This window comes from Phyllostomus hastatus, unplaced genomic scaffold, assembly GCF_019186645.2.
Source record: "Phyllostomus hastatus isolate PE091 unplaced genomic scaffold, TTU_PhHast_1.1 phas_contig_159, whole genome shotgun sequence".
Lineage (NCBI taxonomy): Eukaryota > Metazoa > Chordata > Mammalia > Chiroptera > Phyllostomidae > Phyllostomus > Phyllostomus hastatus.
This window is the reverse complement of record NW_025333640.1, coordinates 2,258,679-2,378,490: the sequence shown is the minus strand read 5'-3', so window position 1 is coordinate 2,378,490 and position 119,812 is coordinate 2,258,679. Positions and strand designations below refer to the sequence as shown.

Genomic DNA, 119,812 nt, shown 5'->3' with positions numbered 1-119,812 from the left:
CAGCCTGACCTCCTTTCTCGCCCAGAAGGAAATAGGTCCTGTGTTCTTTGCAGAATTGTGTTTTTATCAACCATAGGGAGGCCCCTGGGGTGGTTCTCTGCCCACATCTTCCCAGCAAACACATACAACCTCCCAGCCTACCCCCGCCTAGTTCTTCCCTCTCCTTTGAACTGTTTCAAATTTCATCTCCCCCCACCCTCTGATGAGGAACGGCGCTGCGGATTCCGGATAGAGTGAGTCCCAGGCCGATGCGGGAAGACGGACCTATTCCCAGTCCTGCGGATTCTGGGTGGGCAGGTAGGTTTCTGGAGGAGATCTGAGAGACTTGGGGCTTTGTGGGATGTTGGTTGTGATGTGGGCAGGGGAAGAAGGCATTGGAGACTAAATGTCCTCTTGGGCAAAGGCCTTGGCTTTTCAGTAAATGCAAGGCTGTGAGTAGTCAGGGGCCAGATCTTGGGGGCAGGGGTTGATGGTAGAATTCCAATCTGAGCAGCAGTGTGGGTGATCAAGTGGGTAGACTGAGGCACCAGGAGGATTAGGACTAGTTCTAGGTCACAAGGTAGGGCCCAGGGTCGAACCCAAGCATCCTGTCTCCCAGCTCCGGGGTCTTTCCAGCTCAGCCATCACTAACAAATACCAATGTCTCTTGGTACGTACCAGACTCGAGGGGTGGGAGTGGGGGTGTCCGGGTTCTCAGAGACTCCAGGGCGGGACTACATTTCCCAGCCTGCAGCGCGGGAGGCGCACCTGCGCGCTTCGGCCAGTGATGGAGCTCTGAAGGGGGGCGCGGTAGCGGCGGCGAGAGCTCGGCGGGCCATTGGCTCCCGGCAGCGGCAAAGGCAGCTCGAGGACTACAAGAGCAAGCCGGGCCCGCGGGCCGGGCCGGGCGGAGCTGGTCTTGCTGCCATGGAGGACCAGAGGGTAAGATCAGGGCGGGGTGCAGAGGGACCCGCCTCGGGGGTACCCAAGGAGAGGGGACCAGATGATGCCGCAGCGCCTCCCCGCCCCCAGTTGCTCTGCGGCGGAGGCCCCACCCCTGCCGCAACCTGGCCCAGTATAGCCCCTCAATGGGGACGCGTGCCCCCCACATTCGTCCAGACCCCTCATCATCTTAGCCTGGGTTCAGAAGCATCCCTTCCACGCCACACACCTCTGCCCAGTGTTGTGGACCCAACCTTAACCCCATCCCCCACGCCTTCAGACCGGACTGCGGACCAGGTGTCCTAGCCCCCGCCCCGCGCCCGAGGGCGCCCCACCGCACAGGTGACTCCACCAACCCTGCACCTCCAGAAAACAGACCCTCCCGAGGCCTGGGTCAGAGCTACAGGCCCCAGCAGGGTCCTCCCACGCTTCCTCCTTCCCCACCAGCATTCCCTCCCGGCGTCCCCTCCTCCAGACCATCCTCCTCCCCACTTACCTGGGCCTTCCCGCCGCCCTTCTCTTCAGCTTCCTCCTTTCTTCGTGCTAATGCCTGTTCCAAGGGTCTCCCCTTCCCCAGGTTAGCCCATTATCTTCAGTAATCATTTTCCTCTGGGGTTTTCTTTCCCAGAGCCAGCCCCTCACCCGGAATTATGCCCCGTCCTCAGGATATAGGTTGAAGGCTTTGTGCTCCGGCGTAGGGTCTGTTCCTCCGTGAGAGGCTCTCTGCGCCTCATTTTCCTCCTCCTCCTCCTGTAAAATGGGCATCTTCATAGTACCCACCTGGTGGGTGAAGGAACGTAGGGCCAGAGCTTTACCCAGGGCCTGCCTCGTAGTGGGTGCCCAAGTTCAATGGCACCCACATTTCCCTGGATCCCCAAAGATCCAAGTGGGGACCCCCAGGTGGGGGAGCTGGGCCAGGCTCTGGGGCTTAGTGGCCCTGAGTGTGTGCACTTGTGGTGGGGGCAGGAGGCTCTGCGGAAGATCATCACCACACTGGCCGTGAAGAATGAAGAGATTCAGAGTTTTATCTACTCCCTCAAGCAGATGCTGCTGAACATGGAGGTGAGGGCAGGTGGATGGGAGGGAGGGAGGGGCAGCCCTTTGAGCTAGCCTATTGCCATTGATGCCGGTGGAACTCGGGGCCCCACTGCCATGTCCAGGCCTCAGTTTCCCCATCTGAGCATGGGGTTTGGCCAATCCTGGCTGTTCAGACCTGCAACATCTCTCCAAGGCAAACTCAGCCAAAGTGCAGGAGGACCTGGAGGCGGAGTTCCAGTCCCTGTTCTCCCTCCTGGAGGAGCTGAAGGAGGGGATGCTCATGAAGATAAAGCAGGACCGTGCCAGCCGAACCTACGAGCTGCAGGTATGTGTTTCTGGGCACTCTCCGAGATCCCTGCCCAAACACCATCCCCACTGTGCCCCTCAGATTCAACAGAGCCCAGTTGGCCTCCTGTCTTTCTCCAAACCTGCTCCTTTTCCTGTGCGCCTTCTTGGAGATGCCTCCAACTGCCCCCAGCCAGACACCCTGATGGTGTTATCTGCACCTCCTTTTGCCCTGGTCTATTGCCTGGCCATGACCCATCAACCCCCCCACCCACCTGTTCTCCCTCTTAATCCCCTTCCTATCCACCCCCCTCCTCTTCACTGCCACACCCCACATCTGGTTGTTCCTCCCTCATGTCCTCACCCAACAACTCCAATTTCACAGCCCTTCCCACGGGTCCCCCAGAGCTGATGACCACCCCGCCCCATGGCTCCTGGGGAAATCTCATACTCCAAGCTGGGATCTCTGGGGCTGCGTCGAGACCTACTGGGCAACTTCCTAACATCCCGGGTCCCTTTCCCCAGGGGATGTGGGGCCCTGGGGCTCAGGTATGGCCTGGGCATGTGAGTTTTTCAAGAAGGGATCCCCAGGTGATTCTGATGTTCTGCCAGGAGCAACACCCAACCCTTCTCCAGCCTCCCTCTCCCACCTGGAGTTGGAGAAGGATGCAGTACCCTGGATCCCAAAGGCAGTGGGGAGGCCCGGGAGTGTTTGATGCGCTGGGGTGAGGTGTCTCCTCCCTCAGTGCCGTGCCGCCCACAGAACCAGCTGGCTGCCTGCACTCGGGCCCTGGAGAGCTCCGAGGAGCTTCTGGAAACGGCCAACCAGACTCTGCAGGCCACAGACAGCGAGCACTTCCCTCAGGTGGGGCCTGGGAAGCCGTGCTGGTGGGGCTGCCAGACGAAATGCAGGACATTTGGTTAAACATGCATTTCATGTCCACCACGAGTGATTTTTTTTTTTAGTAAAGCATGGCCCATGCAATATTTAGTGTAAGTATGTCCTGTCTGATCTTTGGGACATACTTACACTAAAAAAAATTTGTCTTTAATCTGAAATTCAAATTTAACAATGAATAAATTTTTTAGCATAAGTATATCCCATGCAAATGGTTAGTGTGTTTGCCAAATGCTGCATGGGACATGTGTACTAAAAGAATTGTTTATTATTTATCTGACACTCAAATTTAACAATGAATATGTTTTTAGTACAGTTTATCTCATGCGGTATTTAGTACAGCAGATCCTTGAATAACGTTGTTTCATTTGGCGTCGTGTTGCTATTACGGCGATGAAGGAAAACAACCGGTGGTTCCAGGCGGGGGCGCTGTCTGTGCGGAGTTTGCGCATGCACGTTCTCCCCAGGTCTGCGTGGGTTTTCTCAGGGGACTCCGGTTTCCTCCCACACCCCCAAGCTGTGTACCTGAGATGAATTAGGGTGTCTACATTGTCTCAATCTGAGTTCAATGTTTCATATTAGAAGTGTTTGGGGTCCTTATTTAGAAGTTTGGTGATGTTTTTTGTGACCAGAAATAGGCTGTAGGAGTGTACTTCTTGTTTTTATCAATAAACCTATGATAAAGTTGATTTTATTACACGTCACTTTACTTAAAGTCACAGTTCTTAAGAACCTATTGAAGACATTAAGTGAGGACTTAGTGTATACATGTGTTGTGAATATAGGCATGCTTGTACTAAAAAAATCATTCATTGTTTATCTGAAATGCAAGTTCACTGGGTGTCCTGTATTTTTATTTGCTGACCCTCCCAGTTGTATGTTGCGGGCACTGGCAGGAGGCGGGGGAGGGATGGGAGCCTATCTCTGCCCTTCTGTCCTTTCAGGACTCGGCCAAGGGTGTCTGCCCCGGTGCTGAGGGACCCTGGCAAATGGCTGCCACTCTGGGCCTCAGTTTTCCTGTCTGTACAGTGGCTTTCTAATTCAGTCCAGACAACTCTCTGAATTTTATTCTGTCCCTCTTTCTAGGCTGCCAAGCAACTCAAAGATGGGTAAGATACTGGATCTAGCCCCTAGCCTGGTGTGAAGGTGGGGACACCCAGGTGAGGGTCCCTTGGCCTAGAGCACTGGACCAAAACAAGGGGAGGGGGTCCCCCCACACCTCAGAGGAACTAGGCCTGGGCCCCCTGAGATGCCTGCCTCCAGGCTGCCTCCACCTCCTTCCTTGCAGTGTGACGATGGCCCCCGCCTTCCGGCTGTCATTGAAAGCCAAGGTCAGCGACAACATGAGTCACCTCATGGTGGACTTTGCACAGGAGAGGAGAATGCTGCAGGCACTCAAGTTCCTGCCTGGTGAGAGGGGCACTCGCCAGTGTTTCAGAGAAATGGCTAGAGAGTCTGGGAGGCCCTGAAACAAGGCCTGGAGTAGGGCTAACAGTCAGGTGTGGGAACCCCAAGAATGCCTATGGGTGGGGCAGTGAGGAAGCCCTGCCCCTCCTGGGAGAACCCTGAAAGGCCCTAACCACCAGTGGTGGAGTTCCATCAGGCCACGCCTCTAGTTGGTAATGAAGTATGGAAATGTTTTACCTCCAAATGGTGGAATCCTGTAAGGCCCAGCCATCTGTTGGTTGAACCCTGAAAAAGCTCTGCCCCACCCCCCACCCTTTGGTGGAACCCTGACAAGGCTGCACTCCCAGGCTCCAGAACTTGGAGGGGTCCCCCCATGTGGGGGATACAGAGACGACTCCACACCCAAGGAGGTCTGTTGTGTGGACAGGGCTCAGCAATGCCTGTCCATGCACCATGGTGCAGGACTTGGACACCACTCTCTCCTCTGTCTTGGTCAGTCCCCAGTGCCCCCGTGATTGACCTGGCTGAGTCCCTGGTGGCAGACAACTGTGTGACCCTAGTGTGGCGCATGCCAGAAGAGGACAGCAAGATTGACCACTATGTGCTGGAGTACCGGCGGACAAACTTCGAGGGCCCGCCCCGTCTCAAGGAGGACCAGCCCTGGATGGTTGTGGAGGGCATCCGGCAGACGGAGTATACCCTGACCGGTAAGGGTGGCTCAACCTGGCTGCCAACCCCACCGTGCTGCTTAATCCCTCCTGGCTCCCATCCTCCATCAGACAACTGGAGGTTGGTGGTTGATCCCTAGAACTCATGGGGCATGAGAACAGCCTGGCAGGGCTGATCACAAGTAGCAGGAAGTAATAATAATGAAAAGAATATTGATGACAGCCACTGTACCATTTATGGAAGGCTCACTGTGTGCTAAGCATTTTACACACGTGTAACAGGCAGGCTCACCACCATTTTACAGATGAGGGAACTAAGGCAAGAGGAGAAGCTACCTTCTATCCGCATCTTGTCTCTATGCTCCAGGATTCATTCATTCATTCTAGTTTATTGAGTGACTGCATTGTCCTTGCTGCATTGTTCCACATGCTGTCTTTGCATTAATGAGAAAGCAGCCAAAAACCCCTCCCCTCATGGAGCTGGTGCTCTGGGGCCACCCTCTCAGTATTTGGGGATTTCCTTGGTAGTTACGAAAGAGCAGAAAGCTTGGGGGAATCCACCCAGCTGGTTAGGGGAAGGTCTGATGGAGCAAAGAGTTGGGGGTTCCTGGTGAATTTACGAAGCTATCCCGAGCCAGGGAAACCCTCAAGGGTGGGGAGAGCCTTGCTGACAAGATAACTAGCACCATAGCTCTTAGGCTGTAATCAGCCTGTTCCTGGGCTGTAATTAGCATACATGGTTAATAATGAGTGTGCTAATTGCCGGAAAGAAAAGCCACCAGCCTGCAAAAGGGACTGAGAAGCTATTGGCTTATCCTTTGCGTGGGAATCAAAATAAACACGCCCCATTTTTCCTCAATCTTTTTTATTATGGTAACATACACATAACGTTTACCGTTTTAACCATTTTTGAGTGTACAATTCAGTGGCATTAAGAACATTCAGTGCTGTGCAGCCATCCCTTCCGTCCATCTCCAGAACTTCCTCATCTCGCAAAACTGAATCTCTGTCCCCAGTGAACACTCGTATTTCTCTTCCCCCAGCACCTGGCTCCCACCATTGAACCACCTCTTCCTATGGTTGTTACTACTATAAGTACCTCTCGTGAGTGCAGTCAGACCATGATTATCCTTTTGAGAATAGCTTACTTCATTGAACATGTCTCCCAGGTTCATTCATGTCATAGCAGGTGTCAGAATTTCCTTCCTTTTTTAAGGCTGAGTAATAGTCCATTGTCTGTATATGTCTCAGTTTCTCTAGTGGTGGTTGCTTACACAGCTGTAGTTCATGCCAGGAAACTGACATGGCTACATTCTGCAGTGTTGATACATACTTTCCCAGTTTCACATGGTAAAACCTCACCTCCTTTGCGTGTGTGCGTGTGGGTTACCCCACCTGCAATTTTATTCCACATGTGAATTCCTGTCACTACCACCACAATCAAGGTGTAGATCTGCTCTGTCACAGGCTTTCTGGTGCCCCCTTTTTGCAGCCACACCCTTTTGCCTTTTACAGTATTCCTAGGGAGTCAGTTCTCAGGGTGGGAAGCTGATCTGTTAAAAGGTGTGCGGCGTTAAGGATACAGTAACACCTCGCTACTCGTTGGCTTCAGAACTCGTCAAACCCTGTACTTGTTGTATTTTGGTGAGAAAAAATATGTTTCTGCACTTGGCACTTACTCAGGACTTGTGACACTTGCTAGAACTTGTATGAGTTGGTGTCGTGACTCGTCGCCTTAGGCACTCGTCACCAGTTCTGGAATGAATTAGTGACAAACACCGAGGTACCACTGTGTAGGAGTGTGCTCACCTGTGGAAATAACTTACGTGGTTGTTTCCCTACTCTCTCAATTGATTGGGAAGACTCATTTAATCCTCCTGGGAGCTCTGCTCAGCGTGGGGAATACAATGGCTGGTTTGCAGAATAGGAAACTGAGACATGCAGTGAGGGAGTCTAGCCCACATTCCATTATTTGAAACCAAGCCTTCTGGGTGGTGGTCTCAGCTCTGGGGCAGTAGATGGCGCTGCTGAGCAAGCCACTGAATTCAGAGAACGGAATCCAAAGAGGTGGCAGCCAAGCTGAGGCTCAAAGAAGAGGGAGGGGGTCAGAGAACAGCCTTTCGGGCAGAGGAACAGCCTGATGGGGGCTCAGAGGCCAGGGTGCTGAGCTTTTGTGTCTGGAACTAGTTAGGTTTGCATAGAGAACAATACCTGCAGTGAGGAGGAATGGGGATCTTTGCCCCAAAGGCAAGGGGACTGTGGGAAAGACTAGCGAGTACAGGGTGTACTCAGTGCTGTTCGGGATGCCCAGAGAGGGGGCGTCCTGTGGGGGACACTCGGGGGGCAACTGGACTCGTGCCTGGTGCTAGAAGTTGGGCTATGGGTGGACGGACAGTGCCTGAGGGACAAGAAAGAGTTAGTGAACACAGCAATATGATCAAGGGTCCAGCCTGCAAAGAAGATCAAGGGGGAGCAGCAAGAAGGGGCAGCTAGGAGAGGGCAGTGCCATGGCTGCCAAGGAAAGAGAGTTCGGGGCGGGAAAGAGTGGCTGGCTCGGAGGTCCTGCAAGATGGGCACTCACGAGGCCAGCGGCAGGAGATGGAGTGACAGAGCGGAGAGAGGGGGTGTTCCTGAGCTCTCCAAAGAGGTTCAACTTCAGGGGAAAGACAGCTTAATAGCTGCTTTTTATTATCTATTGTTATTATTTTTAAAGATTTTATTTTATTTTTAGACAGGGGAAGGGAGGCAGAGGGAGCGAAGCATCAATGTGCAGTTGTCTCTCATGTGGCCCCCCACCAGAATGAGGGTGGCGGGTGGACTGTGGGACACGGGCTATTCACCTATTGCTCAAAGTCTGTATGCTGCTGCAATCCCTGCGTTGTCTCCTAGGTCTCAAGTTTGACATGAAGTACATGAACTTCCGTGTGAAGGCCTGTAACAAGGCTGTTGCAGGCGAGTTCTCTGAGCCAGTGACTCTGGAGACACCAGGTGACTGGCACCCACACCCACCCTGGCTGTAACTCTACAACCCTTCACTCCTGGGACCCCAGGGCCTGGTGTGAAGTAGGCATCTTCTAATTAGGGTTTTTATAGCCATTTTTGCCCTAGCTGCCAGGAAGCTCAGAGATTAGTCCACAGCAGAATTCCTCAGCCTGTTTGTCTAATATAAACCTGCATTTGTCCTTTGCTTCTGCTGTTGATCCCTTTATGCCTGGATGGTTTTTATATACATACACACACGCACACACACACACACATACACACTTCCTCTCTCTCTCTTCCAAAAAATAGGTAAGTGCTCTAGAGAGTTGGGGAGGGTGTTATCAGCAGTGAAGACATAGTCTTAGCCTCCCACAGTGACACTTTTGCACGCCCTAATCAGAGGTCCTTCTCTGAGTTAACTCTGTCGTGGTGTAGACCAGCCCCTTTTCTGGGAGTGACCCCCAGTGGAAGCGCAGGGCAGCACCGGTGATTTGAAAGTGGCTCCAGACCTGGAAACATTTAGGCAACAAGCCCTTGGCCTTTGCTCCTCCGGCGCTTTGGGCTGCCCCCTCCATGTTTCCCCATCTCGTGTCTTTCTGCTGTTGTCTCTGTGTCTGTCTCTGAGACTCCGTTTGTCTGTTTCTCTCTCTGTCTTGGCCTGTTTCTTTGTCTCTTCCTGTTCTCTCTCCCTGTCACGGTCTGTCTTGGTCACCGTCTGTCTGTCTCTGTGTCTCTCGGGTTTCCCCATCTCTGTGACTCCCACGTCTGCCCGGCCCCAGCGTTCATGTTCCGCCTGGATGCGTCCACATCCCACCAGAACCTGCGGGTGGATGACCTCTCCGTGGAGTGGGACGCCATGGGCGGGAAGGTGCAGGATATCAAGGCTCGCGAGAAAGATGGCAAGGGGCGGACGGCGTCTCCCGTCAACTCCCCAGCCAGGTAGCTGCCCCCTCCCCTTCCTGAGTGTCTAGTGGCGCAGACTGTGATGGGCACGAACATGTAACCCAGTGTGGTCAAGTCTGGGGTGGAGGCGGGGACATGGGTGGAGCCAAAACAGTGAGTCAAGGGAGAGGAGACTTTGAATTGGGTATTGATGGTTAAATAGTTTTCCAGATGAGAACGGGCACAGACGTGTTCTGACATGAGGAGCCCAGTGTAAGAAAGGAACCAAGGACTGTCAGGGACTGAAAGTCCACAGCGGCTGGGGTGGACCAGAGAAGTGCTCCTATAGGGGAGGTGAGGGCTGAACTGAACCTCCCTTCCCTGTCACCCACAGAGGTACTCCATCTCCCAAGAGGATGCCTTCCGGTCGTGGGGGACGGGATCGCTTCACAGCTGAGTCCTACACGGTGCTGGGTAAGGAGGGGAGATGTCAGGAAGAGAGCGGAGAACTCTGGTCAGGGCTCTGATGGGGGGCTGTGGGAGAGAAGGCCTTTGGCTGGGGAAACTGAGGCAGCCATCAACAAAGCCACTCTGGGAATGGTCTCAATAATATGTGTTGTTGTGGTGCTGGGGGAATGGGAAGGTTTGGGGAGGGGAGCAGTGATTATTAGGGGGAGCAGAGGTTATGGAGCTGAGGAAAGAGGCTCTGGACAGGGGTCACGGGGAGTTTCCTGGGGTCTGTCAAATAGCCAGGACTTACTTGGGGAGTAGCTGGGATTTGGGAAGTAGCTGGAAAGAATGACTGCCTGTAGAGCAGCTGGGTTTGTGGAGGAGCTGAAGCAAGGCTCAGGATGAGTGGAAGAGCCAGAGAGAATAGCTGGTATCTGAGTTGAGAGAAGGGCTAGGGCTGGAGAAGTGGTTAGCACCACAGGAGTGACTGGATCCTGTGAAGGAGAAGCTCGAGTCCATGAAGGAACTGGAATTCAGGGAAATCACAACTGTCCAGAAAAGGACTGGGACAAAAGGCTGAGGTCTGAGGAAGTCGTGGTTGGTAATATTGGTGGGTGGAGGGTAGAAGGAGGTAGGGAGTAGCTGGGTACTGGGGATAGGCTAAGACCTGAGAAGAAGTCAAGGTTCTGTGGAGGATTTGGATTTTCTGGGAAGTATCTGGGATTATCCAGAGCTGGGGTTTGGAGAGGCAGCAGGGGGAGGGGTGGAGGTGTCTAGCTGTCTTATTCCTGGGAGGAGCCTAGAGGAGTTGTGATTGAGAGAGTAGCTGAGGTCAGGGAGGAGCCAGCCTGGAAAAGAAAGGTGTCTGGGGGTTAATCCTGTCTGGGGGGGAGCTGAGCTCACAGATGCAGAGGAGCTGGGATCAGCAGGGGGCAGGGGTGTGTGGGGGAGCTGAAACTCAGAAATAGCTGCACTGGGAAGTGGCTGAGGTAGCAAGAATCTGGATCTGGGTCTGGAAAGAATGGATTCAGAATTCAGCTGACATCTGGAGGGCATCTGAACCCTAGGAAAAGCTGAGGCGGCTCCACTGGGAGTGACTTGGGGCTCTGGGAAGAATCTAGATTCAGAAGCAATAGGAAAGTGTCTGGAGTCCTGGGAAGTACCTGGGCTCTGGTGGGACTTGGGGCCTGGGGGAATACTTGGAGTGTGCAAGGGTTTGGGGCTTACTAGTCCCTGGGAAGTATTGAGGGCTGAGGAGTAACTGAACATGGGGAGGAACTGCAGGAAGTTTCTAAGGCTTGGAAGTAATGGAAGGAGTAGCTTGGACTAGTAGAGAATGTGAAAGGACTAGTGGAAGCTTGGAGAGAATCTGGACTTAGTATCTAGAGGGAGTTGATGAATCCTGGGGAATACCTGGAAGGAATAGCTGGGGACCAAGGAATATCTGGAGGGAGTAGCTGTGGTCTGGGGAGTACCCACCTAAGTGGCTGCCCCTTTGTGGAAGAGCACCTGAGGCCCTGTTCTACCCGGGCCCCACTGCCCACCCCGCCTCACAGGGGACACGCTGATCGATGGTGGAGAACATTACTGGGAGGTGCACTATGAGCCAGACAGCAAGGCGTTCAGCGTGGGGGTGGCCTACCGCAGCCTTGGCCGCTTCGAGCAACTAGGCAAGACAGCTGCGTCCTGGTGTCTGCACATCAACAACTGGCTGCAGGTCAGCTTCACCGCCAAGCATGCCAACAAGGCCAAGGTGCTGGACGCCCCCGTGCCTGACTGCCTGGGCGTGCACTGCGACTTCCACCAAGGTGACCCTGGGCCCCAGCTGGCATTTCCAGACACCTCTGCCTGTCTGGTCTCTCTGCCGCAAACCCCCTTACTGGCCCCCTGTCCCTCTGCCCTCCACCCAGGCCTCCTGTCCTTCTACAACGCCCGTACCAAACAGCTGCTGCACACCTTCAAGGCCAAGTTCACACAGCCACTGCTGCCTGCTTTCACAGTAAGGTCCCCTCCATGGCCTGAGGTGGGGGTGGCTCTGGATGCTGGCTTTGCTGAGCCTCTTCTTTCCCTCCCTATTCCCCAGGTTTGGTGTGGCAGCTTCCAGGTGATGACAGGCCTACAGGTCCCCAGCTCTGTGCGCTGTCTGCAGAAGCGAGGCAGTGCCACCAGCAGCTCGAACACCAGCCTCACCTAGGCCACTGCACCCAGCCAGGCTGATTGTGGGGGCCACTGCCAGGTCTCGGCTGTTTCAGCCAGGCACCTTCCTCTGATTTGCTGCTTGGAGCCTTAACTCCTAATGGGGGTCGCCAACAGGGAGCAGGCAGCAGGGCAGGCCCTCCTCCCCACCTCACTTCCTAATAAAGGTCAGACACTGGCCAGGTTGTGCTGCTGGTTCTTTGGGGCTGGGTGGCACTGGCTGTGCCCTGGGCCCTCTCTGAACCTCAGCTTTCTCAGCTGTCAAATGGGCTTTGCTGACAAAGTCAGATAGCAGTTTGTGCTGAGCTGAGGATCTTTAGGAGTGAATAGAGCCAGCTGTGGGTAGGCGTCTGACGGACCCCTCACTGCCCCCCCTAAGCCAAGTCACACTCATGGACCCTGGGGTCACTTGAACTTTTAATTCTGAGAGGACAGATCCACCTGACTGACGTGCCCAGTTCCGAGACTGGCCTGCTGATCCCCAGTGAGGCCAGCTGGGTGCTCCCATGCCCGCCGCCTCTGCAGTTTCTCTTCCAGCTCTGCCGTCACACTGGCCAACCCTGGGGGGCGGGTACCCTAGGCTTCAGCTGCGCCGGGAGTCCCCAGTCCATGTTGCTCCCCGACACCCGCCCAGGACTGGCTGCAGAGTGCACGCACGGGGCCCAGTGCAAGATGGAAGTGTATTCAAGAAGCAGGAGGAACATTAGACCGAGTGCAGGCCCTTTGGGGGCCAGGTCCTGTGTGGCTGCATGGGTTGCGCACCTATGAAGCTCCCACCCCTCACATTGGCCTCCCAGGTTCCTTACCTGTTCTGGGTAAGAGAGCCTGTCCTGAGCTGATGGCCAGCTTCTTGGCCAGGCCACTGATAAGGCCTTTGGGCTCTGGAGGAGAAGGGAGATGAAGGCTGAGAACAGCCCTCCACTGGATGAGGGCAGGGCTGGGGAGGAGGGTCTCCTACCTGGCTTAGGTGTAATGGGTGGCTTTGAAGGCTTTGCCTGAACCTTTGGGGCTGGGAGACACTTCTTGGGCTTTGGGACCCCTGGCCAACCAGGAGAAACTACTGCATGGACAAAGATACGGTGTGTCATATCTGACCATAAGCCTGCTCCCCCTCCCCCTTCTCTCAGCCACCCCTGGCCCCCCACCCACCATCACCATTCACGTAGTCGGCAGCTGGGGCATCATCAATCGGGATCACATAGTTCTCATCCGGGTTTGGTAGCGGGGGCAGCTTGTCCTGGCTGGGCACAGGCATGATGGGTGCAGGTGACTGCTTGGGGCCACAGGACCGGGATACAGGATCTGGTGAGAAATGGCAGTCATTTTGGGAACCCACGTGGTGCAGGGATACCTCCGGGTGGGTCTTTGGGCCTCTGTGAGCAGGAGTGTGTGTGTGCATGCCTGAATACAGGCATGCATCCCTGTGCCTGTGTATGTCTGTACATGTACCCATGTATAAGTCTGAGTTGGTGCCCCTGTGTAACATAAACATGAACCGGGTGATTTTGTGTAAGTGGAGTATACATAAATGTGTATACGTGTATGACAGTGTGTGGGTGCTAAGGTCTGTGCTGGGGTATTTGTACCCATGTGTTCATGCATGTGTCTATAAATGTCTGCATTTGTGCTGTGCCCATGTGATTGTGGCTTGAGGAATGTATGTATACTGGAAGGGGTGGGATTGTGATGCATGTATTCAATGCCCTTGTGGAGTCGTCTACATAAGAACTTCTGATTATTCAGGTGGACACAGTCCATGTTGGTGATCGTGGCATGTGTGTATGAATGGGTACATATATGTCCATTGTGTACATGGGGTCCCCAGCATCTGCCCAGCCCAGGGCGGACCATACTGCTTCCAGCCTCTTCCTCCTGCTCCATAAAGCTGCATTGGCCCCCATCCCTTTCCCAACACCCACTGTTTCCCATCTCTGAGTAGTTCTTACTCCAGGTGCACTTCTGCCCTGGTCTCATTGCCCATCTGTACCAAAATCCTTGGAGAACTTCAGCAAACACTCCTTCCTCTAGGATGGTTTCCCCCTACTCTGCCTCCCTCTTCTCAACTCTAGGTTAGGCACCAGCCCCAGGTTCAATCCCACAGGGCTGGGAGTGTCTGTGTCCAGCTCTGTCAGCCCTTTCTACAACCTGGAAGTCCCCAGAGGGCAGGATCTGGGTAATTTCTGGGTCCCTGCAACTCTGGGGACAAGATTGGACACAAGAGGCATGGTATGGGTTCTAGGTTTCTTCTATTCTGCCCCAATGGCTGCCTTGGGGGAAGGGGCATCACCTGGGCAGGGGACCGCTGGTACTGAGGGTGCCACCCACACACTCTCGCCGTTCTCTTTATCCGCATCCACGTAGCCTAGAACAGAGAGGGCTACCTGGAGGAGGCGCGGGGGCCCGGGGCTGACCTAAGGGTGGCCCCTTGGGGGCATAGGCGGGAGACGCAGGAGCTGGGCTCCCGAGTCCCCTGAGGCCTCACCCACCTAGCACCTTCTCGTAGTCCTCGTCCAGTAGGAAAGGCACCAGCGTCTTATTGGTTTGCAACACGAAATAGTCGACCACTGCTTGGAGTGAAGCGCAGGAGAACTGGGGGTGGGTAAGGGGTCCAGTTAGCGCCGCGGGGGAAGTGGCGCCGACCCCACCGGTGTACTTCCCGAGACCTCGCCCCAGGTCTCACCGGCTCCTCCACATCGATCACGTACTTAGGGCCCTCGCGTTTCACTTTGTAGTGACGGACCACCGGTGTCCTGCACATGCAGTGGGCAAGTGGGAGGCCTGACTCTGGCCAAAAAAGACCCCGCCCCTCATTCTGTCTACACCCCCATGGAGACACCCTCCCTCTTCCCGGCACACCGATCATGCCCTTTCCTGCCGGGGCTCTCTGGATTGACCAGGCCCTCGACTGACTCCATCCCCAGGAAAGACTTCGCCCCTAGTCCTGATTCTATCCCCGGGGAAGACAGGGTTCCGAAGGATTCCACCCTCAAGGGAGGCACCGCCCTTCTCCCTGGCTCCGCCCCCGAATTCTGACTCCACCTTAGACATGATTTGCCCAAGACCCTACAACTCGGGAGGCCAGCCTCAGGATTCCACGCTCCTTAACCTCTGGCCAGGCCTCCCGAGTCCTCCTCAGTCCCAGCTCAGACTTTGTACGTAGGTCCACTCGCTCAAGGATACGTCCCCGCCTCTACGTCTGACCACGCCCCCGTGCCCTACCCTCCATAAACCCCGCCCCCGCGTCCCTCAGCTGCGCCTGCGTACCCGTTGAGCGTCTGGCGAGTTGTGACCGATACTCCGTTCGCGCCGTCACCGCTGGGCCGCAGCAACAAGTTCCCGCATTCTGGGTAGCGCTCCAGGAGCAGTTGGGCCTCTAGCCGGCTCACCTTCAAGAAGCACCTGGCGAGGGTTGTAGTCACTCCCACTGGAAAGACCCTGACCCATGGGAGACCCGGAACGCCCTCCCATACGTAGCCCCGCCCCCGACACTCAGCCCCGCCCTCTGCCCCAATACTCAGTCACTCCTTCCCGCTTACTACCTAGTCCTGCGGCAACCAGCCTCACCTTCTAGGCACCTAGAGCCACCTCCGGAGACCCAACCTCATCTCCTAGGCCCAGATCCTACTCCAGTAGACCCTGGCTCCCCCTGCCCCCCAGGCCCAGATTTCATTTCTAGAGGCTCACAGTAGGGCCTTCCATGCACCTATACCTTCTGCTGGAGGTCCAGATCTCCCCCCAAACACCAAGTCCAGCTCCCAGCAGGGAAACTAATTCCCGCCGCATCCAGATGCAGCCCTGTATTCAACTTAAGACCCCACTCAGCACCTCCTCCTGGAACCCCTCAGGCCATGTGGCACTCACGAGGGCATCTCGAGCGTGCGGCGCACCTCCTCTTTGGCTAGGACCTCGGCCATCATGTACAGGTGTCCAGGCAGCAGGGTCAAATTGTATGGGACACGGAGCTGAGGGGCGATGGGGGCAGCTATGGAATGGGCAGCTGTGCCCATGTCACACAGGGGCTAAGTGAAGCCAGAGTGCAGACAGAGCCAAGATGGGAACCTGGGTCTGGGGGCTCCAGAGCTACACCTTCAGGGGCAAAGAGGTTTTGGAGAGGATGTGGAGAGAGAGGGAGACCGGTGATGGGGCAGATGACACAGCAGATACTAGAATGTAGAGTCTCAAACTCTACAGGCTGCAGGGGTCAGGCAGGGAACAAATGAGTGAAATAGAAACCAGAAGGCCCTGGCTGGTGTAGCTCAGTGGACTGAGCATGGGCCTGCGAATCAAAGGGTCCCTGGTTTGATTCCCAGTCACAGCATGTGCCTGGGTTGCTAGCTAGGTCCCCAGTAGGGGGCGCACAAGAGGTACCCACACATTGACCTTTGTCTCCTCTCTTTCTCCCTCCCTTCCCAGTCTCTAAAAATAAATAAATAAAATCCTAAAAAAAAAAATAAAGAAATCAGGAATGTTGACTAAAATCCTGGTTTTTAAGTGATAGCAGCTGTCTTAAATTTTTAGCACTGTTGGCAAAACAAAAGATGTTTATGGACTACATTTTGTTTGTAGGCCACCAGCTTGAGACCAATGTGCTATATATTCTAGGGCAGCGGTGTCAAACTCATTTTCCCCAGGGGCCACATCGGCCTCATAGTTGCCTTCAAAGGGCCGAAATAATTTTAGGACTGTGTAAATGTAAATATTCCTTAACTGTTAAGGAGCTGAAATTACATTCAGCCCCTTAAACGCAACCTCGAGGCCAATGTGGCCCCTGGTGAAAATGAGTTTGACACCCCTGCTCTAGGGGCTTATTTGGGAGAATGAAAGATGAAAAAATAAATAAAAAAGAGGATTTCTGAGAAGGACTACTGGGGAATGGGAGAGAGGCATGGAGGACAACCACCATTCTGACCTCCACTACCGTCAAGATGAAGCCTTTCCACATTTCCCGGGACTCCAGGCTGTCCACCTAGGGAGGGAAAGAGAAAGGCCATGTGGATTAGGCTCAGTCTGTTCATCTGTAAAATGGGTGTCAGGAATAACAGTTCACATTTCTGAGGGCTATTTTGAAGATTAAATGAATTAGGACAAATTAATTTAGAATAATGTCTGAATGAATATAAATCCTTAGTAATGTGGAATATTATTCTTTAATGTTATTATACCAATGTTTAAAAAAAACATAAGTCATGTATCTTATCCTTTCAACCCTCCCAGGCTTCCCACCGCCCTCAGGGTAGAGGCCCAGGATCCTCTCCATAGTTCACAAGGCCCTGCCCAGTGCCCACCCCGCCCCCCGCAACACACACACAGCCCTTACCTCCTCCCTCTGTCCCCCTCTCTCACTGTGCTCCAGCCACTGTTCCTCTAACACACCAGGCAGAGCCCTGTCTCAGGACCTTTGCATATACTATTCCCTCTGCTGAAAAGCCAGTTCCCACATATTTGCACTGCCGGCTCCCTCACACCCTTCAGATCCTCAGTAAGGCTTTCCTTGATCACACCACTTACCATTGCGTCGCCTTTTCCTAGAATCTGCTGCCATCTGACACTCCATATATTTTACACATTATATTGTTCATTGCATGCTTACACCACTAGACTGTAAACTCCACAAAGGATTTTGAACTGTCTGTTCACTGCTATGCAACTAGAAGAGGGTCTGTCACACAGTAGGTGCTCACTAAAGTTTGTTGAAGGGTTGAATGATAGCAGTGATGATCCAGAACCTTGTGAATCAGATCTTGTTCTAGGCACTTTACATATATTATCCCATTTTGCAGTTGAGGAAACTGAGGCCCAGAAAGGTTGAGTGACTTGTCCATTGCTTCCAACCCAGTGTTAGATTTTGCATGACTCCATATTAGTTTGTGTTAATGGTGAGTGCACTGGGGAGGCAGGGTCTCCCACCAACCCTCCCCCCTCAAGTTCAAGGGAACCTACCTTGAACTTGATCTCCTGGTTCCGGAGGACCAGGTTGAAATAGATACCAGGGTCACTGGAACTCCCTCGAGGACCCTCATCTGTGAATTTCACAAATGCTCCAAGGTCCAGCTTCTCCACATGCTGAGGGCACAAAGGCGGGCATCTGAGTACCAGGTCTGTGGCTTGCCCCATGGTTTTGCCACATCACCCACACCCTCTGCTTGATCCCTGGGGTCAAGGATGGGCCAGCTCTTGTGCACTCACTCCCATCCTTACCTGGGAGTCCCGATTGCTATTGTAGAAATAGAGAGTGAGGCCCTGGAGGCCAGCCCAGAACTTCTTGTAATTCTGGAGAATAGAGAAGGAGAAAGAAGGATGTGAGTTGGCAAACTGGGTACCTCCAACACACCTATTTCTGCCTCAGGACCTTTGCACTGGCTGTTCTCTCTGCCTGGACCCTCTTCCCCAGATCTTCACATAGTTTCCTGCATTACTTGCTTTGGGTCTTTGAACAAATGATGCCTTTTTAGGGAGGCCTTCCTCCTTCATGGCACAGCCTCTGGGGATCTATTATTCTTCGAGAAGTGACCAAAGGGAACCTTGATGGGATGGGGGACCCAGAGCAATCCCCCAGTCTTTGGAGGGAGTAGTTCTAGGAGTCAGTCAAGCTAACTACATTTATGATGGTCCATCCATTCACCCACCCATAGTCTGTTGTCCCATCCACCCATCCGTGCACCCAGCCACCCACATATATTTTCCTGCCCCCTTGTCCACTCCATACATATTTTTGGCATCTCCTAGGTGCCAGATCCTAAGAGAGGTGCTGAGTCTGTAGTCGCAGAATTTCACAAGGTTCTGGACTCTAGGAAGTCCGCAAATTCAATATTTACCCCCAGGATTCTGAACTCCAAATGCTGTAACTCTCTGAAGGCCTGAGGGGCTGATATATCTCAGATTATAAGATTCTATGTTTTTTCCACCAAAAATTTCCTGAGCAACTATTCTGCAACCAGCTCTATTGTGAGCAAAATAATAAGTGGGACGTGACTTCTGTTTAAATATATCATGTTCCAGAGGATAGAGAAAGCACAGATAATAAAATCCTCCGGGGAAGAAAAGTTAGGACCCCTGGAGAGGGACAGACCCTGGACCATAAGATCACAGAGGAGGAGAGTGGCCCTCCAACTGAAAAATCTGGGAATACTTCCCGAAGAGGAAGCACTTAAAAAAGATTTTATTTATTTATTTATTTTTAGAGAGAGCGGAAGGGATGGAGAAAGAGAGGGAGAGAAACATCAATATGTGGTTGCCTCTCACATGCCCCAAACTGGGAACCTGGCCCACACCCCAGGCATGTGCCCTGACTGGAAACCAAACTGGCGACCCTTTGGTTTGCAGGCCCACGCTCAGTCCACTGAGCTACACCAGTCGCAGCAGAAGCACTTTAATTAATCTGTAATGATAATGAGGATAGTGCTTATAATGACAGCTATCATTCACTCAACCATCCGTCCACCCATCCACCCATCCACAGATACATCCATACGCTTAACTAACATTGACTGAGGACCTAATCTGTGCCAAGCACTATTCCAGGCACTTGGCATAAGTGCACTTCCAAGTGCCTGGAACAGTAATAAGTGATTATATAAGTGGTAAGTGATTGAACTCAGTATAGTGAGACCTGCTTTGTCATGTGCCAGCTATGTGTCATTGAACAAATTATTTAAGCCCTCTGTGCCTCAGTTTCCCCACCTATAAAATATTGATACTGCCCTGGCTAGTGTGGCTCAGTGGATTGAATGCTGGCACTTTAACAAAAGGGTTGCCAGTTTAATTCCCAGTCAGGACACAAGCCTGGGTTGTGGGCCAGGTCCCCAGTAGGGGGTGCTCGAGAGGCAACCACACATTGATGTTTCCCTCTCTCCCTCCCTTCCCCTCTGTCTAAAAATAAATAAATACAAATCTTAAAATAAAATAAAACAGTGATACTAATGGTACTCACCTCAGTGGCCATTGTGAAAATTGGGCAAATTAATGTAAAGCGCCAATGCTTATCCTGAGCCAGCTTCCTGGCCTGCTAAGGACTACCTCTCTCTTGTAATTGTGACTATGGCCCTATCCTACCCATTGTATAACAGAAAACCGAGGACAAAGATGGAGAGTCACTTGTAAAAGGCCTGGGAATCAGAAAGGCATGGACCAGGGACGTGAACCTGGGTCTCGCGCTATGGGGCCCATGGTCTTTCTTAACCACTGTGATCTGCTGCCTCTTCATACTTTCTAGGCTGGAGGGGATTTTGGCACATGGAGCCACAAGGAGAAGAGGAGGGAACTGCAATGACAAAGGCAGGGAGGCGCACCGGGAAAGCAGTGGGTGGTTGGTTTGGGTTATAGTAGAAGATGAGTGTGTATAGGGCGTGGGGAGGGAGAGATGGGGCCTTAGTAGGAACTGAGGGACTGGGCTTTATTCTGAGTAAGACACACAAAAACACGGATGCGCTCCTGTCCGGGTGGCTCAGTTGGTTGGAGCATCGTCCCATATACCAAAAGGTCAAGGGTTCATTTCCCAGTCAGGGCACATACCTATGTTGCGGGTTCAGTCCTCAGTTGGGTTCATAGGAGGCAACTGATAGACGGTTGATTTTTTTTTCTCTGTCTCCTTTCCTCTCTCTAAGATCAATGAACATATCCTCAGGTGAGGATTTAAAAAACAAAACAAAACATACAAACAAACAAAAATGCACACCTTCATGTGTACATTGGTCCTGTGGCCAGTATCTGGTCCTGCTGACTGTGGCCCCCCAGTTCTTACTGTCCCCACGTGCAGCTGTCCTGACCTTGTCCCCAGCAGCTGAGGTTCCCGAAGTTAGTTCAGGACTGGGGAAAGGGGAACTAATTAATTTAGTGCCTCATTTCCTGGAGGAAGTCCTGATCCTGTTTGTATCCAACAGAGAGATACAGACCGATACAGTCAGGGAGAAACAAAGAGAAAGAGAAAGAGAAAGAGAAAGAGATCAAATAAGAGTCAGACAGAGATAGACAGAGACAGACAGATGGACAGAACCCTTCCCAGCCACCAGCCCATGCCCTGCCCCGTCAGCACCCACCCTGTCCTCCTTGGATACGTGGGGAGATTGAGGCTCAGATAGGTGCCTCGCCTGCCAGGCCTCGCAGCAGTGCCAGGCCCCCTGCCCCACCTTACCTGGTCTCGGGGTCCCTTCTTCTCCAGATAGCTCTCATGGTAGTGTGAAGGCAGGGCACACTTGGGCTTTGGGACCCGGGGTGGGCTCAGGGCCGAGGCCATGGCGGGCCGGTCTTTGGCCTGGCCTCTCCCTCCAGCAGCCAGGCTTGGCCAGGAAGCAGAGAAACAGGTTCCAGGGGAATTTCCTCTCTACTGTCAGCTCTGGAGTTCCCTCCCCTGCCAGTGCTGGGCGGAGGCTGGGCCTGGGCAGGTCCAGGAATCCTAGGGGAATCCCAGAGTGTCTGGTCTTTCCCAGAAGTCAGGTAGCAGGGAAGCTATGCTGGAGTCGTGGAATGGAGGAGGAAGCCGCAGGAGCGGACAGAGCACCAGGAAGAGGCCTGCTTCAGCAAAACCCTGGAAGTGAGAAAGGCCTGGGGACACAGCTAGAGAGGACATACAGGAACATTACACGAAGGGCTGAAATGCCTGTTAGGCTGTTTGGACATTAGAATAATCTTGCCTAGATCTACCCCAGAATCTTGCTGGTGTCGTGATGGGAATTGCACTAAACTTGTATCAGCTGGTGGAAATGTGACATCTTTATTGTGTCGAGTTTTCCAGTCCATCAACATGGTTCATCTTTTCATTTATTTAAATCTTTGATTTCTTTCTTTAGTGTTATGTAGTTTTCAGTATACAAGTCCTGTGCCTATTTTGCCAGATTTACAGAAAGAAAAAAAAGCATTTCTCTTTTTATTCAAGCAATTCTTAATGACCTGGTATTTTTAATTCCAATTTTCACATATTCGTTGTTAGTATACAGACATGCAGCTGGTTTTTGTGTTTTGTTAATCTTGAATCCTAGAAACTTGCTGAATGAGCTCATTTATTAATTTAGGGGCATTTGTTGTAGATTTCTTTGGGTTTTTTACATAGACCGTCATGTAAATCAGGCTAGTTTTACTTCTTCCTTTCCAATCCGTACTCCTTTTATTTCCTTTTCTTGCCTTATTGCACTGGCTAGAACTTTCAGTACTTGTTGAATAAGAATGACAAGAGGATATCTTTGCCATATTTCCAGTGCTAAGGGGGAAGCATTTTATCTTTAACCATTAGGTACATATTTTTTAAAAATATACTTTATTCATTATGCTATTACAGTTGTCCCAATTTTTCCCCCTTTGCCTCCCTCCACCCAGTACCCCAATTCCCTCCAGCAACCCCTCCCATTAGTTCATGTCCATGGTCATGCATATAAGTTCTTTGGCTGCTTCATTACCTATACTATTCTTAACATCCTCCTGTCTATTTTGTACCTACCAATTTGTGCTTCTTAATCCCTGCATCTTTTCCCCCATTCTTCCCCTTTCCCCTCCCAACTGATACCCTTCAAATGATCTCCGTATCTATGATTCTGTTCCTGTTCTGTTTGTTTGCTTAGTTTGTTATTTGGATTCAATTACTGATAGTTGTGAATTTATTATCACTTTAATGTTCATTGTTTTGATTTTCTTTTTCTTATATAATTCCCTTTAGCATTTCATATAATAATGGCTTGGTGATGATGAACTCCTTTAGTTTTACCTTGTCTGGGAAGCACTTTGTCTGCCTTTCCATTCTAAATGATAGCTTTGCTGGATAGAGTAATCTAGGTTGTAGGTCCTTGATTTTCACCACTTTGAATACTTCTCTCCAATCCCTTTTAGCCTGCAAAATTTCTTTTGAGAATTCAGATGACAGTCTTATGGAAAGTCCTTTGTAGGAAACTACCTGCTTTTCTCTTGCTGCTTTTAAGATTCTCTCTTTATCTTTAAGCTTTGGCATTTTAATTATGATGTACCTTGGTGTGGCCCTCTTTTGGTCCAACTTGTTTGGGACTCTCTGTGCTTCCTGGATTTATATGTCTATTTCCTTCACCAAATAAGGGAAGTTATTTGGGAGTTCTTTCATTATTTGATCAGATAAGTTTTTAATTTCTTACTCTTACTCTTCTTCTGGCATCCTTATGATTCAGATGTTGGTACATTTGGAGATGTCCCAGAGTCGTCTTATTCTCTCCTCATTTTTTTTTTAAATTCTTGTTTCTTCATTCTATACTGGTCAACTGTTGACTTCTTCCTTATGTTCCAAACTGCTGATTTGAACACTGGATTCCTTCCCTTCACTGTTGGTTCCCTGTGGATTTTTCTTTATTGCACTTATTGTAGCTTTCATTTCTTCCCTTCTGCATTTGCTGTACTCAGTGAGCTCTCTGAGCATCCTTATCACCAGTGTTTTGAACTCTGCATTTGATAGGTCGACTATCTCTGTTTCACTTAGGTCTTTTTCTGGGGTTTGTTGTGTTCTTCCTTTTGGGCCATATTCCTTTGTCTCCTCAATTTGGCAGCCTCCCTATGTTTGTTTCTGTGTATTAGGTAGAGCTGCTTTGGCTGTCAGTCTTGGCGCACACATTGTGTTATAAGGAGTGGAGCCTTAGGTATTTGCCCAGGTGGGGCAACCTGCCTGACCACTCTGTGGCACTGTGTGTGGGGGAGCTGTTGGAGAGGGACAATTCCGCTTTCTCGGCTCTTGTGCAATTTCTAGTCACTTCCCCCATTTCCTGTGTGCGACTGGTGTCCTTCTAGCTGATGCCCTGGTGCTGAGTCCCAGAGTTTGGGGGTTTGCCTATGTTCTAGGACCGTTGGGGTCCTTTAAACAAAATATCCTGAGAGCCCAGCAGTTTCTTCCACCACCCCAACCCCCGCTGATTCTTATAGCCAGAAGTTATGAGGCTTGATTTTTCCGGCACTGGAACCCTGGGCTGCCTGGGGCTGGGCTCAGTGCTCCCCAGGTGTCCCTCTTGGGTTTTATCCAATACATGTAAATGTGGGACCACCTGTTCTGCTGGCCAGTGCCTCGCTGCTCCTGCCTCCCTGCCACCACACTGCATCCTCTCTGCCCTGACTCCCCATCTCTGCCCGTCCTACCCATCTGGATGAATATTTCTGCTTTAAATCCTTGGTTGACAGACTTCCACACAATTCAGTTTTCCAGCAGTTCTGACTGCTTTTTCTTTTGAGATTTGTTGTGATCCTTCTTATGGTTGTGCAAGGAGGTGTAGCGTGTCTACCTACTCCTCCATTTTTGCTGGAAGTCCAACCAATCGATGTACCTGTCACACATCGATGTTTCTCTCCCTCTTTCACCCTCCCGTCCCCGCTCTCTGAATATAAGTGAGTAAATAAATAAATCTTTTTAAAAATCAAATAAGTTTTCCATTTCTTGCTATTCCTCTTCTCCTTCTGGCATCCATATGATTCAGACATTGGTATCTGAAGATACCAGAGGTTAAAGATGTCCCAGAGGTTCCTAAAACTGTCCTTGTTTTTTTTTTAATTCTTTTTTCTTCCTACTGTTCTGACTGAATGCTTTTTCCTTCTTTGTATTCCAAACTGTTGATTTGATTCTCGATGTCATCCCCTCCACTCTTGGTTCCCTGTAGATTTTTTCTTTTTTTTAAAGGTTTTATTTATTTATTTTTTAGAGAGGGAAGGGAGGGAGAAAGAGAGAGAGAGAGAAACATCAATGTGTGGTTGCTGGGGGCCGTGGCCTGAAACCCAGGCATGTGCCCTGACTGGGAATCGAACCTGCAACACTTTGGTTCGCAGCCCGCGCTCAGTCCACTGAGCTACGCCAGCCAGGGCTGATTTTTTTCTTTATTCCACTTAATACAATCTTCACTTTGCCTGGGTCTTTTTTTATGCCTTTGAAATACTCAGTGAGTTCCTGGAGCATCCTCATAACCAGTGTTTTCAACTCTGCATCTGCATAGGTTACTTATCTCCATTTCGTTTAGCTCTTTTTCTCAAGTTCTGTTCTTTCATTTGGGCCATGCTTCTTTGTCTCCTCAGTTAGGCAATCTCCTGTGTTTGTTTCTGTGAGTTAATTAGGTAGAGCTGCTTTGACTCCTGTCTCAGTGGTGTGGCCTATGGTAGAAGAACACTCCCTACTAAGTTGTATGGGGTGGAGCCTTAGGTACGAGCCAGGGCAGGGCAACCTGTGTCACTGTTGCTGTCTGTGGGGAGGGTTCAGAGAGGGAACAGTGTTGCTGCCTGGCCTCTGGAGTTTTGCCCAGGAGGGAGCTCTCTCCCAGTGCTCACCCTGATGCCAGTCACTTCACTTTCTCCCCATATGCCCCTGGTGCCCTTCCAGCTGTTGACGTGGTGCCGAATCCCAGAGGGGGTGGGTCTGCATGAGTCCTAACTCCATTTTGGGCCCTTTAAAAGGCGTCTCTTGAGAATCCTGCCGTTTCTTCCACTACCCCTGCCCCCATTGGTTTTATAGCCCACTGGTTTGGTAGCCAGAAGTTATGGGGACTTATCTTGCTGGCACTGGAACCCTGGGCTGAGTGGTCTGGTCTGGTGCTGGGATCCCTCGTTCTCACAGTATCCCTCCTGGTCTTTACCCACCACACATGGACGTGAGATATCCCGATCCTGTCTCTGCATCTCCCCACGCCTTTCTCTCTCCCTGTGCCTCTCTGCTCATCTCTGTGCGTCTCTGATCCTCCTACCCGTCTGGATGAATGTGGCATCTTTAAATCCTTGGTTGTCAGCCTTCCACACAGCTCAGTTTCCTGACGATTCTGGGTGATGTTTATTGCGTAGTCTAGTTGTATTTTTTGCTATAGTTGTGCTTGGAGGTGAGGCATGTTTATCTACACCTCCATCTTTACTGGTCATTCCATTAAGTACAATGTTAACTGAAGGTTTGTAGATGTTCTCCACCAAGTTGAGATGGTTTCCCTTTGTCCTAGTTCATGGAGAGCAACATCCATGTGAAAGAGAAACATCAATTGTTACACGCCCCTACCAGGGACTGAAATTGCACCCCAGGCATGTGCCCTACCAGGAATCTACTTGGCAACCTTTCACTCTGCGGAACAACGCCCAACCAACTGAGCCACACCAGTCAGGATTAATCTCCCTATTTTACAGTCACCTAGTCAATGACCTGGCCAAGTAATCCAGCTAGTTAGAGCATCATTTGGATATGCCAGGGTTGCAGATGTGATCCATGGTGCAGGCACGTACAGGAATGAACCAATGAATGTGTGAATGAGCAGAGCAACGAATTGTCTCTCTCTCCCGGCCTCCTCTCTCTAAAGTCAATAAATAAAAATTTAACAAAAAAAATGAAGCCAGCTGATCAGCAACTTTAATTTCATCTGCAATCTTAAATTCCTTTCACCATGTAACCTCACGTATTCACTTGTTCTGGGGATTAGGACAGGGAATCTTTAGAGAACCATTATTTTGCACACAACAGCCTGATAAATATGGTGGATAAACTTGACTTAAAAAATAGATGTTTATTTATTTTTAGAGAGAGTTGATGGAAGGGAGAAAGAGAGGGAATGAAATATTGTTGTGAGAAACATCAATCGGTTGCCTCTCGAATGTTCCCCAACCAGGGACCAAACCTGGAACCCAGGCATGTGCCCTGACTGGGAATCGAACCCACAACCTTTTGGTTTGCAGGATGACACTCAACCAACTGAGCCATACCAGTCAGGGCCTATAGCCTTGACTTTTGAATACTGAACCCACCTTGCATTCCTGGAATAAACACCACTTGGTCATGGTATATAATTATTTCCATATATTGCTGAGTTCTATTGCCTAATATTTTGTTAAGGATTTTTCTGTCCCTGTTCATGAAGGGTATGGTCTAGTTTTCTTTTTCTGGATCGCCCTTTTCTGGTTTGGGTATCTTGGTAATTAATGCTAGTTTCATCTGATGAATTGAGAAGTGGTCCCTCCTCTTTAATTTCCCAGAAGAGATTATGTAAAAGTGATGTTCTTTTTTGAGCCTTTGGTAGAATTCTTCATCTGGACCTGGAGATTTCTTTTTTGTGAGTTTTAAAATTGAACATTCAATGTCCTTAATAGTTATAGGGTGAGGCTGCTTGCTTGGACTTTAAGCACATAGCCAGAAATAGCCTTTGGAATCCACTGGAGGCCTGTGTAACTCTGGGCAACCTGTTTATCTTGAATTGTCTAATAAAGTTGGTAACAATACCTGCCATAAAGGAGCATCATAAATGGTTAATAATGTCACAGTAGTTAGTTTTCACTTTATTCATCAAAAGCAATGGGGAGCCATTAAAGGAGTTAGAACAGGGGAGGGAGGTGATCACAGAGGCAGAGTTGGCTTCTGAGGCCAGGGTGGAAGAGGGACGGAGGGGTGGGGGTGGGGGGTGACTATGGAGACCTGAGGCCCAAAGAGGTGGCAGGGGTCCAAGTGGGGGAGGTCTGGAGGTGCTAGATTTTGGAAGGTCTTTGAAGGGAAAGTGGGCAAGCACATGAGGGAATAAACTGAAGCTAGTGTTTGGGGAGCAGAGGGTTGCCAAACTGGTGGATGGACCCGTGGAAGGCGGCGTGGGGGGGGCACTCCAAAAGGAGGTCAGGGCAGGACAAAAAGAATAATTCACATTTATCCAGCTCTTACTGTCTGTCAAGCCCTGATCCTTAACCCTTAAATGGAATTATTATCCCCACGAGGAAAACAGAGAGGTGGCAGACAGCCAGCTGCAGTCACAGCACCTCGCAATAGTGCAGCAGGAATTGGGGTCTGATGGCTCGACATCCGGGCCCCCATGTCCTGTCCCCTCTTCCAGGCTGGGGTCCGGGTAAACCTATTCGCGGCTGAACCCAGTCAGTGGCTCCCCGCAGCTTGGAGGAGCCCCACCCCGGGCTTTTAGTCCTGACAAGGACTGGGGAGATCCGATGCACTGCGCTACGGAGCAAAGGTCCCTGAACGGAGGACTGGGACAAAGGACAGGGTTGCAGCCAGCAGACGCACACCCAGCCAGGCTCCGCCCACGTGTCCTCTTGCGCGAATGGTGGAACGGCCACAGGCCCTGGGTGCGGGGTTTGATCCGGGAGCTGATGGGCTGGCTGAGGACCAAACTCTACAGCTCATTGGATAAGTGAGGACAGGGGCTCTTGACGATTGGTCGAGGGCAACAGCTGCCCATTCCCTCAGTCGGAGAGGGGAGGAAGCAGGCTTAACATTGATTGGCTAGAGGGAATCAAACGACTACTGTTTATTGGTTGAGATGAAATAAACCTCCGATAATTGATTGGTGTACACCGCTCCGGCCCAATAGTGATATCAATCAGTGAGGGCCCATTGGAAGAGTGGAAATTAACCCTTAAGAGGTTGTGCCAGGCTGGGTGAATTAGACCTGCGGAATGAGTGGCTTCTCCATTCCGCCCCGCAGCCCCAGGGCTTAGAGGTTTGTCATCCCGGGCTTCAGTTTTTCCGTCCCCGCTGCCGAGACCTCTGTGTCCCTCAAGAAAGGCGGCCGCAGACCTCTGTTTTCCCCTTCGTTCTAGCGGGCTGAACCCCTGCGTCCCCCAGTCCTAGGCCTCAATCCTGACAAGGGTGTCCAACCCTTGGCCGGCAAGTTGCATCGGGCCCAGGATGACTGTGAATGTGGCCCAACACAAAATCGTAAATTTACTTAAAACCTTTCTCTCTCTTTTTTTTCTCTTCAACTTTCGTTAGTGTTTGTGTACTTAATGTGTAGCCCAGGACAACTCTTCTTCCAGTGTGGCCCAGAGAAGCCAAAAGGTTGTATACCCCTGCGAGGTAGCCTCGGGGGGAGCCACTAGTTCCCTCAAAGCAGATGTCCTGCGCCTCAGTTTCTCCATTTGTACCTGTGAGATCTTGGTTACCATCCTCCTCCCATGGAGAGTGGCCTCAGGCTTCAGTTTCCTGAATGGTCCGGGGGGGCGAGGCTGAGCCCCCGACTCCTCCTCCCAAATGTGTAGTCCTGGGCCTCAGTTTCCCCCCTTACACCAGCGGGCCGAGCCTCCAACCCGCCCACCCACGGCAGCCAATGGCTGGGGCGTCCCCCCGATTTGAGGCGGAGCTGAGTCACGTGCCTGGAAGAAAGAACGAGCGGGGCGAGGGGTTGGAGCAGCCATGGCAGGTACCGCGGGGCTGTCCGAGAGTTGGCAAGGCGCAGGGTGGGGTGACTGCACTGACTAGGGGCGCGTGGCCCTGCTGCAGCCTGTCGCTGTCCGCAGCTCCGGAGTCGCTCTCTCCGGCGGGCGGCGTGGGCGAGGAGGCGCCGGATGAGGACGAGGATGAGGCGGAGGCCGAAGACCCCGAGCGGCCGGCGGGAGCGAGCGGAGCGCGCGGCAGCGGCAGCGGCAGCGGCGGAGCCGGAGTTGGGAGCTGCGTCGGGGCCGGGGGCGCGCTCAGCAGGCGCTCGGTAACACTGAGGGTGCTCCTCAAAGACGCGCAGCTGGAGCCGGGCGCTGGAGTGCTGTCTATCTACTACCTGGTGAGCATTCCCTACCTCCCTTCCCATCCCGCCTGGGGCAAGAAGGGAAAACTGAGACCCAGAGCTTCCTTGCAGCAAGCGGAGCCTGGGAATGGGGAGGGGAAACCGAGGCACGGAGCATCCAGACCCAGCACTAGCCCAGAAGGGCTCGAGGACGTCGTTCACCAAATACCCAATTCTACAAAGAAGAAACTGAGGTTCAGAGGCTACCACTGCTTTCTTGGCTGTGACCTCACTTAACCTCTCCGTGTCCTAGTATCCTAGTTTCTTCATTTGGAAAATGGGATTTTTTTTTTTCTCCCATGGGGTTGTATGAAGATTAAATGAATAACGCGCTCAGCAAGTGCCTGCTACACAGTAAGTGCTTTGTGTTTGCTGTTATTACTATTATTGTTACTGTCATTGTTCATTTTGTGAATGGTGGTTCGTGAACTGAGCACCTGGTGTGTACCAGGCTCTATATTGGGTATTAGGGACACAGCAGTGATCAAGACAGACCCTGTCCCTACCCTTTAGGGGCTCACAGTCCAGTGCGGGGGAAGGGAGGATAGACATATAATTGGGCTGGTTTGTTCCAAGCTGATCAGGACTGTGATAGCAACGTACAGGTACTGGAGGCACCTAAGATGGAAAGCTTCCTGGAAGGGGTGCTGAAGTGGGAAGTGTGTGCTACGCTCTGGAAGCAGGATGGGATCAGGGAGGACTTCCTGGAGGTGGGCTTGGTGGGTACCAGATCCTGGGCCCAGCCAGCCCACTGTCACTGCAGGGGAAGAAGTTCATGGGGGACCTGCAGCCAGACGGGAGGATTGTGTGGCAGGAAACTGGGCAGGTGTTCAACTCACCCAGCGCCTGGGCCACCCACTGCAAGAAGCTTGTGAACCCAGCCAAGAAGTCGGGCTGTGGCTGGGCCTCCGTCAAGTACAAGGGCCAGAAACTGGACAAATACAAGGCCGCCTGGCTCCGGCGACACCAGCTCCATGTGCCTGCAGCTACCGCCGACGAGGTGCGTCCTTCAGCTTCCTGGATGAAACCCCCTGTGACTAACTGTCAGAGAGGAGTGCCCACAGAGAGAATATTGGAGCTGGGGCCTTGAGGAATGAATAGGAGTTTGTGAGATGAAGGAAAGAGCTTTTCAGAGAGAGGGAATGGCAAATGCCAAGCTGCACAGGCACGAAGCAACACATGCTGCTTAGGGAACCGTGATTAGCGGATGCAGCCAGGGGTTCAGATGTGTTGGGTAGCTGAGCGGGCTGGACCATATCTGGAAAGGTCTTGATACTAACAGATGTTCCTTGAATGGTCACCAGCTGGGTGAACTTGGCCAAGGACCCTCTCTGGGTCCTTAGTCTTCATCATCTGTAAAGTGGAAATGATAACAGTGACATATGTTTTATACACATTTAGATAGACTAAATACATGTGATTATATCTAGCTGGCAAGTCTGAAATCTGTAGGGCCACTGGCAGGCTGGAAACCCAGACAGGAGTTGGTGCTGCGCTCTTGAGGCAGAATCCCTTCTTTTCTGGGAAACCTCAGTTTTTGCTGTTAAGGGCTTTCAACTGATGGGATGATGCCCACTCACATTATCCTCCACTGAAAGTCAATTTATTATAAATGTAAACCACACCAAATGCCTTCACTGCAACACCTAGATTAGTCTTAGGTTAAATAAATGGGTAGTGGAGCCTAGCCAAGATGACATACAGAACTCACCTGCACATATGTCATAGGGCCATTTACTCAGCAAACATTTAGTAAATGCCACCTCTAGGTGCTGGAGATAAAGGAGAGAGCGAAGAAAAAATAACTGTCCTCATGGGGAGACAGACAAAAAACAAAATAAGTCCATCTTACAGTATTTCTGAAGAATGGATGGGCATTGGGGGTGGGGAAATGGAGTGGTCAAGTGAGGTTCACTGAGAAGGTGACATCTGAGCAGAGAAGGGGGCGTGGTGCGGGGAGAGCCTTGAGGGTATCTGGAAAACAGCAGGCTCGAAGTCCCTGAGACTGGATTGTCCATGGCTGTTGGAGGAGCTATGAGGAGGCCAAGCCGCATGGCTGGAGGAGAAATGAGCGAGGGGGTCAGAGGGAGGAAGTGAGGGCAGGGTCGGGATGGGGTAGGTCTGCAGGGCCTGTGGGCTGCTGGGAGAATACTGCCTTTTACCAGAGGGAGGTGGGAGGCCTGGAGGCTTGTCGGTAGGAGGGATAGGACCTCACTTGGATGCTCACAGGCGCCCTCTTCTGGCTGCTGAGGAGAAGACTGACTGAGGAAGGACTGCCCAGGGCCAGACTGAGCTGGTCCATGTGGGCAATGATGGGCGGAACCAGGCCTGCCATTGAGGTGGTGGAGAACTGCTTAGATTCTGGCTAATTTTGAAAGTAGGATCTGAAGGGATTTGCTGATTAGATTAGATGTTAGTGTTAAGAGTTTTGTTCTGAGCAAGTTGGTGGATGGGGTTGCTCTCATCAGAGATGTGGGGATTTGATAGTAGCAGGTTGGAGGGGACAGTTGGGTGCATCGTGGCTATATTAAGTGTAAGCTCCACACATATGGACATTGAGGGGCAGCTGGACCCTGAGTCTAGAGCTCAGGAGAGCCTCAGGTTGGAGACAGGACTGTGGTTTCATTGGGGCAGAGGTGGGCTTGGAGTCCCAAGAGTGGACTGGTCTATCCTGATGGAAGAAACCCCAGGATTTAGCCCTAGGCCACAAGAGAGAGATGGGGTGGCCGAGGGGACCCTGGAAGGAGTCAGGGAAGCTGGGTGAGTTCAGGCCCCTGAGGAGCTGCCAAGAGGTCAGGGTACCAGCTGGGTCAGATGCCGCTGGGAGGGGAAGGAGGACAGAGACCAGGATGTGAATGTTGGGTTTAGACACAGAGAGAAGTTTAGGAGAGAGCAGGGGGAGAGGTTGTTGAGAGAATCTAATAAAATAATTCATGTGAAGTACATGCTTGCTCAGTGGATGGAGCAACAGAGGATGGGTAAATTCTTTGCATGTATTAACCTATTTCACCCTGACACCAACTCTGTTGGGCTAGAAATCATTGTGGCATTTTATAGCTGATCATAGAGCTCAGAGAAGTCAGGGTTCTTGCCAAAAGTCACACAGCTTGTCCAGGATTCGAACCTGAGAGCCAGCCACCTGAAGGAGTTCAGACCTGAGATGTGCCAGAGCCTTAGGCTGCTTCTCCTCACTCTCTTCCTCTAGTGGACACCCAGGGCAACACAGACCTAAGAGAGGCGGGCCAGGGTGGAACTTGAGAGGGTGGGGTACAGCCGGCTGAGGGTCCCGCCACTGTCCTCACCCCTACCCTGCCAGAGCCCAGCCAGCGAAGGGGAGGAGGAGGATCTGCTGATGGAGGAAGAGGAGGAGGAGGTTCTGGCAGGGGTCTCAGCAGAGGACAAAAGTCGAAGGCCACCTGTGAAGGGCCCCTCAGAGCCTGCCCACCCCGGTGAGAGGCATGAGGGAGGGAAGGAGGCAGGGCAGGAGGCATGCAGAATTCAGGAGGAGGCTGGGGCAGGCCTGGCCTTTTCCTCAGCACCCCCGAGATGCATGGCTGACTTCCTAGCCCCCAGTTTCACCACCTGACTTCTTCACTCTAACGCTGGATCTCTCACTCCCATTGCCCAATTTCTTAATATGCTGCCTGCTTTCTTCACCATGCTGCCCGATTTCCTTGTTCCCCAATGGGATTTCTTTGCCCTGTTGCCTGATTTCTAAACTTGCTGCCTAATCCCCTCCTCCCCACCCGGTGCCCCGCTCTCCCCGCACCGGGTTTTCTGAGATCCTCAGCGGATCCTTTCCTGAGTCCTTCCTCTGGTTTTAAATCTCAGTCCAACTCGTCAGCCTGCTGCCTCGTTCCCCAGACCTGCTGCCATATTTTTCTTTCTTGGTTCTCCCTCCACCCTTTCTCGGGTTGCCCTGTCTTTGCTTTCCAGTCCCGGGCTGGGGAGGGACTGACACTGGCCTTTTTTCCTTACCCTCTCTGGGCAGAGGCCACGCCCCTGGGAAAGCGAGGAGAAAACAAGATCCGGGCGCCAGTGCGGTACTGCATGTTGGGCAGTCGCGACTCTGCCAGGTCAGGCGGGCCCCCCCCAACCCCCGCCCACCACACCCACCACCGTTCACATGAACGCCAGGGCTGGTGGAGAGGGGAGAAAGGGCAGGAGTAGGGTGGGGACAAGGCCTCCTCAGAGCTGGTTGGAGGCGGGGTGGGCTGAGGAGCCAACCTGGGTGTTCTAGACACCGTGGGGCCCTCTGGCTCCTACAGGAACCCCCACACCCTGGTGGAAGTAACATCGTTCGCCGCCGTCAACAAGTTCCAGCCATTCAACGTGGCCATCTCCAGCAACGCGCTGTTTCTGCTGGTGTGTCCAAGCCCTACCTTGTCTTTCGTGGGCCAGGGGCTCCCGAGCCTGAGCAGAGGGCTGGGGTACTCCGGGGAGGGGCATCCCTGGAACGTCAGCTCCGTGTGGGTGGGGACCTTGTCTCCTCATGGGTACTCGGTCGATGTTTGAATGGAGGAGGAGGTGGGAGGGCTGGCCCCTGCCCATTACAAGGGCCCTGGGTCCCCAGGATGGGGTTGGGGTCAGCTGCAGCCTGAACATGTCTTCTGGTGCACCTCTTCCCCAGGACTTCCACAGCCACCTAACGCGCAGCGAGGTCGTGGGGTACCTGGGGGGACGCTGGGACATCAACAGCCAGAGTGGGTATTTGGGGCTGGGGTGGGCAGAGGGATGCTGGGGGCCAGGGTCGATGTCCACGCCTTCTTCCTGCTCTGTGCAGTGCTCTCGGTGCTGAGAGCCTTCCCCTGTCGCAGCCGGCTGGGGGACGCGGATACGGCGGCTGCCATGGAAGAGGAGGTGAGGGGACGCGCTGGGTGGGCTGGGGTGGACACAGCTGTCCTGGAAGCTAGCAGAGTCTGTGCTTGAAACATGTACAAATGCATGTGTGTGGGCCCCGTCCCCTCCTGGCACCTAGTAAAGGCCGCATAATAATAACTGCCGTCCTTAAAAGTGCTTCCATAACGGCTCTCAGTGTGCACCTGGCACTGTGCTCAGCACGCCCCCTCCCCCTCCCCGTGGCCCCGTCTGTGTCCCTCAGGGATGGGTGAGTGGACAGTGATCAGTGGGAAAGGTCCTTCTTCTGCCCTCGCTTGCCTCCACTTTCTGTAGGCATTCGAGAGTGCCTGTGCCTGCCCACCTGCACGCAGCCCACCTGTCTCTTTAACTGTTTATTGAGCATCTGCTGTGTGCCAGGCATTGTTCCATGAGCTGGGGACACAGCAGGGAACAGAAGTTTTTGCCTTTGCTACATGACAGGCCCATCTTTTTAAATGTGTGTGTTGGCTCTGCCCCTACTGGACTCCGTTAGGGTGGGGGCAGGCTCCGTCTGGGTCATTGCTGCATCCCCGGGCCTGGTACACGGCAGGTCCTCCTTATGTGTTGCCATACATGGGGCTGGGTAGGTGTCAGGAGTGCTGGCTGCAGGGAGTGGCAGGAGCACCCCAAGGCTGGCAGGGCCCCCGGCTCCCCATCGGCCCCAGCCTTGCCTCTGCCCCCCAGATCTACCAGAGCCTGCTCCTGCGCGGCCTGTCCCTAGTGGGCTGGTACCACAGTCACCCGCACAGCCCGGCCCTGCCGTCGCTGCAGGACATCGACACGCAGATGGACTACCAGCTGCGGCTGCAGGGCTCCAGCAATGGCTTCCAGCCCTGCCTCGCCCTGCTCTGCTGTGAGGCCTGGGCTGGCGGGGCTGGGGGTGTGGGTGGGCCTGCCTGTGTGACTCTCTCCCAGAGCACGAACTCCCCAGGCCCAGCCCCCTCTCGCACTCTCCCCCCACAGCCCCTTACTACTCTGGCAACCCGGGCCCCGAGTCCAAGATCTCCCCCTTCTGGGTGATGCCACCCCCTGAGGTAGGCAGGGCGCTTGGGGTGGGTGGGGGGCGGTGTTGAGGGCCAATGTGCGGGCTATGGGCCATGGGGTGGGAGGTGTGGGTTGGCTGGTGGTGACTGGCTGGTGTCCCTGTCAGCAAAGGCCCAGTGACTACGGCATCCCCATGGACGTGGAGATGGCCTATGTCCAGGACAGCTTCCTGACTAATGACATCCTCCATGAGATGGTGAGCTCACTCCCGGGTGGGGTGGGTGCCCCTCACCCCCGAGGGACAGGTGGGAGCTGAAAGCACATAGCTGGACGCACAAGCTCAGACTCAGGGAGCTGCGGCTGAATGTTCCACGCCAGGGCCCTGGGCAGCTTCCTCTGCTGAAGAAAATCACCTGTGGCTCTTAGGATCCAGTCCCAGGGCCTGTTGCGACTCCTCCCTTGTCCACTTGCTCACCCACCTGGCCACCTAGTTGTTCTGGAACACGCTAGGGTCTGCTTCCACCTCAGGCCTCTGCACCTGCCACTGCTTCTCCAAGTGGAGACACGTGGAGGACTTCAGGTGGTACCTGGATGGTTTATAATGCGTGTGCCTTAATAGGCATTTAAAAAATGCCTGTTCATCACACCTGTGATTTCACGGGTACCATCACAATGAGGCTGGAGCAGGGAGCTCGCGTCAGGCCTGTGTGAGGTGAAGAATCACGTTCAGCGTGACTTCCTGGGGGCGTTCCCTCTTCCAGGGGGCTTCCTGGGGGAGCCTCCTGCCGAGCTCCCCTCTCTCTGCTGGGCCACACTGCTCGGTGGTCCTTCTTGGTGAGTGGTAGTCTACTTGTCCAGTTAGCCTGGAAGCTGTCATGACGGGGTGGCAGTGGCTGTCGTGCTGGACCCCCAAGGTCCGGCGCCGGAAGGCCAGGGGCCTGGGCCCCAACCACACCTTGCTCCCTAGACGCTGCTGGTGGAGTTCTACAAGGGCGCCCCTGATGCGGTGCGGTTCCAGGAGCCCTGGGACCCAGAGCACACCTGCCTCGACAAGCTGAAGGTGAGACCTCTGCCCCTAGTCCTGGTCTGAGCCCCTCCTGGAGGACAGTTCTCGGGGAGCCCCCAGATGTACCCACAGGTAGCCTGAGAAACAGTACTTCCTAACTTGTTCTGTACAAGATATTTCAGCTGGAAATTAACACTGCCAAAAAGCCTTGTTCTATCACACAGAGATGGGGGTGGGGGGGAAATCACCATCACACAGTTGGAGAAGCTGCTCCCAAGCCCATCTCATTCCACTACCGCCAGCAGGGGGCGTGGGAGGGGCCTGACCCAGTTCCGAGCCAGGAGAGCAGCTGGGGGGTGATGTGTGCGCTGGCCCCGCAAGCAGTGGGACATTTAAATGGGGCTTTGGGGGCCTCCCGTGTGTCTGCTTTATCTCCTGTTTGAACGTCATTCTCCTAAGACACTCTCAGCTCTGCTTCACAGAGAAACAGTTTCACACGTTTGCTTGTTTTGGTGAAACTTTTAAAGAAAACAGTGACCAGGGCCTGAGGTTGCCCCTGGCCACCTCCCACTCAGATACTGGGCTGCTGGGTGGAGGGGGCACCTGCTGTCTTTGGAGGCCCTGGAGCTGGGCGGCTCCCGGCATTTGGTGTGTGTGAGATCCGGGCTGGGGTGAGAGCAGATCTGGAAAATGCAGGTAACCCCCTCAACCCAGACATGAGTCAGCTGGGCCTCAAGTTACTCAGCGCTCTTGGTAGAGAGAAAGCGCTGCTTCAGACAGCCCTGCGGACCTTGGTCAGGCAAGCCCTCTGCCAGTGGCAGCACTGGGGCCTGGGGGGGCAGGGGGTGGTGCAAGGCCCGACCAGGACTGCTGGGCAGAGTCCTGAGGCACCGGCGCCACCCCTTTCAGATCTCCCTGGCCGGCAGGATGCCCAAGGACCAGGGCCTGTGCCACGTGCTGGAGCAGGTGTGCAGCGTCCTCAAGCAAGGCATCTGAGGGCGTCGGCCTCTCAGGACCTGGGAGGACTCCTGGTCAGACTCGGAGCCCCTTGCCCCACTCTCAGCAGCTCTGGGTGAGGGGGAACGGGATTCAGGGCTTTGTCTGTGGCTGTGACTGGCTTGTGCGGTGGCAGGGGCTTACACAATAAAGGAGAGAAACAGCCCAGGCACAGGTCTCGCCCTGAGGTGGGGGTCCCCGCAGCACTTGCTGCTGGACACAGACTGCTGCCCGGAGAATCCGGGCTCGACCCCAGCCCCACTTCTTCCGGGGCTGTGGGAAGGGGACTCCTGAGGACATGCCTCCCGTGCTGGTGACTAGGTAATGAGTCACCCTTCCTGGGCTCACTGTGAGGCCTGTGCCCACTCCAGGAGTGGCTCTGGGTAGGGGTCTGGGGGTGGGCAACCACATGGGGCCTGTCCTGACCAGAGTCCCCTCGGGAGGGCTGTGGGTGTCTGGATGAGCAGAAGGCCTGCTCTGCACTACAACCAGGCAAGAGAGTGTAGAAAGAGACATTTAATACTTTGTTTTTCTTTTAAAAATCAAGATTACATTTCCATCCACCCTAGACTGTGACCAAGGCCATACTGCTTGTCTTGGTCCAGATGCCTGGGTCTCTCCCACTCACGGTGGTGAGGGACCTTGGGGAGGCGCAGAGCCTTGTGTCCTGGGGGCTGTGCAGGGTCACTGAAGGAAGGGAATGTGAACCAGGCCAGAGGCCCCCCATTAAGCCAATTTCATTTCAGATCAGGCCAGAGGGGAAGTGGATGCAGGGCTGGGGCCTGCTGGTCTGGGCAGCTGCCTACCTTAGTCTAAAAGAGACAGCTGGGGACACTGTCAATAGGGGGGATGGCGGCCAGCTTGGGGTGTGGGAAGGCCTGTGACCCCCCCAAGATGGCCCCAGCAGCCAGAGGTCTGGGAACATACATCAAAGCCTTTGTGCTTGACCTTCAGCAGAGAGGAAGCTGGGGGCTCCCGTGGTCCCATGTGTGGCAAGTTAAGTGTGTGTGCACGCAGCTGGCAGTAGCACCTTGTACCAGACAGAAACGTTCCGTGTGCTGGGCTGGGGGCAGGGCACCCTGCAGGTGGGCACTGAGGGGACCTGGGGTGGGGTGGTGGGCATGGTATGCGGGGCTCAGCACCCTGCAGCTGAGGAGAGGGCCTGCCTGTCCTTAAGGGCGAGGTCCTCCTACAGAGGTGGCATCTGGGGGTGTGCAGGGGCCTGAGGAGTATCTTAGGGGAATTTAAAAGCAGGGTAGCGAGCATCATCCAGGGGTCCTGCTTGGACCACCCCATCTCACAGACTTACAATCTGCTCCCAGTAACGGCAGGTCAGGGTGGGCCAAGCCCCAGTGTGGACGGGACAAAGGGTGTGTGTATGTCTTCGTGAGTGGAGGGGCCCGCCCAGAGTTGCCAGTCCTGGGGGCAGCGGGAGGAAGTTAGTGTTTCTAAGAGCACCTTAGTGTTAGCCCCCGCACGGCAGCGGAGCCCCAGACGGCTGTGTGGAGTGGAGAGGGGAGGCCCCACCGCCACTGTGGGTGAGCACTAGTGTAAACGGGGCCCCGGCCCCCCACTGGAGCTGCTGCCTCAAGTCCCTGGTGCCCTGGGAGGAGCACTGCCCAGGAACGTTGGGCCACGTGGAACACAGGTGATCTGGACGGAGGGGCGGGCAGGCTGCCGCTGTCACTGAGGCAGGGGCACCAGCACCTCCACATAGCTGAGGGGGAAGAAGCCCGACTGGCCGTGGAGCATGCCCTCGTACCAGTTCTCGTCAATCTGGTTGGTCAGCGTGATGATGTCACCCTCATGGAAGCCCAGCTCCCCATCATTCTCGGGCTCAAAGTCGTATAGTGCTTTGCAGCTCGGCTGGTCCAGGGGCGCTGCAGGTGGGCAGGGGATGGGTGTCAGGTCTGGGTGTCCAGCTGAGACCCCACCAGCTCCTGCTGCCTTGCTGTGCCTCAGTTTCCCCTAAGGAGAGCTGCTCCTCCCTCTTGCTCCCCAGGGATATTGGGAATAAGAAGTGGCAAGAAGGACGGAAAGGGTTTGCGAGTGGGAATAGCTGGAAACGCTCAGTGGCATGAAGATGACAGGATGACCAGAGCCCACTGCCCTCAGGGTGCCCCTCTGAGAGCCCAGAGCCAGTGGGTGCCCCAGGCGCTCACAACAACCCCTCTTTAGCAGGCGGAGGCCACAGAGGCAGGGACTTGCCACCCAGCTTCTTCCCTGTTTAAGAGGCTGAGAGGACTGACCACAGGGGTGCCCACTTCTACAGAGAAGGGGAGTTAGCAAGACCCTACAACAGACTGGAAGGCATTGTTATAAACCAAGGCAGGGGGACACTCACGCATGCTCCTGCTGGGGGTCCGGATGGGCTTGTCGGAAGATCGGAAAGATGACGAAGCTGCTTGTAGACAAAACACACGGGTGCGCTCAGAGTGTTGGGCTGGGGTATGGGTCCCATCTCTGGGGGCCCCTTTTGCAGAGGGCGAGTGGGTAGGCAGGAGGCACCAGGCCGTACCATTTGGATGGAGCGGGGGGCTGGGGGCTCCTGCACAAGGGGCCTGTTTCTGAGGCCCTGGGACAGCAGAGACACCTCCTGCTCCTTACCTGTGATCTTGGGGGCCGGTGCGCAGGGGAAGCCCCCGTTGGACTGCTCGGGCTCTCCGAGCTCGAAGGTCTCCCGGGGCTTGGGCTTGTACTCGCGCTTAGGGCGCGAGGAGGCATCCCGCATCCTGCACACAAAAGGAGAGACGTGAACAGCCACAGAGCCTGTGTCCTGAGCCAGGGTGTCAAGGCCAGGGGAAACGACCCCCCTGCCCCCTGTTCACACTGCTTCCCCGTGGGCGGTGGGGCCCTGGGGCGCTGGGGCTGGTCCCTAGACTCGAGCATTTTGCAGGTTGCCAGTAATGGGCTGGATGCTGCTAAAGCCCCTCCAGTGCCACCAGAGAAGCACTGCTGGCGAAGGAGACTGGCAGTGGAGGACGGGTCCCAGGGGTCACCCCTGGGTGAGCTGCTTCCGGTCCTCAGGCCACTCCAGTCCTGTCCTTCAGAGACCAGGATGAGCCCCTACTCCCACCCTCACAGTCCGGAGCTTGTTTAGGAAAAGTCAGCCCCCCCAGGCTCTGGATAGCACTGGGCTATTGGGAGGAGGTATGTGGGGCCTCTCAGGGGCCAGCCCAGGAATCCTCAGCAGGGGCTCCAGGGTTCCAGGGACCCCACAGCCACGAGGCATTTCTTGGCCGGCACAGAGCGGGAGAGGCTCACCTTCGCTTGAGCTTGCTGGCCAGCTCGTCCAGGATCTGCACGGCCTGCCGGTGGTACTCCAGCTGGGCGTCCACCAGGGCAGAGAGCTGGCTCACCTGCTCAATCTGCAAACCACCAGTCAGAGCTGAAGAGGGGGCTTCGCTCTAACTCCCACCTCCAGGCTACCTCCCGCCAGGAGCCTTCCCATGCCGCTCCAGGCAGGGGCCCGGCCGACCTGTGCACTGCAGCAAGGGTGAAGGGCCCAGAGAGGCCCACAGTCTCAGTGGGCCCCACTCTGGTCATTGTTCGACTTTCATTTCCTTCACCCTGTAAACGGGCCCTGGGCCTCTGGAAGCTAGCACCCCTGCAGGGCCCATGGACATACGTCAGTCTCCAGGAGGTTGTGCATGCTGGTCTCAGCCACCTCCTTGGACTCTTCGAACTTCTCCAGGGCCTGGCGCAGCTCCTCATCGGGGATCTTGCCCTGCCTCTTCTTCTTGTAGTCGAAGTCCAGGCGGCGGCCCTCCAGCTTCTTCAGGTGGTGCTGGGGGCAGGGACAAGGGTCACACTGCAGGGCCACCCCACACCCTACGGCCCTTCCTGCTGCAAGTATGTGTGGAGGTGGGCCAAGCTGGAGCCCAGGATGGGGAGGGGCTCACTGTTGAGTGAAGGACCTGGGAGGGATCCCGGAGAGCTGTACTGGGACAGGTGTACTGGGACGTGGGTGTACGGCCATCAAGGCATACCTGGATCTCCTTCAGGTCTTTGTCGCACAGGTTCTGGAGGGGATCGATGAAGTTCTGCTTGACCTCTATATCCAGGGCATCCTTCACCTCGGCCAGGCACTTCATGGACTCCCCTGCATCCAGCAGGGCGTCGCCTGTGGAAGGGACGGGAGTAGGGGAAGAAGCTGTCACAGGATGCCTTGGCCTGAGATGCCCAGACACCTCCAACTTCTACACTGACCCCACAGGCAGGACCTGGACCAGAATTCAGAGCAACAGACCGTCAAGTCTGAATCTGAGCTGCAGTGGCCTGGGGTTGGTGACTACAGGTGTCAAAACAACATGCCCTTCCACTCTTAGAGGGGAGCAAATTTGGCCTGAACCAGCTGTGGCATGAGCTGGGCCTGCCCTTGGCCTTGACCCTCCCTTACCTTTGGGGCATGGGGGGACACACAGAGAGCAGCTCTTGCCCTCATCCAGGGACCAGCTAGCACCAGAGCAGATTCTAGAGCTATGGGAGTGAAGCACCCTCCTATTCGCCAGCGTGGGGTGCAGGCCTTCCTTCCCTCAGCCTGGCCACCTGCCCGAGCCGCCCTGCCCAGGCCCGAGGCCCCCTTAGAGGCCTCACCGAAGTTGGACTCGCCGCCCAGCTCCTTCCCGTGGCGGATCATGCACTCGCCCAGCAGGCCCTCCGACTGCGGGTAGCCAGGGTTCTTCACCTGCCCGCGGATCTTGGACACCGTGTTGAGCATCGTCAGCTTGGCCCTTGAGGCTGGAACAGAATGGGCCAGTGGGCACGTGGGTGGGCATGTGGATGGGCACTCCTGGAGCCACTAGGCCTGCACTTGGCCAGTGCTGCTGGCTGCCTCCCTCTGCCCTGGGTGCCCCCTGTCCCCGAAGTCCACTCATTCACCCACGTGGGTGTGTCCCTGGCACAGGCCTTGAATGGACATGCCAGGGTTTGCTGCCTATCCCATGTCCACAGCCTCCCAAGATGGGAACTAGCATTTGGATCATCCTTGAAGGAAGGTCCCTACTTGCCTCTCTTCCCAGGGGACCCCCACCTCACACTCCAAAGGCTGGGGTGTGGTTGGGGCCTGACCAACGAGGGATGAGCACCCAATTCAAGGTGGCCTGGTCAGTCGGGTGGGGGAAGACGCTCCTTTCTGATGGGACTGTCAGCTGCAAAGATGACTTAAGGCAAGGACTGACACAAGGAGTGGAGCTGCCAGATGAGGAAGAAAAGCAACACACGATCCCAAGGACACCCTTCAGACATCTGCATCCAGCCACGCCCACCCATGGCGTTTGTGCTTTACCAGAAGACTCTGACCGACACACACAGGGGAGTCAGGGGCAGATCCCGTGCCGCTAGCTGGTGCCCCTACCTGGGTTGGGCTGCAGGTATTCAATGGTTCTGGCCAGGACTTCCACCACAGCCTTGCTGGTAACGTCCACCTTCTGTAAAGAGAGGCAGTGTGTGTGGTTTCAAAACCCCTGGGACTCCACCCAAGGTCCAACCAAGGCCTCAGGACAGCCCTTGCCCTGCCCTCCAGTTCCCGCCTGCCTGTCTCAGAGCCCTCCTAAGGGCTGCAGGATGCCTGCTACCCTACTATCTAGGCCACCCTGATAAGCCCCCCCGCCCAAAGCTGGGCCACATGAGGGACACAGTTAATGGCATTGGGCATTTGACAGGGTGTACCACCTCTCCCATTACCTTCTCCATCTCTTTGAAGTCATCGTCAAGCTTGGTCCCTTCGGCCCCTCCGACCTTCTCACTGACCAACTGGGGAAGAGAAGGAGGTAAAAGAGTGAGTCTTCTGGGAAGAGGAGGGAGGCCCTGGGAAGACTTCCCGCCACGCCACGCCCACTGCCCATGGGAGTTGGGAGTTGAGGGGTCAGGACATGCATGATGGCTTCTCAGGGACACTGGACACAGCAGCCAATGGCAAGGCAGGTGGCCGGGTGAGGCCCTGCCTCAAAATCCACATACACCTTCAATGAGGGCGGGGGCACCTTCTCTCAGAATGAATCTCAGGGACCCCTGGGAACATCACTTCTCCCAAAATGCATCCTCTGGGGGGCACCTGAGAGGCGAGCAGGTCTGTGGTGGAGAGGAGTTCCCACAGCTTAGAGACCATGAAAGTGCATCTGACAAGCCCCGCTGTGGGGGGAGGGGGTGCAGGAGTAGACTTCCCCTACTGGGGCCAAATGTCATGGTGCCTGGAAACCATTTCCCATGAACATGTGTGTGCATGCAACCACATCTGAATAGCAGTTTGGCATGTTTAGTCACAACACTGAAGAGTGGAGCATGACAAGTTTGGTTTCTCACATTTAATCACAGACATGTGCCTGTACACACACACACACACACACACACACACACACACACGGAGTTTCCTGACACCAGCAGCAGTCTCCGCCCACCCGTGAAAACCCCTCCTAGGGCTCCTGAGGATGCTGGGTGGCTGCCAGCCTGTGGGAGGAGCCAGATCACCGGCACACAAGGATGGGTCCACCAGCTTCTACCTGTGTGGTCTTGGATAATCTGCTTCACTGGGCCTCAGTTTTTCCCTTTGAAAAATGGGGTGATAGGTATGCACTCACAGGGCCACATCCTGACTTCCGTGGCCTGCTGCATGCCTAGGGTGCCTTCGGGGCGTGCCTGGCATACAGGAAGCACTGGGTACTCATAACTACCCACATCTCTGACTACTACTACTTTCTCCACATGTCTTGTCCCTCCAAGGGGACTGAGCAGAACTCGAGGGCCAGCCCAGCCTGTCCGTATTTAGCTGCTGCCCCCACTCTGCTCCAATGGGAGTTGGCAGGGAAGGGGGCTGCACATCCCTGAAGGTCAGTGGTTCTCAACTTGGCTGCACCCGGGGAGCCCAGGAGGAAACTGGGCGCAAGTGAGAGAGGGGACCACTGCAGTGAGGGGGGAGGAAGGCAGCAGGGCTGGTGGGGGGCTGGCCCCGGTAATGTCCTCCCCAGGCCTGCTGGGCTGTGCTCTGTGGGGCACCATCCTCTAGGGCAGCGACTTTCAACCTTTCTCATCTCACGGCACAAATACACTAAAATATATATATATATAATTTTATTTCACTCACACCAGACAGCTACTGTTGAGTTAGCAGCTATTTTTAAGTTTAACAATCTAGGGAAAAAGGGGTCAGTGCCCCTGACTGAACAGTTAGGCAGTGCGTGTTTTAAAACTTTTTGTGGTGCACCGGTGTGCCACAGCATGCTGGTTGAACATCGCTGCTCTAGGGGACCTCATGACCTCATAAGGAAAAGATCCTGCCTGTCTAGGTGTTTTGGGGGCATTCTACTTTATTTCATGGGAGTTTCACTTCTTTTGATTACGGGAAAATAGGACGTTCTCAAAATTCGGTGGTTGCCCGAGAGGGAAGTGAGTGAGCCGACTGCCGTGAGACACTCCCCTGGCGCACAGGGAGGGGAGCTGAGGTACTGGGGCTGGAAACCACACCTTCCGGGCCGAGGGCAGGGGGGCCGAAGCCCGCTCAGTGCAGCGCTGAGGGCAGCAGCCCCCCTGGGGAGAAGCCCCTGCAGCCTCTTCCAGTCCCCCGAGGAGTGTCACCACCCTGCCCTTCCTGGGAATCTGAGACTCAGCTTTGCTAAGCCCTCCAGTTCCCCTGGCCCCCCTACCCCACTCAGGGCCACATTTACCTGGCCACCCTTGGTTCGCTCGGGTACCCGGGAGGCCTTGGAAGAACTACCAGGCTCCCACCGGTATCCCCACCGCACCCCATCTGGGAGCCCTGAGCTCAAGTGCCTAGGCGGTGGTTGGTTGTCCCCACATCCCTGCTCTCCAAGGCCCAGTCTTCGAACCAGCATGAACAGAGGTTGTAGGGACCACCAGGTGAGAGGGTGTGAGAGGCACACTGTTAATTTGGGGTGCAGATTCTACACATGGGTGTTATTTCCACAGCCACATCTACCGCTCTCGCTGGGCCCAAGGACGCGTGTGTGAACTTGTAGAGGAGAATATGACAAGAGGGACAAAAGGAAAAGGGAAAACCAGAGAAACCACACGCCAACCCAGCCACAGAAACAAAGAAGGGTGCAGTGCTGAGTGTGGGGCTCCCCAGTAGGCATGACCGTGGGCCAGCAGACGGAACCTGAGTGACCATAGGCAGAGCTGGGAGCCATGTGTGGGGTACAAGGAAGCACCTTTGGGTGTAACAAGCAGCCTTTTCTAGGGGCTGCCTGGGGTAAGTAGCCAACCCAGGATGCTCAGGGGTCAGTCAGGTCACTACTGTCTGGGTATTGGGGCCATTGGCCCAGAGGTGCCCTGTCCGTTGGGGAGGCCACCACCCTGACACTTCAGTCTTGCTCAAGTTCACACACGCGTCCTTGGGCCCAGCGAGAGCGGTAGATGTGGCTGTGGAAATAACACCCATGTGTAGAATCTGCACCCCAAATTAACAGCATGCCTCCCACACTCTCTCACCTGCTGGTCCCTACAACCTCAGTGTTCCCACACTGCAAGAGGACGCTGAGGTGCAGCACCTGGAGGAGTCCAAGAGGCTGAGGCCTGAAGCCCACTTTTCCCCTCCCATGTAATAAGGAGCCAGGGACCCCCCAAGTTCAGTGTGTGGAAGGACTGTGCCTCCCTGTTTGAGACCTGTGTGGCCACAGCACCTTCCAGGGGAAACCAGGGCAAGTGGATGACCGCTGCCCCCTCCCCCGCGGGGCCGTGACCTTGGTGGTGTGGGGAAAGCAATGCCTCCTGGGCTCCACCTGGCTGGCTCAGAACCTGAGTCACCAGTGGGGAGCCCTACCATGGCTGCCATTGTAAAATCCATGCTGGTGCCAACACAGGTCCCAGCCCGAGCCGGAATGCCCTCCAAAACTCTGCCCCGGCCAAGTGGGGCCCAGGGCTGAGAAGTCACTGTGGGAGAGGCTGCCACTCAGTCAGACATGGCAGCGGCCTCTTGCCCACTGGACGACTCTTGGGACTTTGCAAGCCTGGTTTCTGCTCTCTCAGATCCCAGGCCCAGCCAGGCCGGGCTCCGTGCTCTCCTGCGCGCACTTTCCCAGCGGGGCCTGCGTGCCACATGTCACTCTTCACGTGGGGCGGTCTGTCCCCTTTGTCTGTCTGGTGCCCGATGGGAGCTTGTGAGGAGAGGCCACACCTGCCTGGTGGTGGCCGTACTCCTCCTGTGCTGGTGCAGTGTGGGCCTCGGGCAAGCACTCAGTGACTCTGTGCTCCACAAGGGTCTGGAGCAGGGTCCCTCCTGGGGGGGAGGCCAGTCAGAGGACACCCGGTGCTGCTCTGTGACATCTCTGAGCATTTGCCTGCCTGTGTCTGTCTCTTAAACGGCTTCATGGAGCTTCATCTTTCTTAAGTGGCCTAATCACACAACCAACCAACCGACCCACCCACTGTGCGTGCACACCTTCATGAGGTGCAGTGACACCACCTCCAGCACAGAAGTCCCTCAGGCCACTGTCAATCCTGCTCCCGCCCCACACAACCCCTGCTTTGCTGTCACGGTCTCTGTCTCTCAGTACTGTTCCTGGAACTGCCAGGTGGATTCACACCCGGTGTTAGCAGCTTTAACTTTTAGGAAGAGCACGCCCTGCTCCCAACCCAGGCTGCAGGCCCTCCCAGGTCAGGACGGGGTCCCCAGCTCCATACTCTAAGTTCACACGATGCTTGGACCACACAGGCGGCTACTGCTGTGAGAAAGCAGAAGATGCCCTAGCCCTGCTCACGTTCTCAAGTACCCGAGCCACTCAGGCCGCTCTCCTGGGAGCCCCAGGCCCCATCCTGCCTGGACTCGGAACTGTCGTATTTACAGCATGCCCACAAGCAACTGCAAGGGGCAGACCTATGCGGGACTATTTCAGGCTCTTGCATCATCTGACAATGACGCCCATGAACCCAGCACCTGGAAAGTGAGCAGGCCTGGATCGGAAGTGGGGCTTTGACCCACGGCACCTATGTGATTTCTGTGCTCATGCTGGCCTGCGGGCACTTAAGAGAAAAACCAATTGGGGAAGGGGGCTGCTCTTTCAAAGACTGGTGCTCTTCAGCACTCTAGGCCTTTGGCCGTCCTTGGGGAGGAGCAAGGACACCGAATGCAGGAGAGAAGAGCACGTTGGTGCACAGTCCTCGAAAGGAGCTGAGAAGACGCTGCGTGCCAAGACTGTCAGGACAGCCACCATAGGAGGGGCCTAGGAAGCAAAGGCAGGAGAGGCTTTTATCCGGCGGTGCCAGATGACGACTGCCCCTCACTGGACAGGCACATCTGTGGTGGCCACTTGGTGGCAGCTGGAGGAGCTATTTGAATCCTGCCAAGTGGGACGATGGCACCAACTGCAGGCCTTGTAACAGAGTCATTTCGGAAGGAGAAATCTGATCAGTGCCACATGGAAAATAAGCGGGCTGACCTGCAGGCTCTGTGACCTGGGCAGACAATTCACTTTGACGAATTAAGAATTTAAGCGGGGGTGGGGGGGTGGGGGTGGGAGTAGGCACAGAGGGAGAAGGGGAGACAAGCAGGGCTGCTCAGGCAGGGCCTTGCTGTCCAGATGGGTACTCCCATCTCCTGCTCAGAGTCCTCATGCCCGGTCCAGGCATCATGCTCTGCATGGCCATGGGCAACACTCCATGACCGGATAACACCTGGGCCTCCTGTTTTCTCCTGGCATGGCCAGGGTCTGGGGGCAGGCCTCCCCTCCTGCCTCTGCCTGGCTGGCTTCTCTCCAGCCTTCTGTGAGTGCACAAGGGTGACACTTCCCTAGGGGGCAGCCCCTTCATTAGCTAGGGCAACAGACATGGAGACAACAGCCTGAGGGTGAGCCGGCTGTCAGGGTCCAGGCCCAGCAACCCTGAGAGAGCCATCTATCACCAGGTGTGGGTCAGCAAGAGGCCCCCTCACCGAGGCACGCCAACTCTCGGCTCTCAGGTGTAAGCACTTCTGACTCTAGTCAGTGACTGCTGGGGCGAGGGGTGAGGGGTGTTGGGGCAACAGGTCCGCACTGACCATGTACCGTGTAACTGTCTGAAGTGGGAGGGGGGTATGGGGGGCCTCAGAGACTGTGCTGGCCTTAAGGAGCACCCCCTAGCGAGAGAGACAAGAATGTCAGATGTAACAGCTACACAGAGGAAAACGTGACGGGAGCTGCGGGGAGGTGTAAACACACTGACGTGGCAGAGGGGTGTGCTCCTGGCTGGTTGGGCTGCAGAGACCAGTGCTGTCCACACTGACCCTCAAAGGGCTGGGTCCCAGCGGGCAGCCTGGCTAAGTTGGCAGGGCGTGTTCTGGGTGAGAGGCAGGGTCAGGGGCACAAGGGCTGCATTCCACCATGTGTTCGTGATCCCACACGGTATCACTGACTGTCACATTCACTCAACAATGATACAGGCACCAGCACACCCATTTTACAGATGAGGAAACTGAGGGATGAGAGATGGAAGAATTTAAAGGCCACGGAGCTATAAATGGAAGAGCTGAGCGCTGAGCCCAGACCTGTCAAACTGGATGGTCCATCACATGCCAAGTCCTGAACAGGCAAACTGGTCAGTGATGGAATGCGGAGGAGCCCGAGGCCTGACTGGAAGGGCATGGTACCTCCATGGGCAGCGCCCCGTGTGCAGGGTGCCGGACCTGGGAGGCCCAAGGGGCGACTGTGCTGGCCCTGGGCAGGGCTGAGAAATTCTTGGGCTGTGATGACAGCAAAGGGATGAGAAGGAAGGGAGGACCAGTTTGCCTCTAAATCCAACTGTGACCGCCCTCCCCTCTTGGCCTCCTAACATATGAAGAGACGTGTGCCAGACACCTCTGAGCAACCTCTCTGGTTTCCATTACAGTGTCCCATCTCGTGACTCAGAGTCCACGACACAGGCAGGGCCCCTGCTGGTCTACTGCCCAGCCAACACACAAAGCCACTGGCCTTCTCAATTTCCTTTCTCTGCTTGCACTTCTGGACCCCCAGCTCAGAGATGCTGGCTCAGACACAAGACGGTACACTCTGCGTAACCAGACTCTTTCTAGAAAGGTGAGCCACGCATGCTTCTCGGGAAGGTAATATGCGCAGTACACTGCCACCCTGAATCTTCCTGTTCTCGACATGTCTGTCCCTGCCCAGAAAACTTTAGTGGCCCCCAGTGTCACCAAGATACTCAGAATGATTTCCAAAGCTGAGGCCCTTGTGAATGGTTCAATTATGAAATGTCTGCTGACGGGGGCGGCACTCTGATTCCAGACAGCTGGGAGCGCCCGTGTGGTTCTCGAGAGTGAAGGCTATGAAGAAGCATGGGGGTGGCTGCCACCCTCTGGGGCAAGGGAGAGGTGCCACACAATAGGGGTCATGAAGCACCATGTGTGCCCTAATGAACCTTCATACCCCAACTGGGAGGAATCAGAGGGTAGAAATCAACCCCTCACCCCAAGGAACTGGGTGAGCAGGAAGGCTGAGGCTCTGGCAGCCAGCGGGAGACCTCATCCAACACACAGTCCTGGTGAGTAACACTTGTGAGCTGACTGACAGAGCATCATCCCCCCTTTGTTAAACCCCACGGAAGGAGGTGTCTAACAAGTCAGAAATTACTCTGGCCTACTGGGAACTCTGAAATCAGCCCTGATTTGCTCTGGGCACCCATTTCCTCTCCATGGGGGTGGGGGAGGGGTCAAAGCTAAATATGCATATATTTTTTAAAAGCATCTCTGTGAATGGGAGTGGTGGAAATGACTAACCAGGAAAAAGCTTCTGAAGTTACTCTGCATGTGGAAACCCCAAACTGGGCACCATGACCTCTGGATCAGGTCCCGGGGGCATCCACGTGCCCACGGACACGCCTCCATGTGCAGTGCCGCTGGTTTGCTGGAAACCTACTCCTGCCAGGAGTGGCTTTTGAAGCCCGAAGTGTTTTCTCAGCCGAAGGGGCGGTCCCTCGAGCCTGGGGAGGGTGGCTGAGATACCAGCTCAGCAGCAGAACCCTCAGGTCCCCCAGGCTGGGGACAAGCCACTGCCAGGTCTCCCAGCCAGAAGGGGTGCTGGCTGTTGCTGTGGAGAAGAGCCTGGCACAGGGGCCTCGATCAGAGCTGGCCTCTTGTAGTCTAGGTAGTTTTCTGCCACTGGCAGCGACGGCCATTTACATCACGTGTCAGGGTGGCTCGAGCTCCCCACTCCCAGCACACACACATTTCAGAACAGCCTGGCTCCTACTCCAGTTTAACAGAACTCTGAGCTGACACGGGAAGATAAACTTTGCTATCTTGAAGGCAGTGAGCTGACTGTCACGTGAGCCTCAGCTGTGGCCTCCCTGTCTGGCAGATGCTGCTAAAATGGAGGGGAACCCTAAAGCAAGAAAAATCCTCTCCAAGTCTTCTGTCTGGCTTAATACGAGAGTTTGAGCGGGACACGGCACGGGCACTGGCAACAAAGCAGGAACTGGCCGTTGGAAAGATAGGACTTTAGAGGAAGTGGCTACAGCACATGGAAAACAATCACAAAGTGATTGTTAATGTGGAGTGGCAAGCCCTGCCTGGTGTGGCTCAGGGGACTGAGCAATGGCCTGCAAACCAAAAAAAAAGTTGCCAGTTCGATTTCCAGGCAGGGCACATGCTTGGGCTGCAGGATGCGGGCCAGGTCCCCAGTGGGGAGGGTGTAAGAAACAACCAATGGATGTATCTCTCACTCACTGATATTTCTCTCCTTCCCTTCCTCTCTCTCTAAAAGTAAATAAAGCAAAATAAAAAATCTAAAAACAAACAAAAAAAAACACCAAAAAACAAAAACCAGATGGGGTGTGAGCCAGAAGACAAAGCTCTTTGAGATACAGCCAGGACGCAGCTGAATCTTCATCTTAGAGCCCTGGCCTCCGCACATAGGTCAGGTCACAGAACCCACAGCCAGAGATTCTTCCAGGGCGTACACTGACACCTGCCCCTTCAACTCCAGGCTGGAAAGAATTTTTCTTTGCTGACAGCGAGGTCGCCAGACCTCCACGAGTGCCTACCCGACTCCTCATACTGCTCTCACATGGCTTTTCTGCTGGGGCCTCAGACTGTGCCACTGGCTTTAAACACCCTGGAACCCGTCGTGAGGACCCCTGTGAGCCCCTGGAAGCCCCTCCACCCGCCTGAAACAGGCTCGCCCACACCCTGGCTTGGACTTGCATCTTTTTACTCCACAAGACCCTGGGCAGCCTTCTTGCTGGTCTCCCCTCCCAACCTGGCCCCGGCCTCCTGTCTGGGTTGCAGCAGCACTCAGACTGCCCCCTTCTCCCCGCCTGCCAGTTCTGTCCCAGCCCACTCCCGCTTTGTGAGCTCAGAGGCCTTGGCGTGGGCTCGACTTCACATTAGAGCTCCCCATGCCACTATTCGGAGAGCTCTCGAGTTCTAACTCTGCATGCAGTGCACCCACGCTTGTCCCCAGCAGCCATTGGCAAGCTCCTGAGGCAGCCCGTGTGCTGCCTCCTGCTGTCAGGCAGCACGTAGCCAGGTAGCATGCACAGGTGGGGCAGACACCATCTGACAAACTGGCCGGCCCAGCGCTCTAACCCTAATCACCCCAAAGGGTCAACTCTTGCCGGCTCCTCGGCCCCTACAAAGGGCATGCTCTTGGACATGGTCAGAGAGGAGTAGGGGCTGTGCCTGTGCCCCTTCCTTTGTGGGCAGCCCTCTCCTCGTCTCCCAAAGGAGTGGCTAACAACAGGGAGCATCAGCACAGGAGGACATGAAGGCTGGGAGATCTGTGATCAGGGGGCGACCAAGGAGGAGTATGGGGCTGGGCACACACAGGTGGCTGTGAGGTGCCTTGGCCCCAGCTCTCTCTGTTTGAGGTAAGTGCTTCCCTCCCTCCCCACAGGTGACTCAGTGGTCCTTGGAGAGGATGACAATAAGGAACCCACACCCCGACTGGCCTGGCCTCCAGGTGGACCTGAGGGGAGGGCAGGCTGAGTAAGTGTGGGCTCACATGGGGCTGAGGGGTTTTTCCCTCAAAGCCAGTCTGGCCAGAGGCCAGGCCCTGAGCATCCTCCCGACTCACTATGGTGGGTGGTGGCCTGGGGTCAGGGCACCAGGGCCCCGAGGCCCAGCTCCTCTGGGGATCCTCCCAATTTCCTCATTTGTTAACTAGAGCACAGGCCCAGGCTCAACTCTAAAGACAGGCCGTCCTGGGCCTTCCACTAAGACACCGCCAAGTTTCCTCAAAAGGAAACAGAAGCACTGAACAAAACCTGCTCCCCCTGTCACTCATGGTTAACCGGCTCCCTGGTTAGTCTCGGAGTCTGGGGAGGAAGAGGTCCCTGCTGGGCGCGGGGAGGGCTGCACGGTCTCTTGGGCAAGCAAAGCGGGCTCTTACAGACGCCGTTACGGCTTGCAGTGGGAGGCAGGCCTGCGGGGGCTGAGAAGGGGTTCTCAGAATTTGTATTTGTAATACTTTTATGTGACAGGGCAGCTACTGCGTAGCTCCTTGGACCTGCTGCGTTGCTGGCTCTTTTGTCCTCCTTAAAAACCCTAAGAGGAAGGGAGAGAGTCACCGGGACCTCCAGTGCCCACCTGGCCCAGCTGCAGCCTCTGGGCAAATGTCTCCACACCTTACAAATGGGACAACTAAGGCCCCAGGAGGTGACGTGCTTTGCCAGGCGGTGAAGTGTGTGTGTTTGTGTGTGCCTGTGCGTGTGCATGTGACACCAAGCCAGACAGGAGGGTAACTGGGCCCCCAAAATCTTAAATCACCCACTCCAGGGACATCCTGCACCTTTCCTCAGAGACTGGCCAGGCCTGCCAGGGTGCCAGGGGCTGAAGGAGCTGACAACAACAAGCAGGAGGCTGTGGGAGACTGAGGGCCAGGGCTCGGGACCAGACCCCAAGCCAGCACTCCAGCTGTGTGGAGGGTTTCTGCCACCAACTGGGATGCCAGCAGTCCCTGGAGGTTCATCTCCCAGGGACAAGTCATACCTGAACCTCTCACCAGAGCTAAAATGCCTGGATATACGTCAGCCTTGTGTATTTTAATTTCTTATCTCGGGGATGAGGCAGGAGGGCTACATGTCGCACAACTGAGAAAATCAACTTCAGATGAAAACTTATAAAAAGAAACACCCAACCCACAAACAAATGAGGCAATACATCCCCCGGGACCCGGCCGGCAGCACTGCACCAGCCCCATACCACTGAGAGTGAGCTGGGCTCACTGTGGGGAGCTGCCGGCCGCTGGTCCAAGGGCCAGCTGGCAGAGCATAATTCTGCTACCCTTATGTATAGAAATGATAAGGTATTTCTGCAAGCTAATCTGTTATTAGTGGCAAAGTTGACGTAAGACTAGCTCTTTAGGAAGGGACAGGAAACAGGGCCTGGAAATCCAGTGAGGCCAGAATGCACTGGAACAGACTCTGCGTCAGACATTGTGACCACAGCCCACTCACTGCACATGAGGCTGAGGGTATTCAGCACAAGTCTCAGTGGGGGGCCACGGGTGCGCCCAAAATGACAAAGTAGGGTGAACAACTGACTGACCTAAAAGCCCCGAGTCCCTGCATCCTGGAACACAAATGCTATCTCCCTGTCTCTAAGACCCCTTCCATTTTAAAGGTCTAACTAACAAGAAGCCTCCCCTTTCAGGAAGCTCTCCTGATTCTCCATCACCCACCTCCTTCCCCGGGCAGGAGTGACCTGGCTGCTGGCTGCCTCTCCTATCACAGTACACCACCTCTTCTCTCAAGCCGCTGCCCGTTTGGACCTTACCTTTGACCAGGCTTGTCCAGGCTGAGTTTCCCGTTCCACAAAGGCACCCACCTCATTCCCACCTCTTTACGGCCCTCCTCCCACTGGACTATGAGCTGAAGTGGGCAGCTGGTCACTGCTGTACCCATGCTCAGAAGGGCATCACAGACTCAAGAAGCGCTTAGCTAATACGACCTCATCCCACCACTCCACGGTGGCTGAGCTCTGGGAGGGTGGTGGACTAGGAAGATGTCTAGATTAAAGCCCACCCACAACTTCCCTTTATGGGAAGTTCAAGTTAGGCTGGCTCTCTGGCCGGAAGTTGCTAATCATTCCCCACTCTCCACCCAAGGTCTACCCACAGCTGACTCCCACGCCTGAGAGAAAGGTTCAGGAAAATCAGCAAAGATGAAAAATCTGAGCAAGCCAGGCCCAGGTTGGCTCGAACCCGAAGGACCTCATTCCCGGGACAGGTTGGTTTGTTCTCAACGGGAGCCCCCGTGAAAGCAGAGGGTCTGCGGTCTGAGAGGGCAGGACACAGGAAAGGAAGGCTGATGGGCAAACAGGCCTCGAAAGCCCAGCTGAAACGGCCTGAAAACACACACCAGGCAAGAGCAGGGAGGGGTGTGCGCGGGAACACACTCAATCCCTGAGGATTGCCGGGCAGCACACAGCATGGCCTTGAATCTCATCCACCTGACAGCCCCAGGCAGAAGCTCTGAGTGGGCACTAAGGAATGTGTTCTCATGTGGCTCCACTACTCACCTGCCACACGAAGGTGGTGACAACAGGCTCAGGTGCCAGGTGACTCACAGTCACCAAGACCAGTTTTTTTTAGGTGTGGCTACCAGCAGCACCTGGGCAGGACACGATTCTGGGACAGCTCTTGGCACTGCAGACCAGCCCCTATCATGGGTCAGTGATGGGCACTGCAAGCCAGGGCCACCAATCAGATGCCAGCGTCCCGTCACCCTTCATGGCCACACCTTCATCTGTGCCCCGTCCTATCTGTCTAAGGACACCCTAACTGCAAAGTCAGTCTTGGAGACCCGAAGCCAGAAGGACTCTCGGATCACTGTCCACCCTCAGCACACAGAGGGGGGAACCAATGGGGTCGAGGAGGGGGAGCTGCCAGGGCCAGGTGGTCACCAGGCAAACCACTCCTGTCCCACAGCTGCCATCACCCTGCAGCGGACAGAGCAGGTGGGTCTTTCCTCCCTAAGGACGCACATTTGGGCCTGGCACACACACGCTCACTGACACTACCTCTTGTGCCTCAGGGATGGGCGAGCACTCGAACTTCGAGGTGCTCGGGACCCACCTCGGGCCACAGACAGAGAAGAAAAGTTCTCAGGGGTCCTTTCTCCTCCCTGAGGCTCAGATTCATTCTGCCTCACCTCCCCGCTCCAAACACGCTGTCCCCAAACGCTAACTTGCCGCCACATCAGCAGCGCTGGTTTCAGTGACCGAGTTAGTAGAGTAGCAGGAGCCTGGTGTCCAGTAGGAGCTCGGGCAATCACTATTTGTTGAGATGATAAGTGTGCAGACCCCACCCCCACCAGGTCACTCTCAGATGTATCAGTAACAAGCTGACAAGCCAAGACAAGGCTGTGCCCGCAGCCCCAAAGCAATGCAGGGCTTGAGAGGGGAAGTGGAGGGGCTTGGGCAGAGGAACGGGGCCTGGATCCGGCTCGTCCACCAGGCTATGACTTGAAGCAAGAATGTGGACCCTCCGAGCCTCAGCTTCCTCACTGGAAAACGGGGGAAGGACAATGAGGAGCTGTGGCACAAGCTTTAAGAACCACAAACACGAGCCTGCTCTAGCTGTGTGATGCTCTCAGGAGGAAGGCCTCGGGCAGACAGCTTGAGGCGGGATTCAGGATGTGAGAAACATCCAGAAGCAGGGTCTGCTGAGTAGTGGGGGCAGGAAGATGCTGGGGTTTCTGGAGTGAAGGTTTGGTGTGGACTCTAGGAAAAGGGGACACACATCCTGGGTGGTCCTCTGATGAGGGGTCTGTGCTCCAACACACACCAGGACACATATGAAAACTGTCAACAGCAGGCTGATTACTCGCTCCTCCATTGTCCCAAAGGCCCTAGAGATCAGTAACGGCGTCTAACCCAAACTCCAGGAAGCCCACAACACCAAATGCATTTGCTGAAGGGCGACCAATACACACAGTTGTGAAGCTCTATTTGGGGGAGAAAGTGGGAACAAAGTGCCAGGTTTGAAGGACGATGGGTAGGGAGATCCCCCATATTCCACTGAGAGCAGCATCTGGTGAAGAAACACTATCATGTCTGACCTGGGCACAAGTCTCCAGGCCACCCCGCCTCTTCCAAACAATCTGGCCTGCTGGCCACCCCTACCGATCACCCTAGTGGCTTTCTGCTCTCCATCCTCGCTGACATGCTTCTTGCCCCTGGGACGCCCCTGCCCTCTTTCCTTCCAGATGGTGCACATCACTTCCAGGAATGCGCGCTTTCACTCCAGGTGTGAGGGTCCCCCCACCGTAGGTCTGAAGGTCTTGATGCCCTTGTCAAGACGGTTCTACAGTGCTGACTCAAGGCGCCCCTCCGCAGGGATGGCTCTTCATCTCTTAGGTTTCCTTTCTGCAGGAGAAAAGCTGCCCTGCCCCCTGCCCCAGGTCTTGCTTCTCTGCTGTCACAGTGTAATGCCTGTCTGCTGCGGCCACGTCCCGATCTAGGAGCCCGATCAGAAGAACATTCAAATCTCTCTCCACTCAAGGATGATGGCTCAGGAGCCAGGGCTTCCTCCCGACACCCAGCATCTGTGGCAGCTACCAGGCCCCGGGAGGATGTGGCCCTACAGACAGAGAGTGTTGGGGCTCCTGGACGAGGATGAGAACACAACAGGACAGACTGGGGACCTGGAGGCCCAGCTCCACTGCCTGCCAGGAAGCCCCGTGTCCCGTCCTCTTTTCCTTCCTCCTTCCTATGTCCAAATTCAAAACTAATGTCCCAGCCCACTCCCTGTGAATGAATCATCCCTGGTTTCTCCCTACGGGGAACTTGTCATAGGACCCTGTGTCACCGTACTGGCCCTATTTCAATCACTTAGCCATTGTATGTGTTTGGGACACTCTCCTGCCCCAAGCTAAACATTTGGAGTCAAAGTCAGATGACCAGATCTCCCCTTTTGAGAAGTTTGCTCTTACTCATTTAACAAATATTTTCTATTTCTAAGTGTCAGGTATATAGGAAGGAAGAAGATTACTAACAAAAACACACATAGAATGATAACATAAAGACCTCTGACAAGGAACCTACAGGGAGGACTCACAAGGAGACGACCCTGGACTTGGCTTTGAAGGATGGGCTGACACTGGAGGCGGGAGGATAAGGGACATGATGCGAGAAAAGGCAGAGACAAGGGCACACGGGGGTCTGCACCAACACAAGAGGACACCAGACACCTGCAACTGACGACAGCCCAGGGCAGACCCGCTCTTAGCACGTGCCTGTAAGTTGGCTTGGCCCTCCTGTTTTGCTGGCTTCAGCCATTAAGTTGGAGAAGAAAGCTAATAAAGAACACAGACACACACACACACCCTTAAAGGCTGAGCTGAAAACCTTTAGCAGGACAAAGCATTAAAACAGTTTGGACCCATGTGAGTTTCCCACAGCTGCTGTGACAAATTACCACGAGTTCAGTGACTTAAAATACAAGTTTCCTAGAAGATACAATAAATGAGAAGATACACCTTGTTCACAGACTGGAAGGACTAATACTGTTCGAATGTCCTTACTATTCAAAACGACCTACAAATTTAATGCAATCCCCATTAAATTACCAGTGGCATTTTTCCAGAATTAGAATGAATCCTAAAATTCATATGAAATCACAAAAGCCTCACGAAGCCCAAGGAATTCTGAGAAAAAAACAAGTGGGCGGCATCACGCTCCCTGATATCCCCGCACTCCATAGCTACAATAACCACAACAGCGCCATGCCGGCAGACAGACAGACAGACACACACACATACACACACACGGGAACGGAATGGAATGGAGAGGCCAGAAGTAAACCCTCACTTATACGATCACTTATTCTATGACGAAGGAGGCAAGGATACACAGGGTGGGGCAAAAGTAGGCTTACAGCTGCTTGTATAGAAAATACAATGATTAATAAACAAAAATATAAGAATAGACTGTTTCGTGTACTCACAATTGTAAGCCTGCTTTTGCCCCACCCTATATAATGGGGTAAAGATGATCTCTTCGAAAAATGGTGTTGTGAAAACTGGACAGATACATGCAAAAAAGAAAGAAAAAAAGAAACTGGACTATCTTCTTATAGCACATATGAAAAAAAAAACTCGAAATGAATTAGATTTAAGTGTAAGACCAGAAACCATAAAACTCCTAGAAGAAAAACATAGGCAGTAAACATTCTGACAGTGCCCTTAGCAATATCCTTTTGGGTATATTTCCTTAGGCAAGGGCAACAAAAGAAAAATGAAAAAAACGGGACTATGCCCTGGCTAGTGTGACTCAGCAGACTGAGCGCCAGCCTGTGAACCCAAGGGTCACTGGTTTGATTCCCAGTCAGGGCACATGCCTGGGTTGCAGACCAGGTCCCCAGTGGGGGTGCTTGACAGGCAACCACACATTGATGTTTCTCTCCCTCTCTTTTTCCCTCCCTTCCCCTCTGTCTAAAAATAAATAAAATCTAAAAAATAAAAATGGGACTACAGCAAGCTAAAAAGATTTTCCACAGGAAAGAAAATCATCTACAAAACAAAAACACAACCCACTGAATGGGAGAAGATATTTGCAAGTGATGAGGAATTAATATCTAAAATATATATGGAACTCATACAGCTTAACACCAAAAACCCCCAAATAATCAATTAAGAAACGGGCAGAGGGCCTAAACGGACAATTCTGGCAAGAAGACACAGAGATAGCCAACACATATGAAAAGATGCTCAGCATCACTAATCATCACAGAAACACAAATTAAAACTACGAGACACCATCTCATACCTGTCAGAATGGCAATCATCAATAAGTCAACAAGTAACAAGCGCTGGCTAGGATGTGGAGAAAGGGAACCCTTGTGCACTGTGGGTAGGACTGTAAATTGGTACAGCCACTACGGAAAACACTATGGAGGTTCCCCAGAAAATTAAAAATAGAACTATCATAAAGTCCAGCAATTCCACTTCCGGGTGTTTATCCAAAGAAATCAGAAACAGTAATCCGATGAGATACGTGCCCCTCTATGTCACTGCAGCATCCCTAGCAATAGCCAAGACATGGAGGCAACCCAGACGTCCGTCCGCAAACGACGGATAAAGGACACTGGTGCGTATATACACTGAACTACTACTGGGCTGTAAAAACGAAATCTTGACACTTGTGACAACATGGATGGACACAAAGGGTAGGTATTATGCTAAGTGAAATAAGGTGAACAGAGAAAGACAAATACCATGTGATTTCACTTCCATGTGGAACCTAAAAAAAACAAAACAAATTAGAGATAGACCCAAAGATGCAGAAAATAGGTTGACAGTTGTCAAAGGGGAGGATAGGTGGGAAAAGGGAATAATTTTTAAAAAATAAAACCATAAAACACAACACAAAACATCAAACAACACGACATTAAAACAACACAAAAATCTTAAAGAGGCCAGAAGTCGGACATGGATCTCACCAGCTAACACCAGGGTGTGGCTGGGCTATGTTCATTTCTGGGCTTTTTTTTTTTTTTTTAAGATTTTGTTTACTTATTTTTAGAGAGAGGGGAATGGAAGGAGAGGGAGAGAAACATCGAGGAGTGGGCATTGATCAGTCGCCTCTCCCAAACCTCCAACCAGGGGCCCAGACCCCAACCAAGAACCAAGGAACTGAACCAGCAGTGACCTTTCAGGTCGCAGGCTGGCACTCAAGCCACTCAGCCAGGCCAGCCAGGGCCATTCCTGGGGCTTCTAGGGATCCCCATGCCTTTTCTGGCTTCCAGAGGCCACCGGCATTCCTTGTCTGGCGGCCCTTTCCTCTCTCTTCAAAGCCAGCGAAGGCTTTGTGCTGCCTTCCCTCTGCCCCTCTCTTCCAGTCACACCTCCCTCTGACCACAGAAAGATGAGGTTCGAACTTTAGGGCCCCTATGATTAGGTCCGGAGTGCTCCCTCCATCTCCGGTCCACACTCTTAATCCCATTGGCAAAGCCCCTTATGCTAAATAAGGTAATGCATCCACAGGTCCCACAGAGTAGGACAGGGACATCCCTGGCAGGGAAGGGGGAGTGTATTCTACCTACCGCAGGAACCAGAGTGACTCTGGTTATTCACAGTGTTTCTGTTCTATAAAATCACCACAAACACTTAACAACTGCTTCTGGGGAGATCACTGGGTTAAGTTATATAACCTTCTGTTATGTGTATTTCTATTCAAAGACACCTTATTTAATATACGTTGTTGCTTCATTAACATTGAACTCAGCCAGCAGCACTGTAACTCATGCCTGAATAAACACATGTATCTATAATACATGTATCTTCCCCGCAAGGAAAAGCACAGCCTTCTTGAACTTAGAAACCCTAGAAAGTACTTCAGTTCTACGCTAGGGGCCAATTTAAACTGTGAAAATACCCCCAAGAAGCACAAAAGTACAAAAATGCACCACTAAATAAACAGTGAAGAGGACGGGTTTACAGTACAAAAGCTGAAACAAGAAGGCAGAGCTTGTTAGGAAACTTTTTCTCCTGCTCTGCACATGTCTGTGAAAGTACCACAAGTATTGATTTTGGGGTACAAAAAAAAATTCAACAAGTAGGTGAAACTGCAAACAGAATCTACACACGAGAAGTAACTGTATATCCCAGTCTGAGAAGGTGCCAGGTGCTGCTATCCATGAGCTCAGGCTCACTGCCGAGACCAAAACAGAAAACACAGGTTCTGGAGGAGCTGACAGGCTGGCGGAGAAATTAATTCCATGAGGAGGGTGTGGAGCAGAAACCGGGTTCTGGGTGCTGGCCGCGGCTGCGGACTTCCCTGGGTTGACCTACAGTCCGTGCTCCCTCCAATCACACCGAGCTGACACCAAGCCCCCGCTCCACACACGCCACTTCCTGGCTGAGGCCCCTGGGCACATGCAGCCCAGCGGAGCGCAGCTGAAATATCATCCTTTAAGAGGGCTCAAACGCATGACCCCTGTCAGCCCTGAGTCCATGCAAGCTGAACAGTTGGTTTTTTCCAGGCTGGTACCACTGAAAATCTATACGGTCACATTAAACAAGGTTTGACTCAAAAGAAAACTCTCAGACATACATCTAAAGGGACATCTAGAAGACTGCTCACTGCCACACTGTTTGAAGAGCAGAAACTTGGGAAGAGCCTAAATGCCCCTGGCAGGAAGATGGATGAAAGCACTGTGGAACAGTTGCAGGAAGGGAGCCACATGCCTGTGGAAATAAACGAGAGTCACGGGCATTGATGTGAACGAAGCACAAATAGTACTGAGCAAAGAAAGCAGATTATACACAAAAACAACCATGTGATACCATTTACTGTGACGTATAAACTTGCAAAGCAATATTGTGCATTTTTTAGTGATAATTCCATATGCAGTGAAGAGATGAAGTACTCTAACTGTATTGCTGTTTAAACTCTGGTGGGCACTTGGCTACAGCTCTCTTTCTGCATCTAAGACATTCATAATGCAAATTTAAGGTGCCCAGATGGGATAGGCCCCTTACTGCTGCTCACTGGCTGGTGGGCCTGCTGAATGCACCGTGAACAAACTCTGTGGAATCTCCCCTCGGGAGGACATCTCCTCTCCAGCAGATTCTCCTGGGAGGACTCCTGGACTCAGAGCAGGCAGAAGGTCCTCCTCGTCGCCACCGTCCTGAATGAGCTGCTTTCCTTCTGGGCCCCACACATTCCCATCTCTGCGCTTCCCACTTACGACTCCCAGACCCACCAGTCCAGAGGTGGCGGAGGCACTCTATTAAACAAAAGGGCCCACAGGTGCGTCTGTCCACCCAGTCCTGAGGGGCACGGGGTGCTCTGGGACAAAGCCGGGGGAGCCTGCCATGGGACCTGGGGCTTAAAGAGAACACTTGGCTGCCCTTGAGTCCCCTGAGAAGAAAGGAATTGATTAGGAACCTCCCAGACAGAAGCGCATGAGACTTCTGCACTGTGAGGTAAACGTATCAGAGCTGGGAAAGAAAGATGACCTCTGTTTCAATGTCCTGGGCCTCAAAGCCAGTCTCTGTGGGGGCATCACATACACACATGTAGGGACCCTGCCCACACACCCAGTGTGCAAGCAATGAGGGGCTGCGGCAACTCAAAGACTCCTTGGGGGTGAAATGCTGATCCTAAGGGCATAAGCAGCAAGAGACTAATGCCTAGCAAGGAGTGTCCACCTCTGCAGAGATAGGGAACAATGCGAAGCCAGGTGGGGTGGGTTAAAGGACAGGAAAGTCCTGTCCTCATTCCCTCGCTGCCTCTTCCGAACCACAAAGCCTGGCCTGAGGCCAGGGCTGCCCACCCGCCTGTTGTCAGATAACCGGGCTCTGAGGAGCTGGGGCTGTCAGGGTGACAGACACCTGCCCACCTGCCCACGGTGCCCAAGGGCATCATCCTGGGGAGGTGAGTGGCAGGGGACAATGAGGGGCCCTCGGGGTGAAAGGGTTCAGGAAGCTCCCAGGTTTCTTCCCAAAGGGCTTCCTAAGGACACAAGTCTCCTCTCACTCCCAGGGCCCAAAACCAGCAGAAAAAAAAAATCACTGATCAGCTGTTCCACTTTACAGAACAAAGGCTAAACTGAGGGGTAATGGTAAAAGGTATGTGAATTATCAGCCACAGTGGCTTCTGGGGACTAAGAATGTCAACCAGCTCTGCCACTCACTATCATGCCTCTTCCCAGACACTTGGGAATCCACCCTGATCCCACAGCTCTCTCTGCAGAGCCTTAATTCAAATCTGCAGGATTTCCTGGTTCTCCATGAAGACTACAAGAGGAATGGTTGTGGGTGCCAAGAGAAGAAAGGTAAAAAACTCCTGGCTGGTATGGTTCAGTGGACTCAGTGTTGGCCTGCAAACCAAAGGGTTGTTGGTTTGATTCCCAGTCAGGGCACATGCTTGGATAGCAGGCCAGGTCCCCAGTGCGGGGCACGTGAGGGGCAACTACACACTGATGTTTCTCTCCCTTTCTCCTTCCCTTCCCTTCTCTCTAAAAATAAATAAATAAAATCTTTAAAAAGTTCTATTAAAAAAGGTAAAAAGGTACACAGCTGATACAGATGATGTATTATAGAGGTGTACACCTGAAACCTATATAATTTTATTAATCAATGGCACCCCAATAAACTCAATAACAAAGTAAAAAAGAAAGATAAATATTGATGATATGAATGACTGTAGGTGTCAGAAAAGGATGGCTCTTCTGGAACATAAGTCTATACACAGATCTACAGCAACAGAACTCGAACTCCTAACCTAATTACCATGGCAACAATGTGACTGCACTCTGATTATTCTTCTGAAAAAGAAGAAGGAAGGTAATGTTGTTTACAGGGAATTTTATTCTTCAAAGCTCCTTCAAAACTTTGTGTTCCAGTTTCAACAATTCTTTAAAACAAGAGGGAACAGACCCCAGGTTTGGGGGTAAGGTATCCAGTAAAACTGATTACCCTGCTTTGTTTCAGCTGTATTTGGTGGTTCGGTTACTGTGATGTTGTAGCAAGAAATAACATCAAGATCCCTTTAAAATACATTTAAAAACTGAGTCAATATAGAAGGGGAAAGATGCGGAGAAGGTGGCAGAGTGAGTCAGGGTCCTTGCGCAGAGTCAGGGTGAAGACAGGGAAGGGTAGAAGGCGGCTAGCTTCCGGTGCCCTGAGCCTAGGAGTGTTTTGCATTCCAGGTACCTGTGGAATGGTCACAGGTTTAGGGTGTAGCTGGGAGTGACTGGAGATGTAGATCTGGAGGACAAGATGCAGGAGGGGTGGTGTGTGCCAGGGAGATGAGAAGGGAGGGAGGAGAGAGAGTGAAAAGGCCACACAGAGGGCCGCCTGGGACCAGCAGGGAAGGTGCGAGAGAAGGGGATGAAAAGAGGTAAGGGGAAACAGCAGGCAGGCATGGAAGCCAGGCTGGCAAACATAACTAAGGCTAAGAAGCCCAGTGGGCCAGGGGGTCAGGCTTCTGGAGGCCAGGGAGTGATCTAGAAGAAGGGAGAGCCCAACAAACTCTATTTCTGAGCAAGCTGCGCACCTCCAAGTAAGTTTGGGTTTGGTCTTAGGGTCCAGGTAATAGAGACTGCATGACACACAGATCCCTCTCAACCACAGCCCCTGGAGGCAGGCAGGTCCTAAGCCAAAGGAAGAACCTCTGAGCTTTGATTTATTTTTTAAACTAGTTGGACCTTTTCCCAACGGAGCTCTCCAAGGCCTCACGGGCCTTGCCAGCCACCCCACTTCCCTGGGGTTCTGCCAGGGCCAGGAGGGGGCTTGTACCACCAGAGACATTGCTGGAAACTCCCATTCTAAGAAGGAGCCCAACATTCATTCATTCATTCAAGATTTTATTTATTTTTAGAGAAAGGGGAGGGAAGGAGAAAGAGAAGGAGAGAAACACCAATCGGGTGCCTCTTGCACACCCCAAATGGGGACCTGGCCTGCAGGCATGTGCCCTGATTGGGAATCAAACTGGCAATCTTTTGGTTCACAGGTCAGTGCCCAATCCACTAAGCCATGCCAGCCAGAATACATGGAGCCCACCATTTCTGATGACACAGTCAGCAAGCCATAACCCAGGGGACTGGGGTTTGTCACAAACCCAGAGACAGCCCTGCTCATTCAGGTGCTGGCCTCTGACTAAAAGAAAAGTGCATTTGATGCCAGAATGTACTTGGCATGTGGATGGGAGACCACCACACCAGACACTCAGAGGGTGGAGGAGTGCTAGTCAGGGAGATGGCAAAGATAAAGGAAGATGCACAGAGGACTTTAAAGGGCAACCTTTAAAGGGCAACCAGGAAGTGAACAGAGAGACCCAAGTGGGCTGGGAAAGGTGAGAGGAGCACTGCCTTCAAAAGAAGGAGGGGGGAAGGTACAGGTAGCTGGGTGGGGCCTGAGCAGACTGGTAGGACTGGACTGTGGCCCTAGAAGGGGACAGGTGGGAATTGAAGCCAGGACCAGGGTGAGGGCTCCGGAAGGTCCTGAATGCCAGGTTGAAGCTCAAACTGCAACCAGGACAGCTGGGGACATCCTTCTTACCATGCATCTCAGCACTCTGCTTTCTCCAGGCCCACTGACTCTACCGCTCCAGCTTCTGCACTCTCCCAACCCATGCTACAGCATTCTGTGAGGAGCAGACATCTCCCCAGTTACTGAGTTCCTGCACCAGGCAGGGACAGGCTCAACACTGGGCATAGAGCAGTGAGCTGAAAACACAGTCCCTGCCTGCAAAGAGCTTACAATCCAGCGACAGACAACAGAATAGTCACTCAAGTCAACATCAGTCCTCTACTGGGAAGCTGCTACACAGGAGCCCGTGAAACTGGGAGATGGGGGATCTGAGGGATCAGAGGTCCTGGAAGATGCCATGTGAAAGGCTGGGCACACAGAGGAGGAACTCATGTTCACCAGGCCAAGGGCAAGCAGAGCTGCCCGGCACGGGAATGGCGTCTCACATTGTTGAGCTGTGACAGCATCTCCTGTGACAGTGAACACTGCCAAGACCGTGGCCGCTGAGCCAGGATGGCTGTCTCATACACTGGGCATGATGCCCACCAGAGGCGTTTATGCTCAGGTGTGAAAATCCCAGCAGCCAGGCAGCAGCCCTTTCCAAAGCAGACAGGGGACAGATGCTTAGTCAGGTCCTCCAGAGGAAATTGCACTATTCGGAGGAAATGGCACAGCTATTTTCCTGCTGTGGCTGGGAGTCTCCACTTGACCCCACTCTCGGAGCCCAGTCAGCAGGTTTTTCTAGGAGCAGAGCGGAAAAAGGAAGATGAAGCTGTCTTCTGGGAAGTGGCTGCCAAATCCAGCCCTGTGAAAGGCCAGGGAGGGAGAGGGAGAGGGGTGGGGAGTGAAAAAGAGGGAGGGAGGGAGGGAGGGAGGGAAGGGGAGGTGACAGAGAAGAGGGAAGCCAGCTGCTGCCACATTCTGACACATTCTTCCATCCAGCTTTCCAGGGATGGCCCTGAAAAAGAACCTACAGACCGCCCCCAACACTTCACCAGGCACATTAAAAAGCCATTAGGGCTTGAGTACAGGGGTAGAATCGCATCAAAGGGCTAGACGGCTGGGACAAAAAGGCCTGTGGCTTGAAAGTTTCAGCATCAAACCCTCCCTCCAAAGCTAGAAACCTCACCCCACTTTGGAACTCAGAAACAGAAACAATTTGACTTTCCTTCCCACCACTCCCCCACCCAACCTCCCGCCACGCAGTTGCCTCTGAAATCCTTAAGAGGAAGTTGGCTGCATGACCTAAATTAAAAACCAAGTTTCTTCAGATTGGATTAATTCCAAAATATTGGCAGTTCAGGAAAGAAGAACAGCTGAGATATGGGCCAGGACAGAGCTAACCTATGCCCTTGAACCTAAGGCCAGAGACACACATGCCAGAGGCAAATGGCAGGACTGGTCACAACCTGCAAGTTCTTTCTCTGAGGAAAAAAGCAAACATGCACATGTGGACAGCCGTGCAAACAGATGAACTCAGTCTCCAAACTGCACTAAGCGCTCAGATGTTGGTTTGGTGAAGGGAAGGCCGGGTAGATAGGTGGGTGGGTGAACAGCAGGACTTTCTTGGCTCAATGCTAAGTCTTTGACAAATCTGGGGTCTCAAAAATGTAACAGCCCCCAGTTTCTGAAACAGAACATGGAGACACTGTGAAACCCCTAACCTCACAGGCTACTATTAAGTGGCACATGGAATATAACTATGGTTTTGCCTTAAAACACACCCAGATAAGCAGGGCGATTACATTCCATCACACTTGAACTGTTTTTTGTCTTTAATCTTTTGAACTGGTCTGCAATACACAGTATTCTGAGTCAGAGGTGAACTTCTGGCCTCATATTCAGCAGTCACAGTGAAAAAATCAGAATGTGGTGATCCCTTAGTCCTGGTTTGTTAATAACAAGAACGTGCAGGATGCTGCATGGTGACAGAGTGCCTCTGATTGTGAATAGTGGGTCCTGCGAAGGAGGTCAGGTTAACCTGCTTCTGCAGACAGACCTGCAAAGTGGGGGTTGTGGGGCGGGGGGTACAGTTTAAAGAGTCCCCACTACCACCCTCCCCAGATCCTTTAGGGAAAAACAGCCTCAAACCTCTTCTGTAGCTAAAACACAGGCTGGTTACTCCACCCAGGCAGTGGGGGAAGTGGCCCAGCATGTTCACTGGTGGAGCGAGATGAGAACGTCTCCACCCAGGATCCCACAGGGACGAGGCTAATTCAAGGGTTTTCTTACAGGTCAAGTCAGCAGGGTGGCTTCCTGGAAAGGCAGAATTAACCCAGTTCCAATCACACATGGACATCCCAACAGCCAAAGCCCTTCCCCAGCCTGCTGCCCTGGGAAAGGTGGTCTTCCGGAGTTGAGCTGCAGCTGCTGAGCTCGAGGACCCCACTCTCCAGCCCTTGTCTGTCTCCCGTCATTTGCAGTGTGCGGGTTCCACACTTTTATTCACGTTAAAGTGAAGGGGTTGCAAGTTCCAGATTTTGGTATGTTAAGATCACTCCATGTTCATTACTTACAGCCCAAGCACTTTGTTAGGAAATCAAAAGTATGATTTCCTCCACAAACTAAGGTTTAAAAAATAGATCAGTGCAGATGGGTATCTGCGGACATTCCAAACACTAGTCACATCACCCAGAAACACCCTAACAGTTTGGGGTTCTAGGTCCTCCAACCCTCCCTCCACCCCATGCATCTCACAGGAAGTTCCATGTTTCCTCCGAGGCACAAACTGCACAAGTGGGTGGGAGGGCTACAGGATATGGTGGTCGTGAATTTTTCTCCTAGCTCAGAGGGGGCCAATCTTTCAGTTCAAACTCTCTCCCTCTTCAGGCAAAAAAAAAAAAAAAAAGTAAGTCAGGTCAGCATTCCAGCCAGCTGCCAGCTCTATCCTAGTTACACTCTCAAATCTCCACACCACCAGCCACAAGAGTTATCAGAAAACCAGTTAGCAGTTTAGGTATGGAAACTAAAAACACATGACAATGAGAAGTGAACTTTCAAGTCTGGCTCTCAGCAGTAAGGTTCCTTTACCTCCTTAGTTCCCCAGGAACATACATATAAAAGCACCTTCCCCAATTCTAGTCTTGCGTAAGTACTAGATAGCTATTGAGGGAGTGGGTGTTATACAGGGAAGCCAGAGGGATCAAAACGATGGATTCTTCAATTTTCCTCAGCCCAGGCACCAAACCCAGGCAATGACCAGTTCATACTAAGAAATAAAAGCTCACAAACCTCCCACTCAAGCCCAAACTGATTTTATGCAAGACCTGAAAGTTTTCACCTGAGATGAAATGGTGTGGAATTTGCCAACATATTGCTAGATACAGGCGGACCTTGGAATGATGCAAGTACAGTTCCAGACCACCACAATGAACCCAACACCGTAATGGCAAGTTGCACTGTTTTCTGCTTGGGGGTGGGGTGGGGAGAACAGACTTGTCTTCAATTTGTAAAAAACGCAAATACCTATGAAGTGCAATAACACTGCTATGCCTATACTGGTAACTGGTTTGATGATACTAGCAAGTATCATCAATGAAATTAAAATTTTTAAAAGAGATTTTATTGATTTACTCCAGACAGCAGATAAGGGAAGGAGAAAGAGAGGGAGAGAAACATCAACGTGTGGTTGCCTCTTGTACACACTCTACAGGGGCCCCGGCCCGCAACCCAGGCGTGTGCCCTAGACTGGGAACCAAAACAGTGACCATTGGTCTGTAGGCCCGAGCTCAATCCACTGAGCCAAACCAGCCAGGGTGAAATTAGAAATTTTTAATTAACATCACAGCCTCATCTGCTAGAAACCAAGTATCTCTATTCCTGGTGTCCACCCTAGCCCTCTCTCACACATCCACCTGGCTTTTCTTCCTCAATTTAGAAATGACACTGTTACAAGTCTTTGAAATCAAGACTGTTTCAAGCCGTGACTGATGTGGCTCAGTGGGTTGAGTGCTGGCCTGTGAAGAAAAAGTGTCTCATTTGATTCCCAGTGAGGGCACATGCCTGGGTTGCGGGCCAGGTCCCCAGTGGGGGCATGTGTGAGAGAAAATTGATTGATGTATTGCCTACACACTGATGCTGCTCTCCCTTTCTTTCTTCTTCCCTTCCCCTCTCTCTTAAAACAAAAACCTGTTTCAAGGCCTGGTCAGGTAGTTTGGTTGGTTAGAGTGTCATCTGGATACATCAAGGTCAGGGCACATATAATAATCAATAAATTATTGGCCATAAGTAAGTGGAACAACAAATTGATTATTTCTCTCTCTTTCTTGAAAAATAAAGGAACCTGTGTCAAAGCAGGATTTCTCAACCTGGGTGCTATTGACATTTGGGGACAGATAATTCTCTGTTGTGGGGAGGGCTGCCCTGTGCATTGCAGGGTATTTAGCAACCATCCCTGACCTCTACCCACTTGATGCCAGTAGCACTCTCTCCCCAAGGAGTGACAATGAAAACCTGTCTCAGACACTGCAAATGTCCCCAGGACGGTGCATGGGAGGAGATGAAAGAGAGCAGTGTTAGTCACCCCTGGCTGATACCAGATGCCAAAAGACACTCTGGATGCTGAGTCTTATGTACATGTCCATCTGTGTATATATAGTTATTATGTTTTATTTTTTTAAAGGTTTTACTTATTTATCTTTAGAGAGGGGAAGGGAAGAGGAGAAAGAGAGGGAGAGAAACATCAAGTGTGTGGTTGTTTCTCATGTGCCCCCTACTGGGTCCCGACGCACAACCCAGGCATGTGCCCTGACCGGGAATTGAACCGGTGACCCTTTGGTTCACAGGCCAGCACTCAATCTGCTAAGCTACGCCAGCCAGGGCTGGTTATTGTGTTTTAGAAACTTGGAAAAGGCCCTGGCTGGTGTGGCTCAATGGATTGAGCACCGGCCTGTGAAGGAAAGGTCGCTAGTTCGATTCCTAGTCAGGGCACATGCCTGGGCCGTGGGCCAGGTCCCCATTTGGGGGCATGCAAGAGGAGGCTGATCAGTGTATCTCCTGCACATTGATGTTTCTCTTTTTCTCTTTTTCCCTCCCTTCCCCTCTCTCTTAAAAGTAAATAAATAAAATCTTAAAAAAAAAAACAAAAAACTGGGAAAAGTAGGCTACCACAAGAATGGCCCAAATGGGATTTTTCTGGTACAATTGTCCTTACTTTTCTTGAACTTCAAGCAGAGCTTCTTAACTTGCTACCACTGCAGGACATCTGGGACCAGGGGACTCTTGGTCCTGGGGGCTGCCCAGAGCATTACAGGGTGTTGAGCAGCATCTCTGGCCTCCGCCCACTAGATACCATTAGCAATCCAAGTTGTGACAATTAAAATGTTTCCTGATGTCCCCTGAAGGGCAGAAGTGACCCTGGGTAAAAAGCACTGTTCTACAGGAAGATAAATGTCCTCAAACCTTTTTGTCTGAAAAGGTGGATACATTTACCCTTAGGCCAGATGAATGAGGCCAGTTGAGATTACTTGGTTTAAAGCATATTGTGTATTCACACTGATAATTCAATAAATATTACTACACTAACAAAAGATGTTACTCTTCAAGAAGCAACCCTATTCTGAGGTCATAGAAGAGAATGAAAAGGGGTGTTCCTAAGAGCAAGAAAAAGAAACACACAGAGAGATGGACACGGCCAGATGAACAACGGAAATGCTGGAGGGCTGTGGAAACTACTGAGGAAAAGAAGGGGACACAGCCAGGGTGACTCTTGAGAACACAACTCAATGTGGAACTGACCAGGTTGCCAAAATGACTACTCTCAGATTAGGATATGGCCACTGCAGCAATTCTTTGGGACTGGACCTCAGATAATAAATTGGTTTCCAGGTTTCAAAGTGCTTCTCACACAGGTCTGAATGCAGGTCGTCCTGTTTCCCTCTGAGAGAAAAGGCTCTGGTGGCTGGCCTGAGAGGCCCAGGCAGTTCGGGATGGAATGTACCACCAGCATGGGCCCTGGCAGCTGGGGATGGGGAAGAGAGGGCTTCCAGAGAGACCCGTCAACGTGAGAGTACAAAGTAGTTCTGGAATCCTTCCAAGACCTGTGGACACATCAGTCCTGCAGGAGGGACACCTCAGGGCCCCAGACAGTGAGCAGCTTTCCCAGGCGCTCCAGCCAAGCACATGGAGGTCCGATGCCAGCCTGAGCAGGGTCTAGCCTAGGGCCAGGTCATGTATTTCCATCCTGTTAGGGCAAAAGGCTGCACTCTCAGCAACAATCCTAGAATCCCTCCAGATTGTCTCTCTTCCTCTAGGGTTCAGCCATCATGTGAGGTCTACAGACAACCCCAAATGCCTTTAGCCCTAAACAACCACTAGGGTTGTGCCTTTTCCATTTATGGGATAAAAGATATCAGCTGTATGTTACTGGAGACTCATCTCCCTTCCCTCCCAATGGACATCTTCAAATCAGGAGTACAGCCCAGTTTGCCAGCATGGCCCCAACAATTCCTAAGATTATTGCCCATTCCTCCATGGAGTCTACCCACACAACTCCACACCTAAGATTCGTAACCTGGGATACGGGGACCAATAGGAATCAAGGACTCTTGGGCTTCTTGCCCCAGACTTTTAAAAACACCTATACAATCTGTCTCACATAAAACACATATATTTTTGATTCAGCATTCCACTTCTGGGAATTTATCCTACAAATCCAATACCCACTGTGAGCAAAGATATTCACTGTAGCAGAAAACTACTGGAAATAATCTAAACATCCATCAACAGAGGACTGGAAATTAATTTTGGTACACTTCAAGAAATTAATACCAAGAACCTATTAAAAAGATCCAAGAAACTCAGTGGGTATATTGTAGTGCAGTAATTCTGGTGGAGGGGGGAAGAGGAGGTTTCACCAGGGACATCTGGCAGCACCTGGCGACATTTGTGGTTGTCACGACTGGGGGTGCTCCTAGCATTGAGGGAGTGGAAGCCAGAAGTGTTGCTCAACACCCCACAGTGCCCAGAACACTCCCTCCCAACAGTGTGTAACCCGAGGTGGAGAATTCCGACAGATTTAACCAAAAAGTACACAGGATTACGTAGACTATGCTACATTGCTTGTGTGTGCTTTTAAATGAAAGACATGCACGTATCTTTGAAAAGAGAGACAGTCGTCAGTGACAGTTCTTGTCTCTGGGGAGATGGTCTGAATGCCTGAGGCACTGGTGAGAAACTGACTTTTCACTCTACCTTTCCAACTTTGTATCGTGTCCATCCAAAGAGTCTTTGTTGTTATTTTTCCTCCCCCTGGGCCATCTGGCAAGAATCCTGTTTCCTCCCCTAGTCTTTCCGCCTTTCCAGACCTTTTAGAGAGGAGGAAGGGGCGGGGATCCACAGCCCAGATCAACCTCTGGGGGTCTCTCTGACCCACCCAAGGGTCTATCCATCCTTCTCGAGGAGACTGGAGCCCACATGGTGGGCAGGGCCTGGGACACCTCGCAGGAAGCCCCCCGGCCTTCTTGGGCTCTCCCCACCCTGTGAAGACCGCGTGCCAACATCTCCCCCTCGGTACCCACGGCCACCCTCTCGAACCAGAGCTTGGCCTAACCTGGCTCCTCACTCCGGGAAGCCCCGATCAGAGGGGGCTCGCCTTCTGCTCACCTGGCTCGCCTTGTAGAACTGTTTCTTCAGCCCCGCCACCGACATTCTGCCTTTCGCTGTGGGACCTCCCGTCCGGACCCAGCGAACCGGAGGTACAGCGCAAGCGACAGGATCCCAGGCGCTGCCGAGCCCCCGCGCGCCTCAACTGGCCCTGTCGGCGCCGCCTCCGCAGCCCTCTCGCCAGCTCCGCGCCCGTCCGGGCGCAGCCTCAGCCCGTCTTGCGCCCGCGCGGCCAGGATATTACATGGCAACCGCACACTTCCGGCGCCGGCCATCTGAGCACGCGCGCGCGCGCCCTGCCGGCCGCAGAGCGCAAGCGCATTTCTAGTGCTGCGGTGCCGGGAGGCCGCTTCTGCTAGCCAGTGGCCGGGAGAGTCTAGAGCGGCCACAGCGGCTGCAGCGACCCCTGCAGTAGTGGAGGTGGCTCTAACATTTTAGGAAAGACGCTTAAACGTTTCTGGAGAGGTTGGAGACTGGGTCTCAGCTACACCGATTTCTACCTCGCGTTTAGTCCCTCCCATCCCACTCCGAGCCGTGCCCTGTGTTTATTCATTCAGTTGCCCAAGTCAGGCATCGGGGTGCCGCTTCTACCTCCTTTCCACTATCCCCACTGTCCTCTGCCCTAACCAAACCTTTGATTCCACCAGCTTCCTCTTTGATATGTTCCCATTCGGGTTCTTCTCTCCAATTTATCTCCCATCAGGAAGCCAGAAAGATGCTTCTGTAACACGATTCTTATCAAAGTTCCCCGTTTACAGTCCACCTACTGCCCTCAAAATACATTCCCGACTTCCCAATATGGCCTACAAAACTTGCATAATTTGGCCCCCTCAATCCTCTGATTTCGGCGGCTCTCTTCCTATTCTATAGTCCCTGCTGCCTATGGGCCTTTGCTAATGTTTTCCCTCTCATCCACATTCTTCCCTAATCTTTTCCTCCATTGTTCGTGCTTAGCAAAGGAATCTACTTGGAATACCACCTCTTCCAAAAAGCATTCCTCAACTGATACATATTTATTGATAGTAAAGATTGATTTTAAAATCAATTCTTATCCATGAAAATGTATTGAATGTGTTGGAAATTAATAATGAGTCAGAATGAGTAAATGAATCCAAAAAGAGGAACAAGAAAGTGACTATAGTTAACCGGCTTGCAACTTCAGTGCTAATATCTGACAGACTGGTGATTTTCTGAAGCAGGAGGTTACTTGAAGTTTCCAAATGCCTTACAGAATGTACTGGACTAGATCAGAGGCTTGTTTCAGAATACGTATGTCCCAACTTCCCTCCCAAAGATCCTGAAAGAGCTATTATGAATGATTTGGAAAAACACTCATGTGATTATGATGGGCACCCTCAACAGTGATCCAAATCATTGGTCTAAATCATTGCATAGTGCCAGAATATCAAAGAGAAGGAAACATTTCTTATGGTTCATATGTGGAAACTGAGGCCATGAGTAAGACACGACTAGCCCAAGCGGACGTCCCCAAATTCTCAGTGTCCCCATACTGTTTCCAACCAATTCTACTGATTTGGGTTCACTCTTAAATCTTCTCACTTGTGCTCTGCCTGAGATTAAATTTGTGGTGAAGAAAACTTATTTGTAAGACTTGCAGGTTGACACTGAAGGTCTCTGTTCTGTGAGACCATTAACCCACATGATTACACAGTCCACTTAAATATTTATGTATCCACGCAAACACTCATTGAGTACCTACTAATGTATCAGTCGTTGATAGGTCCTGGGGAATACAGTGGTAAATGATTCATGTCCTCATGGAGGTAATGACAAAAACAAATTAATTCATTAATCAAATAACATGCAAACAAACATAACCTATGACTGCTTACAAAAAAAAAAGAAGGAAAGAAAGAGAGAAAAGAAAGAAAGGAAAGGGAGGGAAGGAAGGAAAGTAAAGAAAGAAAGAGAAAGAAAAGAAAGAGAAGAAAGAAAGTTGTAGGCATTTGTTTGGGGTAAGGAAGAAAACTTGTCAATCTAAGATCTGAAAGTTAGGTAGAAATTAGCCAGGAAAAGAGTTGGGGAAAGTGTTTTCTAGGCGAGGAAACAGCGTGTGCAAAAATCCTCATGATTAAATCAGAAACATGTATTTCATTTGTTTCCTCTGAATATATTTACAGCATATCAAATTCTTTAAAGCGCTGCCCAGATTTTATTATTTGTTCATATGAAAAGTAATTTATAATCTTGTTGCTGTTGCTATATTCAGCCGATGTCCAATTAGGATAAATTAAAAACTTCAGTCTTCATCTAAATCGCAGTTTCAGATTGTCACCAGTGCCCTACGTAAAAAGTTTCGTCTAGACGTGAAAACCTCGTCCTCTCTCCTACAGACCTATCATATCTCACACACTTAGCCAATCACAGTGGCGATTTCTTGGCCTGACATCTCCCGTCCCCAATCGCAGAACACCTTCTTCCCATCAGGCCGCTAAGGGAAAGCCCGCTCCTCTGCGGGAATATCAATAGGGCAGCTATGGGGAGGAATGGAAGCCACGGATCTCGCGAGGATGCTCCTTTTGGTGCCTATTTCCCTGGGCGGGACGTCACGTGATGCAGCCTCGTCCAATCCGTACGCGGGCTGCAGGGGTCGCCGCGGTTCCCGCCAAATACGAGCGCGGCGGCCGCGGCAGCAGCGGCGCGGGCGGGAGGGCGAGCAGCGGCGGCTGCCGGACCGGAGCCCGCGCCTCCGCCGCCTGAGAGGACCTTGAGCCGCTGCCGGAACGATGCTGGAGGAGCCGGAGTGCGGGGCGCCGGGCGCCAGGGGAGCGGCCACAGGTCGGTTCGGTCCCGCGCGGAGAGGCAGTGGGGGCGCGGCGAGCGGCCTGTGTGGGCCGAGGCAGTGGTTGGGGGCAGAAGGACGTCCCAGCTCCGGCCGATCCTCTGTGCCTGGTGTTTAGTTCGTGAGGTCGTTACAATTCCGAGAAAGGGCATTGCGATCCGAAAGGCTTCCTCCTTGACGTTATCGTTATTGTTGCGACCGGGACCATTCCTCCCCGCCCCCCCCCCCCGGCCCCGTGCTTTTGAGTTAAGTTCGTTCTTGTTAAGGGCTCTCTGCAGTGAGGGGTCTGTGTGGCCGGGAGGGAAAACCGAGATCCAGGGAGGCGAAAGGGCCAGCTCTGGAGGTTGCATTTGTGTTCTCAGAGCAAGTTGGAACCTGCAGAGACCCTCTGGCTGGGTGGGGAAACTGAGGCCCGGGGTCACATGGGCTCCGGGACCAGAGCGGCTGCTTCTGTGGGTCCGAGCAAGCCCAGGTAAGAGGTCTGGGTGGTAGGTATTGTCAGGAAGCTGAGACTCCCGGATTTCTGATCCTGTCCAATATACAAGGTGAAAACCTTTCTCTTCCCTATGTCTTGGGATGGGGTTTCCAGCACCTAGGAGGCCTCAGAAACATAGGGTGAACCAAGGAAAACTAGACTGCGCTCTTTCCTGCTTGACTTCCATTTTATCCCTAGCTCTTGGCACCATGCTGGTTCATAGTAGATGCTCACTAGGTATGTGTTGACTGAATTAAAGATTGGCAGGGACATTAACTAGACTAATTGAGGGTTTCTCAACCGCAGCACTAATGACATTCGGGGCCCTGTTGTGCACTTGAGGGTGTCAAGCAGTATCCCCAGTCTCCACCCATTAGATGCCAGTAGAAACCTCTTCTCCCCAGTTGTGACACCAGATGTGTCCAGACATTGCCAGGGGCATGGGGGCGGGGGGAATGGCAGAATCACTGCGGTAATTGTTTTCAGATTTGGGGATTTTACAAAGTAAAATTCAAATAAAGTTAGGTGGACTGATTGTCATGGACAGTCATTTGACCCAGTGGGGATGTTTATTTAAAAGTAAAAAAAGCATACCTGCTATGACCATACTATTGTAAAAGGAAAGTATAGTTTACCACTAAATGAAGTTAGGAGGGATGTGATATCAGAATAGAGAACTATGGTCAGTTTGTATGCAAGTGTGCGTTAATTGTGTGTGTGTGCTTTTGAACAGTCCATATCCCTGGATGGACTGTTTTTCGGTTGGTCTGAGGTAGCTTCTGGGCTCAGGTCACTTATGTACTGCTTGCATCAAAGCTGGTGGCTCAGGACCACACCAACAAATCCTTGTGATGATCCTAAAAGTAAGTTTAAGTGGCTAAGGATTGTGTATCCTTCAGTTGGGGGGGGTGGGATCCATGTTTTTTGGTAACTGAAAACTTGAGAATGATACTGTATTGAAAGGGGTAAAAAGGAAGTATGAGCTTTTTGGGTTCCTTAGATTTCAAGCTTGGAAGAGGGGAAGGCAGCCTCACCTATGGACAGCTGAGTTTTTTCAGAAAACCAGGTCTACTTTTTAAAAATATTCACTTGTACATATCTTTTATAAAGCATAAGTAGATTGCCAAAAATCAACTATATTTTTCCAAGCCACCTCTTCTGGCAGGTATGAGCTTAAAGATATTTATGGCCATTTCTGCATCAGCTTTGATATTATTAGATACTTAAGTTTTTTTGGTGCAGGAAAACATTTTTCCTTATTTTTTTTGACAACGCTTCAGTTTTTCCTGCCTGGCAAGTTCAAAATGCTTAAGTTGTATTACCTTCATAAACTCTTATTTAAAAGGAAAATAAACACTATTCTAACTTTGTAGAGCTGGTTGAATTGAAGGTGGATGTTTTGAGGCCCTATTAATGGTGATGTCAGTGATACAGTGTTTTCTTTCATCACCAGTTTTACTTACTCCCTGCTTCATTGTTGCTGTTACTGTATTCATTGATTTCCCCCTGTGTGCCAGACCCTGAGTTAGGTGCTCCAGGCACAGTATAGAAGAAGTGTCCCTGCCGTCACAGAGCTGCCATTCTGTACAGGGGGAGACATAATAAACAACATAAGTTTCAGAGCAATAAATGCCACAAGGAAAATAAACCAAGAAGGTGTGACAGTGTTCGGGGCAGGATTTCTTAACCTATTAACATTTTGTGCCAGATAACTAACTCTTAGTTATGGTGGGCTGTCCTGTGCATTGTAGGATGTTAGCAATATCCCTGTCTTCTACCTGCTAGATGTGTGTAGCACCCTTCCCCCAAGGCATGACAACCAAAAGTGTCCCCAGACATTGCCAACTTCCTGGGGTGAGGTTGGCAGTCACTCGAACTGGATAACCACTTGGTACATAATGGGTGCTACTTATGCATTTGCTGCTTCATTATTTCCAGCATTTAAGAACTTATCCTTTGACGTTTTTATTCATAGCAATGGATTGCAAAGACAGACCGGCTTTTCCAGTAAAGAAGTTAATACAAGGTAACTTTCTGGGAATGGGTTAAATATTTGTTCCTAATTTATATCTTTCATTGTTATCTCAATTGTATTTTTAATTTCCCTGGAGCAGAGGTCATCTGTTGAAGTCTTTAGCAGCAGTATCAAGGGGATAGGAAGGAAGAAGAACAATTGCACTTTACATTTGGAAGCCTGGGCACTCATTTTATTACACTACCGTTTCCCTGGCTTCCTAGGAGCAAATCCAGAAGTCACTGCCTTTACAGCAGCCTTTCTCTACTTCAGCACTATTGATGTTGTGTAATTTTTCGGTGGTGAGGGTCTGTCTTATATATTGTAGAGATTTTGGCAGCATCTCTGGTCTCTTCCCTCCAGCTCTGACAACCAATAATGTCTCCAGACGTTGCTAGATGTTCTTTGGCGGGCCCAGCTGCCCCAGTTGAACCGCGTTGTTGTATAGGAAAATAAATGTCCCAAGACCTTTTGTGTAAAAAAGGGAGTACATTTACAATGAGGCCAGATTAGTGGCTGGATTGTATTAAAAAACATGGTTTCTGGCTTTTAAAGCTTGGTTTCTAGTTCTCCCCTGTAGCAGTTTGCCTTCTCTCGTGACGACTGATAGCAGGTTTGGTGGTGGTAAGAGTTGTATTAAGGGCAACAGTCTTCTGAGGTTAAACAATTAGGGCCAAACCATAGGATCCAAGGGCATGATTGCTTTATAAAATGAAAATGCCCGCCACCAAGCCCACTAAGGTTGATCTTTTTTATTTATTATTATTATTTTTTTTTTTTTAAACCCTCACCTGAGCATATGTTTATTGATTTTTATAGAGGGAGGGAGGGAGGAAGAGAAACATTGGTGTGAGAGAAGCATTGATTGGGTTGCCTCCCATTTGCGCTCTGACCAGGGATTGAACCCGAAACCCAGGTATGTGCCCTTACTGGGAATCAAACCCACAACCTATCATGAGGACACTCCAATCAACTGAGCCACTGGCAAGGGCAAAGTTTGATCATTTTGTAGCCTGTGGAATGTTAAAGTATCGATCGATTGTCAGTCTTCACACTTACACTGTAAAGACAGCCTCCTCTCTTCGTTTCAGCTCGTCTGCCCTTCAAGCGCCTGAATCTTGCCCCAAAGGAGAAAACCAAGGACGGGTCAGACAACAGAAGAAGCTCTCCAAGTGCTCCTGCACAAAGTCAAGTCTCTGATGTAGAAGCCTCTTTGGACAACTTGGAGAACGATTTTCATATGGGTTCTGACATAGATTTTAGTCCAAAACTTGTCAATGAGAAGGGTCCCTTAGATAACTTTTTAGGAAGTAGAGTCGAAACAAATATTGGCAAGACCACAGTCATCGATTTGACAGAAGACTCCAGTGACCAACCAAAGGACATTGTGACCTACAGTAAACTGAATTCTGCAGCCTATCCCTCCTTGAAGGAGGCTGTAAATGGGGTCAGAGAAGCCGAAGGTGAGGGGCTGCTGCCGAAGGTTAGTCAGAAGGATGAGCTGGCATTTCCTGAGGAGACTCTTTTAGCCATTCCATACAAAACAGAGGAGGAGGGTGCTGGCCTAGGGGACACAGAGAGGAGCAGAGACAGGCAGAAAGCACCTCAAAGCTGCCCCACATTGACAGATGGTCTGAGAATATGCTCAGAGCAGGACCAGGACGGTTGGAGTGAAGCCGGGGACATCTTGTTCAAAAGGAAGGTGCCCGTGGTGGTCTTGCAGGATATCCTGGGTATGAAACCTGCAGCTGAGTCTCCATCGACCCCTCTGGACCAGGGCATGCCCTCTGAGAGTGAGATGCTGGACTCTGGTCCTGAAGAAGATTCTGTCCTCAGCCATTCGTCTCTGAGCTCTTCCTCTCCTACCAGCTCACCTGAGGGGTGGTCTGCTTCTGAAAATCAGCACAGCAGCCCTAGTCCCTTCCCAACCCCCACCTCTGTCCGCAGAGTGAGTATCTCCTCAAATCTCAGCATGTCAGGGTCGATGACACCTCTAGTCTGGCCCCTTTTCACATGGGGACAGTGTCCTCCTGTGGTTAGTAGTCGAGTGTGTGGGACAGCAAACTAAGTCTTGTAACTTCTGGTGCAGAATTTCGATTTTTTTCCCTGATATTAAAGACTATTATAGGTATTCAGTGATATGTACTGTACACTGAGATGGGTTGGTGGCTAGTTTACTCACTAGTATGTCCAGGCCGTTTTGGTAGCCTTTGTTGTTCACACCTAGTTAGTGGTTGGTCAGTCCAGCCACTTTAGGAAATGATGGCAGTAAGCAGGAGACGGTAATCCTCCGTGTCAGGCATTAGCTTCAGCTCCCTCCATTCCTTCTTGTTATCACACAGACTTGTGAGGGTGTGGGTGGTGAAGAGTCAGCATTGGTGAAGAGACCCCAAAGCAGCAGGAGGACTAAAATGGGGAGTTCTGTAGAGTCAGCTCTTGTCAGCATGGCCATCCGTTTTTAAGGACCCCAGGAAGATGGCTTTGTCACTGGTTTCTGATTAGTACAGTGGCAAATGTCAGTGTTCTCACCTATCCTTGAGGTGTTGTGGGTAAAACTGGAAAAATCCATTAAGAATCCTGAAGTGTGTCTAACAGTGTTTTGGTTTTACGTAATTTTTGTTTGTTTCTCCAATTTTATATGTATGTGAAATTTCATACACATATAAAATTGGATCCTGGGGTGGGTCTTAATTTGACAATAAATCATCAACTTTGATTACTTCTGAACTTTAATCTCTGAAGAATTAATTATTTTTCTAGATGATTCCACTTATTTACTTATTTATTTATTTTCTTCAGAAAGAAAAACATCAATTTGTTGTTCCACCCACTCATGCATCCATTGGTTGTTTCCTGTGTGTGCCCTGACCAGGCATTGAGCCTACAGCTTTGGCATACTGGGGCAACGACCTAACCAGTGGAGCTGCCCTGCCAGGGCAGATTCCATCTCCTGTTTTTCATCTCTTGAGTATAGGAGAAAATGGCTTTCTATGTAGGTTCATAAAAGATCAAGAGTGGAGCAAGCTTTTTTTCTTCTAAGTTTCTCAGTGTGGCAGACAAATACACATTTTTAAACTTCCAACTGAGCTATTACTCACACTCTCAGAGGCAGAGTGTGAGTCCCTCTTGCTGTAATCTGTACTGTTTTTTCCATCTAGGTAGTTGAAGTCCTTCTGGGCTGCTTGTAATCCTTTATAGAACTAGTAAGTCACATGATGTGTCATAGCTGGTTAGCCTGGAGAACAGGACATTACACATGTTTCCATTTTTTTAAAGATTTTATTTACTTTTAAAGAGAGGGAAGGAGAAAGGGAGAGAAACATCAATGTGTGGTTGCCTCTCATGCACCCCCTACTGGGGACCTGGCCTGTAACCCAGACATACGCCCTGACTGGGAATCGAACCTGCAACCCTTTGCTTCGCAGCCCAGCACTCAATCTACGGAGCTACAGCATCTGGGGCTTTTTCCATTCTTAATAGTGTCATTAAATATATTTTTATGCCCATAGCCAAGCCTGAGAATTGGGAGGTCACAGAGTTGGGCATTGTCATGAAACAATTTTACTTCTGTCCACTGGCCCAAATGTGCTCAGTTTGGGAAATCCTGCATCTGAGATGCTAGTTCTTACTCTTAGCACAGGCTTGGAGTTTTGAAGTGCTCTGGAAGGTATTGTTCTCGTAGCTTAGCAAAAAATTCACACTGCAAGTGGTGAAGGCTCAGGCTGCTGCAGAGCCTGTGGCAGAAAACTACCCCAGATGGGCCCTTCCATGGCAAGAGTGGAAATGGAGCCCCCTGATATTGGGTGACACCAGAGGTATGAGAGTGAAGTGAAGTGATTATCAGGAGCATCTGGATGCTCTGATGGCAGGACTCCCTGAGTGCAGAGCTGAAGACCACCTCCAACCACACACATACACATACTGCTTTACAGTTTATCTCCTTACCTTTTGGGAGTACTGGGTTTCCTGATTTGCTTGTGCCTTTTGTGGTTGGTATGCAATTCAGTCAGCTTTCCTTGCCTTGGCATTTGAGATTTTCCTGATCCCTATTACTGTGGGGAACACATTTGTTTTTCCATTTCCCCTCCACCTCCTTTTCAGATTGTAGGCACTGGCTGGAAGCTTACAGATTGCTTCCTATTACCCCGTAACGTGTGTGGTTTTTACTGCACTCTGTTAGTCCTGGAGTTGGTACCTCTGTGTTTGGGAACTCCTTTCTTTTGTGTTGTTGTTTTAGGGGTTTCATTTTCTTTGTGGGGAGCCTTGTTAAAATGCAGGTCTTGTTGTCCCTTCCCAGACACCCAGAGACTCTCGGTTTGAAAAACAATAGTTTAGAACGTGTTTTTAGATAATTGCAGAGTCTTTTGACTAATTTAAAGAGTTTCTATTTAGCATTAGGGCTTTTTAGCATTACGACCATTTCCCAAGCATGTTGGCAATGAGATACATGAAATATCCCACAATGAAAATGTTGACACAGTTGTGTTACTGGAATTTCTGCCTTGCTTCTGTACAGATAAGCCCAGATTGCTGGAACTTTTTCCCATATAATTTTAATTTTACAAGTATTAAATTCTCCATACTAAACAAAAAATTTTTGCCTTGACTTGTGTGGCTTAGTGGATTGAGTGCTGGCCTGCGTACCAAAGGGTCACCAGTTCAATTCTCAGTTGGGGCACATGCCTGATTTGCAGGCCAGGTTCCCAGTGGGGGACAAGCAAAAGGCAACCACACATTAAAGTTTCTCTCCCTCTGTTTTTCCCTCCCTTCCCCTCCCTAAAAATAAATAAGTAAATCTTTACAAACAAAGACAAAAAATTCTTGTCCTGGCCAAGCGGCTCAGGTGGTTGGTTGGTGCATCATCTTGAACAACTAAAAGGCTGCAGGTCTGATTCCAAATCAGGACACATACGAAGTTTTTGGTTTCCATCCCTGGTCTGGGTGTGTGTATGGAAGGCAACCCATGGATATTTCTCTCTCGCTCTCTCGCTCTCTCTCTCTCTCTCTCTCTCTCTCTCTCTCTCGTCAAAAAACATCCTCAGGTGAGGATTTTTTTTTTTTTTAATTAAAATATGGCAGTCCTTTTTGGCCCTCTTTTTCTCCCCCAGGTTGTCATTATTATCACCTTCTATTTATGGTATATTTGAGAGATCACTTAGGAATACATGGTATCATTTTATGTGAATGTATACCGTAAATTTGTTTATTTTTCAATGGAAGATGCCTCATTTTTTATATTGGATTGGGAAGAGGTATCTCTAACTGCCTATAGTGTGGATGTACTGCACTTCACAAAGTCAGCTTCACTGATGGATATTTCTGTTGTCTCTAATTCTTGCCTTGACAGAACAATAATTGTAATGAATTTCCTTCTACTTGTTTTCTGAGGCTGTTCAGTCAGTAATTTTGCAGGTTGTTGTTGAATAATTTTTCCCCACTTGCCCTGAAATGTGGCTGGACCAACTTGGGTGTGTCTTTTCTCTCTGCCTTCTCTCTCCTGCTGTTAGGTTTTTTAAATGCTGCTTCTGAGCCCATCCAAACCAGCATCTCCTCCTGTCATTCCCTGTTTGTCTGCTTTGAGTTTAGAAATTAGATCTCCAGAGTGAATTGGCTCTGAGAGGATTCTCCTGAATAAAATTAGGAATTTTAATGTGCAGACACAGTTAAATCTGCCATGACTGGAGGTAGTTGGTATGTGTTTCAGGGATCCTGGGTCTTGTTTTTGGCGGCTATGTTCCAGATAGATAAAATGTATGGCACGAAATTTTTTTTTGAGATTTTATTTGTTTTTAGAGAATGGGGAAAGCAGGGGAAAAGAAAACATCAATGTATGGTTGCCTCTCATGCGTGCCCCCCTCCCCCGCCACTGGTGATCTGGCCCACAACCCAGGCATGTGTCCTGACTGGGACTCAAACCAGCGACCCTTTGGTTCACAATCTGGCACTCAATCCACTGAGGCACACCAGCCAGGGCTAGCACATGATTTTGAGAGAGTTCTCTGGATATTTGTGCCATGTCACGAAGATAAATTGTATCAGATCAATGAGGTCCTCCCAAATGTCTGGTAAAGCAGTAGAGGAACTGGTTTTGTTCTATGTTATTGATTGATTGATCGATTATATGTATATATAAATATCCATTCATTATTCCACTTATTTATGCATTCATTGGTTGATTCTTGTATGGGCTCTGACCAGGAATCAAACCCACAAATTTGGTGTATTTGGATAGTGCTTTAACCAAGCGAGCTACCCAGCCAGGGCCAGTAGTGATACTGGTTTTATATTACATTGTAATTGCTGAGGTTGTTGGATATCATTAAGGAGGCTTCTGATAGTCATGTTAATTTTAGTATTCCCAGACTCACAGCAAAGGAGAAACAATGTAAAAGGCACTAGATTTTGCAGCTGAAATTCCACAAGTATGGGCAAGACTAAATGTGCCCTCCCTGCCTGCCCCCAATACTTTTATATAGGAATCTGACAATCATATTCACTATAATCTTTGAGCACAAAGAGCAATGATATAGCAAAAGTAAAAATTTTGCTGTTAGAGGCCCTGGCTGGCGTAGCTCAGTGGATTGAGCACGGGCTGCGAACCAAAGTGTCGCAGGTTCGATTCCCAGTCAGGGTACATGCCTGGGTTGCAGGCCATGACCACAGCAACCACACACTGATGTTTCTTTCTCTCTCTCTCTCTTTCTCCCTCTCTTCTCTCTCTAAAAAATAAATAAACAAAATCTTTTAAAAAAAAATTTGCTGTTAAATCTTTTACTGTGGAGGGGAAGCCCATAAACTTGGCAGGCAAAGTGGATTCTGAACAGACAGGTGCTTTTTTGTTTGTTTGTTTTTGTTTTATTTTTTTCCTTAAGATCTTGGAGATGGTTTTGGTAACTGGCATTTCTGTTGGCACATGCTCACTTGGGCACAGTCTCAGTGGCGTTTGAGTTCCTGACAACACATGTCTTTCAGATGACTGCTCAACCCTTTCCTATAAAAAGACTGAGTCCAGAAAGAACTTGGTATGCCAAATAAGAAGGATGAGACTGTTGATCTGTTGATCTGTTTTATTCTGTAAGAGTTCATAGTCAGGGCAGAGGCTTCCCCAGATGGAGAAATCACAGCTAAATGGTTTTGTCAACACGTCAGGCCATCTTAACAGAAACGGACCTTTGGTTTACCAGCTCCACTTCAGCCACATTTTTTGGCTGCCTGTCCAAGTCTGAACTCATTCCCCACTGCTCTTCAACCTAAGCAAGTTTGGTTGTCAAGGCTCCCTGCTCTGGAGGAAGCTTGAGCCAGTAGTCTAAACTCCTGTTCATATTTTGATCTGGGGCCATTTGGCCAACATCATGCATGAATCCAGTCGTGTGTCTTGAGAAGTCCTTGTCGCCATGCTCAGTTTGAGGCAGGGTGATAGAGGACGTTAAGCTCTAGAACACAGTGGTTCTAGGTCAGATTGCCTCCTCTGGCACATTGATCTTCTATTCTAGAGCTTTCACTCTACATTGTAAAAAGCAGAACTGCACCAGGCAAAGACCACAGATTGGTGGCCCACAGGAATCCAGCCCATTAACATGCTTTATTTGATTCACATTGCGTTAGTTTTTATTACTGTCTTTTATTTTCCTTTCCTTTTTTAAAAAATATATTTTATTGATTATACTATTACAGTTGTCCCATTTCCCCCCCTTTATTCCCCTCCGCCCTGCACACCCCCTCCCACCCACATTTCACCCCTTTAGTTCATGTCCATGGGTTATACATGTTAGTTCTTTGGCTTATACATTTCCTATACTATTCTTACCCTTCCCCTTTCTATTTTCTACCTACCATTTATGCTACTTATTCTCTGCACTTTTTCCCCCTCCCACTCCCCTGTTGCTAACCCTCCATGTGATCTCTATTTCTGTGGTTCCTGTTCTAGTTGTTTGCTTGGTTTGCTTTTGTTTTTGTTTTAGGTGTGGTTGTTAATAACTGAATTTGCTGTCATTTTAATGTTCATATTTTTATCTTCTTTTTCTTAAATAAATCCCTTTAACATTTCATATAATAAGGACTTGGTGATGATGAACTCCTTTAACTTGACCTTATCTGAGAAGCACTTTATCTGCCCTTCCATTCTAAATGAGAGCTTTGCTGGATAGAGCAATCTTGGATGTAGGTCCTTGCCTTTCACGGCTTGAAATACTTCTTTCCAGCCCCTTCTTGCCTGTAAGGTCTCTTTTGAGAAATCAGCTGACAGTCTGATGGGAACTCCTCTGTGGGTAATTGTCTCCTTTTCTCTTGCTGCTTCTAAGATTCTCTCCTTATCTTTAATCTTGGTTAATATAATTATGATGTGCCTTGGTGTGTTCCTCCTTGGGTCCAACTTCTTTGGGACTCTCTGAGCCTCCTGGACTTCCTGGAAGTCTATTTCCTTTGCCAGATTAGGGAAGTTCTCCATTATTTGTTCAAATAAGTTTCCAATTTGTTGCTCTTCCTCTTCTCCTTCTGGAACCCCTATAATTCGGATGTTGGAATGTTTAAAGATGTCCTGGATGTTCCTAAGCCTCTCCTCATTTTTTTGAATTCTTGTTTCTTCATTCTTTTCTGTTTGGTTGTTTCTTTCTTCTGATCCACAACATTGATTTGAGTTCCAGTTTCCTTCCTATCACTATTGGTTCCTTGTACATTTTTCTTTATTTCACTTAGCATAGCCTTCATTTTTTCATCTAATTTGCGACTAAATTCAACTAATTCTGTGAGCATCTTGATCACCAGTTCTTTGAACTGTGCATCTGATAGGTTGGCTATCTCTTGGTCGCTTAGTTGTATTTTTTCTGGAGCTTTGATCTGTTCTTTCATTTGGGCCTTCTCCCCCCCACCCCAGTGCACCTGTTACATAGTAACAGCTGAGCCTTAGGTGTTCACCAAGGCAGGGCAACTGATGTAGCTGTGCTGCGTTGCTTTGCGTTGTGACACTGTGAGGGAAAGGGGTCGAAGAGGGAACAGTGGTGCTTGCTCTGCTCTCTGACAGTTTTCAGTCATTTCCCCCAGTACCCACAATCAAATTGGGCCCTTCTGGTGCCAGTTCCTGGGTGGGTGGGCTTCTGTACGTTCCAATACCCTGTGGGTCTCTCCAACAAACTCTCCTGTGAGTCTGTGAGTTTCTCCCGCTGCTGCCTCAACCCCCACCGGTGTTTTCAATGAGTGGTTTGAGGCTTTATTACCCCATGCTGGGACCCCATGTTGCATGGTCTGTTTCGCTTCTCAGCTGTTCCTCCTGGTGTACCTGCACATGAATGTGGGACTACCGGTCCACCAGCTGCTGCCTTGCTGCGAGTCCTCTCCGCCAAGCTGCCTGTCTCCACCCCTCTTACTGGTCTGGGTGAATGTATGAATGTGTCTTCTTTAACTTCTTAGTTGTCTGACTTTAATACACTTTGATTTTCTGTCCATTTTGGTTGTTTTTTATTTTTAAATTTTTGGCGTCCCTCTTTTGATTGTGTGAGGAGGCACAATGTATCTACCTGTGCCTCCCTCTTCCTTTTTTTTTTTATCCCCCTTAGGCATTCCTTTTCTTCCCTCTTCTTTTAATCTAGATTTATTTATTTGTTTGTTTTATTATTTTTTTAGAGAGGCAGGAATGGAGACAAAAGAAGGAGAGAAACATTGATGTGTGAGTGAGACATTGATTGGTTGCCTCTCATCTGTGACCCAACCAGGGACTTGGCCTACAACTCAGGCGTGTGCCCTGACCGGGAATTAAACCAGCTACCTTTCGATGCACAGGCTGGTACTCAATCCACTAAACCATACCAGGCTGGCTGCTATATTTTTGTTATTGATTTTAGAGAGAAAGGAAGGGAGGGAGAAAGAAATATTGACTTGCTGTTCCACCCATCTATGCATTCACTGGTTGACTCCTATATGTGCCCTGATTGGGGTCGAACCTGCAACCTTGGCTCACTGGGACAGTGCTCCAGCCAGCTGACTGACCTGGCCAGGGCCACATAGTGTTAGTTTTTAAATATTACCTGTAAAATTGACAATTCTCTCTTAGGAATTGCCTATAAGAGCTCCGTCCTCTTTTGCCAGGTTGCATCATATCTAGTTGGCTGCAAATCTTGCAGGTGACCACTGCATGTCATCTGCATTGCTTTTATTTTCCAGCTTGCCATGTTTTCTTTGTGTTTGGCCTCTGTCATTCATTCATGTCATCTGCCCGTCCCCCATTTCCCTTCTTATCCCCAATGCACATGTGTGTAAGTCATTGGAGTGTATGACCCTCCCCTAAGACATTTTATGGTGGAAATCATAAAATGTGTGAACTCTATATGGTGGAAACTGGTTACCTGGAAATCATAAAATGTATGAACTCTATATGGTGGAAATCATAAAATGTATGAACTCTATATGGTGGAAACTTCATTTCATATAACTGAAAACCTGGAAAGGTTTTCATTTTTCTTGTTTTGCAAAGTTCTTTTTTATTTTTTAAGATTTTATTATTTCTTTTTTAGAAAGAGAGGGAAAGGGAGAGAAACATTGATCAGTTGTCTCTTGCTCACCCCCAACTGGGGATTTGGCCTGCAACCCAGACATGTGCACTGACTGGGAATCAAACCAGCAATGTTTCAGTTCGTAGGGTAGAGCTCAGTCCATCCAAGCCAGAGCAAGAAGTTCTTTTTTTTAATTGTCAGAGAAAGAGAAACATCAATTTATTGTTCTACTTACTTATGCATTCGTTGTTGTTTTTTTTCTTTATGTGCCCTGACTGGGGATTAAACCTGCAACCTTGATGTGTCAGGATGATACTGTAACCAATTGATCTACCTGGCCAGGGCCACAAAGGAGTTCTTAATAGTGTGTGTCTCTTGTTTCCTTCTTTCCCCCACCCCCCAGGATTGCAGTGTGTTACAGTGACTGAAACAACCCATATTTAAAGGTATATGTCTTTCGTTTCAGATAACTAAGAACTTGGTCAAAGGTTCTGCTGAGAAGAACAAGATGAAACTACAAAGAGTAAGACATTTTCCCTGATAAAGAAAATTAACCTGCTGTGCTTTTTACATTAACTATAAGCTGAATCCTTTGTGCTTCCCTCAGCCCAGTTTTTACTTCTCCCAGTTTATCCTGACCCTCACTGTGGCTCTTGCTTCATTTTATATAACTGGGTATCATAGATTGCATCATTTTTAGCTTTGCTAAAGCCTGTCTTTGCATGTAGCCTTTCCAAGCTATTATTATTATAGTAATATTTGTGTATCCAATTGTAGCTTAAAATTGTCTACACATGAACCTACTCCCTTTCCCTGCATGGCAACCTCCTACGAATAGAGTTTAATTAAGTTCCATTCCTTCCCTGGTGCTGTAGCATTTTTATGGCCCCTACAGAGATGGGTGATTACTACTTAGTGGTGCACTGCAGAGCTGTGGATTCTCTTATCTAGGGATCACCAAGTTTTGTACACAGCAGTGCATGCAAGATTTTTCTTACTACTGTGAAAAACAGAAGGCCAGTTTTTCTCCCTTCCTATGCCAGCTCATGGAAGGGGCACTGATAACAATTGGCTGTGGGTTCACCGGTGCTTCCTGTGCTGTCCACCTTTTGGCTGTCTTTGGTTTTTGTGGGTCTGATTTTGATGGCTTCTTTAGAGTGTATCTCATTCTCCCCTGCGATTTTAGAGATGGCCACACATGGGTGGAAGTGGAGACTAGACTCAAATATGGCTGAAGAGACCTGTTTTATCTAATTGACCCTTGCTTTCCAGAGCCTTCTGCCTTCTTAATGAGCAGTGGGGAGCTGTTAGTCTCATTTCTCGATCCAGATCAGACATTATCTTAAGTACTCTAAGTGTCAAGTGAAGATTCTGAGGATACTTGGCAAACATTCATACATCTCTAAATAACAGCCTCCATGGCTTTTACTAAAACAACCAAAGGGTTACCAGGGCAAAGGGTAGAATATTCTCTAGAGACAAGGCATAATCGGACACCCAGACCAAAAGGTGGAGTTGTCGGGCTCCTCACCTTGGGAAGACCATCTTTGGTGGTAAATGTAATGGTCCTTGAGAGTTACTCTGCGCTGTGTTAGAGGCTTACTGCCCTTCTGGTCACATGGATTCTGTAATAACTCAGTGCCCCAGGCCACATGCCAGTTCTTTGGAATCAGGGACTGATGTGCTGAAACAAGACATGACCATCTTAACAAATATCGAAGACACTAGCTGTTTTCTCCTTAGTTACACAAATTACTTTTCATCCTTTCTTCACACCCACCCTTCTTTTCAGATCCTAAGAAATGGTTTTAAAGATTTAAAACAATAATTTTTTTGCTTGTATTTTTTAGTGCATTCTCAGTTCCCTGCTGTTTTAAGTTTTTTTTTTTCCCAGCTGGTTTCCTGTCCTTGCCTCATCTAATCTTCCATTTTTAAAAGAAATAAAATAAACCCTGTCATCTGGTATGGTTTAGGGGAGGATTGAAACAAAAGAGCTTTTGGTTTAAAGGCATGAGGCAGCCTGGCTGGTGCAGCTCAATGGACTGAGTGCTGAACTGAGAACCAAACGGTGGCTAGTTCTATTCCCAGTCAGGGCATATGCCTGGGTGGCAGCCAGGTCCCCTGTAGAGGGCGCGTGAGAGGCATCCCCATATTGATGTTTCTCCCTATCTTTCGCCCTTTCTTCCCCTCTCTAAAAAATAAATAAAAATAAAATCTTAAAAAACAAAAAAAAAAAGACAGGGAGGCAAAACTGTGTTTATCTTTATTTTACCACAGATTTCTGATTAAATAAATGCCGTTCAAAAGAACAGTGGGCACCCAGCACAGGCAGCCCAGGGTACTTAATCATTTTTAAGTAAAAAGTTAACGCCGCTCCATGTGTAAAGAAGGTATTTTAAATGAATCTTATTTTAAATGGCCCACAAGTTCCTGTGACAATAGCTAATTCTCAAACAGAAGGAAATGTGATGGAAAAATCACTTCCGTGTAAACATTTTGACCATCGATCGGACTTCTAGAGCTGGTTCCTTCATTCTTTCCCTTTCTGCTTGAATTAATTGTCTCCATGATGCTGACCAGACCCTTCCCTGGAGGTCTGTCTGCAGGGGGCATAGCTGTCAAATTGTCTCTTGGCTGCAGGATAAGGAACGTTTGAGCAAGCAGCTGAAGTTACGGGCCAAAAAAGAGGAAAAAGAGAAGCAGAAAGAGGAGGCTAAACGGGTCAAAGAAGAAGCCAGAAAGAAGAGGGAGGAAGAGAAGGAGATGAAGGAGAAGGAGAGGCGTGAGAAAAGGGAGAAGGAAGAAAAGGAGAAGGCAGAGAAGCAGCGACTCAAGGAGGAGCGGCGCAAGGAGCGACAGGAGGCCCTGGAGTGAGTGTCGTACCCAGGGTGGTGTGAGCGGTCTGGGGCAAGGCCACTGCCTCCTTCCCTCTCTTTCTGTATCTTCCCCGAAGAAGGGGTAAAAGAAGCCAGAACCCTGGTGTACTCCCCCTTCTCCTCCTGCCTCTGTCTTCTGGGGACACCTGTGCAGACTCCTAACTGACTCGTGGGTTCTTGTCCGGGAACACAGGCTCTTTTTGTGTGTATCAGGCTCTGGTTGGCTGAAACCGAATTTCATGTCCCACAGGGCAAAGCTGGAGGAGAAGAGGAAAAAGGAAGAGGAGAAACGGTTGAGAGAAGAGGAAAAGGTAGACATCTTCCCAGAACATCCATGTTCTGGTTTGTTTGAGACCTCCATACGCTGGTCTGGTCCTAGAATTGTCACAAACAGGGTTTTTGCCTACTGCTGCCCAGTGTTCCCTAAGTCGTGGGAGGTCCATTGTCTCCACAGGGGCTGTCGTCTGTGTACATGTGTTCCTGTAGCTTGTTGTCATGCTGGCCTGTCACATGCCTGCTAGCTTGATGCCCCAGCCTTTCTGCTCACAAGAGCATCTCTGACACTCAAGATTATTTAGTACCCAGTTGAGAGATTGATGGGTTTTTAAAAAGTTTTAAAAATTAACATCAAAATAATGTTTCAACTTAAAAGTGTTGGGGTTTAGTTCTAGGGACCTTTGTGCATTGCGAACACACACAATTCCTGTTCATTTCCTCATCTTCTATTAAATTGCAGCGCATTAAAGCAGAAAAAGCCGAAATCACAAGATTCTTCCAGAAACCAAAGACTCCACAGGCCCCCAAGGTGAGCAGCAGCTTTCTTTGACCTTGCTTTTTGTTGCTGTTAGGCTCCTCCTTTGGAAAAACAAAAGGGTATCTTCTGATCAGCAGAAACTTCTGTTCCTGGTAGAGCCTAGAAGTTCTCGCTATGTCCTTGAAAAGGCAAAAAGTGGCCCATTTGCTAAAAGCCACGTGTTTAGAGGTTACTGTGTGAGGAGCTGTGTGGGAAGATGTGAGAAAATCTGGCCCTTATCCTTGGGACTTAACACACAAGTTGGGAAGCAAGATGAAGCATAAAACAAGAACCCAGAATTCCACTTCTCCAGTCTGGCACCCAGTCACCCCCTGAAGTCTCATCTGCTTGTGCAGACCCCAGATTCCCCCATTCCCTTCTCCCTGTGTACTCCAGAGGTAACCCATCTCCGCTGCAAGGGTTTCCTTCTAGGTATTTCTGTATTTAGGTCTCCTTGTATATTTGTGCAATTATATACATATAAATCAGGATTGATCTGAATTTATAATGTTACTGCTTTGTTTGCATCACTGTAACATGGATTCTTGCCAGGTCAACACTTAGGTCTATTTCATTCTTTGTTGCTGCATAATGCTTCATAATGTGGATAGTATCACTGTGTCCAGAGAACATTCTCCTATCTATCTCCCCACCAGTGGTGCCATGAATGTCACTGACACGCCTCTCTGCATAGGTGCCTTTCTTTTGGATGGCCCCCTGGAGGTGGGCTTGCTGCTAGGCCCAAGGGTATACATTTCAGTGAGATTGTAGTCATAATTGTCCTAGTGTCTTCCCAAAAGGACATGCTGGTGTATATTCCCCAAAACATGAAAATACAATCTTCCCTACCTGCCACCACCACTGGATGTGATAACTATATTTTTAAAAGCTTAACATAACAAATTTATTACCACACGGTTCTGCAGATCTGAAGTACAACAGTTTTCACTGGACTAAAGTCAAAGTTTTGTTTTGTTGTTTTTGTTATTTTTTCTTCAAGATTTTATTTATTTTTAGACAGAGGACAAGGGTGGGAGAGAAGGAGAGAAACATCAGTGTGTGGTTGCCTCTTGTGTGCCCCCTACTGGGGACCTGGCCTGCACCCCAGGCATGTGCCCTGACTAGGAATCGAACCAGCGACACTTTGGTTTTCAGGCCGGAGCTCAGTTAACTGAGCCACACCAGCCAGGGCCATAAAGTGAAAGTGTTTTAACTATAGCAGGGCTGTGTTTCTTGCTGGAGACTCCAGAGGAGAATCTGTCTCCTGGTCTTTTTCATCTTCTGAATGTGCATGCATTTCTTGGCATGTGGCCTCTTCCTCCATCTTCGAAGCCAGTAGCCCTGGGTCTCTCTGGTTGTTCTTCCATAGTCATATCTCTCTCTGTCAAATGTTCTTTTAACTTAGCCAACCTAATGGGTAAAAAATTGATATCCTTGTTTCACTTTACATTTTTCATGATGTCTAGTGTAGTTGAGCATGTTTTTTATTTTGGCTTTTTAAGAGAGAAGGGGATGGAGGGAGAAAGGGGGAGAAACGGCGATCATCCACCTCTCACACATCCCCAATCAAGGATACCTGGCCCGCAACCCAGGCATGTGTCCTAACCGGGAATTAAGCAGCAAACCTTCAGTTTGTGGGACAACCCACTTAGTCACATCAGTCAGGACCATTTGCCATGTTATTTCTGTACAGGATTGGCTTTCTAACCTGGTCTCTAGGAGTTATTTATATAGCCAGGATTTTCATCCTTGATGATATACATCACAAATACTTTCAGTCTGTTAACTTGCCCTTTTTTTAAAAAAAGATTTTATTTATTTACTTTTAGAGGGGGTGGGGGAGAAACATTGATTGGTCATCTCCCACACGCCCCCAACTGAGGACCTGGCCCACAACACAGGCATGTGCCCTGACTGGGAATTTAACTGGCTACCCTTCAGTTTGCAGGCCAGCGCTCAATCCACTGAGCCATGCCAGCCATGGCCTAAGTTTTGTTTTTTATGTCTAGTTCCTCAGCCTAACTGGAAATCTGTGTTCATAGTGTGGGGCATGGCCCTTTCCCATATGGGTGCTCAGTGTTCCAAGTATTGCTTGTTAGAACAATCAGCTGGTTCTTGGCCTTGGGTATATGTTGGCATCACCAAGGAGCGTTAAAGAACACTGGGGACTTCCGGTCAAGATAGTGACATAGGAAGACATGGCTCTCCTCCTTGCACAACCACATCAAAATTACAACTAAAATATAGAACAGTCATCACTCAGAACCATCAGAAATCGAGTTGAATGGAAGTCTGACAATTATAGAATTAAAAAGCCCACATCCATCCATACTGGTGGAGGGAGGGGTGCAGATGCAAAACAGGCTGGTCCCATACCAACGTGTGGTGGATAAAAATTTAGGAAGTATATCTCAGGAGCAAGGAGTCCCGGTCTCACACGAAGCCTCCACGCACCCAGTGTACAGCTACGGACCACGTCAGCACCACCACCACCCTACCCCTGCACAACTGGTCCTCCACAGAGGGCAGAGGGCGGTAGTCAGTGGTCACAGCCAATCCTTGCAGCTGATTGGCCTGGGTAAATCCCTCCAATTGACCTGCCAATAGCAGTCAAGGTTCCACTACAAGAAGAGGGTTTGCTTAGGGTCAGCCCACATGAGTGGTGTATAATGGGTACCCAGCTTGGGAAATAGGGGAGGCTGTGCCACTGGACCCTATACAACACCTACTACAGTAGGGCATACTACCAAGACACGGAGTCAGAGCACCTCTACCTAATACACAGAAACAAATGCAGGGAGGCTGCCAAAACAAGAAAAGGAAACATGGCCCAAATGAAAGAACAGATCAAAATTCCAGAAAAAGAGCAATCTATCAGTTGCAGAGTTCAAAACACTGGTTATAAGGATATTCAAGGAACTTAGTGAGGACCTCAGCAGCATAAAAATGATCAAGTCAGAAATGAAGGAAACACTCTTTTAAATAACAATTTATAGGGAAACAACAGTAGAATGATGAGGCCTAGAATCAAATCAATGATTTGGAACAAAAAAATTAAGATAGTATAAGCAGCCTCTGCAACAGCTTCAAGAGGTCCAACATTTGCATTGTAGAGGTACCAGAAGGAGAAGAGAAAGAGCAAGAAATTGGAGATCTATTGGAAAAAAATAAAAGAAAGCTTCCCTAATTTGGTGAATGAAATAGACGTGCAAGTCCAGGAAGCACAGAGTGTCCCAAAGAAGATGGATGCAAAGAGGCCCACACCCAGGCACATCATACTTAAAATGCCAAAGATTAAAGAGAGGCTTGAAAGCAGCAAGAGAAAAGAAATTAGTTACCTATAAGGGAGTTCCCATAAGCTGATTTCTCAAAAAAAAACTTTGCAGGCTAGAAGGGACTAGAAAGAAATATTCAAAGTCTTGAAAAACAGGGACCTACAGCCAAGATTGCTCTACTCAGCAAAGCTATCATTTAGAATTGAAGGGCAGATAGCTTCCCAAGACAAGAAAAAATTAAGGAGTTGATCATCACCAAACCATTATTATATGAAATGTTAAAGGGACTTATTTAAGAAGTAGATTAAAACTATGAAAATAAAATGGCAAAAATACATATCTATCAACAACTGGATCTAAAAAACAAACTAAGCAAACCATAACAGAGACTGAATCATGGATTTGGGGAGAGCCTTTTGATGGTTGCCAGATGGGAAGGTGGTGCAGGGATGGGTGAAGAGGTGAGGGGATTAAGAAATACAAATAGGTGGTTACAGAGTAGCCATGGGGGTGCAAAGTACAGTATAGGAAGTGGAGCAGCCAAAGAACTTTTATGCATGACCCATGGACATGAACAATGGTGAGGGGGCGCTGCTTAAGAGAGTGGGGGGGCTGGATGGGGGGTGGCAAAGGGAAAATCAGGACAACTGTATTAGCATAACCAATGGACTACAAAAAAGAAAACACTGGGGTCTGGGTCCCATCCTGTAGAACACCTTGGGCCTGGCGTGGGCAGCAGAGTTCCTGACAGCCCTTGCATTACCCTGTTGTGGGGCCACGAGGAGGGTTGCTGGCCTCAGCCGCTCTCCTTGCTGATATGAAAGGTTGGCTCTCTCATGTTGGACTTCATAGACATAGATCGTCCTCGCTTTCTATGCCCTCATATGCTGCCGGCTTTGGGGTCCACTGACACACACATGAACGATGCCGAAGGAGCCTGAGCAGGGAAATCAAACCTCCTAGAATTTATAGTGGGTGGTTCTTAGAACACAGACACCAGTGTTTCAGGGTCATGTCTGCCTTTAGTGTTGAAACTGACCCTATGTTGAAGGTCATCTTGTATCATAGAAGTGCATCTCTCGGTAAGCTAGTCACTCTCCAAGTCTTAGTTTCCTCACGTGACAACTCAGGTCTTCATTGTCTTCTTTTGTTCTTTATTTTTAAAGGAAAGTCAGATTTATTGAGGTATAATTTACAGCAATTCGCCACTGAATGAGTTTCGGCAATGTATGAGGCCACACAGCAACTGTGTGATCAAGATCTGCAGTGTTTCCATCACTCCTGATGGCTCCCTTGTAGCTAGTTCCCTCCTTCCCTCACCAGCCTGTGGCCATCACTGCTCTGTCCCTATAGTTTCACCTGTTCCAAAAACCTGTATTAATGTCATCGCATGGCATCTGTCCTTTGACTTACCCACCTGGATGCCTCTGCTGAGTGGCATCCATCACCCAGGTGTGCCATCACATCTTATCTCCATTTCAGACCCTGGCTGGCTCCTGCGGGAAGTTTGCCCCTTTTGAAATTAAAGAGAACATGGTCCTCGCCCCTCGTTGTCGGATTGCCTTTGACCAAGACCTCTGTGATCAGTTAGACCAGCTCCTGCAGCAGCAAAGCGACAACTTCTCCTTCCTGAAAGATCTAAAAGGCCGGCAGCCCCTCAGGTCTGGACCCACTGTGGTTTCTAACCAGAATGCAGAGTTTTTAAACAGGTTAGTGTCCTGGAGACTGTCCTTTGCCTGTTGGAGAAGTCAGAGTGCAGTGGGCCTAACTACAGATTCTGGTCCGCTGCTGACCCACTGTGGCCTTGGGCCAGTCATCTCCCTCCCATGTCTCCAGCCCTCAGTTCAGAGTTTAGTCTGACCTCTCTTTGGCTTCCTGTGAGCCTCTGAAATCTCTGAGGTGTGCTCTGGGAGTGCAGGCGGCCTGTTCAGCATCCCAGTCTCTCTTGGGAGGGATCCATTTCCAATGCTGGCCTCCCTGGAGGGGTGCTCCCTGCTCTTGGCCAATGGACTTTTTCACCATGACCTGGCTCACAGGCATGCCATGGGGCAGCAGCATGGCAGCACTCTGGTTTCCCCTCCTTGTGTTGTGTCTCTGGAGTGAATGTCCTTAGCCTTCTTCAGGGTCAGGGGGTGTTGCTGCTTAATGGTTACCTGCCCTTGTAGACTGTTGGTGGCCTGCTTCCTTGGGAAGACCAGGTGATCGTGTCGCTGGGGAGGCATGTGACTGAGCGCAGTGTCTTACCCTTCAGTGATGTGGTGATCGTGGAGAGCAGCAAAGTAGATGGCGTTCCTGAAAGGAAGAAGTTTGGCAGGATGAAGCTCTTACAGTTTTCTGAGAATCACCGACCAGCATATTGGGGGACGTGGAATAAGAGGACGACGGTCATCCATCCAAGGGACCCCTGGGCCCAAGACAGGGTGAGCTTGCAAGCCAAAGTGCCAGTGGTCTGGGCACACCTATGTTTCAGTTTTCCCTTCTCAGTTTGTCTTTGTTTACACTCGTCTCTCTCATTCCGTAAGTATTCTAGCTTCTCTGCTCTGCCATTTCCTCCCCACCCTGAGAGATGGCAGTGACGCACTGCGTGTCTGTTTTCTCAGAAGCTCCTGGACTATGAGGTAGACAGCGATGAAGAGTGGGAAGAGGAGGAGCCAGGAGAGTCTCTCTCTCACAGTGAAGGGGTGAGTACGGACCTGGAATGATCCCAGCTTCTCCCAAAGGACCGCAGCAGCCCTGGGCTGGATTCACTCACGCAGCTTCTCTGTCATCTACAGAGTTGTCTGAAAATGTCAGCCAGCGACTCACATCTGGGTTTCCAGCTTCTCTTGGAATACCTTATTTGGCAACACTAATCTGCCTGGCAGTAGTGGGTTGTCACCTAGCACAGTCGCCCCTTCTAGATGGGGCACACCCACTCTGGTTCACCCAGGTCTCCACCACTCCCTCTTGATTTACTGGGGGACTTCAGTCCTTGGTGTGTTGCCTGGCCCTCGTCCCCCACTGCAGTACAATGGAATTAGTTCATGAGGTTTTGGTTAATCAATTCTTGTATGTGCCTTGACTGGGGTTTGAACCTGAAATCTTGGTATATCAGGACAGCACTCTAACCAACTGAGCTACCTAGCCAGGCCCACAGATTTAAAGATTTTTTTTAACCTCTTTTTGTTTTTTAAAGATTGTATTTATTTTGGTGGAGGGGGGAGAGGGAGAGAAACATTGATGCCTCTCATGTGCCCCCAACTGGGACCTGTCCTACAACCCAGGCATGTGCCCTGACTGGGAATCAAACCAGCGACCCTTTGGTTTGCAGGCTGGCAGTCATTCCACTGAGCCACACCTGCCAGGGCTACAAATTTAAATTTTTAATGAAGCATGTATTGTTTCTACATGTGAACATACTTTTTTTTTTTTTTTAAGGATGATGATGATGAAGTAGGAGATGACGAAGATGAGGATGATGGTTTTTTTGTGCCCCATGGGTACCTGTCTGAGGATGAGGGAGTAACTGAGGTGAGTGGGTGCATGGGGAGGCGGCTGGTCAAAGAGGGGCTCAATCTGGAGCCAGAACTTGGTGCTAACCTGCTAACCTGGGGACAGTGCCGATGGGTCCCAGCCTACCCACAGCTGATCCCACATGTATCTTGCTCCTTGTAGATCTGAAGCTGATCCCCCACAGGTGGTCATCTGTGGGAATTCTGGACCCTGTGCTGGGGCTTGTCTGGGAAGTGGGAGAGAATTCCCAGTGATGGGAGGGATTGAGAAGAAACCCCAGACAAGGATTGACTGTGGTTCGTGGGTCAGCTTGACAAACATTTTTTTTTTAACATGTGTTTAGCTAAAGTGTAAGTAACGTACAGAACATTCACATTTTAATTATTCAGTTTGATGGGTTTTAATAATTGGCAACATCACCACCTGAAATAAAATATAGAACTTTCCATCTCTCCAGAGGGTTCCTTCAATTCCCCTTCAAGTTTAGCCCACCACCACCACCATCTTCTAAATATTGCCACATGGTTGAACTTTGGCATAAGCCATTTTTAGGGCTCCAAAGGACTATCAACTGTGGTGTTGGGGTAGTGGTGAAACAGTGACAGGTGTGGTAAACTGTAGAATGACTTTGCCTCAAAGTCAGACTTAATGGGGATGAGTCCTATATACATTTCTGACCAATGAGGCAGGCTGGTGTCTTGTTGGGCCCACAAGCATCTCTTAGTGGTATCATTTGTTGTGGGAGAGGCCCGGCCCTGTGGCTGTACTGGGCGTTGAGTTCTACAGCTCCTGGGGTCACATGTTAACCTGAAAATCAAGAGTGGAATTTGGCGGCCTCTTGTATACCTGTGACTCATTGTCACAGCCAGACCGGATAGATGCATCTAAAGCACCAGGAGTGCCAATTACCATTCAGTCTAGAAAAGCTTTCTGCACGTTTCATTTCCTATAATATTAGAGAAGGGACAAGTAGGACGTGGTGGGAACCATGAAGGTGCTGTTTCTGCCTTGGCCCTGACTTTTCGAATAACTGCCCCCAAAAGCTCTCTGCTTCACGGTCCCCAAGGCTGGGACTGCAGTGCAGTGCCTGAAGTGGAGAGGAGTGGGGACCCTGAGTAAGCGTCTGCTCTCTCACCTGCAAGGAATGTGCCGACCCCGAGAACCACAAGGTCCGCCAGAAGCTGAAGGCCAAGGAGTGGGATGAGTTTTTAGCCAAGGGAAAGCGGTTCCGCGTGCTCCAGCCCGTGAAGATTGGCTGCATCTGGGCGGCAGACAAGGATGACAGCGCCGACCTGAAGGTGCTAGAGCAGTTCACGGCGTGCCTTCTAGAGACAGTTCCCTCCGAGGAGGAGCAGACGCCCAAGGCCTCCAAGAGAGAGAAGAGGGACCAGCACAGTGAGTGCTGGCTTGGGGCAGGGGCAGAAGGGGATCAGGCTCCCACCTGCTCCGAGGCCCAGGTTGGTCCAGGGCCAAGGGCAGACGTCTTAGGCGAGTGGATTAATAATTTAAAAGTTCTTTCAGTAAATTACAAAGGCCAGCACTTGCTGAACACATCTGTTTCTTCTCTGATATTCACAGTAGCAGTACAAGGTAGCTAGTTTAATCAGCCCATTTTACCAACAGGGAGGGACACAGGTCCAGAGTGCTTGGCCCAGGGTCACTCATATCTCTCACCTCTGTGCCTCCTCACTCTTCAGAACTGGGGAGGACCGGTGCCTCAGAATGAGAGCACGATGACCGTGACCGAGGAAACACAGGTGCATAAAGTCAGACATGATAATTTCATCTGAATGAATCTGCCTTGTGAGGTTTGGGCTTCCCAGAATCTCTTCCGGAGCAAGTCTTTGTGTCTTAAATGTACCCTTAAAAGGCCACCTGAAGCTGATCATGTCCCTCAATTTTGGTGACAGGTTCAGGTACCATGTGCAGTGTTTATTGTGTTTCTCCCCGTGTCTGACACCCACCTGTATCCCCACCTCTCCCCACCAGTCTTGGCCCAGTTGCTTCCGCTGCTGCACGGGAACGTGAATGGAAGCAAAGTCATCATCCGGGAATTCCAAGAGTGTTGCCGCCAAGGACTGCTCAGCAAGGACACCAACAGTCCTGAGAACAGCTCCGCCAGCCCTCCGAGCCCTGGCTCTTCCCGCCCACAGACCCCCACCACCAGTGAGGACAACACTGTCCCCTCCAAGGCCAGGCTCAAGCGGATTATTTCTGAGAACTCAGTGTATGAGAAGAGGCCCGATTTCAGGATGTGTTGGTACGTCCACCCACAGGTGCTGAAGAGCTTTGATCAGGAGCACCTGCCTGTACCGTGCCAGTGGAATTATGTCACCATGGTGCCCTCGGCCACCAGGGAGGACAGTGGCACTGTCCCGGCTGCAGGGCCCAGCCAGGGGACACCCGTCTCGCTGAAGAGGAAGTCAGCGGGCAGCATGTGCATCACTCAGTTCATGAAGAAGCGCAGGCACGACGGGCAGGTGAGCAACGGGGGCTGGGGGGGCTGGGTGGTCAGGGAAGCCCCCAACGTCACTTTTTTATTTCTAATAAAGCTTGTTTTTTAGAGCAGTTTTAGATTCACAGCACAACTGAGGCAACAAACTTGTCCGAAATTAAGGGGAGGGTACAGGGATTTCCCATACTACCCACCCCACAATACATACGCAGCCCTCCCACCGTCGACGTCCCCCGCAGAGCTGTTTGCTTTTTAAGAGTTGAGGAACTCACGTTTGACACGTCATTATCATCCGAGGTCCATGGCTGGCATTAGGGTTCACTGTTGGTGTCCGTTTCATGGGTTTGGACAGATGTGTGATGATGTGTATCCCTCGTTACGGTATCACACAGAATCATTTCATGGCCCTAAAAATCCTCTGTCTTGCCTATTCCATCCTCCATCCTAACCCTTAGCAACTGCTGATCCTTTTGCCATCTCTGTAGTTTTGTCTTTTTTAGAATGTCACATCACGGGAATCATACAGTATGTGGGCTTTTCAGATTGGCTCTTTTACTTAGGTATGTGCCTTTCTGGGTCCTTTATGTTGTCTTTTCATGGCTCAATGGTTCCTCAATTTAGGGTCCTCACTTTGGGCCAGCCACACATTTTGATGAAGGCATGGTAGGAGCTAAGTCTTCTGCTCATGTCCAGAGCCCTTTTCCAGAGAGTGGTGCTGCTCTGGGAGCTGTGCTCTGAAGGCTGTAGCCGCGGTGTTGGAGGAGGAGAGTTGGTGTACACCCCCTTCACTCCCCGCTCTGGCCCCCCTGCTCCTCTGACATGAGTTACTATGCAGCTTAGAAAATAAAGTGATCATCAGGGTGAGGAGGCAAGAGAAATTAAATTGCTCTTGGAATGATGTCTGTCCGTCATAAACCTTCAACTGTCACAGCAAGTGGGTCCATCAGAACATCCGAATGTCAACTGCCACTCTCCAGAACCCTGGCCAGGTGCCTTGTGTGCACAGCTCTGCCTGCCTATGGATTCAGCTTGGTGATGTGGGGAGCCCACTGGGTCAGGAGACAGGGGCCCCAGACCCACAAACACTTCTCTCCCTGGACCTCAGCCCGTAGTGATGAGTATCATTAGATCTATCAGGTGTTTGAGCCACACAGAACCTTTAACGGTCGATCTTAGTGTTACCCAAACAGTCTTAGGAGGGACTCGTGTGGCTGCTCTGGTTGAAACCATCTGGGGGTTCCTCATTTGAAAATGGTTGGTGCTGGAAGACACTCTTCATGTGAGCTCACAAGCAGCCTTCAAAGGCCTTTGCCCTGTCAGCCCTCCCTCAGACACCTCTGTGCCGTTGTCTGCTGCTTTGGTGTGGTGTGGAATCCTGCACGGTCTTGTGTGGGAGCACAGCCATATCCCTGAGCTCCACTTCCCTTGTGATCATTTTCATTCACGTTTATAACCCATGTTGCCCTATGTAGCAAGTGGTTGTTTTGCCCTATTACCAGGCACTGTCCCAGGCACTTTATGTGAATGCCTGCATTTCTGGTGGTAAGAAGCTTTATCCTGTAATTGAGACCTCCAGGAATTAATTAAGCCAGGATGTGCCCTCCCAGGTGAGAGGTAGATATGGGAGGAAGGTATGCCTGGGGATCAGTGGAGCAGATCGTGTCACCCAATGATACAGTCAGTGCGGACTCAGCTCCTTGCTGCAAAAGCAGTCCACAAGAAGGGGGTTAAATCCTTAAGAGATCTGGGCATGCTGGCCCCCACAACTCTGATTCAGTAAGGTGGTAGGGGGCTAAAGTCTGCATTTCAAAGCCCCTTCTCAGGGAGTCCTATGGGAAGGGTCCAGGACCATTGCATGGGCCAGCACAGTGGGTACCGGCTCTTTGGATGTTCTGGGAGCGGTTCTGTGGGCAGTCAGACTCACCCCTACTCCTTGGAGCACTCAAGCTACAACACCCTGCTTGACAGCACTAGATCCCCAGAACTATGTTTGGCCTCAGATAATAGGCCCTTATGTTGTGGGAATTTGTCTGCAGCAACAAGTCCTGAGCTTGTGTAACTTCCTAGTCCAGTAGCTGAGTCCTCCTCTCTCCCGCTCCCTCCTTCCTTAGTGTGTGGCCTGCCAGCAGGAGGAGGGTGGCTGAACCCTCCCTGGGGAGACAGCCCATTTAGCTGGAAAGGGACACCCACCGCAGCCGACTTCCACCTGTATCTGTCTGGCCAAAACACCTAGGCACAGCCACTGCGGGTTGCAAGAGAGGCTGGGAAATAAGACCTGACCACCCTCCTCCCCCAATAAAACTCCAGTTCTGTCTTGGGCAGGGGGCTGCATGAGCAGGGCCTGCCAGCACACTGCACCTACCCAAAGTGGAGGGCAGGCATAACTTTCTAGAAGGGAGGACTGGAGGAGCATGTGGAACACCTCCTCCTACGTTTTGGTAAAGCTGCTAACTACTGTTTCTGCACCATTGGAAGTAGTCGGACCTAAACTATGAATGTGTGTGAATGTTTTTAAATCTTTATTTAGATTTAAGTTATCATGAACCCTGGGGTCACAAGTATTACCGGAAGAGTGAGCACTTGTGGATGGTTGAGACGCCAGCCAACTCTGCCACCAAATGTCTGTGGCACCAAAGTGACTCAGATCTGGGCCTTGGTTTTATTTTAATATGGGGAGAGGTTCTGCTTCTCCTTTTCAGTCAAATATATTCTGTTATCAAAGCAAAACTAAGACAAGTGTTACACTGCCATAGTTCTTAACAATTGCTGAACGTCTCCCTAACCCCTGCCTGTTCCACATGCCCCCCCTTTCCATCTCTGCATCTGCTGCATGCAACAGCGACAGTGGGGTGCGGAGCTTTCCCCTCACACTAAGCTGCTGGCCACTCAGCACAGCGCACTCAGTGTCACCCAAAATCCCACTGTAGAATAGTAACCTGTCCTGTGTGTGCGGGGTTATGATGGTGCGTCCCCTAAACTTATGTTTCTTGTTTGGAGGGTCCCATGACCAGGAAAGGCTATGAAATGTCTGTTCCTTTTGTTTAACAGATCCAAACAAACACTCCCAACAATGCATAGTTGAGAGCCGAACTGTCTGCTATTCTCAGTCAGCCAGTTCTTTAGAACAGGTTGTTAGACATTGCCCCCAGCATCTTACTGTGGCAGCTCCTGCTTTTGCTCTGGGGGCTGTTCCTGTCTCAGCGGTCCTCCAGCCGCCAGGGAGTCTGGCTGTGGAGCATACACACCAGGAACTGATGCTGCTGCAAACTCGAGCCCGGTCTGCCATCCAGGCCGGGAACCGCATGTGCAAATCTTGCTGCTCTGTCATCCCTTTTCCAGGCAAACAGAGGCTTTTGTAGCAGAGGAATTTTGAAGTGTTTTGAGAAGTAGCCCCTCTGTTGAAATCTGATCCTACCTCCTCTGCTGGTTCCCTTTGTTTGTTTACAGGAGGAGTAAATGTGTGTAGGTGGTTGATGTTTAAAATCGGTCCTGCTACCTTCCATCTTGCCCTTCTGTCTCCTCTGCTGAACGCCAGTGAAAACAGCCCAGGAACCTTGTTGGAAGTTCTAGCCCCGCTCTCCCACTGTCCTGACTTCCGTCTGGTTAATCGGATGGTGTACCGCACAGGCCAAACTGGTTCAAGCACAAATTGAGAGTTGTCAGGTCTCAGACAGAAGGGACAGAGAAAGCACTGACCAACTGAGCTCTCAGCCATTGATTTCAAATAATAAATGTAGAGAAAGCCTGTGCCTTATCAATTTTCCTTTCAAACTAAACCAGAAACCCAGACTTTTAATTCAAAGCAGTTCACAAATTATATTTTATTAAGGTAAATACGATGGTGGTAGTTTTCAGAGCTTCATTGGAGGGACCTTCCCACAGTTTCCTTTGGTCACTGGCTATCAAATGGATTCCTTCAGTGTGTTGCTGAAACAGGTAGAGGGGTCAGGCAAGTGGGCACCTGTAGCAGGAGGGGTCACATACTGGTCTGCCCCGAAGTGCCTGTACTGACAGCCCATGCCCCCCTGTCTATTCAGATAGGAGCTGGGGACCTGGATGGCTTCCAGGCAGACACAGAGGAAGAGGAGGAAGAGGATGGCGACTGTGTAATGATGGACATCTCAGATGTTGCTGGTGAGAACGGCCCCAGACCCTCCTCCCATAGGCTGGCAGCTGTGGGGAAGACACCCGCCCCCCACCCCCACCCCCACCCCCGCGACTTTTTACCTGGCTCACTTGCACATAATGTACAGAAAGGCACTGGGTGGGCTGGTCTAATGGTGGGGCTAGGCAGTTGAGTCCAGTCAAGATCTGGAGGGTCTGACTTTGTTCCCTAAGTTACTTTTAAGAAACCAAAGAATTGAAGGTTGATTGCCACCAAGGTGAAGGGTGGATGGGAGGTGTCAGAGAGAGAGCTGGCAAGGTGGAGGCTTGGCACCAGCGAGTTACCTCTAAACTGAGCTTCTGCAGGGAAAAGGAGGGCAGCAGTGATGCCGGCTCAGGGAGCTTGATGTCCGGTGATCCTTGACAGAGCCATTCGGCCTGGGTGCCCTGGTTTCCTCACCTTGGGCATGGAACTTCAGGCCAAGATTTGGCTCTTCCTCTCTGAGCTGAAGAGTGACAGGATCTGGCTGGAGGGGGTGAGGGACTACATCTGTCTAGAAGGTGGGAAGGGGCCTGGGGCTACAGCCATGCTCCTTCTCTGACCACAGTTGGATGGGGTAGGTGGGCGCATCTTACCCCAAGAAGGCCCTCAGAGCTGTTTCAGGCTCTAGGGACACAGGTACAGCCGGCTGAAGCCCCTGCCTGTCTTGCCTTGCAGAAGAGGTCCAGGACCCATGTGGAACCATTCCTGGAGCTGGAAGGCCTGAGGGAGTGGACACCAGTGACAGCCCCGCGCCCTCCAGCTCACTTGGCCCCTCCTGAGCACCCCAGTTGGCCCCTGTGTGTATGTAGAATGGTTAGGGTTTTCTCAGATGCTTCTCAGATACTTGAAAGTCCTACGATTCCTGTGTAAAGAGCACTTTGTCCTGCTTTGCATACCCATCCCCCACTAAGGGATGGAAAGTATATAGGATGCTTGGTTCATTCTTTTTGATATTTGTAAAAACTTTTCCCCCAAAGTTGCGTATTATTCTGCCCTTTAATAAAGCATTATCGCAATATGTTGGCCTGTACAGGGAAGCCTAATCTTGCCCTGAGGACCCTGAGCAGGCACTATGATGAAATGCTTATAAATGAATTGGAGCCCTGCTGGTGCAGCTTAGCACTGGGACCTGACATGAACATGTATAAACTTACTGTCTAGTCCTGACTTGGTGTCTGTCATCTTTTCAACCCATTGTTTCTGTGAGTGGGTGTGTGCCTTCACCCGTGGCTTGAGTTCATGCCCTGTGCTGTGCTACCAGGTGTTCACTCCTTACACCCCACGTACGGTGCTGTGGCATGTCTTAAGCTTTCCACTCCGCAAAAGCACTGTCCCATCTCTGTTGTGAAATCTCCCACCTCCCCAGTGACCTAGTTCAGGGTGGGGCTTCTCAGCAGGTAGGTACTCCTACCCATCCATCCCTCCTGCCCCTTGGGAGGGGAATAGGACCTACTCTGGGCCTCTGAGTGTTGGCTTCCAGATGGACTTCTGGGTCAGGCACAACACAGCAGAATGTTGGAACTGGGTGGAACCAGCTGAAGATGCCAGAGCCCTGGTCCCTGAGACCCGAGAACAGCGCCACACTGGGGCAGTGATAGCCCCACTGAGGTGTCTGTGGAAGGCCTCAGGGAGCTGAGATCTTGGCAGAGTTCACAGACTTCATCCAACCTGAACTCCTGTCCTGCTAACACCACACGTTGTTTTGTTCCTGCTGTCCCCAAGGGAGAAGGCATATCAGCATGCAAAACAGTTTACGTCAGCTGGATACAGCCAGATGGGGCAACCCGACCAGTTGCTGTGTGGCCGGCCAAGACTCCATGTGTTCCATTACCACCGTACCCTGATCCTCCCTCAGAGGCCCTGTATGGGTGGGCCTGAGGAACACCCAGTTGCAGAGCGAGCCCCAGCCAGGACCTCCTACTGGAGGCAGGGTGCCAGTGAATACAGGTGTGTGTACAGGACAGCAGCCCATGTGTTATTCCTGTAGATACAGCTACCTGTCAAGACCCCTTAGGCCTGTTTTAGTTGGGTGTCTTGACAACTTGCAGTTGGGGACAGGGAGGAGATGTAGGACCTAAGTGACAGGTCAAGGCTGTGCTGGGTTCCCAAGATATGGCAGCAAAGGAGACAGGCCTGGGTCCAACAGATGCTGGTGGCCCAAGTGTGAAATGGGGCTTGCATGGGGGCAAGTTGCATGGCAGGGTTACAAGGGATTTTTGCTTTAAAAATCAATTGCATTTGGCTCTAACCAGTATGGTTCAGTTGGTTGGGTGTCGTTCTACAAATCAAAAGGTCACCAGTTTGGTTCCTGGTCAGGGCACATGCTTTGGTTTGCAGGTTTGGTCCCCAGAAGGGGGACATGTGCACGAGGCAAAGGAATGACATTTCCTTCCCTTCTTCCCTTTCCCCCTCTCTAAAAACAGATTAAAAAAATTTAATTGTATTTGAGGTCTTGAAGCTTCAAGTCTTTCCGTTACCCAGCTGGCAGTGGTCAGGACCAGCCACCAGGCCTCTGCAGGAGTGTCTACAAACCACAGCTAGCAACCTGCTGGGGGTGAGAGGGAGGGGATGATCCGGGTCAGTGGTTGAGGGGGCATCTCCCAGCCTGGGTGTGACCAGGGATGAGTACCTTTGATGCTCCAGGTCTTGCTTTCCCTTAGTCCCTGTGGCTGTAATATATCACTATATCACTAAAAACGATGGCTTAAAACACACACCTGTTCTTACCGTTCTGGGTATCATATCTGACTAACATGGGTCTCACTACTTTAAAATACAGGTATGGGCAGGGCTGGGTCCTTCTGGAAGCTCCGGGGAGAATCCATTTCCTGCCTTTTCAGGCTTCTAGCAGCCACGGCATTCCTTGGCTCCTGGATCCTTCCTCCAAATTTGAAACCCGCAGCACAGTCTCTTCCATTTCTTCTGCCTCCTCCTCCCACGTATAAGAACACCTGGGATGATGCTGGGCCCGTCTGGAAAACCCAGGACCATCTCCCATCTGAAGGTCTTCAGTCACACACGAATTTCCTCGTCACTTTCCTCTTCTGTGGACGTTCTCAGTTCCAGGGGTGAGGATGTGAACATCTATGGAAACTAGTTCTGCAGGGCCCAGGGCCCAGGGCCCCTGGGGCGCCTTCCCTCGGGAAGGTGGGCTTGTCCACTGGGTGACAGCTACTGACCTGCCCTGCGACACACAGCCAGAACTCACCACCAGGAGTCTAGTCAAAGAGCCTATTTATTTCAGTTCAGAATTTAGAGTTACAGAATTCTGGCTTGACAGGCCCAGCATCTCCACCCTATGCCACTGTCACCAACAGTCCCACAGGGCAGCCTCAGGGCCAGCCGTGGGGCCTGGGCCCGTGCTGCAGGCCCACTCTCATGCCCAGGGAGGCGTTCACATCTGTCATGCCTAGGGTTCCATTAATCATGTTATTAGCAGCTGGATAAGGCTTAGAGCCAGCACTACCAAGGACAGCACAGCAGCTGTCTCCTGAAAGCCCTCTGAGTGGCAATCACAGGCCAACCAGTGGCCTCCCCTGCCTGTGGGCTGGGCAGACAGTCCCAGAAGAGGCTGGGAGGCCCTGAGTGGAGGGGGAGCAGGGACATGAGCAGTGGTGGAGGAAGCAGGAGAGCATGACACAGACCCATGGGGGCTGAAGCCAACCCTGCTTTTATTTCACGGGAGCTTCTCGATGACCATCAGGAGCTCGGGTTTCAGGATAGATGAGTCTGGCTCAGCCCCCGCAGCCTTGATGTCCTCTAGCACTGCCGAGTCCCACGAGAAGGTCAGGAGGGCCGAGGGCACCTGTGGTGGGGCAAGAAGCCTCAGCCTTGTTCTGGCATTTACGTGACAAAGTTCACATCTTCACATTCAAATCTTTGTGTTGGAGCCAGGGCCACGCCCTCCCAAGACTGTTCCCACTGGTGACAACAGTGACAGCAGTCACTCAGTAAGCCCATTCCCGAAGCAGTGGCCCCTCCTACCAAGGACCTGGGTTCAGGGACACCTCCTGGCCTGCTGAGGCTGACCACTGCTGGGCAGCACTCAGGACCTCCGAGCCAGGCCTCCTTCCTCCCTGGTCTCCCTGCATCAGGGTATGGCTGCCCTCCTCCAACTTCCTCCCCAGTAAATCCTCTCCTTTCCAATCTCCTCTGGGCTCTGCTCCTCAGAAAATAACATACTTGACAATTTTTCCATTTTAAGGGTGGGAAACTGAGGCACCGAGAAGTTATGCAGGTCACGTTGTGAATAAACAGGTAGAACTAAAACCCAGGGAGCCTGGCCCTGGGACCCCTTCTCCTAGGACCACCCTATACTAAGAAGCACTGCCCTTTCAGGGCATGTGTGGCAGATTCAGCCAGAATCCAGATCCAGCATGCGGCAACTTGTCACTCACCAGCCCGCACTCATTGAAGGGCAAGTTCTCATCCTCTGACAACTTCTGCCCACCCAAGGCCAGCAGCTCAAAGGGCAACCAGTCGCTCTGCAAGGCCTCCCGAACAAAGCTATAGAGTGCTGCCACCCGCTCCCGGGCGTAGAAGGTCCCTGGAGGGGGGTGGAACAGTCGGAGTGAGGCTGGACATCATGGGAACCCTCCCCAGGGCCCACCCAGCCCAGACAAGTGGAGGTGAGCCCAGAGGAGCTCAGAGAAGCTCAGATCACAGACCCTGCTGGAGGCAGAGCAAACCCACAGCCCAGCCAATCAGCACAGACACCAACCACCTCCCGGGCCTTGCCCAGCCCCTTCCCTGCACGACCCTGGCTAGCAGGCAGCACACACCCTGGAGGAGGCAGCCGTCAGGGAGGCGAACTCGCAGCAGTGTGTAAGTGTACTTGCGCATCTCCCTCTGCTCCTCCTTCTCCCTCATGGCCTTGGTCCGCAGCATGCTCAGCCGCTCCACCGCCTCAGACTTGAGCCTCTGTTCCCGCTTGACCTCCTCAGCCGTGAGATTGAAAAAATCAGAAGGCAGGTCAAACTGAGAGGCCAGGGGTGAGGGCCGGAAGACACGTCGCTGGCGGGCCAACGTGGCCCGCACAGGCTCCGCACACAGCAGCTGCTCCTTGTGCGTCTCCAGGCTCTGGGGCTGGGCCAGGGCGGCCTCACTCAGCACGTAGAACTCTTCAGGGCCCTCTGGGGGACACAAGATGTCCCTGTGCCACAGCAAGAAAACCCCCGAGCCAGGCCCCTCCCCTTCCCACCTCCCAACTCAGCCAAGGCTTTTCTCTCCCCAGCTTACCCTGATCTGGAACTGGCAACAATGCCTTCTGGAAGCCAATGGCCTCAAAAAACTCGTGGGTCCCTTCCAGGCAGTTAATGCGCTCCTGGGAATAGAGCTTAAGTCATGCAGGGCCCTTGGGCCTCCTCGAGCCCCACCAACCTCACTGCCCAGTGGGTCCCATCAGGCCCAGCACCCCCTCTTTTTGAGGGGCTGGCCCCTGGGGAGGACAAGCCCCCCTTCCCTGCCTCTGAAGCTGCCTAAAGAAAGGCTCCAAGGTTTCCAGTAGCTGCTCACAGAGGGACCCCAGAGGCCAATAACCAGGGTGAAGAGGAGCTCAAGAGCCAAAGAACAGCACGGGGGTCTTCAAAATGGGGGGAGGGCTGCGTATGATGCTGTAGGGGAGAGTGGGTGCCCTGCCAACAGCACAAGTAACATGGACCAGGGTGGCGGGACCACTTGATTTCTCCACAGAAGTCAGAAGTCTATGTAAGAAATCCCCCCAGCTGACATGATCCCAACTAGTTCAAATTAAGGTCAAAACATGCCAGCAGTGTTCATAAAGCCCCTCTCCACCTGCAACCCTGGAGAAGCCCTCCCAGGGCCCCACCACCAGACGAGGCCCAGTGTGATCGCTGGCCCAGCCATGCTGGCTGCACCGGCTGGAAGTCACTCAACAGAGCCCTCACCTGGAACACCTTGTTCTGCAGTTTGATCTTCCGGTACTTCTCCTCCTCAGGGTGCAGGTGGATATTGTCCAGGTACCTGAGGCAGAATTTGGGAACAAGGACAGGCCTGGGTTGGGTGACTGGCTGCTCTGCACCTTCCATCCCCAGGTGAACAGCAGCTCAGAGCTACACCTAGGCTCGTGGTTAAGAGGGGGAGCAGGTGCCATCACACCTCGGACCCGTTGCCAACAGCCTGGGCCACCTGGAGCCCACTGCTGCAACTGCTCCTGGGTCCTGCCTCCCCTGGAGGGCACCAATGGACCACAGTGTGGGGGCAAGTGGACAGAGCCAGAACGGGCCTCCAGTGCCAATGATCACCAGTGTTTGCTTGGGAGCTCATGCGCAAAACAGACTTCTAGCACCCCTGGACCTGCTTAGTGGTCAGGGGAGTGGGGTGGGAACCCACCTCCCTCACACTCCTCTATGGCCACCAAAGGGAAGCCAGGGTTGGGAATCCCCAATTCAGTAACCCCCTTCCTTTTATAGACAGGTAAACTGAGACCCAAAGAGGCCAAGCCCCTTCTCTTCCTGGGTCAGGGGGAGGGAAGGTCCCCTCAGCAGGTCCTGCTAGAGGCCTAAGACTCGCACCCTCAGTGGGGGACAGGGCGCCCACTCACTTGGCGATGGTGTCCACGCCCAGCTTCACCTTGTCCCGGTCTTTGTTGAACGTGTGGATCTTCATGATGGAGGCAGCCACCGGGTCCACGGAGAAGTGCTGGGCGCAGTGAGGAGAGCACGTCAGAGAGTGCTCCCCTCACAGCCCGGGGCCTGGTTACTCAGGAGGCAGCAGTAATAATGGCAGAGTAACAGGCTCGGGGCTTCGACTGCACACACTCAGCAGAAAAGGAGGAGAAAAGCCTCAGCAGTGCCCCTCCTCCTGGGGAAGAGGGGCCATGAGCAGCCCAGATCTCACAGTAAAATTATGGCTGTGACCAGCAGACCTTAAAACGGGGCATTAGTCTAGACAAGCCAGGTGGGCCCAGAGTAACCATAAGAGCCCGTCAGGGCAGAGAACCAGGACATGGAGGCTGGACCAAGACGCGGCCTGGCGTCACACGCTGTGAGGATGGAGGTAGGGGTCACAGAACACAGGTGGCCCGGAAGCTGGAAAAGGCCAGGAAATGGACTGTTCACACAGCTTCCAGAAGGAACACAGCCTTCCTGCCACTGGAGAGAGGCACGTCACACTCTGACTTGCAGGATTCTAGGAGACCAGACGTGTGTATTCCAAGCCCCTCAGGTTGCAATAGCCTGTTACGATGGCGATGGGAAACTCAGGCCCAGGGCAAAGGTATTTAGGTGTTCTTTTTGTTCCTGAAATTTTTTTTAAGTTTGAAATTATTTCCAAATTCAGTTTTAAGGAAAAAAAATGCTGAAGTTTGTTTCATACTGCTGTAATAGCTGGCAGTTCCTACGTTTAGCGTGAGTGGTACGTTACCTTTTATGAAAAATCAAAACAAGTGAAGGGGAGACACAAATATGTCGGCAGTTTGTACACACTCGAAATGTCCCTGAACAGGGATCTAAACTACCCACAGAGGCTGTCACCTGGGAAGGTGGCCAAGAGGTGAGTGAAAGGTGGCTTCTCTCTGCCTCCCGTTCTGTATGTGGAATTTTGTACCGCACGTAAGCATTTCCTCTTTGACCAGGTGACAACAGATACGATGTACACAGGTGGGGACACTAAGAAGGACCTGTGCCACCCGGCCTCACTGGGGCTTCCTGAAGGCAGCTCCAACCCTGGAACCTCTGAATGAGGGACGGGGCATGAGGCCTCCACTCACTGAGAGAATGGCTTCTTTGATCCGGCTGTCCCGCTGGTCCTTCCTCAGGGTGGCCCCTGTGAGGGGGCAGGTGAAGTACACTCCAGGCACTGCCAGGGGGGTTGAGCCTTCCTCTCTGGGCTCAGGCACCTGGGGGGGGGGGAGGGGGATGAAAGTGTCTCATCCTGGACTGTGCACAGATGCCACCCCAAGTCACTGAGTGCCACAGGCCTGAAAGCATGGCCCTGGGAGCCAGACACCCCTGGTCTCAACGCTGTCCCCTCCACCATGGAACACCTTGGCCCGGTGACCGAGCACCTCTGAGGATGTTCTCTAGTCTGTGAAATGTCTGCAGGACCAGCTCAGGACTCAACAAGGTGAGGAGGAAAGGAGAAGTGTGCAGCAGCTGCGAACACAGCGCTCAATCAGCGGCTTCTGCTGTTCCTGTCCCTGCTGCCTGGCGGAAAAGGGGCTTCGTGGTGGGGAGTTGAGTCACAGTGCCCTGGACCCGTCCCAGCCCACCTCTGGGCCTCAGTTCCTAGGCAATGTCTATCTAGGGTCTGTTCCTTGCTAAGACTCAGTGAGAACTTGAGGGCTGAACTGCTAGGAACACCCTTTCTGCAGAGCTCTCCTTTGAGACCCACCTGCTTCTAAACGGCCAAATTACACCACGCTCCATGGAGCCCTCCTGCCTCCTGAGAAGGCTGCAGAGGGCTGTGCCAGGGGTGCAGGCTCTGGGGTCGCACAGGCTGGGGTTCGCCTTCAGCCCTGCTGGTTCTGAGGTGCACGACTAAGAACACTGCCTTCACCTCCCTGAACCTGTTTTCTCTTCTGGAAAGTGGGAACTACAACAGCACCCACCCTCATGGGGTTAGAGTTGGGGCTGTAACCCACAAACTAATGGGGTCCAGTCCTACCCTCAGCACCCAAGCCTGGCACCCTAAGGTGCTGAGCGTGGAGGCCCCAGTCAACATCAACACAACCACAACCCGCCCCGACCTTTCAAGGCAGGGTTCCCCAAGCCAGCGGTGACCTCCCCCACCCTGCTGTCTCTTCTGTGTCCCCACCACGCCCAGAACCAAGAGCTTACAGGCAAGAACCTAGGGGTGGCCCCGCTCCCCGCCCCAGGCCACCCCTCAGGGTGTCATGCTGCCAGAAGGATGCTTTTACCATGTTAGTCCCTGGGGCCTTCGAGTTCCCACTGACAGTCGCCTCGACTTGAAGTTCCTTTCTCACTGGAGGGAGAAGCAGAAATGGGTCAGTGTGTGGCCCCTCCAGGGCTGGCCCTCGAGTGGGTCAAGTTCTAGTCGTCCTTCCAGTTTGAGGTCCTAGCCCGTCTTCCTGCAACACTGCCTCATGCCCCCACACTTCACCTGATAACCTGACAACGACCTGCAACCTCCCCTCCTCCCTCGTTCCCCTCTGCACCCTCCCTCACGTCCACGGCACTCAGACCACGCCAGACCCTTGTTCCTCTCCCCCCGAATTTCCCTCCTCTCACAACGGTGACTTTAAAGCCCCCCATGTCATTGGTTATATAATTATTTTCGTCCAGGACCGAGCACAGGATCTAGGACCTGTGAACAGCCACAGACAGGCCTCGAGGACAAGAGGGGACAGAGGCCTCACTCCACTTCACCTCGCCTGCCTCCCTGCAGCCCAAGGACAGCACAACTCACCCTGGTTCCGGGTGGAGTCCTGTGACGATGTGGGGCCCCGGGCCCTGGGCTGCTTCTGCTCCAGCCGGGCCAGGGCCGCTGCGGCTGCCATCTGCGCCTCATCTGTAGGTCCCTGGCGGGGCTGCCGGAGCACTGGCTGGTTGGGCTTTTCTTTGGGGCCCTTCTCCCTGGAGGGGAAACAGAGGGAAAGTGAAGTGACATAGGGTCAGACGGAAGAGCCTCTACCCCTCTCCCACTTCTACTCCTGCCCCATCAGACAGACATCTGCCTTAACAGCCCCTGGAGGCAGACAGTGATTTCACTCCCAGCTCTGCCCCGTTGGGCAAGTCCTTCACTGGCCTGGGCCTCAGAGGCATCACCTGTTAATTGGGGTTATTGGCACTCACCTCCATATGGGGGCCATCCGGTTAAGCATCCTAATGTCTTCAGGAACTGACAAGACTCAAAGGAGTCAACCCTCCCCCAGCTCCCTCCTGAGTAAGAATCGAGACCCTTCCTGTCTGTAGCAATGAGTAGTCTCAGTGGCATTAGTTGAGCATCTACGACGCGCCAGGCAACACAGTATTGTTTCCTCAAACCACACCCCTCTGAGGGCGGTCTTAAGATCTCCTTTTGCAGAAGCTCAGACAACATTCAAGCTCTGTGTTAAGTATGTTACAAAGATCAAGTTTCGTATCACCTCCACTTTGGGAAATAAGTGTAGTAATAACCTCAGGGGACGAATGGCTTCTTAATCTACTTAGTAGGACAATGATCTGGTTCTGGCTCTGGCTGGTGTGGCTCAGTGGATTACGTGCTGGCCTGCAAACCAAAGGGTCGCCAGTTCAATTCCCAGTCAGAGCACATGCCTGGGTTGCAGGCCAGGTCCCCAGTGGGGGGTGCACGAAAAGCAACCACACATTGATGTTTCCCTCTTTCTCTCTCCCTTCCCCTGTCTCTAAAAATAAATAAATAAAATCTTTTAAAAAGAAGGAAGAAAAAAAGAAAGGAAGAAAGGAAGGAAGAAAAGGATCTAGTTTTGAATATCCCAGCGGAGAAAGTCCCACCTGGTTTGACTCACCTACCTCACCTACATTCTTCCTTGAGGACCCTCTCCCGGCCCCAGCAGTTAGAATCCTATGTGCTGAGCCTGTAAACCTTACCAGAAGCCAAGGCTCTTGGTTCACGGCCTCACTCCTCCTACTTTGCTCAGATGTGCGGGCAGCCCCCTCTTCTTGTCCCAAGGCCCCTGGGACCTGCTTCCCTCGCATCCCTGCCCCACAGCTGAGAACCTCATGTTAGAAAAAATGGGTCACATAAAACCCACCCTAGCCCCATGTGGTATTGAGGTCTCTCTATAAAAATGCCATTAGTCCTGGTCAGTGTGGCTCAGTTGGTTGGAACACATCATCCCATAGCCAAAGGGTCACAGGTTCAATTCCCTGGTCAAGGTACACACCCACATTGCAAGTTCAATCCCTGCTTGGGACACATGCAAGAAGGGAGCAGATCACTGCTTCTCTTTCTTTCTCTCTCCCCCTCCCTTCTTCTCTAAAGCAATGAAATAAATATCCCTGGGCCACTTTCCAAGATACCTCACTCACCCACTTCGTGCTCTGCTGGGCAGCCATAGTGGTCCCCCTAAAACCTAAGTTAGCACTTATCATACCTCTACATCAAGTCCTCCCAACACCTACACAACAGAACCCTAAAGCCGCCCGTGTCCCCGCAGGCCACGAACAACATCCCCGTCTGCCTGGTTCACTCTTCTGTCTACCCCGGTCTCACTACTGCTGGTCACTGCAGGCCAGCCGGTCCCTGCCACAGAGCCTTTGCACCTCCCGCGCCTGCTGCCTGAGAGTGCCGCCAGCGGGTGGGATGAGGGAAGGAGGTTTGGGAGAGGGTAGAGCTGATGGGGGACTCAAATGTTGGAAAATTTTTAGTTTCAGATAATAACTAATAAGCTTAGTAATCGGTGCATGTAAAAGGCTATTGTTTCAGGAACTGAAGGGCTCACCCTGACTCCAGGAGACCACAGGCAGTCCCACCTTCGTGTCCAAAGAGGACTGCAGGCAGTCGGGATGGCTCTGAGCCCCTGTGCTCCAGGGTGAGACGCCCACTGCCCAGGGCACAGATGGAAGAATGCTGCAGCTTTCACCTGATTAATGTTTCCCCTGAGTTCCAAACCCCTTACCTACACTCCTCCTTGTGAAAAGAATCAGTTTAAAATGGAATTTAAGAAAGTTTGTTAGGGTATAAACCCGCCATCTTCTCAGATCACCGGCCATCTGAATAAAGTGCCCATAAAGATTCAATCCCCATCTCTGTTTACTAGTTCTGGTAGGTGACAGGCAGCATGAACACTGGCTTTTCCCGGTGTGCTGTATGTGTGTGGGGGGGCGGGGGGAAGGGAGGGGGTAGGTTATTTCCACATGGCTGAATCTCACCTCAACCAGCTTGCATGTCACATGTCACCTTCTCAAGAGCCAAATTCCTGGACCATCTAAAGGTCCCCCACCCCCAATACTCACTATCCCCTGCCCCTGCTTATTTTTTTCACAGCCCCGGGCACAACCTAATCTTCCATCATACGTGTACTGGTTTCTTTTTTCCGTCTCCACCCACTGGAAGGCAAACCATGAGAGACTCCTGCTCGACACCCCTCCACACGCCTGACAGGGGAATTCAAGAGTTAAAGATTTTAGCTTTAGGCATAGTTGATAGGCTTAAGCAATTAATGCATGTGGAAAGCTGTTGTTCTGGGAGCTGGAACACATGGGAGCGGAACACGTGGCCTGCATGACTCCAGGAGGTGGACAAGCAATTCAAATTTTGTCCCCAGGAGATGTGCAAGCTACTGAGATGGTATCTGACGTCAGTGATGCAGATAAAGGATTATTGATCAGTAGTTACAGAAATACTAGGAAAATCACTGTCTGCAACCGTTATCTGATTAACCTTTTTCCAAACCCACTACCTATCCTTTCCTTCTGCTTATAAAAAGGTTGGCTTGAGATGAGACGTTAGGATGATTTCTAGGGTACATAACCTGCAATCTTCTCAGATCACCGACATCTGAATAAAGCACCCATAAAGATCCAATCCTTGGCTCTACTGATTGGTCCTGGCAGTCAAGGCAGCAGGAATGCCGCCTTTTCCAGTGTTACACCTTGAGCTTCCCAGCTCACTCCAGGCACGTCACAACAGCCTACATCTCCAAATTACTTCCGTCCCCTCTCCTCCCAGGCCTCCAGTCTGGCACGGCAATCACCCACACAGCCCCCACCTTCTTCCCGTCACAGTCCCAGTTGCCCCAGCCCCCACCTCTACCCACAACTTGTCAAGCAAATGAATGAACCCCCTTGTCTGGTCCACCACTCTCCATGGCCCCCCTTAAGCTGCCCTCCTCTCCCTCCTCAGGTTCCTAGGACCTAATTTTGTCCACTGTGCTTCCCTCCCTCACTCATGAACCTGGCCTTCATGAGTCTCATTCTTCCCACTCAGCACTCCCTCCCAAGGATCTTGGGAGCCCCCAATCTTTGTGACAGATGTCCTGAAGTCCCTGCCCTGTACCCACTCTCCCTCACACAACCCTGACTCCCTCGTCTTCCCTTCCTGCCCTACTTCCTGCTCTCCTCCTACCCCTCCCAGCCCTACCTCTTCACAGTCCCTTTCCTTATTCCTCACAGAACCCTGCCCAGGCTGGGGTCTTTCCTCAGTCACTCCTGACTGATTCTAGGGCCACCCCCAAGTACACAGACACACACACACACACACACACACACACACACACACACACCCCGTAGCTCCCTGCAGCAGCCCTACCATCTCCCAGGCCCTCCTCCAAGTGGAGCTTCCTTCTCAGCCGCCCAGACCTGACAGTCCAGCATACTCACTTGTTCCTCCACTTTACTGACTCCTTCATGTCACCTGCCCTCCTCACATCTTTCCACTGAGTTTGCACTCTCGCCCCAGGCCCTTCCTTTCTTCAAGTCCTCCCCAGAAAACTCACAGAGGCCTAAAGGCGTGCAGACCACATCCCCCACACTCCCAAGTCTCCCAAGGGCCTCCCATTCAATTTAACCATCACCCACAAGGACCCCGCCTCCTTCCCATCACAGACATACCCCACCCCGTTCTCTTTCCACCTCCACCCACCCACTTCCATTCTCCTACCAGACCTTCCTCCGCCCCTCGCAGCCCCCTCCAATTCACCCTGTCGACTCTTCCAACAATGCCTTAGATTCCCTGGCCTTCCAGGCTCCCATTCAGTCCTCCCTCGAACTCCAGACCCAGGGCCCAGACCCCTCACGCCATGGACGATAACTCTTTGCTTCTCCAGGCTCACCCACCAATTCCCATCACCTAGATTTCCCCAAAATCTATATGCTTCTTCTGGGACCCTTCTTCGCCCCCTAGCTTCCCCCTTACCACCCCCTACTCCCCTCCCAAGTCTCTCCATTGATCACTATCTCCCGGCAGCCCCGCCCCCTCAGGCCTTGCCCCTCCCGTTCCGCCCCCAGGGGCCTCCACTTGCTTTTACACCCACTGCGCTCCTCGTGGCCCCTGCCCCCAAGATCTCTCCCCTCCTCACCTCTAGCCCTCTTGGCCTCCCCTGACCGTCTCCGCCCCCAGGCTTCACGCCCCAGCGCTAATCACGAACCTCACCGACTCCGTAAGCTTCTGTCCGGGACCTGCACTCTTAAACTTGATATCAGCCTTGATCTCCTGGAAGAATTTCTTCATGGTGGCGGAAGGCCCAGCGGCAGAGGGCCGCGGGGAAATAGGGGCCAAAGGCCCAGTCCGGGAGGGGTCTGTAAGAGCCAGCAACCGGAAAAAAAATAAGGGGCTGCCGGAAGTCCCGCCTCCCGCGCTCGCCCACGTGACAATCGGCCGGGCGCGCCTTTCTAGCTTTCCGCGCTTGGCTAGTCTGCGGCGACCGCTCTATACGTTTGAGCCTCCTCTCTGTAGTTCTTCCGGGACTCTGTTGCTAGGGGCGACGAAGGCGCTTCTAGCTGCAAGCTGTGCTTAGGCACCTTCCTGTTCCCCAAGCGGTAACTGGAGAGGGAACTTGGCTCCACGGAAGAAGTGCTGT

At 51.4% G+C, this 119,812-nt stretch overlaps 6 protein-coding genes across 11 annotated transcripts; 3 read left to right on the top strand and 3 right to left on the bottom strand.

Moving 5' to 3' along the window:
- The first annotated feature begins 781 nt into the window (after nt 1-781).
- FSD1 (fibronectin type III and SPRY domain containing 1) lies at nt 782-11,897 on the top strand. Of its 2 annotated transcripts, none has more exons than XM_045831888.1 (13): nt 782-921; nt 1,888-1,983; nt 2,153-2,284; nt 3,008-3,109; nt 4,229-4,251; nt 4,431-4,552; nt 5,047-5,256; nt 8,107-8,205; nt 8,979-9,138; nt 9,476-9,555; nt 11,088-11,248; nt 11,442-11,530; nt 11,615-11,897. In XM_045831888.1, exons 1-13 carry the CDS (start codon nt 907-909, stop codon nt 11,637-11,639), a joined length of 1,314 nt encoding a protein of 437 aa, XP_045687844.1. In that variant the 5' UTR covers nt 782-906; the 3' UTR covers nt 11,640-11,897. The 2 variants fall into 2 exon arrangements, with proteins under 2 accessions (XP_045687844.1, XP_045687843.1); XM_045831887.1 differs by having other exon boundaries at nt 11,088-11,339.
- Nucleotides 11,898-12,122: 225 nt separating this feature from the next.
- STAP2 (signal transducing adaptor family member 2) lies at nt 12,123-21,040 on the bottom strand. 3 transcript variants are annotated; one of them, XM_045831244.1, is made up of 13 exons: nt 20,858-21,040; nt 17,926-17,997; nt 17,668-17,790; nt 16,637-16,693; nt 15,589-15,689; nt 14,992-15,126; nt 14,408-14,477; nt 14,214-14,316; nt 14,015-14,089; nt 12,883-13,029; nt 12,686-12,787; nt 12,534-12,608; nt 12,123-12,287 (listed from the first exon to the last, which is right to left on the bottom strand). In XM_045831244.1, the coding sequence occupies exons 1-13, from the start codon at nt 20,957-20,959 to the stop codon at nt 12,145-12,147; spliced, it is 1,305 nt and encodes a 434-aa protein (XP_045687200.1). In that variant the 5' UTR covers nt 20,960-21,040; the 3' UTR covers nt 12,123-12,144. The 3 variants fall into 3 exon arrangements, with proteins under 3 accessions (XP_045687200.1, XP_045687199.1, XP_045687201.1); XM_045831243.1 differs by having other exon boundaries at nt 12,877-13,029; nt 20,858-21,039; XM_045831245.1 differs by lacking the exon at nt 14,015-14,089 and having other exon boundaries at nt 12,877-13,029.
- Nucleotides 21,041-28,731: 7,691 nt separating this feature from the next.
- On the top strand, nt 28,732-37,210 carry MPND (MPN domain containing). The gene is made up of 13 exons (XM_045831024.1): nt 28,732-28,814; nt 28,912-29,171; nt 29,938-30,174; nt 32,491-32,623; nt 33,166-33,250; nt 33,443-33,539; nt 33,805-33,877; nt 33,958-34,034; nt 34,737-34,905; nt 35,016-35,086; nt 35,203-35,292; nt 36,004-36,096; nt 36,952-37,210. Exons 1-13 carry the CDS (start codon nt 28,808-28,810, stop codon nt 37,036-37,038), a joined length of 1,479 nt encoding a protein of 492 aa, XP_045686980.1. The 5' UTR covers nt 28,732-28,807; the 3' UTR covers nt 37,039-37,210.
- Nucleotides 37,211-37,539: 329 nt separating this feature from the next.
- SH3GL1 (SH3 domain containing GRB2 like 1, endophilin A2) lies at nt 37,540-72,798 on the bottom strand. 2 transcript variants are annotated; one of them, XM_045831025.1, is made up of 10 exons: nt 72,538-72,798; nt 42,724-42,792; nt 42,395-42,467; nt 41,635-41,778; nt 41,028-41,161; nt 40,667-40,825; nt 40,303-40,406; nt 39,646-39,770; nt 39,383-39,442; nt 37,540-38,918 (listed from the first exon to the last, which is right to left on the bottom strand). In XM_045831025.1, the coding sequence occupies exons 1-10, from the start codon at nt 72,580-72,582 to the stop codon at nt 38,722-38,724; spliced, it is 1,110 nt and encodes a 369-aa protein (XP_045686981.1). In that variant the 5' UTR covers nt 72,583-72,798; the 3' UTR covers nt 37,540-38,721. The 2 variants fall into 2 exon arrangements, with proteins under 2 accessions (XP_045686981.1, XP_045686983.1); XM_045831027.1 differs by having other exon boundaries at nt 39,383-39,439; nt 72,538-72,797.
- Nucleotides 72,799-75,057: 2,259 nt separating this feature from the next.
- On the top strand, nt 75,058-106,518 carry CHAF1A (chromatin assembly factor 1 subunit A). Its single transcript, XM_045831167.1, has 15 exons — nt 75,058-75,336; nt 77,791-77,841; nt 78,921-79,777; nt 88,780-88,836; nt 90,954-91,183; nt 91,440-91,500; nt 91,926-91,994; nt 96,740-96,966; nt 97,509-97,677; nt 97,858-97,938; nt 98,675-98,767; nt 99,892-100,144; nt 100,739-101,229; nt 105,242-105,338; nt 106,027-106,518. Exons 1-15 carry the CDS (start codon nt 75,285-75,287, stop codon nt 106,128-106,130), a joined length of 2,892 nt encoding a protein of 963 aa, XP_045687123.1. The 5' UTR covers nt 75,058-75,284; the 3' UTR covers nt 106,131-106,518.
- A 2,050-nt stretch (nt 106,519-108,568) lies between these two features.
- UBXN6 (UBX domain protein 6) lies at nt 108,569-119,579 on the bottom strand. Of its 2 annotated transcripts, none has more exons than XM_045831135.1 (10): nt 119,381-119,579; nt 114,739-114,905; nt 114,230-114,294; nt 113,081-113,209; nt 111,914-112,011; nt 111,258-111,333; nt 110,590-110,674; nt 110,133-110,483; nt 109,749-109,897; nt 108,569-109,156 (listed from the first exon to the last, which is right to left on the bottom strand). In XM_045831135.1, exons 1-10 carry the CDS (start codon nt 119,461-119,463, stop codon nt 109,028-109,030), a joined length of 1,332 nt encoding a protein of 443 aa, XP_045687091.1. In that variant the 5' UTR covers nt 119,464-119,579; the 3' UTR covers nt 108,569-109,027. The 2 variants fall into 2 exon arrangements, with proteins under 2 accessions (XP_045687091.1, XP_045687092.1); XM_045831136.1 differs by having other exon boundaries at nt 119,386-119,522.
- Between the last annotated feature and the right edge of the window lie 233 nt (nt 119,580-119,812).

Bases quoted from the DNA above. Each gene is read 5' to 3' on its own strand.
- STAP2 (XM_045831243.1), bottom strand. From the start codon at position 20,959: ATGGCCTCGGCCCTGAGCCCACCCCGGGTCCCAAAGCCCAAGTGTGCC. The intron at 14,478-14,991 runs GTACGCAGGCGC...CTGCATGTGCAG, and splicing joins ACTCGCCAGACGCTCAACGG to GACACCGGTGGTCCGTCACT. The intron at 14,090-14,213 runs GTGGGTGAGGCC...TCTCTGTTCTAG, and splicing joins GGACTACGAGAAGGTGCTAG to GCTACGTGGATGCGGATAAA.
- MPND (XM_045831024.1), top strand. The intron at 30,175-32,490 runs GTGCGTCCTTCA...CTACCCTGCCAG, and splicing joins CTGCAGCTACCGCCGACGAG to AGCCCAGCCAGCGAAGGGGA. The intron at 36,097-36,951 runs GTGAGACCTCTG...CACCCCTTTCAG, and splicing joins CCTGCCTCGACAAGCTGAAG to ATCTCCCTGGCCGGCAGGAT.
- CHAF1A (XM_045831167.1), top strand. From the start codon at position 75,285: ATGCTGGAGGAGCCGGAGTGCGGGGCGCCGGGCGCCAGGGGAGCGGCC. The intron at 91,184-91,439 runs GTGAGTGTCGTA...CATGTCCCACAG, and splicing joins GAGCGACAGGAGGCCCTGGA to GGCAAAGCTGGAGGAGAAGA. The intron at 91,501-91,925 runs GTAGACATCTTC...ATTAAATTGCAG, and splicing joins GGTTGAGAGAAGAGGAAAAG to CGCATTAAAGCAGAAAAAGC.
- SH3GL1 (XM_045831025.1), bottom strand. From the start codon at position 72,582: ATGTCGGTGGCGGGGCTGAAGAAACAGTTCTACAAGGCGAGCCAG. The intron at 40,826-41,027 runs GTATGCCTTGAT...CCCTGCCCCCAG, and splicing joins AAGACCTGAAGGAGATCCAG to CACCACCTGAAGAAGCTGGA. The intron at 39,443-39,645 runs GTAAGGAGCAGG...TTTGTCTACAAG, and splicing joins ACCGGCCCCCAAGATCACAG to CAGCTTCGTCATCTTTCCGA.
- FSD1 (XM_045831887.1), top strand. The intron at 4,252-4,430 runs GTAAGATACTGG...CCTTCCTTGCAG, and splicing joins GCCAAGCAACTCAAAGATGG to TGTGACGATGGCCCCCGCCT. The intron at 11,531-11,614 runs GTAAGGTCCCCT...CCTATTCCCCAG, and splicing joins CACTGCTGCCTGCTTTCACA to GTTTGGTGTGGCAGCTTCCA.
- UBXN6 (XM_045831135.1), bottom strand. From the start codon at position 119,463: ATGAAGAAATTCTTCCAGGAGATCAAGGCTGATATCAAGTTTAAGAGT. The intron at 113,210-114,229 runs GTAAAAGCATCC...CCCCCCCCCCAG, and splicing joins AGGCCCCAGGGACTAACATG to GTGCCTGAGCCCAGAGAGGA. The intron at 111,334-111,913 runs GTGAGTGGGCGC...ATTCTGCCTCAG, and splicing joins GGCGTGGACACCATCGCCAA to GTACCTGGACAATATCCACC.